Source organism: Mixophyes fleayi, chromosome 3 (assembly GCF_038048845.1).
Source record: "Mixophyes fleayi isolate aMixFle1 chromosome 3, aMixFle1.hap1, whole genome shotgun sequence".
Taxonomy (NCBI): Eukaryota; Metazoa; Chordata; class Amphibia; order Anura; family Limnodynastidae; genus Mixophyes; species Mixophyes fleayi.
The window spans coordinates 68354551-68498729 of record NC_134404.1 but is presented as its reverse complement, the minus strand read 5'-3'; the positions used below and the strand labels follow the sequence as shown (position 1 = coordinate 68498729).

Sequence of the window (144179 nt, the reverse complement as noted above, 5' to 3'; positions counted from 1 at the left end):
GGTTATTTGCATTCCGTTCTGGCTATGTAATGCCCCTGGAACTTTCCAGAGGGTCATGGAACACTGGATGAGTCAGAGGAACTTCGATGTGGTACTGTTGTACTTAGATGAGGTCATCATCTTCTCCAAGATATATGAAAAACATCTGCAAAACTTAGACAAGTCTTTGGGCAACTCACCAAATATGGCCTCAATGTGAAGCTCTCGAAGTGTCTGCTGATGTCTGAAGTGCAATACTTACGGCACATTGTCAGCGCAAGAGGATTAGCTCCATATCCAGTAAAGATAAAGGTAGTGAGGGATTGGCCTACCCCAACTGTGACAGGGGTTTGCAGAGTATTATAAGCGATTTATCAAGAACTTTGCTACAATTGCTGCTTCCCTGCACAAACTGTTATCCAGTGGGCAACCCTCCAACTGACAGCCTTTGAAACCCCGAAGAAACTGTTGAGGTAGCACCATTTCTGAACTTTGCCAAACCCTTCCAAACCCTTCCACGTACACATTTATGCCAGTACCAGCGTCCTAGCATATGTTTAAGAAGGACACAAAAGTGTCATTGCATACGTCAGTCGAGGTCTGAATAAAAAAGGAATGATGAGAATTACAGTGCGTTCAGATTGGAATTTCTAGCCCTGGTGTGTATTGTAACAGAAAACTTTAAGGACTAGCTTGCAACCACTCCGTTCATCATATTCAGGGATAATAATATGCTGTCTCACCTCCAAACAGCCTTGGGACACTTGCACAGAGATTGTCCTCCAGATAAGCCAACTTCCATTTCACCATCACATATCGGAGTGGCAAATTAAATGAAAATGCTGACGCATTATCTGGCTTACCTGTAAATCAAGAGTAAGATAATGGAGATCAGTGGGAAGCAGTAGAGCCACTCCACCAGAACGCTCTGACATTGGTGGCTATCTCCTCTTTACAAATCTGTAGGCAGCAGTCCTGAAAGAGACAGTCAATATACCAGTTGGGGTCTAATGCAAGCAGTGATCCAGTGCTTGAAGGTATTGCTGGTCGTTTAGAAGACTTTGATTAAAGTGCAATGTCAGGAAGCTAAACCTGAAAGATCAAATTACTGAGACAGAGAGATCAGGGGGTAAATGTATGAAGCTCCGGGTTTTTCAACACCCGCAAGTTTGGCATCTTCAGCGTTTAAATTTAAAGGGAAACTTCCCTTTACAATGCAGCGCCGCTTTAAACTTAAACGCCAAAGACGCCGAACTTGCGGGTCTTGAAGAACCCGGAGCTTCATACATTTACCCCCATGTGTGTCTAGCAAGGATTAGTAGTCTGTCGTAATGTGGAACCCAACACACACCGTCATCTGCTGCTGAAGACCTATGACAACCAGTCTGTTCACTTCAGTTATCAAATGACTGAAGCCAACCTCTGCAAAAAATTCTTCTGTGTGGGCATGAGAGAAGATTTGGAAAATTGGTGTGAAGAATGTACTACCTGTAATATCAGAAGCAATGTCCGGCTGGGGTGGAAGGTTCCACTCCACCCAATCAATAGCAGTCGACCACTGAAGATAGCAGCGATTGATCATGTCAAGATGGAGAATAGTCGAACTGGATATCAATATCGATTGACCATTATCAAGTCTACACTAAATTCACAGTGACCCTAACGGTGAGGAAGTTGACAGCCAAAACAATAGCTGAAATTTTGTGAAGTGCCTTTGTTTGGCCATATGGATACCCCAAGCAAATTCTGAGCGATAGTGGAACAGACTTTGAGTCACAGTAATTTTCAGAGTTATGTATGTTTTATGGTTGCAAGAAGCTGAGAACCGCCACCTAGCATCCACAGTACAATGTGAAAGGATCTGAACCATTTCCCTGCCTCCATATATTTGCAGACTCAGGTTTTTCACATCAGTATATTGAGTTACAAGCATCTCAAAATACATGCAACCTTACATTTAATGTATAGATCAATCAGACTCGCCCCCAACCTTAAATCTTTCAAACCCCCCCCCCTTTAAAATTCTCCTTTTCACACTGGCCCCATTCTAAGAAAATTCCCTCCATAGTCTCTGTTTACTACACACCTGTAAAGATAACTCTTAATGTTAGCTTTCACAGGTTTGTCCTTCTCTACTTCATATCTACTCATTCTCTTTGTAATGTTTCCTTTGTTATAGTTGTGTCTTCCTATGTAGTTGCTTTCTCTACAGCGTTTTGTATTGAATTTTTATCCACTGGGGTGGGGAGGTTTGCAAACTTGCATCTGCACAAATAGACAGGGACACAAGTTGAATATGTCAGTCTATTTTTAAAGTTGCATTACACGCCTACCCTCCTGAATTTCGTGGAGTACTCCCAGACTTATTGAAGAGTAGGCATCTTCCGGATCATAGTGGAGGTGGGGCTTAACATGTCATCATGACCCGCCCCCGCTATGCAATGGTGTGATGTTCGTCATTTCATAGCGGGGGCGGGTCATGGTATGCAATGCAAGGACCACATCCCCTTATGCACTTGTCACATGACCTCTCCTCCAGTATCTCCTAGAGGGGAGGTTTTAAAAGTGTACAAGTATGTATTTAGGACTATCACAAATCTAAATTGTATGAGCAAGCTAATACTTGCATGCCAAGTGTAGAAATTAATCTTTCTTAAAATAGGCACAAACTTTACACCTACAAAACAGTAATTTTAGACATAACTCTAGTCCTAAATATGTGCATAGCACATAGGGCTGCCATCAGAATTTGTGGGGCACTGTACAAATTAATCTGGCAGGGCACACCCCTACCTCCACCTCCTCCTCGACCCCCTGTCCAGTGGAGGCAGAAGTGTAGGGTAGAGCCATGAAGCCTGGAGCGTTTATGTCACGGCACCCTCCCCTGAACTAAAGTGCATCAGGGGAGTGGGAGTGGCCGGCATGTGGGAGTAATTTGAAGTGAAAAAGAAACCCAACAGTTGTTGTCTGACAAACATTAGCTGTAAGGAAATAAAGTAAGAGTAAACGGTTAGGCTCAGCTCTTTGTGCCTCAAGCACAACACAAATCATGCAGTACATAATAACTACATCTAATTCCCAAAAGGGCCACACATCACCTTCATATTTTGAGAATAAAAAAATACCTTAAAAACTAAATACTCATCAGAATGACTCATACTCATCCAAAAGATGCCCCCCATGCCTCTCACTTGCTTCAAAATACTACCACCTGCCACCCAGACCTCTCACTTGTTCCAAAGTAGTCCCACATGCCCTCAGACTCCCACATGTTTCAAAGTAGTCCGACATGCCCTCAGACTTCCACATGTACTATAACACTCCCCCCAAATAGTTTAGCAGCGTCTTTGGCACTCTAGTTAGTGCTGGTCTATATTTCCCATGATAAAACCGCAGTGTAGAGCTGCGAAATGCACAACATCCCCCTTCCTGTGCAACTTCATCACACATTCTCCTCCCTGGGTCTCTTCACCACACATCCCCCTTCCTGTGTTTCTTCACTACACATCCCCCCTTCCTGTGCTTCTTCAACACACATCCCCCTTCCTGTGCTTCTTCAATACCCCCTCTTTCTTCCCCATACATGACTCCTCCCTCTTCATCATACATTACCCCCTCCATCTTCCTCATTATGGCCACTCCCTCTTAACCATACTTTACCCCCTCCCTCTTCCCCATACATGGCCCCTCCCTCTTCACCATACATTACCCCCTCCCTCTTCCCCATACATGGCCCCTCCCTCTTCACCATACACGCCCCAAGATAGCTCAGGTGTCATGCTAAACTTGCATCTTCACGTCCATACTGTACTGCACTTGCATGTAAATGCCCCGGATCTGCCTTTTGAAGTACAATGGATCACAGTTCAAAATACTGGCACAAGATTTCTGCATCATCTTATGTGACACACAAATGAATTACTGTCCAGCTCTAAATTATCTCCTCAGTGTTCATCTCTTACATTTTTTGCTGGATAGAAATGATCAAAACCCGACTGGGAACGGTTCAGATGGATACTATGAATATGTTCCCTGTAACCCTTTCCGAGGCATTCTTTGAGCGACTTTCCATTTCCACTGACAATGAGAAGGGTGAGTGCAGTATTAAGAGTAGACTGTGGTTAATCACCTTCTATGTGCTGTCTAGAGTCAGGTTTCCCAACATCCATTTGTTTAATTAGAAGCTGGTTGCCGGTATATGCAATACAAGCTTCTCCTCATTGATCTGTATCACAGAGCAATTAAACAGCGGCGTGGAAATCCGCTGCAGCTCTCAAGATGATCTGCAAACCAGCAATCCCAGGAACCTTTCCATGCTAGGTAATCTCCTCACACTACATCCTGAGCAGAGCAGCTGCAGTCAAATGCTAGATGGACCAAGATTTCATTAGGACTTGTATTTAGTGATGAACAAGCTATATATGCTACAGTAAAAGTTCATCTGGATTACAGGTCAACATATTCCATAAAAGGGCTAGTAACCTTCTTTTAATTGAGGCTTGAGAAAATATACCACGTATTTTATCATCATCATCACATCATCATCACCATTTATTTATATAGTGCCACTATTTCCACAGCGCTGTACAGAGAACTCACTCACATCAGTCCCTGCCCCATTGGAGCTTACAATCTAAATTCCCTAACACACACACAGACAGACAGACAGAGAGGAACAGACAGACTAGGGTCAATTTGTTAGCAGCCAATTAACCTACCAGTATGTTTTTGGAGTGTGGGAGGAAACTGGAGCACCCAGAGGAAAGCCACGCATACAAACTCCTCACAGATAAGGCCATGGTCGGGAATTGAACTCATGACTCCAGTGCTATAAGGCAGAAGTGCTAACCACTACGCCACCGTGCTGTCCAAATAATTTTATCCACCCAAACCACGCACAGATCATGCTAAATCCACTCTGCAGGCAACGTGTCTATTGGCCTCCTTAAATCTGGACCTTCCCTAGAAAATCTGGACTATTGGGAGGTATTCAAATGCAAAAGTGTTTAACACTGAAGAATTATCAACAGACACAATACATTGCACAGAAGAAGCATCTCCTGTGTAAGAGCTGTGTCTTCTAAAAAAGCATTTTCATAGCAACCTATTAAGTGGGCATTGTCCGACCGACAGTCTGCCACACAGTCTCATGTCAGGTGGCATGACACAGCTAGACATGCTCCAAAATTGGTTCAAAATTCAGTCAAATTTCACCTGGCCCATAGACCCCAATACGAACTGCAGGGCCAAAGTAGCTGACATTTGAGGTTTGCCTTCCTGTTGAAATTAGTATTTTTTACTTTTTTTTTTTTCTTTTAATTCATACAAAACTACTAAGCTGGAGCTGCTCTGGAAGAACCCTTCTTCCTTGAAGAGCCTTTGCCAGTGTTTATACCAGCATTTTGGCTCTTCACCACTTGTTAAATGAACCCCTCAAAACTTTATAATGCACTTCTGTGCGCAGAAAATACTTGGCAGCAAGTGAGAGTGGTATTTGCAAGGGTGAGCACTGTAATAGTAAAATGATAATTTGCTTTGTTGCTTCAATTTGCTTTAATCAAAAACATGTTTGCCTACTGTCCCAGAATATCCAGGAGACTCCCGAATTTCAGACAATCATCCCGGACTCCAGGGAAAGTAGGCCGCCCTCCCAGATCCTGCTTCTCTTTCTTGTGAAGTGGACGGAAGCCCGCGATTTTTGTCACCAAATAGTAATGGGTGAAGACTGATGATGTGATCATCACCATAGCCCCTGCTGCGTAATGATGCAAATCATGTAATCACTAGTCACCTCCACCACACCCCCCCCCCCCCAATTCTGTACTTGCCCATTGGACCTCCCCTTTGGGATCTCCAGGAGGAGAGGTGCAAAAATCAGGAAAATACGACTGCACCATGACTTCACTCGTATGTAAATCACTCTGTGAATAAGATGACACACTGCAATTGGTGTTGTCCCTTTCTGTCTAGTTTTCACTTTCTCTTCCTTGCCATGATATACACCTCCTGTCACTCTTTACCTGACATACCAAATGTTTCATAAAGTCTCAGCGAAGTGTCTGAGTAAAGTCTCTCAGCCTATTGGCACACTAAACAGAAATGTTTCTCTATATCCTACAGCTCTATTTATTAAAATGCAGTAATATTTGAACATTAATATACTGTTAGGATAAACAAGGATTATGTATTCCCAGAGCTAGCAATCACCTGAGCTTTCACAATAATACCTCAGCTACATCTCATGCCTGTTCTCCCCTGGAATGTGCACTCAGTGCTGACATGTTTTCTGTGAGAAGGTGTGAGGAGAATCCCTGTCAGCACACGCAGGCAAATCAGGGGTTCTAATCCCAAAGACATGCACCACAACACAAGGACAAAAAGGGCAGACGGTGGCAGTTCAACCCACATCTTGGGTATAGGGCAAGGTTCCAACACTTCGCCACGCACGCATCTAACCATGAGGGGAAAGGTCACACAGTAACATTACCTGCAAGGGAACCATATTGCATGTGCAAACATTTGAGCAAGTGCTTAAAACTTAATGGTGAATTTCAATATTAAATGATTAAATACGCAATATAATAGGATGTCTAATATTTTTGATTCTTAATTTTCTTTGGGGAACTTTTGGGAAAGAAAATGCAAATAAGAGGCTTCCTCAGGCAGCGAATGGTAAGTCCATAAAAAGAAAATATATTTATTGCAGTATGTTGTCAAAAAAACACCAATTCTGTTAAATGAATAAATAGTAATAATATTAAAATCGCTTAGTGAGATAACAAAGTGAATAAGTCACTCTTAGTAAAAGTAGCACACGTCAAAATATACAAATGACCACTGTATACCTGTATGAGATGACTACATACACATTTCTGTTTATTGGTATTCATAACCCACTAGCCAGGAGCCAGGAGGAAACACATAGGAACGAGTGAACTGCGGAAGGTGAGGGACCGTCATTCATTCCACAAAGATATGGCAGTCAGTTATATACATGCAAAATAAACAGTTCACAATTGAACAGCTTTTGTTGTAACACAGCTACATGAAATGCAAACATGGGTTACACATTCTAGAATATCTGCAGTTTTATTAGAAAAAGTAAAATACTGGGGGTGTTATGAAGTTTTGTTAGTAAACATACTACCAACATACATTGCAGGTTTTAAGTATAGCAAGCAGCATATTGCAGGGATCAGCACTAAGCTGCGCCAGGGGTTGTTTTGCTAATCCTCAGACCCTGCGCTCCTCTGCAATCAAGATGACATTTCAGAGATGGAACTGAGGCGGAACATTTAAATCCTAAGAATCTCCACAGAGATTAGAGAGGAATCTGCAACACAGCACTAGACTGCCAGACCTTTATGGCAGTACAACACTCCTTCAGTACCAGAGACATATCAGTGCGCCACCTTTATAAAGAAACAATACTTCTTCCAGCCCAAACCTTTATAGTGACACAGGACACCGTGAGTGCCAGACCATTGTAGTGATACTCAAATGATTCTTCAATGCCATACCTTTATAGTGACTTATCACACCGCAATGCAATGCTAGACATAGCACTCCACAACTAGTCTTCATTTAAACCCTTTGTTTTCTTTTGTATCTGTAGGAGTTTCCTTTTAATGTTGGTACTGTCATTTTTGGATTAAATAAAGATTAAGGTATACAAAAACAAGCAAAGCTGAGAGTGTGCCCAAATAGACACTGTAGGGAGCATGGCGGGAAAGAAATGCCACCCTCTGCTCCCGAACCGCCAAAGCCTCCAAGGGTCACAAACTACATGGAAATGCGCTATCTTATATGGCCGACATAATGTTATGTATTTTTGTAAGGAATAGTTGGTTTGGTAGGACACAGTTTTTCCAGTTATAGGTAATGGTCCAGCAGCTGATAGCCTGTGCTCTGCTGATCTCTTTGTTTGCTGACAAAACCCAAGGATGGTGACACTCAAAGTGCATACTCTCGGGGTCAGTGTGTTTGGATGTTCAAGTTCTGCCCAAAGGAGAACCTTTGGCTCTATTCATGAATGTAACACTTGTGTAATTTTTTTATTCCACAGTAGACTGTCCCATGCAAAGGTAAGCCCTTACATGCATGGGGTAAAGCGAAAATACCTCTATCACTGTGAAATTCAACTTGTGGGAAATTTCACTGCAACTTCCCTTATCTCTAGTCCCAGTCATGTTAAAAGCATTGAGCAGTATTAGTCTCTCATTCATGTCAGGAAGATAAATTTACATGGTACAAGCACAATTTGTGTCTTGTTTTTGTTGTTGTCATCAAGCATTGTTTTATGTATACTGGTTTTATTTTTATTTAATGGTGAGACAATCATTTTGGTGACAAGTAGGGAGCAGATAAAAAAGGAAAACAAAATGATGTCTCCATTTCAGTGTTGGGGGGGTTTCCAGGTACCCCATTCTCATCCCCCAGCTGCAGTAAGAAGTATGAAGCAGGATTGGTGCGTGAAATCATCATGCATTTAGAAAATAGGATCTGGAAAGAGTTGAATTGCAAGTGTACCCTCTGTCTGTCTGTGAGGTAAGGTAGATATGTCCTCTCAGGCACCTCTCTCTACTCGCTAACCAGGTCTAGCTCAGTACTCATCATCCAGGATACTGTGGGTAGTTCACAGGCCAGGTACCTCTGCACATGCCGGCTTAGTAATAAAAGGAAGTTGAGTAGAGTCACAGACATGGTAACACAATAAATAGGCAAAAGACCATGGTGTAAATGTATCAAGCTGAGAGTTTTCAGGCGAGTTTGAAAAGTGGAGATGTTGCCTATAGCAACCAATCAGATTCTAGCTGTCATTTTGTAGAATGTACTGAATAAATGATAACTAGAATCTGATTGGTATTTCAAACCCACCGGAAAACTCTCCGCTTGATACATTTACCCCCATATCTTTTATTAGTACTTAGTTACATGGTTTGGAGTAGTATCACGTTACTGGATGGCTGCGGAGCTGACACTCTGATCCTACAATTATCCCTCTAACTCTTTCATTCTCAGTAGTATTGGGGTTGCTCCTCTGACACTGTTCTCCTTTAACTACAGGGTATCTCTCAGCCTTTAGACGTTCTACAAAATGAAAATGAAAACAATTTGCCTACTGAGGAAGCCATAGAATACTGACATCCAGAAACACGTGATTATTTATCTCTTATTTTAGCCGCTTGCTACAGTAATGTGTCAATTTTATAAAATGTAACCTTCAACCTATGTTTCTGTTGTCACGTTTTATCTTTTTGTGGAACTCACTTTGAGAACACTGGGCAACCAACTCTAAAGAAGATCACCACACAGGCTAATGCTCCAAGATCAAAATAGATAAGTATCTATTGCCCAGAGTTGATTTGTCTAAAAGAAAGTCACTGGTTCCTGGGTATAGGCACTTGTGCCAGAGGAGCACCAACCCAAGCTCTTTAATATACACTGGATACTTTATAGTACCCGTGCACGAGTGCAGTACAGGGATCCCAATTGTAAAGCGATACGGAATTTTCTGGCGCTATATAAATAAATGTTGATGATAATGATGATGATGTCATTGCTCAGATTTCCACACTTAATAAGTTTCCTGTGACTAAGTGGACTGTGCTGTTGCCTTCATGATTGGAAAGTGAGGCAAAGAAACAAGCAGCCTTGGAATGTGTTGTATATTTGTGTAGCAGCAAAGACCCAGAAAAGTTCTGTTCCACCAGTGTGATTGGTACTGCTGCTATACCTATGGCTGCAGCAGTTCACAAGAGGCTGGAAGCTGAAGAATCTTCCCTGGAAACTAGGTAATGGGTAGTAGGGAGGAGAAAGGGGGCAAAGGCACAATGTTTAGGTGTAAATGACTTATATTATTCTAAAAAAACTTTTAATTAAAATATATTTTTTAAAATTTTGGCTATAGATTTCATTTAAAATATACACCATTATCCTTCGGTAAAAATTTCTATTTCCTATCTTACAACTTAAAAACTGACCACAGAGTCTATATTTTAGGCTTCATAAACAAGACGTGTATAGTCATATGCACCATTTAATGTGTTTGCTATGGAAATTGGAGTTATTGATAGGTAGATGTCTGGTCCATAGACATGGAAAATGATCATGGAACAAAATTTCAAGTAAAGCCTTCAGTATTTCAAGGGAAGCAAATGATTGCTTTATAAAATGACCAGTAGCTGAATTTTAGCTTGGGTACATTTTGCACCTAGTCTAAGCAAGCAGAATACAAATTAGGATCATCATAGGGTAATCTAGTCATAGAATATACTGGTACACGTTACATGTCATACCACAGAAACACTATGAGCTTCATTTAGAGTCGGACGCAATGTGCATCTAAGACTTACATGAAAGAGTAGGAGTTGGAGTGTGCCGCAGCTTGGTAGGGTATTGCGAGTGGCAAGCAACCCCAGTTGTGTCCCACTCATAATACCCTATGGAGCTGCGAGCAGTTCCTGCAGCTAGCTAACTACTTGTGCCACCTAATTCCTGCTGCACTTTTTCAGTCTTGTTTAATGTGTGTTCCGCTGTGGTAGATGCCCATAGTATCCGAATTATTCACGGTCACACCTACATAACTCCGTATTCCACCCTTTCCCTCGTACTGAGACACAAGCTGTCGCAGTGTACACCTGCGTCTGCAAAGCAGATGGATCTGCAGGGAACTGTTGATTACTGCGCATGCCCCATCAGTGGAAATGTGCAGGATGCGCCTGAAATGGACTTTTGCGTCCGACTCTAAATGAGGCCCTATGTGGTTAGTCTAGTCATAGATAACATTAGTACATGTTACATGTCATACCACAGAAACACTGTGTGGTTAGTCTACTCATAGATAACATTGGTACATGTTACATGTCATACCACAGAAACACTGTGTGGTTAGTTTAGTCATAGATAACATTGGTACATGTTACATGTCATACCACAGAAACACTGTGTGGTTAGTCTAGTCATAGATAACATTGGTACATGTTACATGTCATACCACAGAAACACTGTGTGGTTAGTTTAGTCATAGATAACATTGGTACATGTTACATGTCATACCACAGAAACACTGTGTGGTTAGTCTAGTCATAGATAACATTGGTACACGTTACATTATTACAGAAACACTATGGGAAAACCTGTAATAATCCGGATAAAGGTAGTACATGAACCTCAAAAGAATTTTGAACTATAGCATAGGTCCCAAAATATGTCTCACCAAGCTGCAACACTATCATTTACTCCCTATTAATATACTAATTATATAAATATGTTTAAAATTACAATTATGTACAAGTCAACAACTTATATTCATTGTATTTTTAACATTAAGACATTTAATTTAAAGATGGAAGTAATTAAAAGGAAGCTTGCTAACACTGACAAGTAGCTCACAAAGCTGATTTACGGGCAAGAATTGGGCTGTATGAGTTTCAGATACCTCTGCTAACAAGAAATACATAAATGACATTATGAGACATGAGTGTACATATAAGTATGTACGGATGTTAGGTAGTTAAGTGTCACAACCTCTTCTTTCTCTGCGGTTCACACTCTGCCCCCTGGCTGTGTACAGGGCAGGGGGTCACTAAAGAAACCCCGCTCAGCCTGTTACCTGCACACAGGTGCGTACCTGTATTGTCACTGGCTGTCAGATATACTGGAGGGGGGAGAGCGGGGCACTTCTTTCACATGACGGGTGTTTGAAGTTGACTTTGCACTTCCCTGTAATGTTACACCTGGGCTAATCACTTAAACCCTCTCTTATCCCAACAATCTGCACAATTAAGGAGAATACCCTGGATCTGCCGCCTAGAGCACAGGAGCAATTAGCAGAGCTGTCACTGATATACTGTACACTGCTGGAAGAGAAATATATGATTGCATGTGTATATATTTACACCGTTTTGTTGGCTCTATCACAAAACAAATATATAGAACAGATGTTTATTTAACATAAGGTAACTTACATTTTTAGGCTATGTTAAAAAAAGTAACTATTTTCAGAAAATGTTTATACATGTAAATAATTACAATAATTGTATATGTATATATATATATATATATATATATATATATATATATATATCTGAGTGTGTCGGTATATGTATGTGTATTTCTATGTATCTCAGTGTGTGTACGTATGTATGTATGTATGTATGTATGTGTATTTAGTATATATCCCAGTGTATGTGTGTATGTGAATGTGTGTGTATTTGTATATATATATATATATATATATATATATATATATGCATATATATATGTGTGTGATATGTGTGTGTGTGTGTGTGTATATATATATATATTAGTGTATTTGTATCTATCTATCTATAAGTGTGTGTGTGTGTGTGTGTGTGTGTGTGTATGATATTCCCCCTCAGGCAGCACAGAGGATAAATAAGCGCTTCCACAGATAGTACTAGTTGGTCGGATATACATTTTGATAATGGCCCTATTAGTGTTACAATATTGCCTGTACACCTGGAAAGCTGCTCTTACAAGGAGAGCCAGACCTGCCCCAGCCTGTAACCCCTTTACACACATCCAGCCATGACAGGTTCTTCCGGAGCCCATCCTGCGTAGGGATTAACCTGCACGCCTCATTTCACTGGCCCTAAACACTCCACACATCAAGGAGTAAATCAGAGCAGCTCTGGTTCAAGAGAAGAGGAACACCTTCCAGGTGACCGGCAAAAATCCATCGCTTCCTTTTGTAATCCAACCGCAGTCATTACAGCAGCCTGCCAGCGTGTGAACTGCCACATGTTTTATCGCATTTAGTTTGGGCTATCTATGCTAAAATGATATTTGCCCATATTGTCGCATCACCCAAACTTTGTCAACTCAAACTTTGTAGAACTGCATGTAAACCAGGAAAACCAGGAATGCTAATCTGCTTTATGATAGAGGAGAATATAGATTTGCTATAATATAGTTCATGGATAGACACTGGTACACATACACATAATTAACAGTCTCAGGCTAAGTGCACAGTTTTATTCCACCTGTCCTGCATCCTGTTTTTCTACAAGTAGACAGATGTCAATACACTAGGGATAAATGTCCCCTAAGAGAAAAAAGTACTGTCCATGCAAATAGCCTTCATCATCATCATCATCATCATTATTTAGCCTTCTTCACTTAACACAAGACAACCATAGACTACATTAAAAGGATACATTATTTTTCTTTTATCCTTATCCACGTCAATCCTGCATTTTGTGATCCATGGACATTGTTTTTCACATTGGCATCAATTCTTCCGAGGGCACCTGCATCTCTTAAAGTCGCCCATAGCCTTCATAGACATACTCCAATGGGAAGAACCACTGTCATAATATAGAAGTTCATAAACTGTTTCAAAAGACAAAATGAAATGAACAGGCTAAGTAGGAAATAGTGTCAAATGTATAAATGTGTTTACGGTTGCTGAGTGATTTATTAAACGATTAGCATTTTGCTTCACTGTAACAATTATAAAAATGGCAACTGTACAACAGAAAAAACAGTTAACAGATCACAGACAGAAGCCACAACAAAGGTTAACAAACAGTTTCATATTGCCATCATTATAAGCTGCTTAGGGTTTTAATGTTTTTACGTTACCATGGTATAGTATAGTGACATCTTCTCTCTGGTATGCAAAAGCAGGTTACAGAAATACTAACACTGCTAGAATGTATGTACTGTAGAGAATGTAGCTAAACCTACAGAAAAGGAAAACACAAGTAGGTCATGTGGAAAAAAGATACAGTAAAATAACAAAAATAATCATAATACATGACTTAAATAACATCACCATTTTTAAGAAATATTCTCCTAAGGTGGCCCCTCCCCCCCCAACAGATGCCCCAATCACAAATTGCAGTCAAGAGATTGTGTCTTGTGATTGGTTCTCCAGCTCACTCATATCCCAACATAGCCATTTAATCTTGGTTAACCTCATTAATATGCCTATTCTGCATAACAACTAAAAGAGCTCTGGGAAAAATGGCTGCTTGTAGCAACTTTGCAATTATTTGTATGGTTCTCAAAAAAGATTTCAATAAACTGTGACGATGTGATGTGAGGCAGGTCAGACCACCGCAAAGGACAAGTTAACCAGGCTGCCCCCAATTACCTTTTATATTTTGTAAAAAAATAATAAAAACAACTGTAAAAATAAACAATAGAGATCACAGAATAAAGGGAGCAGATCCAATCGGTGTGACCTGAGCTGTGTGTATACTGATTAAGTAGTAAATGTCTAAGACACAAGACTACAGCTTCTGAATGAGCATTAAGAACAGGTTTCTAGAGCTGAGGCGCTGAGGCGTCAACAGGTACAAAGGGATTAGTGACCTGATGCTGCTAAAGGTAACTGACAAAATACAGGGATCACTTCAGTAAACGCGGGATGTAAACACTTCTACACAGGTCAGGTTGCTGAGTTGCTGTTAATATCTCATCAGTGTTAGATTATGTCCAAAAATACTAGACTAGTCCATTTGCTTAGTATTGTAACTAGGAGAAGAGGCCTCTGCGACAAGGACAAGACTTACAAGAGGTACAGTCGCAGATATTGCTCATTGCACTGATATTATAAAATGAACAATGAATGAGGTGAGGTGTGCACTGAAATCTGAGGCAACGACTCCAGCCAGTAAGGATCACTATGGGAAAAAAAAGGGATTCTGGAGTGGAATCTCACACAGTGCTTTTCACCACCCACAACACAAGTGATGGAAGTCATAGTAGAAGAATGGTCACATATCTCCAATAGAACTCACGCCTCCTTTAGAATATATGTCATGGTACACTAAGGCTGTTGTGGAAGCCTGCGGATATTAATCACTGGCTCCACCACAGATAATATGATCAACACAGTCATAGATGGCAGAGCACCAGAGATCACATGGTCAACACCGGTCATAGATGGCAGAGCACCAGAGATCACATAATCAACACAGTCATAGATGGCAAAGCACCAGAGATCACATGATCAACACAGTCATAGATGGCAAAGCACCAGAGATCACATGATCAACACAGTCATAGATGACAGAGCACCAGAGATCACATGGTCAACACCGGTCATAGATGGCAAAGCACCAGAGATCAAATGATCAACATAGTCATAGATGGCAGAGCACCAGAGATCACATGATCAACACAGTCATAGATGGCAGAGCACCAGAGATCACATGATCAACACAGTCATAGATGGCAGAGCACCAGAGATCACATGATCAACACAGTCATAGATGGCAGAGCACCAGAGATCACATGATCAACTCTGGTCATAGATGGCAGAGTACCAGAGATCACATGATCAACACAGTCATAGATGGCAGAGCACCAGAGATCACATGATCAACTCCGGTCATAGATGGCAAAGCACCAGAGATCACATGATCAACACAGTCATAGATGGCAGAGCACCAGAGATCACATGATCAACACCGGTCATAGATGGCAGAGTACCAGAGATCACATGATCAACACAGTCATAGATGGCAGAGCACCAGAGATCACATGATCAACATAGTCATAGATGGCAGAGCACCAGAGATCACATGATCAACACAGTCATAGATGGCAGAGCACCAGAGATCACATGATCAACTCCGGTCATAGATGGCAAAGCACCAGAGATCACATGATCAACACAGTCATAGATGGCAGAGCACCAGAGATCACATGATCAACACCGGTCATAGATGGCAGAGTACCAGAGATCACATGATCAACACAGTCATAGATGGCAGAGCACCAGAGATCACATGATCAACATAGTCATAGATGACAGAGCACCAGAGATCACATGATCAACACAGTCATAGATGGCAGAGCACCAGAGATCACATGATCAACACAGTCATAAATGGCAGAGCACCAGAGATCACATGATCAACACAGTCATAGATGGCAGAGCACCAGAGATCACATGATCAACACAGTCATAGATGGCAGAGTACCAGAGATCACATGATCAACACAGTCATAGATGGCAGAGCACCAGAGATCACATGATCAACACAGTCATAGATGGCAGAGTACCAGAGATCACATGATCAACACAGTCATAGATGGCAGAGCACCAGAGATCACATGATCAACACCGGCTATAGGTGGCAGAGTACCAGAGATCACATGATCAACACAGTCATAGATGGCAGAGCACCAGAGATCACATGATCAACACAGTCATAGATGGCAGAGTACCAGAGATCACATGATCAACACCGGTCATAGATGGCAGAGTACCAGAGATCACATGATCAACACCGGTCATAGATGGCAGAGCACCAGAGATCACATGATCAACACAGTCATAGATGGCAGAGCACCAGAGATCACATGATCAACACCGGTCATAGATGGCAGAGTACCAGAGATCACATGATCAACACAGTCATAGATGGCAGAGCACCAGAGATCACATGATCAACACAGTCATAGATGGCAAAGCACCAGAGATCACATGATCAACACAGTCATAGATGGCAGAGCACCAGAGATCACATGGTTAACACCGGTCATAGATGGCAGAGCACCAGAGATCACATTATCAACACAGTCATAGATGGCAGAGTACCAGAGATCACATTATCAACACCGGTCATAGATGGCAGAGCACCAGAGATCACATGATCAACACAGTAATAGATGGCAAAGCACCAGAGATCATATATTAAACACTGATCACAAATAGTTGAGCACTAAAGATCATATATTTAAAACTATTTATTAAAAATCTCTAGTGTGTTTTTGTGTGTGGGGTCCGTGTGGGGGTGGGGTGAACATAGGTTGTAAGCTCCACTAGGGCAGGGACTAATGTGAATGATTAAAAATTATCTGCAAAGCGCAGCATAGCATGTAGATGGTATACATAATATATAAAATAAATAATAATTACTGTGTCTATAGATCGCCCGCTATGATTTTATGGGCATATTTATGAATAAAATGTTTGCTACACTCATACGTACATGAGAAGGAAAATTGTACCTGCAGTATTATAAAGGTTTGGTTTTTTTAAATCAAACAAAATAGTGAATGTGCTTTTCGCTATCAAAACAAATGTTAAAACACTTTTCTTGTGTTATGATATGGTTTCCACTTACATTGGTTCTACTTTGCTTGTGTAAATAAAGCTTTTTGTTGAAAGTGCATTGTGATCTCCCTTGAAACTAGTTAATTATCCATTTTAGTTCAAATTTTTTCACTAAATTGTTGCCTCATCCTGCCCCAACTTCATCACAAATATCTATTTATAGGTATTTTTTTAATCTGATGTACACCTGACATAAAGCTGATGCACATGCATCCGCTGCTGAGTTTATTTTAGTATTTTTTTAATGCATATGCATCCAACTCAGAATCAGTTACTATGGGCTAGATTTACTAAGCTGCGGGTTTGAAAAAGTGGGGATGTTGCCTATAGCAACCAATCAGATTCTAGCTTTCATTTACTTAGTACCTTCTACAAAAAGATAGCTAGAATGTGATTGGTTGCTATAGGCAACATCCCCACTTTTTCAAACCAGCAGCTTAGTAAATCTAGCCCTAAGTGTTCTCCAGACAGGGTGAGAATGGCTCATGCTTTTTTGGTGTGAATGCAGTAGGGATTGAGGACCTCTATGGTAGCAAGTGTAAGGTATATGCATGTGAACACACTGGGCCTGTTGATGGATGCATGTTGGGCGGAATTTACTCTAAGAAAAGGAAAATAGCATGCGCAGATGTGCTTAACTTTGCATGCGAGCATATGCGTGCCATCTCTTTGTGGGTATGCACAGTGCAAATGTTCATAATGGTGCATCCATCATGTCCACTGTGGGAAAAACTCATTTATGTTCTTGTACAGTTATCTTTCAGCCTCTCATCTGCTGTCATACCCCAGGACATTTAGGCAACATTTTAAGAGAGCAAAACCAATATGCCTTACAATATCTTCATCATCTTCATAAAGCAGCTATTTATATAGCGTCAATAATTAAGCAGCGCTGTACAGAGAACTCACTCACATAAGTTCTTGACCCATTGGAGCTTACAGTCTAAATTCCCTAACATACATACACAGACATACACAGAGAGAGAGAGAGAGAGAGAGACTAGGGTCAAATTGATAGACAATAGACCATAAGCTAGAAAACATACCATATGGAATAATGAATAAACACGTATATAATGTAAAGCGGATAGAAATGAAAATTCAGCAGCAATTAACTTACATGTCTCTCATCAGTACAACTATAAAGAGCTCAACACAACTGTGTTACAGATAAGCGTGCTAATTGCGGCTGATACTCATCATATGAACACGTGGCTGCTGGTGGAGAATGCCGAAGGCTCTCTCCAGAGACAGTCAGTTTTAATGAATACTCACATTATGAGTTGTCATACAGCACTTACAGTACCTACCACATACACAGCCGCAGCGTGTCCATCCCTGCACAGCACATACAGCACCTACCACATACAGAGCCGCAGGGTGTCCATCCCTGCACAGCACATAGAGTACCTACCACATACAGAGCCGCAGCCTGTCCTTCCCTGCACAGCACATACAGCACCTACCACATACAGAGCCGCAGGGTGTCCTTCCCTGCACAGCACATAGAGTACCTACCACATACAGAGCCGCAGCCTGTCCTTCCCTGCACAGCACATACAGCACCTACCACATACAGAGCCGCAGGGTGTCCTTCCCTGCACAGCACATACAGCACCTACCACATACAGAGCCGCAGGGTGTCCATCCCTGCACAGCACATAGAGTACCTACCACATACAGAGCCGTAGCCTGTCCTTCCCTGCACAGCACATATAGCACCTACCACATACAGGGCCGTAGCCTGTCCTTCCCTGCACAGCACATACAGCACCTACCACATACAGATCCGCAGCTTGTCCATCCCTGCACAGCACATACAGTACCTACCACATACAGAGCCGCAGGGTGTCCATCCCTGCACAGCACATACAGCACCTACCACATACAGAGCCGCAGCTTGAGTTGCAGTATATAATTTCTATATGGATCTATATTAATGAAGACAGTGATGTTCCTGCATCTTCATCAGATAAGCTATACTTTCATTACACTTTGGTACGCGGCCAGCCATATAATATCTGCATTTATGTTGATTATTTATGGTTTCACACTATGTTTTGGCGCTTGTGTCTTGTGCTATTCACTGTTTTTCACGGTTCTCCTCACTAGTTCACAAGGTTGAAATAGTAGCAAATGCAGGCACCTGGAACAAATCAGGGCACTCTGTAAACTACTGAAATTATTTTGAACTCCCTCTAGACCTTGGATTAGATCTGGACTCCCTCTGGACCGGATCTAAACTTGCTCAAGCTTGGACTGGAACTCCCTCTAGATTGAACCTATACTACCTCTGCCAGCTTGTTCTCTGCCTCTAGCAGCTTAGTCTCAGACACAGGCAGACTTCCAACTGAAAATGGCAGCTCTCACTCTTACACTGACAGCTCTCGCTGTGATTCTAGCACCCCTGTCTTGTAACCTGTTAGATAAGCAACTCCCTGGTAGGCGGGCCGATCTTTCTAAGATGTTGTCCGCCCACTTCATGACATTCAGCCTGTCTGCAGTACCCTTCTCCACAGTTCTCAATCTCCCAGAGGTTGCTATGCACTGGCAGGGTTAGTGGATGTAGCTGCACTATGTATTCAGAGCTGCACGTAACTTAAGATATGTGCGACTCTGAACATCACATAGTAACAGCTGCTTAAAGCATATCTTACGTAAAAGCATAGGATACGCTTTAAGAGTACCCTACACATCGGGCCATAAAGCCCTCTGCCACAGTGACAATCGGCAATATTCTGGTCAGCATGGCGCTGCATTCCCTAGGGAGAATCGGGCCTACAAAAATATGTGGGTCTACTTGGGAGTAACCAGCTGCTTGTGGAATAGCACTATGGCTATTCCACACCCCTGGGCGGTGGATGTGATATAATGTAGTAAAAATAGATTTTTTTTTTTCATGGAGCACTACAGGTACCAGCTAGTCCAGGCCTCCATTAAGTGGTTGGGCATGCTGGTGAGATCATACCCATGGTGAACCTACAAGTGCTGTTGGGACCTAAAATAAAAGCCATGTCCACTAAATAAAAAACACATTCCCAGTCCTGCAGCTTGTAAAAAACCCGAACAATCCACAGGAACGTGCTGAAGCTGTCGACAGGCAGGCTCTCACCCTTTGGGTGTCGACAGTCTGACTGTCGACAGATTCACCATCGCCAGAACGTACCCAACCAATGTCAGAGAACGCCTCACTTGGTACCGTGGTATGGGGCCTTGTAATATCGTGATACAGAGAAAAGAAAACATGAAACAAACAGCAGGAACCAACTTTAGCAATGGCATATGTTACACTACACTAAAGTACTTTTTTGTGAACTCCAGTTGATTAGAGTAGGAAGTATTGTACAATGTTAGCGCTGCTTAACTAACTACATTATTATGGTTCATTGTTCCTGCTTAGTCCAACACCTGTCTGAAAGCGGCAGCAGCACAATGGGGATTCAAGGTAAGTACTCTGGCCATGATGGAGGTTACAGAGTGTACTTATAAAGTGATATTGAGGAATAATGAGGCTAGAGGACGGCATTAAGGAGGTATATGGTGGCATGATGAGTGTGATGTCCATGTACATTTATATGGGGGGAGAAGGTTAAGGGTATGTACTGCATGAGCTGGATATAGTGATATAGGGTAGTTGGGTAGTGTCTAATTTTTTACTTATAGCATGCTAGCTAAATGTCTGTTTTCTTTATATACTGTGTGCCAAATTGCACACAGTGCAATAAATATATCCTTTTTTACCACACCTCACATGCTAAATACTCAGTAAGTATATCCTACTTGGTCATATAATGCATGTCAAGTATATGATTTTTTTTACTGTACCAACTGCTATTTTATATACGGTGCTCAAAGTATAATATTTTATCCGTAATGTGCCTTTTTACTGCAGTGTGCATTAGTTAAGGGCAACATTCTATGTTCTATGAAATTAATGTTGACAGTTCTATAAAATTTAAATTTAAGAACTGAGGACTGAATTAAGTACGAGGGGAATTAAAATCTGAGGTTGTGTTCATTAACTAAAGTTCACCTCTCTAAGGGTTAAAAGATAACTAGAGGAGGGTTAAGTAGTAGTCAGTAAAAGTGAGGGGTGGAGTGAATATCATTCTCTAGGACGTTGCCAGCCCAATCTCCCTGGTATTGTATGGATTCTCCGGCACCTGCTGTCGTGATGGTCTAATTTTGTGCTGTTTTTCTTCTCTTTTTGTCTGTTCCTGGCCTGGTATGACGTTTGTATTTTTGGAGATCTGGATAGTTTTTGTTGCCGGAAAATGCAGTGCAGTTGGCGGCCAATGATTGGTGGGTGTACATTAAGGTGGTAGGCATTCTGCACCAATTTCACTTTGAAGAGTCGGTTATAATTTTGTTGCAAGTACCGTCCTTGTGGGTCGGCTTATGGTTGCGCTCCTTTCAGCCCAGAGGGGTTGCGGTTTCTGTATTGCATAGGATAATTGACCCCCTGTAGAGTAAAGATAGATATGTGAGCCCGGTGAAGTTGATATCCAGAGGGAAAGTTGACCCGCGTTGGGATATCCGATTTAGGCCATGCCGCACTGCTGTTTTCTCCTCCACCATACAGTTTGCCAAACTAAACTCCTTTATTTTTGCCACCATGCAAGTCTGGTGTCATTTATTTTAGGCATATGTTAAGAGGGTAAAAAGAGATTATTTAAGGTAAAGAATACCGACCATTAAGCATTTTACAACTGTGAAACGGAAAAATTTAATTACATTTCAAAACTGCATAGCATAAGACAAGTAAACAGGTGAATATAGCCCCTTAAATACCATCACTCATTTTGGCAGTTTTTCCCCAATGGTATGGATAATGGAATCAGATAAATCTACATTAGATATAAAAAGTACCTAATATAACCAACCTATTGTTTTATGCAGAAGCATAGACTATATTTACTTTAATTGTGTATAGTTCTAAGATAAATGTAACCATGTCATTGCCAGACAATCCTGTACTTTTGCTAACCATGGAATAGAGTCCCCACGGAATATCACACAATTATATACGGCCTTTAGCACCTTTTAACCCCTATAAAGGTTGTTGTATTTTAGTGTCCACTTCCTGACAAAACACACTGACACTTGGCAGTTCCTTAAAGGAGAGTTTGTGGCTGGGTCATCAGTCACTGTCAGAGAAGAAAGGGGAACGATGTGCCCCTATCCTGTCTGACTTGAAGCTAGTCATCTGACACAAGAGTATCCCACAGGTTATTGATTGCCCAGGAGCTTAAAGATACATTTATTGTTTACACTAGTGTCTAGTCTGAGAGAGGATGTACACAGTGATCATCACTACACAAATGTGTCAGAGAACTCTCCATGGGTAGAGATCAAAGTGTTTCAGAGAGGTGGAATTACCACCTTCTGTTACACCCTATGACTGGGAGCAGTGTTGTGCAGGTACACGTGTCCAGTGCACCAGCAAGCCAGGGAGAGATCCCACAATCATAGGAGAGATCCAACAACATACAGGAGGGAAGAGAAAATGAGTGTTACAACAAGAGGTCGTGCCCTGAACCTGCAAGATGAAAGGCCAGGGGAAAATACTAACAGTGCTTTCATGGAAGACCTACAGGAAGACAGACACATAAAGCCGCCATCTCTTTCTATCACAGTTTGTATGATTCCAGTAGATTGAATATCAGTCCAATAAATGGGTTCAGCTTGTAACCTCTTTAATTACTACTTATTAGAAAAGTGTTCCTATTCATACCTCCCAATGGGCCTGAGTCATTAAGGAACGTAAGGCAAAAAAAGAAGTAACTTTTCTCCTGAATTAACCATGTTACAATGCAAGGGGTGCAAATTAGTTTATTATTTTGCACATAAGTTAAATACTGGCTTGTTTTTAATGTAGCACATAAATTCTTGATAGCTTTATTTTTACACTGAAATTTAAAGTTAATCTAGGACATGCCTTACCCCAACTATAAATCTATCCCCGCATTTTAAATTTACCTCCCCTCCAATGCAATATGATTTTGCCCAGGTGCAAAGTTACTCATTTTTATGCTTTGCTCTCCTTAATGACTCAGGCCCAGTATGTTCATATTTATGTTTTGAGATACAGCATCTACCATGTCAGCCTATTATGTACAAATCAACATGAAAAACAGTTAAAATACTCACCTTCAATACAACGAAACTCAAGAAATATACAAGAATGAGCGTGGTATTGAGTGACTACATATTACACCTTAAAGAAGGACAGCTTGGAAAGGAAAAGAGACAGAGTGATTTGTGTCCAAACAAGGCATTGTCCCACCAAAAGAGAGACAGTTGTAACCTATGGGCTCTGCGTATTATGTCTCTATCTGCTTTTGGAGCACATCGTCATTATACGTGATATTTAGTACTACTGCTGGTAGCCACATTTGCGAAGACGATGGAAATTCCGATTGCTGTAATACCAAGTGGCAGTGAATTCCGACTTTCCTTGTTTTCTTTATATGAGACAACTCGTATCCTTTACACCCTTGGGTCCTATTTTAAATCCACAAACAGAGTTGCATACAATTAGGCGCATACGGCCACCAGATCAGTTATAGAGCAGACTTTGGGTCTTTTAAAGACCAGGGGGCCTGATTCATTAAGGTTCTTAAATGAAGAGGATTCTCAATTCAGTCTCCTGGACAAAACCATGTTACAATGGAAGGGGTGCAAATAAGTGTTCTGCTTTACACATAAGTTAAATACTGACTGTTTTTTCATGTAACACACAAATATCAACTTTAAATTTCAGTGTACAAATAAGCTATCAAATATTTGTGTGTTACATGAAAAAACAGTCAGTATTTAACTTATGTGTAAAACAGAACACTTATTTGCACCCCTTCCATTGTAACATGGTTTTGTCCAGGAGACTGAAATGAGTATCCTCTTCATTTGAAATCCTTAATGAATCAGGCCCCAGGTTCTGCTACCTTGACCAGTCTGGTAATGCTCTTATGTATGCGCCCAATATTGTATGCAATATAATTGCTCTGTGTGTGGGATAGTGTAACATTGCGCAGGAGTGGGGTTCCATGGGTGGAGGAAGCCAAGACTGATGGCCAGGAGGTGGATGACGTCAACCCTAGTACTCCAGATTCTCATTATGTGATTTACTCATATTTTTCATGTAAGTATATTTTGGCCTTTGTTTCAAATGTAATGCTTAAAGTAAATGGATAAAAATACAAGAACATTTTCTTAAATCTAAAAAGTTGTGTATTACTGCAAACATCCAAATTACCAAAGCCAAATCACATGTTTAAAAAAAACGGCAATCAAAAAATGTCAACTTTTCCAGCACAGCTTGTCACTTGGCCCAAAATTGGAAGTCGGTGTGGCCTTGAATTGACATCTGGTTACCCGTGATGTGGTAAGCAACAGTGGGGAAGAAGCAGAGGGCAGTGGGACAGCAGAGGGTGGAGGTGCACCAGAGGGTGGCGGGGCCAAAGAGGGCAGTTGGGCAGCAGAGGGGATTGGGGCTGGAGAGGGCAGTGGGGCAGTGTTGGTAAAGTTGGGCATGATAGTGATGGTGATCTTGGGAAGGATAAGGAGGTAAAATTGGGGAGGATATGGAGAATTGGGGAGGATATGGAGGGTAAAGTTGGGGAGAACAACGAGGAAAATATTGTGACATAGGGGCCTGGGTAGAGAAAATTGTCAGAGGGCCAGGAGTGCAAAATTGTGCTATAGAGGAAGGAGAGGAAACATATATCATAGGGGCAGTAGGGGAAACATGTGGCATTGGGATAGTAGGGTTGATGGTGAGGTATTGGTTAAATAGGGTGGTGAGAGAGGACAGGGTAGTTTCAATTTTTTGGAAAGTGTGATGGAAATGGGTTAGGGTGGTGCTTTAAAGTGCTTGGTGCATTTTATTATAAAAATCCTGGAGGTGTGAAGGTTCCCACCTGCTTCCTCTTCCATTTGAGACTCTTCCACATCACAGATCACCTCCACCAGATCCTCCTCTTCTTCCACTGTATCTGCATCTTCACCTAAAATAGTGGAAGGAAGAAAAAGAAACATAAACATCTATGTTTGACTCAACATCCACATTTTTGCATCATATTAGTAGATTTCATAAAATTTGTTATAGTTTAATTAAAATGCAAGTCGGTGTGTATCTGTGGGGTCATATTTTCTTCCAAATTCTTTAAAATTTGGTAACATAAATTTATCAACCATCATATATGTGTATTGAGTGGAATGTTACCTATGCATCCTTTTGAAATCTCAAATTGATCTTGTCTGAAATAGTCAAAATCTTGGAGACCATGGCCAGATACTACAATAGGCTGGCTTCTTTTAATCCAACTAATGGTGCTTTTGAGGCTGAAACGGAGGAGCCAGACACCTGACTTGAGTGAGTTTTGCTGTGCCAATGCTGTCTGGGATAATGAAGGATCTACTCACAAGGAGCCACTGAGTGCTGTTGCTAAACTATTGCCTTAACGGATGTTTGCAGCTAAAGTTCAAACTTTAAAAGCCAGGCAAGAAGGAAGCATCTTTGGAGAAAAGGAGAAGACTCACCACTGCCCATTAGACGTCAGCAGGTCTCATATGAAGACAGAAAAGTCTATGGTTTACTTTTCTTTACTATGTTCAAGTTATTAAGGTGAAATAAGTGACACATCAAGCTGTGTTATTAAAACTTCTTGCTGGGACTGTAATATTGCTATTGAGAGGCTATGGTGCTGTCTGAAGGAAGAGTTTATTCCTGGCAAATCTGCAGTATTTAAATTTTTATCTGCAAGCTGACAGTGTGTGCTAGGGACATAGAGAGAAAGAATTTGTCGCAAGAGTTTGTCTAGATTGCATAAGAACTTTGATTCTATTGTGAAACTGCCTACAAAGGTTGCTGAGGATAGAATTGCAAGTTGTTTAACTATACAGTTGTTGTAAGAGATATGCTTATTTCATTAGCTGGATTGAAGATTGTTTTCCTTACACTGGAAATAATTTTATTTTGCAGAATTACTATTTCTTACACTGAGTTCAGGAGTCACAAATGCATAAAGTCTATAAGCTTCATGTGTCCATCTGAAACTTTGCCTTAACCTGTGGAATACAATTTAGTCTGGGGGTTCTGTCTATTGTAAAGTGATCCTAGTCATCCGAGCCATTTCTTCTAAAGCATCTAACTTGATCAAGTTGGATTAATCCTTGTTGCATATCTACTGATTTTTATCTGATAATTGTACCCTGTATAATTGCACATAAAGTCTATTATGATTAATTTGCCTAGATAATCTGCTACAGCAGCACTGTAATAGTCTAATTAACTGGTTGCCTTCCAAAAGTGTTTGTCCATTTGAAACCCATTTAACTGAAGCACTAGTGACTAACTTCAAAGTGAGATATATTTATTCAGAGACATATATGTTGTAGTGATTTATGTTTGTTTGATTGTTGAAAGAAGAGTCCTAAAATGTTATTTATTTTGTGACATGTTGAATAACTTTGCATATTTAAGGTCTTCTGTTACTTCCCTACACTATTGCTACTTTTCTGCCACTATGGTAAAACCTTATGTCACAAGCAAAGAGAAAAAACCTTAGCATAGTGTCCCTTGTTTTATTGCAACACTATCTTACACTACTTCTGGGGTGCCAACCATCCACCCTGTTACACTACTTTTAGATCAGAAATCACAAAATGGCAGGGCTGAATGATTGTCTCGCCAGCTGTTCCATAGGGTATACAGCTGCGTTCTCCAGCGATTGCCTGTATATGAATGGCTAGGTGTTGTCACACCCCTAATTGCCTGGAAACGGATGATTACTGAAATTACTTGACAGCTGAAAGTCAGCCATTTTAAATATGATATTGAAGGGGTCCACGACTGCTGTGCCTACGATTATAGGTGCACTGAGAACCAATCAATGACTAGTATTTCTTGCCAAGAAACTCCACCATCTCCCAATATATTTGCATGTGCATTCAAAAAGTAGTAGTCCTCTGGCTATACCTATGTTTAGCATAACATGAACCTTTACAGAGATTGTAAGTTAATGTACCACTTCTGAACTCTACTGAGTTTGGAAAATGTGTGAACAAAGTACGCCCATAGAGCTAAGATATGTTTTAAAAAGGTCATACGATTGTAATTCTAAAATGTTTTTTTTCCTTTTTTTCTCCAGCTGATGAAGAAATCCTGCAAATTGCAAGCCCCCAGCCCCTGTTTCCATCCCCCTGCCCATGTTTTGATTAAAATTATTTTTAAAAAAAAGCACCAATAAAATGAAAAACATTTTTAAAATTCTTAAAATATATTACTTTAAGTTTTAAAGTAATTTTTTATTTATGTTTAAAATTAGTAAAAATAAATTATATACATTATCATAGAAAGGGTTAATGAATAGGGTTATTATGAAATGATAGCATCTCAGATAATGATACCAGAGTGTAAGGATTAATATTTTACTTATACTTTAATATAATTGCAGGATGTGTGTTCCACTATCAATTGGCAATACAAATGCATCTCGTACTCAAACCTACCTGTGCCAGTGAATTAGCTAGAGGAACAAAGAAAAATGCAGTGCCACGTGCGCCAGTTTTTAAGTTACAAGAGTAACTTTACTACTGTATTCATTAAGCAACGTTTCTTCAGATCCGCTCCTTGTTGAATTTTGGTGCCGGTATACCTGATTGACTATTGCTTTTTTAAAAAAACAAACAAAAAAAACACACAATGGGCCTGATTCATTAAGGAAAGTAAAGCAAAAAAAGTGAGTAACTTTGCACCTTGGCAAAACCATGTTGCATTGTAGGGGGAGGTAAATTTAAAATGTGTGGACAGATTCATAGTTGAGGTTGGGCAGGTTCTAGGTAGAGATGAGCGGGCTCGGATTCCGCTAATACGAGCCCACCCGAACAGTGAGGATCCGAACGGGATCCGGTGGGCAAAAAATTGAAAACGAGGCTCTGTCGTCCAAGTCTCACGTCGAATCTCGCGAGGGGTGGGAGGGAGAGCCCAGAACAATTCCATCTTGTACCTCTTTTTTTGGCATTATGTGCTCAAGTTACCTCGGTGCAACCTTTTGGCCTAAAAACAATATTGTGAGGTGTTCAGAATAGACTGGAAATTAGTGGAAATGATTGTTATTGAATGTTATTGAGGTTAATAATAGCGTAGGAGTGGAAAAAAAAAACACAAAACTGGTTTTTAGCACTTTTTATGCTTTTTTAAAAATAAATCAGAACCAAAACCTTTAGTCGGATGTTTTGGCAAAACAAATCAGAACCCAAAACCTCAAGCTAATCAGAACGCAAAACCCAAAACCCAAAACACTAAAAGTGGCCGGTGCACACCCTTAGTTCTAGGTCAACTTCAGTATAAAATATAAAGCTATCAAATATTTGTGCACTACATGGAAAATGAGCATTTTCCTTACATGCAAAATAATAGACTAATCTGCACCCCTTGCATTGCAATAAACTTACTGATTTTTCTTGCTTCATTTTTCTTAATGAATCAGGCCGATTGCGTTCAGTATGCGTCCCTTAATGAATGAGGCCCACAATGGCTACTTCCACTCTGTAAAGGCAATGAATACACTTTAATATGAATGCACCTGAAGAAATACTAAGGGCTAGATTTACTAAGCTGCGGGTTTGAAAAAGTGGGGATGTTGCCTATAGCAACCAATCAGATTCTAGCTGTCATTTTGTAGAAGGCACTAAATAAATGAAAGCTAGAATCTGATTGGTTGCTATAGGCAACATCCCCACTTTTTCAAACCCGCAGCTTAGTAAATCTAGCCCTAAATGTTTGTGTATGCAAGAATTGCATCAATTCTAAAAAAAAAAAGGGTCACCTGTACTTAAATAGGCTACAATTCCTGCTTTCTTACCTGTCACACTTCCTTATGTGTCTGCTCAGATATACAGTATACTCTGTCATGGATTCATTCTGGAAACAACAAAGTCTTTTTATTTCACACGTGCACGGGAGCTTGCAGTTTCAAAAGAATGCAAAGCTGATAACAAATACAACAATGGCAGTTCTTATAGACATGTACTCCTCCTAAAAGAAGCATGAAGAAAACAGATGTTCAGAAACCAATTAAAACAAGTTTCTTATCTTAAAGGTGAAGCTTAACCGTATTTGCATGTAAAGCATTTTCTAATGAAAACATAGAAAAATGACCATTTCATATTGTCAAGGTCAGAAGGATTATCTAATTTAGAAGATAAAATGTAACATATTAAAACATAGAAATCACATACTTCAGTCCATTTACTTTATGTACTTTTGTTGTTTATCCATATTAACTTGTTATCTTGATTAGTATAAAAGAAATAAACTTGAGAATGATGTGGGTGATTTTGTACAAGTGTCCCGATAGAAGGTGCCTGAGTAACATATTTGCCAATACCTGTTCCATTATTAGACCCACAAAGCCTATGCCTAGTCTGCTTGATTTACGCTTACTTATGGAACAAGGGACAATTGTTACCTTGAAACCAGGCTCACGTGAAGATAAATTCCAAGCATGAAAGCTGATTTCAGTCATTGTATTGCAATGTGTGTTAGACTGGATGGAAATAGTAACCTTTACCTCCTCGTACAACCTCTAGACACCAAGACAGGACAAGAATTTCAAGTTTCACTGCAAACCAAATAACTTGCTGCCTGGCAGACAGTTTTGCCAATATTCACCCTATCCGTATTCTAAATCCCATTAGGATCTGTCGCATGTTTCCGCTGGTAGAATTTGGAGAAAACATTTCTGGCTACAGTGTCCTGGAAGAAGAATTGTCTCAGCCCTGCACTATTATGCGGATATACACACAGTACAGTTTCAAATTGTGTTATAGAGTTGAATGTATATCTGTACTGGCAATTATTGTAAGCCAATAGGTTTATTCAGGACATACACTCTTTCATTGAGTAAACTGCATGATTAGTGAATTTCTTTGAATACATAGGTGTCTGTAGGCAGGATCCTAGGATAAAAATGACGTCATACCTGGGAGGACTGTGGAAAGCTACAGGCCACAGAAAAAATGGCTCTGTGTAGCCCATGGAATGAACAGTAATTACCTCATTACCCCTCAGCTTTACCTCATTACCTCTCAGCTTTACAATAGGGTTTCCATGTAGTGATTTACATGCTAACAGGTGTGGCTGAACGGCCCCAATACAAACAACTAGTACTCGCAACCTGTAACAGAATAAATCTGATCAACATTTAAATAATGTTGATGATAGATTGAAAACACAGAACAATCTGTCAATGCATTTCAAATAGGACTGTCACCGTCTCTGGAACAAAATAACAATGCACAGTTCTAGGTCACATATTTTTTTTTTAAATCAAAATACTGGGACAGCACTGCCCTAAATGAATCAATTGTAAATATCAGAGAGATGGGGGCCTATTTCTGATGCTGGGGTAATAACCTAGGTTTTCTATCACTGCTTATCGCACCAAAAGAAAATTAGGTTTCACCCTGATTTAACAAAAAAAAATTATCGGGCAGCTGAGCGGTGCTCAGTGCCCTGGCAATACTGGTTGGCAGCAGTGAGAGTCTTCTCCATACCAGTACAGGATCCCTCTGCACGTGCGTGAACCAGCTGGTCGCAGTGTCTGATCGACAGCCTTGCTAGCCTGTGGTGGTATGCTGGTTCAAAATGCCCTGATTAGACTGCAACTAATCTGTACAGAATGGCCTGGTCCAGGGCTGGAGCGAGTCGGTGCTGCTGGAATCTTACCTGTCTGTCAGTCCTCTTGTCCCGGGCACCTCTTCAGATGCACTCACGACTTTCCATTAGTCTCTTTAGAACTCATTACAAAGGTGCCCTTAGCAGCCACATTGCCCAGAGAACCCAATACTGATAGGCATATTGCACAAGAAAACTAATTGCCAGCCACTTTGCACAGAGCACTACTCAAATTTTGCCAGCCAAACTGCACTTATATTGCCATGTATATGATCAGTGCTTCTAAGGTGACTGCAGCAAAAAATAAAGCCTAGAATTACCCTATTGATTGTACAGAGTTCCCCACATTTTAATGCATGCTACAATAATGCACATTGTGCATCATCAGTCATATTGAAGAGACCAGCCAGTGCCAGCCACGGAGAAGGAGAAGCGGGGTGACTATGTTGTCTTAGCTAGGGGTTGCTCCACGATAATATTTAAGTTTTATTCTGGTTACAGTTATAACATGCAACATAAAAAGTGGCCTAATTAACATTTGTACATTTCAGTAGAGGCACTCAGAGATTATTTTCATGTTTATTTATTCAGTAGTGTAAACAACAAGCATTGACTGGCAAAATGTTTACGTGATAATTAAAGTTCACAAGATTTGTTGTATTTTCAGTATTATTTATTTTATTTAAAAGTCCTAATCAATTTAATTCAAGTGCTGTTTGTACTATGTATGTAATTTGCTCTTAAATATGTATGTTCTATGTCTGCACTGTACTGATGTTCGGGTCATTCCTGATGTATGGATGTTGTATTATAAATATTAAACACAGGTTTTACCTGTAAAGAAATCAGACGTTTTAGAAGCATCTATTGCAGTTAAACTCCTTGTTTGTTTTGCACAGCCTTGTTGGTCTCTTTAGTTAGGATATTGTTAAGTAATATACTGTTGTGCTTAATGCTAATCCCTGAAGTGAGGTAGTGTCCCCCTCTAGCCCTGCAGGGCTGTTACTGGCTGTCCCCAGGTGTTGCTGAGCTGTCACAGGAGCTGGCTGGCCGGTATGAGAAGAATCCTAGCTGCCCCTCACAGCTGTCCAGAGTTATTGTATGAGGGGGTCTCACAGCTGCACCCCCAACCCCCATCCCATTACAAGAGCCAGTGACAGACAGCTCCCAATGGCAGCCACCTGGCCTCCATCACCCCCGCCCAGATGGAAAGTGGGACTCAGCAGCAGCACTTAGCTCTGCGACCGGGCGGGTGAGGCCTTGAGATCTGATGGGTCACCAGGGAGGGGGGAGTGGGGGAACTCTGCTGGAATGTGTCAGTGTAGCACCTCTCCAGGCTAATTGTTACACTACTCTAATGCCACTAACCAGTCTCACAGCAGTAATCCCTATCAGCAGAACATGCATCACTGTATATCACTAATGAGTGCCCACCAGTCTCTCTAACATACTGCTAAGTATACCTGTTAATGAGCACCAGGGGCTGCGCTGGCCAGAAATCAACTGTAATAAGTGACTCTCATGATCATATTAACATAAATGTAACTAATTAGCTAAACTCACTGAGGTATATTTATAAAAGTACGTAAAGCCCTATTGCTGATGAAATCATATATTCCTGATACTTCAAATACACAAAGCATGAGAAGCCTATTTACCAAGGATTGTTGCTGTACATATCCTGCCGCAATACTTGTTCTGTTATCGCTATTCAGGAATGAGATAAAAGAAGAAAATGAATGTCAAAATGCTTTATTTGAAAAGAGCTTTTTTTTCCAGTTTTCTATTTTTTCAACAGCATAAATCTATTTTAGCAATTTTTTTCTATATATATTTTTCATATGTAAAAAAAGAAAGCCCCAGGCCCAGACTCTCAGTTACACTGGGCATTAGTGAAGCAGTTAGCCGGGTCACGCATGTGTACATCCTCTAAGGCTGGTCTGGGTCACGCATGTGTACATCCTCTAAGGCTGGTCTGGGTCACGCATGTGTACATCCTCTAAGGCTGGTCTGGGTCACGCATGTGTACATCCTCTAAGGCTGGTCTGGGTCACGCATGTGTACATCCTCTAAGGCTGGTCTGGGTCACGCATGTGTACATCCTCTAAGGCTGGTCTGGGTCACGCATGTGTACATCCTCTAAGGCTAGTCTGGGTCACGCATGTGTACATCCTCTAAGGCTGGTCTGGGTCACGCATGTGTACATCCTCTAAGGCTGGTCTGGCGAAGCGGTAACTTAACCAGGCCAGTATCACTGAGGCAGCTATCACTCAGCTGCCTTGGCGATATTTTATTGATAAATTGAATCAATAACAGATTTATTAACACTGTTTTTGCCACTCGTTAATTAACAGGCCCCTTAGAGCCCTTACAGGTGTGCATGACAAATGCAGATTTTGCCTTAAACCGTATTTTACAAATATGTATGAAGTATCTATGAGCCGCAAGCAAAAAATCAGCTGAGATTTTCTGTCGAACAACGCGGCTAATAGAATCTGGTCCTTAGAGTTATATATATGCATCTTCTTAAAGCCAGAATGGGTTAACTGTAAGCCTGTGTTATATTACATTGACCGATGCGCAACAAGTCTAACATGGGAATGTTTACTTGTCATAACAAATACACATAGCTTACATTGCTCATATTTAGATTATACACATTTTTATGCAGGTGTGAATGGGCAGGAAGTAGAGATGTTCACTGACCCCCGTGTTCTGGTTTTGGTTTTGGTAAAACCACCCTTGCTTGTTTTGGTTTTGGCTTTGGATCACGATTTTTTTCTAAAATCCCTATTTTTCCTTTTTTTTCCCCATACATTATTATTAACCTCAATAACACTAATTTCAAGTAATTTGCAGTCAATTCTGACCACCTCACATGTCACAATATTATTTTCATACACGTTCAGACAAAGACTGCAGCGACCTTGCTGGATGCTAAGTGACAGAGCAATGACTCAAACACACGGCAGTTCCTAGCACATCTAGGAAACATTGCCACACAGCAGTGGCAGGAAAGAAAAGTGGTGCAATTAGCAATGGAGCAATGAAGCTCTCCTCTTTGTGTTTTACCTATATAACACAGTACAATGTGACTGCAGATTTAGAAGACCAAATCTGACAGCCCTATTATTTCTATTTCAACAATGACAATTAGCAATGGAGTTCTCCTCTTTGCAAGTTACCCATATAGCACAGTACAATGTGACTGCAGATTTAGAAGACCAAGCCTGTCAGACCTATTATTTCTATTTCAGCAATGACAATTAGCAATGGAGCAGTGGAGCTCTCCTGAATGTCACTGGATACTTTGAAGAACACTGCTACCCCTCCTCTTTCTTTTCTACCTATGACGCTGCCCAACTGCACTAGAGACTGCCAAGAACTGTGCTACCCCTTCTGTGTCCTCTGTGAAATGGCGCTGGATCGCCGTGGAGGACGGTACTTATAGAATTCAAAGCTTGTGAGATCCGATGACATAAAAATGACGTTTTGCCTCGTTTTCAACTCCGAGGGCGTGCAAAAGTACCGAGGCGGCTCACACACACACACACACACACACACACACACACACACACACACACACACACACACTTGGAAATTTGGGGCCAATTCGATCTAAATCACCTAAACTAGCCATCCAAATCATTCCATCCATGGGATGCTTTTAATTCTTGTTCCATGACACACAAATGAAAATCAGAAGGCATTCTTGTACTATAAAGAGATACAGCGATATACACTGCTTTTCATTGTAACTGTTGACTAAACCCACAATGCAAATTGCCTTATATGATATAGCTTCTAATATAATTTTTGTAACATTGTTTTCTGTAAATTTCTGTCTAAAGGAGGCTGAATGCTATTTTCATCAAAAGATTTAATCTATTGTAGGGACGGGAAGCCAATCCAGTAAGACACACACCTTAACTTTTCATTTCAGCACAAGTCTTAAAAATATATATTTCTCATGTCAGAGTTTTTAAAATATGTTAGTCATTCTTCAATGAGTTCTAAGTTATGTAAAGTGTTAAAACATTCTTTATTGTGCTCATTTTGCAATTTGCGCTTATGATGTTCCATTCATCATTACGTGCAGTTTATCTGCAGGTTCTACACAGAACAGGGGGAAGAGAAGCACAATGCTAAACTTCCATGCAGTGGAATCCCGGTATCTAGTGGATCTAGTCACACCTTAGGCTAGGTACACCATGAAGAATTTGAAGTGTTATCTACAACGATTTTACTAACGACCCAAGGTTTGATCGCTCGGGCGATTCATGCAGACACACTGACATGATTTACCTTCAGATCTGTGCTCTTCACCTGGTTCTCTAGTCGTTCAGAGAATGACAGCACAATAGTCACTCGTTCATTCATTTCTGTCACACAGATTAAAACTGCCTTGTTATAGCGATCCACATGTCCTTACGAATTTCGTTAGCTTCTGTGACTCTGAAACAAAATTTTCAGTCTCAGAACAAACAAACAAACATTTCCATCTACTGCACTCTCTACATTTAAGTCACCGGGACATGTTCATAAACTCTATGGAGATCGTGATCATGAGTGCATACATACTACATGATCAGAAGGCGATTGGAACAAAATTATTAAGCATTACGACCAACCAAATGAAACGACAATCGGCACTTTGGAACGATTGTCGTTCATCGTGTGATTATACAACTAACACGATATGTGGCCGAGCGGTCGTTTATCAGGTGATTGGCCTGATAATCGGTTGAAAAACCTCCAGTGTGTACCTAGCCTAACTGTTCAGTGTCTAGTCTTTGTAACCTGCTTTACTTTTCTATTACATGCTGTTTGTGTCATTAACTAACTACACCAGCTGGCCAACTGCAAGTCAATACACTGAGAGGCTTGTGTTAAGTTAAACTCAAATTGTATTACTGGTGTATAACACTCTTTTGTACATCTGATCATGCGCACAAAGCGCTAATTTTAAAATTAGTGGTTTGTGCTCTTGCCCAGAAGCAAAAAAGCATATTATACGCCAAGAGCGCAATTTGCGCTCAACTTCAACTGAAGGCAAAGCTGCCAGAATACATTAAGAAAGAGCCAAGATTTTCTTTCTGTTTCCCTAGTTATTATCTTATTTATTATGTTTACAGACAGGAAGCATGCTGCACATAGGACAAAGATATCCCCCGCACAATCACCGTTTTATGTAGAAATATCTTCCGTTATGAGATGTACTCAAAACATTCAGTTTAATAATAAGAATCTGTGAATGTCATTAGCAATTGATTGATAAACTTTAACTTGTGTTTTAGGTTCAGTCATCCTTTAAAGATTAATAGAAAAAAGATAATACAATTTTAACCACTTGACCCCATGAAATATTTTACTAAAATTTGCCTTAACAATTCTGCAGATTTAAATTTTCCCTGGCGCAGCAATTTATAAAAGTGAATTTATCACAGTCATTTTTATACAACTAATGTATACAAAAAATAAATCCCCCTGATGTGTGGGTCAGGAATTATTTCAAAAATGTTTCCCGTATCATTGGAGCTTTAATAGGTGATATCTTAGCTCCTTTCTTTGAACAGTCTCTAATAATAGTCTCTATTATGCACAAAAGCGGCAGAATTGCTTCTTAGCGTTGAAATGTATAAATACACCACCCAAATTCTTCCAGTACAATAATGACAGCCAACATGTCAGGCGTGCTGAGCTGTCAGCAATGGCCTTATGATTTAATACACATATACCATTAGTATCCTCAGCATGAATTCCAAAGACAGCACAGCCAGTAATACACAATTAATAAAAGTCTATCCAGTTCAGATCCTGACAGTATTTCCGCATTTAGGGAAACCAGTAGCATAATACATCCACAGTATGGGCCTGATTAGAGTAGCTGACAACAATTCCAGGGACAGTCAGTGATATAAACACTTATCAGTGATAGTTTTAGCTGATGTATTTTTTAGTAAACGGTCTAGAACTACTATAAGAACCAATTCAGGAGATAATCAGTTCTCTCCACACATGAGGGGCCCTTATGTGTCAAAAGTGCAAAATCTCACAATGTAAAATTGTTAGAGGCACAGGGAGGAGGTATGGGATGTAGGCATCAGTCCTCTGCTGGGGGTGGGTTATTATTATAAAGATATGTGTTTGGGTGGACATCTCTTTATTTTAAAATTTGTTTTTATTTCAACTTAAGGTTGGTGGACATAAAAAGGAGAAATTTAGGCACGGGGGATGTGCGCATTTATAATATCAGTCAAGTAGTCAATATACATTGTTCAGATTTTGAATGTGTCATACTGTGACATTAACTATGCATCATTTTTAGTGTAATATTTCTTTATTGAGTTATATGATTTGGTTAACAGTTGGACACATTTTCATAACAAATTACCTGAATGCGTACGTATTTCTACAAATGATATCAGAGATACATTTTTAACCAAAGAAGACAAAAAAAAATTAAAAAAACATAAGGATCAAGGGTCGGTTGATCCTGAAAAAGAAGAGGGGGAGGGGCCCCGGCGAGTCCACTCGAGCTACGCCAGTAAAGAAAGGAAAAAAGAAAGATGAAAAGAGGGGGAGGGAGCTACCCATAAAGAATGTAATCAGGATTGAGCACTGTCAGCTAAGGGGGTGGAGATTGGACTCATCAACGATAATAGTTTCCCGGACACTTGGAATTTGAACCACCTACACCATATGGCGTAATAATCTGCAAATTTATCAGAATATCAGCTCATCCATTAATCTAAAGAAATCTATTCTCAAGAGCCACTCTCTTGTAGATGGGGATGTAGGAGACCTCCAGTGGGTCGGGATCACTGCTTTGGCAGCTGAAATTAGATATTTCAAGAATATTTTTTTGATGCTAGAGATTGGTGAGTTCGTTTGTTTAATAACCAAAAGGCATGGTTATCAGGGACTTCATCTCCCAGTATATCCGAAGAGACTGCTATAGCCTGAGTCCAAAAGGGTCTAAGTACAGTACAGTCCCACCAGATATGAAGTGGAGTGCCCGGGGCTTACTGACATCTCCAACAAACATTTGGAACTCCTGGTAACATTCTAGCTAACTGGGTCGGACATCAATACCATCTCGAAATAAACTTATAGTGTGTTTCCAAAACAGCTACACTAGTGGAGCATGCATGTGTGGATTCAAAGATGTTCGTCCAATCAGCTGACTGGATCAGATCCCCCAGGTCTCTTTCCCATTCACTGGTAAAACTGGATAGGGAGTTATACAAATTTTCAATAAGGAGGGTGTAAATAATAGAAAGAAGGTGAGGAGGGCAGTTGTAGGCTTGACATAACGATTCAAATGTCGTAAGATCTCTGGAGGCATCCTTGTGGAGAAGACTTGAAGTCAAAATATGTTTAATTTGGAGAAATCTCCAGATTTTGGAGTTTGGTAGATACCATTTAGATTGAATTACTGCAAAAGATGACACACCTGTAGAGTCAAACAGCTAGACGACACATGTGACCCCCGCTTGGACCCAGGATTTAGATAGACCGACACCCTCTCCCGGCGGAAACAGCGGATTGTCAAAGATGGGAGACAAACGAGATATGGGTGAGGATATATGATTAAATGATTTGAGTCTTGACCACCTTGAAATGGTAGGACCAATAGTAGGATGTTTAATAGCAGGTAATTTGCTTAGCTACGGGGTGAACCGGGGTGGAGAGGGCAAGCTAGCACCTTCTATATTAACCCACTGTTTCTCGCCGCCAGAGGCTGTCCACTCCACAATATGAGGGAAAGTGTGGGAGATGTAGGCCCCCCAAGTGTCTACGGCGGTACAAAACTTCATGTTTGAAACAGGGTCTTTTCCTGGCCCACACGAAGTCCATCACCACTCGCTGAAGGTCAGAGAACCATTTGTCGAGTATATGTATTGGGAGGGTCTGTAAGTGATAGATAACGCGCGGAAGGACATTCATCTTAATTATGTTGACCCTCCACTCTCTCAGGTCTGTTTGGAGCCATGATAATAGAGGGCCGAAATGAAGCTCAAAAAGAAGTGACAGGTTATTGGAGATCAGCACACCTAAATACTTAATATGATGAGGGTGCCATTGGAAAGGTAACGCTTGTTGGATTCCCTCAGCTACAGGAGAAGGCACTGAAATGTTAAGAGTCACTGGTTTTGAGTAATTGATCTTAAAATTTGACAAAGAGCCAAAACGCTGAAATTCCTTAACTAAATTTGAAATTGAAATAATCGGATTCATGGCCACGGCTAGAGGGTCACCTGCAAATAAAGCTAATTTGTATTCTACTCACCTGTAATCCCGAGATGTTATGGTTTGCTCTAATGGACCTAGCCAGAGCTTCCATACAAAGCACGAAAATAAGGGGTGAGAGCGGGCAGCCCTGCCTGGTGCCATTGCCAATACCAGGTCCGAAAGCATCCTGTTACTTTTAATGTGAGCTGAAGGCAAGCGGTAAAGGACCAAAATTCTGTGAAGCGCCAGAGGATCCAGACCCAAGTGTGCAAGCATACACGATAGGAATGACCAATCGATACAATCAAATGCTTTTTCCACATCCGTGGATAGAAGCAAGGCTGTAGTGTTAGAGAACAAAGCCGGGTGAATCAAGTCGATGACCTTAGTCGTTTTGTCCCTGGCCTCTCGAATGGGAACAAATCCAACTTGGTCAGTGTGGATCAGATCCGGTAGAAGAATTTTCAATTGATTGGCAATAAGTTTTGCATAGATCTGTAAATGTAATTAAAGTCTTGTCTACAATTGTGTTTAATCTTTTAGATATATCAGGTTCATATGAAGTCGGAATATATTTGGCTAGGAAAAAGAAAAAGGAGAAACGACTGAGAATATAAGAGCATCCAGTGTGCTCTGATCAAGTCACAGAGGTATCACATCTTCGTATTTGAATTGGTATGACTTTCAATAAGGTACTAGTATCTTACCAAAAGGCATTTTGGGGGGAAAAAAGTATTTTTTGCTTGGTAATAGTGGGGAGCATTTTGATCTAAGGGGGCGAAAGGGAGCGTATGTTGAGACGAAATATGAGATGTGTGGTGTTGTTGAGTGCTTTGTAGGTGAGGGTGAGTAACTCAAATTGGATTCTGGAGGACACTGGGAGCCAGAGTAGTAATTTGTAGAATGGTGCATACGTTTTGGAGCAACAAGAGAAGATTTGTTTTGCCTTGGTTTGTAAGATGGATTCAAGCTGGAATAGATATGTGAAGGGAATGATAGATAGGAGGAGGTTGCAATAGTCAAGACAAGAGATGATGACAGAATGGATAAGCATTTTGGTAGTATCTTCAATAACAAATATTGCATTCTGGCAATATTTTGAAGGTAGAGGTGACAGGAAGGGGGGAGAGACTGGATGTGGGGAATAAAGTAGAAGACACAGCCAAGTGAGAAACCAAGACAGCGGGATTGAGGAAATTGTGGTGTTATTGACAGTGTTATTGGCTGTGAGGGAGATTTAAGGGGCGGGGTGACCCTGGAAGGAGAAGAGATTATATGTTTTGGACATATTGAGTTTTAGGTAGCATTGGGAAATCTATGTGGAGATAGCAGAAGGACAAATGGTCACATAAGATAGTACAGAATGGGAGTGATCAGGGGTAGATATGTAGCTGCACCCACTCTATGGAACTCTCTCCCTCGCACAATAAGACTCTCCTCTGGTCTACAAAATTTCAAGCGTTCTCTGAAAACCTACCTATTCAGACAAGCTTATAATATTCCTCAACCACCCTCTTAACCTCACTACCTTTAGCCTGTTACACAATTTCACACAAGACAACTACCCCCTGACCAACATTGTTGTGTGACAGGATCATTTAGCTTATGAGTCACCTTACCTTTGCAGTCTGGCTGGGCCAAGATGCAAAATGTATACTTAACCTCATGTGTCAATCTCCCATTGTCCCATAGATTGTAAGCTTGCGAGCAGGGCCTTCTCACCTCTTTGTCTGTTTTACCCAGTTCGTTTATTAGTTTATTATGTTTGTCCCCAATTGTAAAGCGCTACGGAATATGTTGGCGCTATATAAATAAATGATGATGATGATGATGATAGATTTGGGTGTCATCAGCATAGAGGTGGTTCTGGAAGCCTTTGAAGATACCGGGTTTTCTGGTCCAATTCTACCTATTTGACGCTGGCTGGCCACACAGAGGTGCCTTACTATGCCAGGGAAGCCTACCCAGTACCTTCTAGCATTTGTATAGTCACTCGAACAAATGCAGTTAGAAAGTAAAACAATACATTTATTGTAATAAAAACAATCACTAGAATATTATATACACACAGTAAATAAATGCCAGGCAGGTTCACCACATTATCTGTCCAATACACCACTAGCTTAAGGAGTTACAGTAACCTGACTGTCCTGAATTGTGGAATCCAAAGCCCATGGATCTCCCTCAGCTGCATATGTAGTCTATGGTAGAGAAAGACAACTCAGCACCAGACCTTGCACCTTTCAGGAGTGAAATCACAGGATGAACATCCCCTCCCCCCTAGAGTGGCTCCTTATATCTAGGGTCAAATTTCCATAGTGTTTTACCCTCCCTGGGCAAACCCCTGGGTCTCTCCTTCTTAACCATTGGTGAGTGCTGGACTAGGGGTTGGAGGGGGAGTGGAGACGAGCTGCTATTCCACAGAAAATCCCCTGCACAGTCAGTCTGTCTGTTTTGCAGACAGAATGTCTCAGGAAGTCCTGTGGAGGACAATGGGCACTAAATGACCTTCCCCACCTCCAAATATCATATAACATGTAATCCGTCCTGAAATTAACTCAGTGGCTGAAGATAATACTTGAGGAAGTTGTGTTATTTGATGATGCTGTCACTACAGCAAGTGCTGTTCCTATGTCTTTAAAAGAGTGGTGACCATGCGTGAACCCTAATCGGTGCGGGCTTAGTAAATTTAGTATAATTTCCTATAGTTGCAATTATTTTTTGCCAGTGGACATCTTTTTTAATCCTCACTATGGGAACTTGGTACTAAGGTGACAGAGGATTTCAGCACAGGGAGGAGAGCAGTGGTGCAAGACACTGAATTATGTTTTTGCTGCTCCGTTTTCTCTGAAATCCATTCCAGATTTTGCTTTTGTCAGACTTGTGTTTCTGTTGCTAAGCAACCATACTCACTCTGCTACCCGAGTTAGTAACAGGAATAACATTTTCAAGACTCATCACTGCTCACTATCTAGCAGCTGAGCAGTCAACACTTTTTGCTCACATGATTTCTACCCAACAGCAGATCAGTCAACTCTTTCTGCTCACATGATTTCAAACCAGCATCTGCTTGATCAGGACTTACATAAATACATTAATTGCCATAATTGCCTTGCTGGTGTTAGGTTTACCTGAATATTTATCCATTTAGATTGGTATGTCTTCTGCTGCTGCTGCTGTATTCAGTGTGGCTTTTTTCTTACTGAACCTTGCTGTTGAATCAGAGTAGAGGGCAGAGAATGGCATTGAATGGTGACAGAATTTGGAGGGGCACCCAAGGGTTTTCCATTGTCCCTGGTCATCTTGAATTACTCCTATTTTCCACTTAAAGTCACCTGAGCTGAATTACAGAAATCATGTTTAAAGAACACAATCAGCATACCATACATATAATAACTACTTAAAGCAACAAAAAAAAATAATGTCCAATGTTTATAAAAACTGTCCTGACCATTTCAGAAACGTCCTCCAAATGGCACTATACACTTGGACTGATCTGCTGTACGACAAGTGCCATTTATTTGTTGCAAGTCATTATTTTTTATAAACATGGCACCAATTAGTCCTACTGCCTTTTTGGCCAGGGCACAGACGTGCAACAATGCACAGTTACTGAACGTATCCTGTGCACCCTGCCTTATAGGAATGTGTTGAGTGCCATATTTGCAAATGCATTCAGTTGCAAAACCTTTTTTAAACATGTCATTCAATGTTTTAAATACAGATCAGGTTTTTGCAGAGTTGCCATTTATTATTTCATAGCACTGAATCGTTCATATTATGACTGAAATGGCAACTCTAATTCCCTCCTGAAATGCATTGCACAAAAAAAGGGTTAAACGTTATTAAGCCACCCAGTAGTAATCATATTTCTTTTAAATGTGTCCATCACTAAAGTTACACCCTCTTTCCTCTTTTCATCCCAAAATACCTCTCTTAATGCAACCTGTATTTTTGACAAGGAATGATTTTCATTACTAACACAGAGCAGCTGGGGCCTATCTAGGTTACACCAGAACAAGCCTTTCAACCCCACAATTCCCAGCTGAGATTGCTAGGTACAAGTCTACAGAAATTCCAACCTCTCCTGGAATTCTCTGGGGGACTCACTTAAGACACATGAACTTTTTCACACTAACTGTACATAGTTATTTTACCATCAGCCAAACTGCTGGAAACATATTTTTTTTTATTTCTCTAATTACACGTGAGTACCAGGGAATGTGCGCCAAAATGCATTTTAAAAAAAACCCAAACAATTATTTATATATTATTGTGATAATAGGCTCAGTCGTGCTTGAAATCTAATTACGTTAGTTTGCTTTGAAACCCAACTCTTCACTCTCCCAAGGCAAAAACTCATCGGTTATGGTATATGTAAAATTCTGTGTTTTATATGGCTAATATTAATTCTAGTTAAACAGTTTTACATAAACTTAATGTTTGATTGATTTGCATGTGTGCTAATTGGCAATTGCAGATCCTATATTTGTAACTAAGGGCTCTTTCCTTTTGGCAAGTAAAATAACCCACCAAGTTAGTTTCAAATATTATTGCTTACTAGTGCTCAGTAGAGCTCTTACATTTTTGCTCCGTAGATGAAATTGAATTATGTGACAGAGCAGCGTAAAAGCAGAGGGTACAAATGTGAAGAGGGCTGAAGGGACAGGGAAAACTGCTGCCCTGGCTGGGTTTGAGAACTAAAAGTTGGTGTTGTCCATGTAAATCCATAAACATAAAGGGACTGATGCAGTTTGTGTAATGTATCTTACGTTAAATTGATACACACATGTCCGGCACCAAACTTTGATGTCATTGTGACCTGAATAAATCTCAGATTAAGTGTTTAAACACTTAACCCGACATTGTCGCTTTAAATTAAGATTTATTCAGGTCACAATGACATCAATGTTTGGTGCCGGACATGTGTGTATCGGGATAACTTGTGGGGAGCATGGTGCTGCGATCGGACATGTAGACCGTCGTTTTGGAGGTAAGTCTGGTTAAATGCAAATCGTTATTTTACACATTTGGATTTTTATTGTGGGTGTCCTCGGTGTCGGAATTTTTCGCACCGTTAAATCGTACCCCACCCAGCTGGATAACATTGCATCATCTAACCATTAGTAGGTTTTCCTGTTGTCTTCTCTGCTAAATGAGAGGAGTTGTTTGCAGTTTAGGGCAAAACAGAATTGATTCCTCTATTCTTATGTTAAAAAGACCACACTTTAAAAAAATTAGCTCAACTAGCATAACTTGGATGTAATTTCAAACCTTACCTATACCATGTCTTATCTTAACTTACATACTTAACATAACTAAAATAACGACACAGAGACTGAATACGTGGCAATATTAGGTCACAGTTTTTATTTAAATGAAATTAGTGGCGGAGAAAGTGCACTGCGGGACAGCTAACGACTGATAACTAAAACCAAGTGTGAACATGGCAAACTGGCCCTGTATCCACATAACAAAAACCGGGCTACTCTCTAACTGCTTGGCCGGTGCTAAATCTGGCGGCAGGTGACCACACCCCCTCTCGACTCACAATAACCTGCTTCTAAGCAGGCTAAGGGATCCCTCACACAAAAAGGACCAAGAGTCACTTTACCTCGAAAGGGGGAGTGACCTGAGGCCAATCAGCGATAACGCCATATTCATCAGCCACTGCCCGCAGTGTCCTTCCTACCAACTGTGCTGCTCTGAGTGCGAGAAAAAGCATTGATTAAAACACGATGGGGCAAGGAGAAAACTTGAATCCAAGGATGGGTGGGCGGGATCTCGTGAAGCAGACTGAACTGGATTCTTTTCTTGGAGATATATATCAGGTGCCCAGACCTCCCACTTTTACCCCTATTGGTCGGCTTGGCCCAAGGATAATTTAACCCTCACTGGTAAGTGCAAGCTACTGAAAAACCCACAAGTATGCTGCTTAAGTGCTATCGTCTTTAGGGACTGCCTTTTCATATTTTGAGTCCACCTAGAGCTGAAAGTGTCTGCATATGATGAACTGACTTTTATTTTTGGATTTTGGATCATGGAATGCCTAAACAGCTTGGGATAGGCAGTTCTCACCAAGGGATATATGGTGAGTGTCATTGGAAAGCAATGTACAGTGTAGATTCTCTTCATCTCATACAGTGGGCTTAGAGGGTGTCAAATCCTTAAAACAGACATAACACAGAAACGTCTGAATATACTCAGGACAGATTTTACTACACACTGACTACATGTAGCACCAACAAATCACTTTCTGGATGTACAAAAGCGTAATATAAATATTTTATGCAAATATCTTGATATAATAGTAAAAATTTACTGTATATAAGGTCCTTTTCCATATTTTTCTCATGTTTTCCTTTTGTCAAGCATTCTAGATGGCCCACTCACCTGGTGCCCGCCAGAGGATTTCATTGTAAATTCAGTAGCCAGTCTGACTCTGATCTCACCCATAAAGTTGTATACATGTGCAATATAAAAGAGAAGGAATATAAAATTGATAAGGAATGTTATAATGAAAGGGGATAAGTGATAATTGAGTGAAAACTAATTTTACAATTAGAGTTCCCTTAAGAATTATAGCTATTAAGGAACTAAAGGCTAAAAATAAACCCCCTTTGGTACATGAAGGTCAGAGTTTGCCTGTTTGTCATTTGGCCTGTTTTTTACAACAAAGAACTTGGACAATGGTAGACCAGTGTAGGCGTAACTAGAAAAATGCTGTTTCCCTGCATAAAGTACAGAATTTTAAAACCTGATATTTAAATAAGCATAAGGAAAGCTATCTGAGAAATATCTGAAATGTCCATTTATATTCACCGGGCTCCCAGCTTCTCCAGAACATAAACTGACAGTACAGGTAAATAAAATGCATAGTGTTGATTCCCCCCCCATATGTAAAACCACCTTTGTGTTAACCTTACACCATACTTAGAAACCATGAAATAAAGACACGGACACCGACTTAAGTTTGGAAATAAAAAGGTCCTTTTATTTTTGTTATTAATTTTTATTTTTATTTTTTATTTTATTTTTATTTTATTTTCTATAAACTATTTTATTTATTTTTATTTTCTTTTATTATTTTATTTCTATCAAAATCTATCAAAATTTCTATCAACAATTTGGACCTTTTTTTATATAGGTGGCGAAGAGCAGGGCAGCCAGCTAAACCAACATAAACCAATATTGTGGAAGATCGTCTCTTTTCCACCAACCTGGTTTAAAACCTTATCTATTGGCCGGTACTATCGACTATAAATTAACTCAATACCCTCTGGACTCAAAACTGGTCAAACCCTTTCAAGGCAAAACCTGATACTCCTTACTAGAGCATCAACGAGTCTGATAACGACGAGGGAACCAAGGCTACATTGCCCACACTTACGTACCGTATGTTTAACAACCATCTGACTGCCATGCTCTCCCACCACAGCCGTGTGTTCTTATGGACCACGCGGCCCGCCACCTAAAGAAAAAACTAAACCCCTCAACTCCGAAAAAATACTTTCTATAAATAAAACCATTCCTTCTGCCGACAAATGCACCCCATCCGCTCTGAAAAGATGTCTCCTGTCCACCGTTAACCCAGGATGACTTATCACTACCCCTTGCATGCTTTTAACGTTCTGCCTAGCGTACCCGTTAATCTTTTTAACCACCCTTATCAATGTGGCCGGGGGAATAGATGACCTCCAAGACAACCGGGGAATAATATTAGACCAACAAAACTTTATTGAAGGCCATCGGGCGTGTATCTGTGCAAGACCCTCACGAATGTTTATGATTAAATCTAGGGATTTTCCTCTACCCACGTCATTACCTCCCAGATGAATCACAACTATATCGGGGGTACCGTGCTCCTCCATTTCCTTACACAATGTGGGAATCAACTCCGCCCATAACATGCCCCTCTTGCCCAACCACCTGATGTCAACTGGGTGTTTAAAACCGAACCGCCTATCCGCTAATCTGTGCTTCGCTGCCCAAAAAACAAACGAATGCCCCACGACCCATATTCGCGTCGTCGTCACCGTGGAACCTAGGACAAAATAAATATTCTCATCAGATCATACCCATATCTAAAAAACCATAACGACTACCACAAAACGTGTTCTAATTCTGCAGCCTTCTTGCTGGAAATAGCCCCTCCTTACCAGAGGGGCCACCCCCGTTTACTTGAAGTATTTGCCACGGAAGAAAACTTTTTCATTAGCTACACATTTATTCCCCATATGAGGGACACCTGTTCAACTTTTTAATATTTACTTATTTATTTTTATTTAATTTTATTTATTCTCAAAACTAATTTATTCTAACTCTTAAACAAATGAAAAGGAAAGTTGGTAACCCACATGAAGGTAAAAAACCCCTTATAACCCTGGGAGGCACACACACTAATCAGGCCTTGCCAAGGAAACAAGGGGAGAAAATCCCTTCACGCCCCCGTTCAACACAGCGAGCAGCACAGCCCTGAGTCACCAAGTGATAGAGGAGAAAAAGATAAGATGAAAGCGATAGAGAAAACTGAAGACTTGAGGAGATGCAAGACTGTGCAGTAAGAGCCCTTTCAAGGCTCCTTATAAGGCCGGATGTATTTCTTATATGCCTGTGACCTCCATCTCCCTAGTGCTTGAATCTCGGGGTCAGATGCACCCCCGACTGCAGCGGCAGTGGCAGCCCCTATCCTGAAAGAATGAGTACCATAGTCTGCAGGATTTAGACCTATTTCCCCTATCGCCCGTTTCAACAAGGCGTTAAACTGAAATTTAGTTAACGGTGTCTTGTCCATATGAGTTAACCACACACCCTCCCCCGTGGGCCGGAGACTAGCGAATTTATTGGCCATTATGACTGGGCATATAACTGCTCCCTGCTGTTCTGTAATTGTCAACCAATGACCTCGGCCTAACTGGTCTGTTTTTGACTTAACTATCTTACAGCGCATAACGTTAGGTTGTAAAATCACGTTTCTAGACAGTAAAGCCCCCCCTACGTCATTCTTGGATCTGGCTACTAGCTCGCTAATTCTGAAAGCACCGTGATACGCTACTGAGAAAGCTAACCCGAACAGCAAAGCCTCATAATCATCCATAGCTAGCTTCTGCAAAACCTCGACCAGCCTAGCTAAAATTTGGCCGTCAATAGGCCGGCGAGTGTCACTCTTCATCGGCTGCATTCTAGACCAACCTTTCAAAGCCTTTGATATAATAAATGATTTTGTGGGATCTTGTGTACCATTAAGCCTAGCCATGAATGAAATACCGGCTAAGAGAGACCCCATTCTCGCTTTAGACACCCCCTCGTTATACTGGTTCCACATAAAGCCCGTAATAGAGGGAATCTGACCTGAAATGCTGCCGTTGAAAGACGCCTGGTAACCCAACCAACGTTCCCATGCCCCTTGATAACACCTTCTAGTCACAGGAGCCAAGGACGCCTCCGCTAGCCACTTTATACCTATCGTATCATCTGCCAAACAGAAGGGGGACACTGTAAGCCCGTTACACGGGCATGCGGGGCCAGAGACCTAAAACATTGCCAGTCAAAACGAGAAAGAGAGTCTGCTATCTGGTTCTCTACGCCAGGAACGTGCCGTGCTCGAAAACTAATATCACACTCTAGGCATCTCAATACCAAGACTCGTAACAAGTTAATCGCCGGGCGTGATGAGGCACTCTGTTTGTTAATAGCCTGGACCACGCCCAGGTTATCACACCAAAATACCACACTCCTACCGCGCAACCGATCAGACCACAACTCTAAAGCCACTATTATGGGAAACAACTCCAAAGTTATCAAGTTCCGGACCAACCCCTCATCCTCCCATGCCTGCGGCCAAGGCGCCGCGCACCACTCTCCCTGGAAAAAAGCACCAAAACCTTTCGAGCCAGATGCGTCTGTATGTAAGTCCAAGGATGTACTGGATACTGGGGGTGTTGGCCATACTCGTATACCGTTGAAAAATGCCAGAAACCGTTTCCATACAACCAAATCCTCCCTAATTTCCTCTGACAGCCGTACTTGAGAATGGGGACTACGGCAACCCGACGTTGCTAGTTGCAATTTTCTACAAAACACTCGGCCCATAGGTATCACCCGACAAGCAAAATTGAAGGAGCCTAACAGAGATTGAACCTTCCGTAAAGAGCAGGACGAGGACGACATAACTTCTTCAATCAGTGACTGTAATTTAACAATTTTATCAGGGGGTAAACGACAACAACCTTCTATTGTGTCAATTTCTATGCCTAAAAAGGCCAAGCATGTGGCTGGGCCCTCTGTTTTGTCTGCAGCTATTGGTACGCCCATCACCCGGAATAGCGCTTGTGCTGAAAACAAAATGTCCTTACAACAAGGGGAATTGGCTGGGCCTATAAACAGGAAGTCATCCAGATAATGAGCTATTCCGCGGTGTCCAGTTCCCGCCCCGACACACCAGTGGAGGAAGGAACTAAAAGCCTCAAAATATGCGCATGAAACCGAGCAGCCCATTGGCAGGCATAGATCCACATAGTACTCGTTACTAATTTTAAAACCCATAAATTTAAAGGACTCGGGATGCAAAGGGAGGAGGCGAAAAGCGGATTCTATGTCCAATTTAGCCATCATCGCTCCCTTGCCAAACTCCCTAACTAAAGTTAAAGCATCATCGAAAGACTGGTACACCACTGAGCTAATTGTAGGGTCAATCGCATCATTAACCGAGTTGCCCGCTGGGTGAGACAAATGCTGAATTAATCTAAATTTTCCCGGGGCCTTTTTTGGTACTATCCCGACCGGGGAAATGACTAAATCCTGAATGGGGGGGGATGAAAAGGGGCCCACCATACGTCCCAGGCCTATCTCCTTACCAACCTTCTCTGCCAGAATGTCAGGATGTAAATATGCGGAACGAAGGTTCCTGGCGGCGGTACCCGTCACCCCACTGTCAATGGGGAGGCGGAAACCGAGGCGAAAACCCTCTCTAAGGAAAGAGGCCTGGGCCGCATCCGGATACAGAGCCAGCCACCTACAAAGGATAGGGAATATAATGGGAGACACCGCCTTAGATAGCACTCCCTGCCCCTCCCCGTCCCCTACCGACGCCAACGGTGCCCCTAGGGCAGTCTTTGAGGGGATGACTTCCTCTACAATTGGAGCAGGCGTGTCTGTAACGGCATGCCTCCCCCCTCCCGCATGAGGAGTTGTTAAAAGCAAAGCACCGATTCCTTGAGGACAGGGGAGCACCACGTCTCCCCCCGTACTGAAACCTAGCTGACTGCGGGGGGCCGTACCCCATGTGCACCCCTCCCATCTGGGCTCTGTTCAATCTCATCCAGATTTCTACGTCCTTATAGGCCAGGGGCATATAATGTTGGCCGTGCACTTTCTCTCGGAAAAGCTTATCATACAACCTCCAGGTCCCGGGGCGTTCACAACTATGCATTTCGTTAATTAAATGGAGATATTTCCAAACGTCTATAATTGCATCTGGTCTCGTTTCCAAATAGCAGGCCGAGAAAACACAGTACCCCGTTAGCCAGTTAGAAAAATTTCTATACGCATCCTCACCAATTCCACCTCTTGCGCACGCGGCCGCCAACTCTTTCTGCGTGTCCGCTGTCAGCTCAAATATGTCAACATAATACCCTCTCTTAATCTTATATCTCATGCTGCGTCTAATGCCTATCGACAATGCTGTGTTCTCACACTTCACTAGCGGGCCTCCTGTCGGTGTGGAAGAGGTGGTATCTAACCTGTCCCTGCTCTTCCTCTTAGCTCCCCCAAAATGAGTGTTAAGTATTTTAATCAGCTTGCGCTGACCCTGCCTAGGGGAAGATGAAGCTGACTCTGCACTGGTAGTTGAAATGCTAGAATCAGACATGTATTGTGTATTGCATATAGTAGAGCCCTCATACTCACCGGATGCTCCCAGTGCCTCCTGCCGAACGGCCCCCGGTACGTCCTCATCTTCCGATCCACTCTGCCGAGCCCCTTGCTGCGTTGTTGCCTGCACCGACTCTTCTCCCCGCAGCTGAAGACTCGTTGCCCCGCCCTCGTCCACCTGAGTCCCTGCGGAGGACAGCTGCACCTGTGTCACTGGATGAGAAGACACGTTAGCATGCGGGGGAGACAAACTGTGTGAAACGTGAGGTGGGACCTCTGCCGGGGTGACTAAGGGAGAAGCATTCGAGAGATGACCGTAGAAACCAGCGGGAGGAGGGACCCTTTGACTACGGTCCCGTAGCTGTTCTGGTGGGGGAAGCTGAGGATCCCTACTAGAACACACAGCAGAATTATAAAAGGAGGGTCTAGGATACACGTGAAGGTACTGACCCGACAAGGAAGGATAGGGGGCCGACCACTCACTTCCCCCATCTAGAACGGGCCTGAAATCTTTGGGGGGGTATGGCAGCAACCCCTGGGTGCTAGTATTGGCAGCCTCGGGCTGGTAAAATGGTGCCGGTGTAAAAGACCAGCTGCCAGCTGGAACTGAAGGGCCGGAAGACCGAATTACAGAAGGGACTGCGGGGGGGGCCTGATGTGAAAATGCTCCCCAGTTATTAGAAAAACTGACCGGGGCTGGCCCCAACAGCCCGGGGGCCTGGTTAGATGATATCCCGACCCTACCCGAGGATTCCAAGGAAAATAGTAGGGGGGATGAGGTGGGAGGGGGGCTGTCTCTGGAACGAGGAAAAGGGAGGGGGGGGGTACCGCCCGTTAATGCCCCATGGAATGCTGGCAACAGGGGGAGGATATCCTGATGCATATTGATGAGGGGCTGAGCCCCGGGAAGCCCGAGAACCTGGTTGCTGGAGAGGGATGGGGAAACAGGAGGGGGGTCAAATATAATGGGGCCCAGGCCCCTATAGGGAGATGGGAGCCCCTGGGGACAGGCAGGGGGAGCTGGAACCTCTGCCCCCACTGAATTAGCGACTGTGGACCCCCCCTTACTGAGCCCAGCAGCAGGGGCTGGCTGAGGGAACCAGGGCCGGAAGTGACCTGGCGCCGCGGGCGCCGGGGAAGGAGATCCCCTGCCCCTAGCGCGAGCTGCTCCTGTCCTCCTGGAGCCTGCGCCGGTAACAAGCGGCCTAGCCGCCCGTTCCGGCGCCTTGGCCCTCCTAGGCCGCCTGATGCCAGCCCCGCGAGGACCCCTCGCGGCAGCGGAATCGCTGGAACCACGCCCCGCCCCCCGCCCAGACCCGCCGGACGGACCCGGCAATACACGCTGGGTTGAAAGGGGGGGGGGAGCGGCAGCCCGGGAAACGGGGGAAGGAGCCTCCGTGGAAGCCACGGAACGGGGAGGAGGAGGCAGAGGGGGGGAAAACCTGGAGGGGACAGACCTAGAACGGCGGGGCCGGGTGGATGACATGGCACGGAGGGGGGGGGGGGAGAACAAGGACTGAAAAGAGGGGAAGAAGAAGGAGATAAAGCAAAGGAAGAGAAGAGTAAAGGAGATGGAGGAAGCGGGAGAAATATAAGAGCAGACAAGACAGAAAATGCAATATAAAAGAACTACTTAGCCTGATGCTGCCAGTTATCCGGATCCAGGAAACAGGAAGCTCTCCCTCTTCTGCTGCTGGATATATTCTTTCCACAACCACTCCCACCTTGTTCCAATTGGCTGATTCCGTCCCAGGCTTAACCCCTTGTTGGTAAGTAACATATTCAGCTCACAACACATGCTTTTAAACTCCTTCGGCTTAATGGCCTCTCTCATACTTAAGTGTATAAAGCAGAGGGGAGAGAAAGTTAGAGAGATATATAGACAACAGAGTCATATAGACAGAGACAGCAGGTATAGTGATAGCAACTACTGAGACAGCAGGTACAGAAACAGCAGCTACTGAGACCACAACTACAGAAACAGCAACAAAAGAGAGCTACAACAGGAAATGGCATTGCCTGAGACAGACAGCAGCAACAAAGAGAGCAACTACAGAGAGAGCAAATACATGTCACGACTAGGGATTTAGCTGTACCTAGACTGGGTTGTGTCTCTGGAACAGAACTGGTGGCTACATGCACAAAGCTGGAAGGCTTACTTATGGTCCTTTGCATGAAAGAGAGAAAGAACTGGTACAGGTGGTGGCTGCTGAGAGTTCAGGAGATTACTAAATATGAATGACAATGGAGACTGTCAAGAAGTCAAGTATACCAAGAGGGTGATCAGATTTAGTAGAGGAGGCCAGGCTGGAACTGGATTACCGGACTGGAACCGGATTGCTGGACCGGACTTAAACTGGATTGCTGGGTGCGTTGTCTGGGCAGAAATAACTGAATAAAAGAAAAAATGAAAAGAGTGATGGCGCTGATGCTCTTCCACAAAAATAAACAGAATGACAATGTCTGTAAAATGTCTGTAAAAAAAAAGAATTTTAAGGTATTTTTCTTTTTTGAACATCCATGATTAATGTGATGCGTCTTTTAGTGGATGATCTCCAGACTTTGTATATTGTTGAAGAAAATGTATCTCAAATCAATAAAAAACAAAATGTCAGTAAAAGATGAAAGGTCAGTAAAAACAAGAATTGTATTTTTGAAAAAAATTAAAACATCAATGTATTATGTCTGTAGTGTGTAACACTAAAGAGGCAGCAGATACAGAGACAGCAACTACAGATGCAGAAAATCTTTTATCATGCAATTTAAGAAAAAAAATGTAACTGGGGCAGCTGTGAAATGCTCAGGACCCAGGCGACATTGACCAGCTGTAGTAAAATTATTAAGGATGAGCGGGCTCGGATTCCGCTAATCCGTGCCCACCCGAACAGTGCGGGATCCGACCACTGTTCGGGTATTTCCGGCGCCAAAAAAATGAAACTGAGGCTCTGACGTCCAAGTCTCGCGTCGGATCTCGCGAGACTCGGATTGCATAAATTCCCCGCTAGCGGCCGCCATTTTCATTTGGGCTGTGATCAGGGTAGAGGGAGGTTGTAGGGTAGTGGTACTCCTGCGTGATCAGTCCAGTGGTGCTTTATGCTTGTGTCCAGTGCTCTGTCCTTGCTGAGTCCAGTGGTCCTTTTGTCCTGTGCTCTGTCCTGCTGAGTCCAGTGGTGCTTTGGCCAGTGTCTGTCCTGCTGAGTCCAGTGGTGCTTTACTCCTGTGCATTTTTGTGCTAAGTCCATAGTAATTGTCTAATTATTAAAAACTTAAAAAAATTAAAAAAAAATTGTACAAAAAAAAGTAAAAAAAAATATTAAAAAATAATTTAAAAAGTATAAAAAAATTCTAGAGCAATATATTATTGCAGTCCTGAAATATTAGTACTGCAATACCTACATTCACTGTTTCTGCAGTCCAAAAAATAGGAACTGCAATCTATATTTCTATGTTCACTGTTTAAGCAGTCCAAAAAATAGGAACTGCAATCTATATTACTACGTTCACTGTTTCAGCAGTCCAAAAAATAGGAACTGCAATCTATATTACATTTACTACGTTCATTCTTTAAGCAGTTCCAGAGAATAGGTACTGCAATCTATATTACATTTAATACGTTCAATTTTTAAGCAGTGCAAGAGAATAGGTACTGCAATCTATATTACATTTACTACGTTCATTCTTTAAGCAGTTCCAGAGAATAGGTACTGCAATCTATATTACATTTAATACGTTCAATTTTTAAGCAGTGCAAGAGAATAGGTACTGCAATCTATATTACATTTACTACGTTCATTCTTTAAGCAGTTCCAGAGAATAGGTACTGCAATCTATATTACATTTAATACGTTCAATTTTTAAGCAGTGCAAGAGAATAGGTACTGCAATCTATATTACATTTAATACGTTCAATTTTTAAGCAGTGCAAGAGAATAGGTACTGCAATCTATATTACATTTAATACGTTCAATTTTTAAGCAGTGCAAGAGAATAGGTACTGCAATCTATATTACATTTAATACGTTCAATTTTTAAGCAGTGCAAGAGAATAGGTACTGCAATCTATATTACATTTAATACGTTCAATTTTTAAGCAGTGCAAGAGAATAGGTACTGCAATCTATATTACATTTACTACGTTCATTCTTTAAGCAGTTCCAGAGAATAGGTACTGCAATCTATATTACATTTAATACATTCAATTTTTAAGCAGTGCAAGAGAATATGTACTGCAATCTATATTACATTTACTACGTTCATTCTTTAAGCAGTTCCAGAGAATAGATACTGCAATCTATATTACATTTAATACGTTCAATTTTTAAGCAGTGCAAGAGAATAGGTACTGCAATCTATAATACATTTACTACGTTCATGCTTTAAGCAGTGCAAGAGAATAGGTACTGCAATCTATATTACATTTAATACGTTCAATTTTTAAGCAGTGCAAGAGAATAGGTACTGCAATCTATATTACATTTAATACGTTCAATTTTTAAGCAGTGCAAGAGAATAGGTACTGCAATCTATATTACATTTAATACGTTCAATTTTTAAGCAGTGCAAGAGAATAGGTGCTGCAATCTATATTACATTTAATACGTTCAATTTTTAAGCAGTGCAAGAGAATAGGTACTGCAATCTATATTACATTTAATACGTTCAATTTTTAAGCAGTGCAAGAGAATAGGTACTGCAATCTATATTACATTTACTACGTTCATTCTTTAAGCAGTTCCAGAGAATAGGTACTGCAATCTATATTACATTTAATACGTTCAATTTTTAAGCAGTGCAAGAGAATAGGTACTGCAATCTATATTACATTTACTACGTTCATTCTTTAAGCAGTTCCAGAGAATAGGTACTGCAATGTATATTACATTTAATACGTTCAATTTTTAAGCAGTGCAAGAGAATAGGTACTGCAATCTATATTACATTTACTACGTTCATTCTTTAAGCAGTTCCAGAGAATAGGTACTGCAATCTATATTACATTTAATACGTTCAATTTTTAAGCACTGCAAGAGAATAGGTACTGCAATCTATATTACATTTAATACATTCAATTTTTAAGCAGTGCAAGAGAATAGGTACTGCAATCTATATTACATTTAATACGTTCAATTTTTAAGCAGTGCAAGAGAATAGGTACTGCAATGTATATTACTTTTAATACGTTCAATTTTTAAGCAGTGCAAGAGAATAGGTACTGCAATCTATATTACATTTAATACGTTCAATTTTTAAGCAGTGCAAGAGAATAGGTACTGCAATCTATATTACATTTAATACGTTCAATTTTTAAGCAGTGCAAGAGAATAGGTACTGCAATCTATATTACATTTTATACGTTCAATTTTTAAGCAGTGCAAGAGAATAGGTACTGCAATCTATATTACATTTAATACGTTCAATTTTTAAGCAGTGCAAGAGAATAGGTACTGCAATCTATATTACATTTACTACGTTCATTCTTTAAGCAGTTCCAGAGAATAGGTACTGCAATCTATATTACATTTAATACGTTCAATTTTTAAGCAGTGCAAGAGAATAGGTACTGCAATCTATATTACATTTAATACGTTCATTCTTTAAGCAGTTCCAGAGAATAGGTACTGCAATCTATATTACATTTAATACGTTCAATTTTTAAGCAGTGCAAGAGAATAGGTACTGCAATCTATATTACATTTAATACGTTCAATTTTTAAGCAGTGCAAGAGAATAGGTACTGCAATCTATATTACATTTAATACGTTCAATTTTTAAGCAGTGCAAGAGAATAGGTACTGCAATCTATATTACATTTACTACGTTCATTCTTTAAGCAGTTCCAGAGAATAGGTACTGCAATCTATATTACATTTAATACGTTAAATTTTTAAGCAGTGCAAGAGAATAGGTACTGCAATTCTATATTACATTTACTACGTTCATTCTTTAAGCAGTTCCAGAGAATAGGTACTGCAATCTATATTACATTTAATACGTTCAATTTTTAAGCAGTGCAAGAGAATAGGTCCTGCAATCTATATTACATTTACTACGTTCATTCTTTAAGCAGTTCCAGAGAATAGGTACTGCAATCTATATTACAAGAGAAAGTGAGGGAGGAGCTGGTAAACTATTGCGATTCCACCAAGCATGTAGCTCTAGTGGATGAAGCCCTTCGTACGCTTTGCCAGGATCCGAGGGTGGTCACTCTTTTAAAGTCAGAGGAATACATTCTGGCCACCGTGCTCGATCCTCGGTTTAAAGTGTATGTTGTGTCTCTGTTTCCGGCGGACACAAGTCTACAGAGGTGCAAAGACCTGCTGGTCAGGAAATTGTCCTCTGAAGAGGACCGTGACATGCCAACAGCTCCACCTTTATTTTCTTCCACACCTAAGGCTGCGAGGAAAAAGCTCAGTTTTCCTAAAAGACTCACTAGCGGGGATGCAGACAACATCTGGTCCGGACTGAAGGACCTGCCAACCATTGCAGACATGTCTACTGTCGCTGCATTGGAGCTGTCACAATAGAAAAAATGGTGGAGGATTATTTTTCTGACACCATCCAAATAGACATGTCAAACAGTCCAATTGTTACTGGCAGGAAAAAAAGGCAGTTTGGAAGCCCTTGTACAAACTGGCTCTATTTTACCTGAGTTGTCCTCCCTCCAGTGTGTACTTGGAAAGAGTTTTTAGTGCAGCGGGGAACCTGGTCAGTGAGCGGCGAAGGAGGTTGCTTCCTCAGAAAGTTGAAAAAATGATGTTCATAAAAATGAATTATCAATTCCTCAATCAAGTACAGCACTGCCCTCCAGATAATACAGAGGGACCTGTGGTTGTGCAGTCCAGCGCGGACGAATTGATAATGTGTGAGGATGAGGAAGTACACACTGAAGGGGGCCAGGAATCAGAGGATGAGGATGAGGAAAACATCTTGCCTCAGTAGAGCCAGTTTAGTTTGTACAGGGAGAGATGAATAGCTTTTTTTGTGTGGGGCCCAAACAAGCCAATCATTTCAGCCACAGTAGTTTGGTAGGCCCTGTCGCTGAAATGATTGGTTTGTTAAAGTGTGCATGTCCTATTTCAGCAATATCAGGGTGGGTGGAAGGGCCCAAGGACAATTCCATCTTGCAACTCTTTTTTTGGCATTATGTGCTCTTTGGGGCCTAGCTCTATCTCCATCAGAGATATTCCTGCAGGCCATGTCACCGGCACAGCTATGTTGGTGTTAGACGTGCGCTGCATACTCTGTCTGATTTAGCAGAAGCTAGGCATTGCCCTTGATAAGCAAATAGGCTTTCCGTGATATTACATTGTCAGGGATTAGGCTAAACAGAGTGTCATGGTATTTGAGATCCCTACCTTACCTACACACAGCGTATACAGCGCTGCAATTTGTTCTATCATATTAATGTTAGATAGGGTCTCTCCATATTAACACACTCCGCTTGCTCACATCACCCAGTGAAGCAAGCGCTATATAAGTGCCAACTTTTAGACACGTTAGGCAGCGTCTTTAATGAGAATACAGTCTCTATATAATTGTGAGTGCTTTAAGATCTTACATGACCTTTAATCAGGCCACTTTAATCGCTGCTCTATTACAGATCTCTGTCCAGTGATCATCATGCATATTTTTGCAGAACCAAGTTAAATATATAAACAGGGTCTTCTAGAATACGTACTATTTTATTTAAAGGAGTTTTAAGGTGCATTACACTCTAATAGAGACACTCATCATTTCTGAATAAACAAAATTATATAATTCTTGTTAAGTTCCAAAAAAGAGGAACTGCCATTTCTATTACTACGTTCTTTGTTTTTGTAGTTCCAAAAAGGAGTAACTGCCGATTCTATTAATACTTTCTTTCTTTCAGTAGTTCCAAAAAATAGTAACTTCCATTTATATTACTACGTTCTTTGTTTTTGTAGTTACAAAAAAAGAGGAACTGCCATTTTTATTACTACGTTCTTTCTTTCTGTAGTTCCAAAAAAGAGGAACTGCCATTTTTTTTACTACGTTCTTTCTTTCTGTAGTTCAAAAAAATAGTAACTTCCATTTATATTACTACGTTAATTGTTTGTGCAGTCACAAAAAAGAGGAACTGCGGTCTTAACATCTATGTTGGTTTTAGACGTCCATCCGGTGTCCGCCATCTGTGCAGTGGAATTCAGACCTGTTGAGGGTGATATATTGTGGCCCCGGTACCAAATTTGGTACCGGGGCCACTCCACTACGCAGTCCAGATAGATGAGTATCAGATATTAAACTACATTCAGTGTTGGGGGCAAATCCAAAAATAATTAAAATGCACTGTCATAATCGAAAACAAGAGGTATTGACACGCTAGAACTCCACCCTCTATATGCTGCAGAGGATGGAGGAGCAGCCATATGTGTAGTGGAATTAAGACCAGTTGGAGGAGGTATTGTAGCCCCGCTACCAAATTGGGTACCGGGGCCACTCCACTACGCAGTCCAGAAAGCTACCGCGGTGCAACGTTTTGGACTAAAAGGAATATTGTGAGGTGTGAGGTGTTCAGAATAGACTGGAAATTAGTGGAAATGATTGTTATTGAATGTTATTGAGGTTAATAATAGCGTAGGAGTTTAAAAAAACCAAAAAAATGTATTTTAGCGCTTTTAATGCTTTTTTAAAAATAAATCAGAACCCAAAACCCTAAATCAGAACCAAAACCTTTCTTCAGGTGTTTTGGCAAAACAAGTCAGAACCCAAAACCTCAAGCTAATCAGAACCCAAAACACTAAAAGTGCCTGTTGCACACCCCAAAAAATTATTATTATTATTAGCCTTTATTCATAGGGCTCCACATGTGGTCTGCAGTGCCGTACCGGGAACAAGCAAGAAGACAGTACATGGGATAACAGTACAATACAGTAAACGAATAACACTACAACTCTCAACACAGCTACTGATAGGCTGGATGGGTAACTGGATACAAGTGTAAACATGTGCCCAAAAGCACGGGTGCAACTAACAGGTTTAGAGCAACTGAAAGAAGTGCAAAGATAATGGAGGAGTGGAGTCAATGGACAGAAAGCACAAGGAGGAGGTGCGCAGTGTAGCTGCTGAACAAAAGTTATGGGTAATGAGAACCGGAGTTAAGAGGGTCTTGCTCACTAGAGCTTACAATCTAAAGGGAAAGGACAGACAAATGGTTGACCTATGGGGGTAAAACAGTGAAAGTGGATCTGAGGACAAGAAGCAAAAGTGGGAGAGATGGATAATGGGAGAAAGTGAGGCAAACTACATGTTGAAGTGGATAAGCAGAGCACTGGTAGACTTTTAAGAACAGGTGGGTCTTCAATGCTAGTTTGAAGCTATACAGACTAGGAGATAGTCTGATAGAATGAGTGGGATCGTTCCAGTGGAGGAGGGCAGAATGGGAGAAATTTTGGTTTGGGAGTGAGATGTGGTTACCAGAGGGCAGAAAAGGGAACAGTCATTGGCCTTCCGCAGTTTGTGGGAGGTAGTATGTATGGAGAAGAGGTTGGAGATGTAGGGAGCAGTAAAGTTGGAGACTACCTTGTACGTGAGGCTGAGGTGTTTGAAGAGGATTCTGTATGGGAACGGGAGCCAGTGTAAGGTTTTGAAGAGAGGGGATGCAAATGTGGGGAGGTGAGAGAGGAAGATAAGTCTAGCTGCAGCATTAAGTATAGATTGAAGAGGAGTTATATGGGAGCTGGGGGGAAGCCAGTAAGTCAGATATTGCAGTAGTCGAGATGAGAAATGATCAATCAGTGGATGAGGTTCGGTGGCATCCTGGGAGATGTTGCAGGTGATGTTGCAGAGCTTTCAGCTCTGCAACATCACCTGGATCAGATAGGTTTGATCCAGGTGATGTTGCAGAGCTGAAAGCGACAGGATTGGGCAAGAGATGGAATCTGAGGGGTACAGGAGAGGGAGGAGTCAAAAATGACATCCAGGCAGTGGAGTTAGGGAACATAAGAGAGAGTGGTGCTGTAAGCAGTGTGTAACAAAGGGAGGCATTTATCTGACAAGATGCAGAGAAAACATACAAGCAGAGTAAGACATTGGCGCAGTTATGCACCTAGATTCAGGTTAAACCAAGTAAAGACTTATGTATAGTTTAAAGTTTGTTAACTTACATGATTTCCTCTCAGCAAACAGACAGGGTGTGTCTGTTAGTGAAACAGAGCCAGTGATGGGTGTTTTCTCTTAAAGGGAAGGTGGGTGTGTCACCTGCCCACCAAGCTAGGGCTGGGGGAGGAGTATCATGCATAAAAGCTTGTTTGTATCATTTGTGCACTGAGACCAATGCTGGGGAAGCTGGCTGGTATTGAGAGAGCTGAGCTATGTCTAGCTAGCGTTTAGGGTGTTATGCATATTTTGTCGCTATCCAATAACGATTGTCGAATCTCGATTTGTGTTTCCAACAAACAAATATTTATTCCCATAGATTGTAAGCTTGCGAGCATGGCCTTCACACCTCTTTGTCTGTTTTACCCAGTTTGTTTATTAGTTTATTATTTTTGTCCCCAATTGTAAAGCACTACGGAATATGTTGGCGCTATATAAATAAATTATGATGATGATACCTGCCCCGTATACCATCCTTCAGTTGGGCAACCTGCCTCGTCAGACAGCAACTGAGCACAATCCACAATAAAACAGTGTATCTACGTTACAACATCACACACTATACACCTTTTCTGCGCAGAAAATCAAAAGTTCCCAACAATAGTAATAATGTCTCAGAGGCTTTCACAAGTAATTATACTATGCATATATAATAACTATCAAAACGATTGTTTAACCACGTGGCAAATCTACCGGAAGTTCACATACGCTAAGCAGGAAGTACACATACGCTAAGCAATACAATATATATCAAAACGCAATATGACAATAAAAGAAACAGTTTTCTCTTTTGTCCCTAGATTCTAGTTAGCGCACCTTCAGATTATGCAAAAAGGACATTCGGTTTCACAACACAGAGTAAAATTCAGGTTTTGAACACATTGCGTTCTTACCTGTATATGACGCGTCTCCACCCCTTGTTGTGGAACCGAAACCCGTTGGTCTTGCGTATCTTCCGGCAACGAAACCTCCGCCGCGAGCCCCCAAATTGTTATGCACGTTTTGTCGCTATCCAATAACGATTGTCGAATCTAGATTTGTGTTTCCAGCGCACAAATATTTATTCTCAAAAAGTAGCAGAATAATTCAAGCAAAATAATAGTAAGTACAGCCGTTACTTATCGCAGGCGCTCTGGATCCAGTGAACAGTCATTCAGGTCTGACGTCTGTGGTCAATGTGACTGAACACTAGATGAGAGCTACTGCTAATATGCAAACAGAAATACAGTGAAACAATGGAGATGGTATGGCTTGCTTCTATTGGTCCAGGCTTCAGGAAGGTCCAGGAGGTTGCAGATCATAGGCTGGTTCAATCTAAGGAATCCAAATGTGGGGGTCATCTCTCCAGGGGATGAGCTCTGTTCTTCCCACCAAAACTCCAATTACAACCAGTCCATTAGCATTTTACAGTCAGTATCATATACAAAAGTGTAAAAACTGTTATTGCCACGTGTTGCAGCTGGATACGCCCTTCCACGCCGTAGCGTGCTCTACGCATAATTTTAGACAAAGACAACCAAGTTTGCTCGATATTAATTGAAATGACTCTATCCAATTTGCTGACTTCGACAGCTCCACCCTTTCATAGTGTTATAAACTATCACCTAATCACCGTCTCAAGTTCAGGATTATACAACACTTCTTCACAGACCATGATCTCGGTATCTCTCACCACCGTTTCAGTCTCGTTCTCAGTGATTCTCTCAGAAGACTGTTTTCCACACTTCAACACAGTAGGAACACATTTGACACCTAAACCAATTGCTAGGATGACACCCAGTATAAGGAGAAGGAGCTTACCTACACTAGCAACCATTTCCTGTACCCACTCCCCCAGACCAGAGAACCATTTCACAGGGTGCAAGCATGAGAACCAACCTGCCACCTTTTCCCCGACCTCATATAACGAAGAATTATGGTTCCTTCGAAATTCCCATTTCAGTTGCAGAATTTTTTCCATCTTCCGGTCTATAACCTCTTTGGGATCCTCTGTATAATTGGTGATGTACGTGCAACACTTGACACCAAACTGGGTGGCCAAAGTCACACAGTATCCACCAGTAATAGAGGTGAGATAATTCAGTACCAACCTATGTTGCACAAACTACTTCTTGTACGCTTGTAGCTCCCTTCCAGTATACCTGAAAGTGTTATCATACATCTCGGTGATATTGACTATTAATTTAGCTAGGTCTTGAATATATTTAAAATTTAACGTTCCCCGAGCAGTCCTGGTGAGGTCTAAAGCAACCATAACTTGAAAACCAGCGATTTCACTAATTAATTTTGTAGCTATGGGCTCCTCCCCAGGAATCATATTTCTCTTGCCACTGTCAGGGCTGCCAAGAGGAATTCAGGGCCCGGGTACAACAAACTCATGGGGCCCCCCCATAGTTGAGTAAGCCCTAAAAAATTTTAGGCGGCGCAAAAAACACGACGCGGGTTTGGTCATACATTCAGGGGCGTGTCAATGCGCCATTGGGGCGTGGCTAGCCTAACGACGGTGCAAAAATTTTCGGGAATGTGGTCATACATTTGGGGCCGTGGCAATGCACCGTTGGGCGCATAGCTAGCACATCAAAATCACTAGGTCCTGAATTCACCACAGCGTCACATATGTCCAAGCACTCCTGACTTTTAAGACATCCAGCACCACAGTGTAGTATACAAAGAATGCAGTGTGTACACAAACAGTTCAGTCTTGGCCTGCGCCCACTGGGCTCACCAAACATTGGCATTGTCCCTACTAGAATCACAACATTTCACACACTATGCTGCTCTGTCCTACCTGTTCTTCTCACTTTCTCCACCCGAGGCTGCTGGTTTCTTTAGTTGTGGCTTGCCTGGATCTTGGAATGTAGAAGGACCTATTTGGGAAAAAAATGGCTACATTTAGAAAATTTCAGTCAGACGCAGCGTTAAATCAATAGCACCCACGATTAATAATTAGGCCTTCCTCCAGCCCCAACATTAAAATAATAGAATTCACATGTAATAAATAAACCTATTTCCCGTCATGCAAACAGCCTAGCAATACCTATTTCCTGCAACCATCACTGCCATTAAATAATTCATAGTCACATTTAATAAATAGACCTCATCCTCCCCAAACTCACCTCCACATTCAATAGGCCCCAAATCACCCCATCTTAAATTAATAATCCCCACTATTAAATTGCCTCACCATCACCCTACAAACAAAATAGCGCCCATTAATTAGCCACCACCTACCGCACACACACTACATTGCAACAAGCCCCATCACAACTACACTGCGCCCTCCATGCTGCTTTCCCCCCTTTTTATTCACTCTGTGCCTCTTTGCCCCTTTTTTTTTATAACTCTGTGCCTCTCTGCCGCTGTTTTCCTCCTCTGTGCCTCTCTGCCCCTGTTTTCCTCCTCTGTGCCTCTCTGCCCCTCTTTTCCTCCTCTGTGCCTCTCTGCCCCTCTTTTCCTCCTCTGTGCCTCTCTGCCCCTCTTTTCCTCCTCTGTGCCTCTCTGCCCCTCTTTTCCTCCTCTGTGCCTCTCTTTTCCTCCTCTGTGCCCCTCTTTTCCTCCTCTGTGCCCCTCTTTTCCTCCTCTGTGCCTCTCTTTTCCTCCTCTGTGCCTCTCTTTTCCTCCTCTGTGCCTCTCTTTTCCTCCTCTGTGCCTCTCTTTTCCTCCTCTGTGCCCCCTTTTCCTCCTCTGTGCCTCTCTTTTCCTCCTCTGTGCCCCTCTTTTCCTCCTCTGTGCCCCTCTTTTCCTCCTCTGTGCCCCTCTTTTCCTCCTCTGTGCCTCTCTTTTCCTCCTCTGTGCCCCTCTTTTCCTCCTCTGTGCCCCTCTTTTCCTCCTCTGTGCCTCTCTTTTCCTCCTCTGTGCCTCTCTTTTCCTCCTCTGTGCCTCTCTTTTCCTCCTCTGTGCCTCTCTTTTCCTCCTCTGTGCCCCCTTTTCCTCCTCTGTGCCTCTCTTTTCCTCCTCTGTGCCCCTCTTTTCCTCCTCTGTGCCCCTCTTTTCCTCCTCTGTGCCTCTCTTTTCCTCCTCTGTGCCCCTCTTTTCCTCCTCTGTGCCTCTCTTTTCCTCCCCTGTGCCTCTCTTTTCCTCCTCTGTGCCTCTCTTTTCCTCCTCTGTGCCTCTCTTTTCCTCCTCTGTGCCTCTCTTTTCCTCCTCTGTCCCTCTCTTTTCCTCCTCTGTGCCTCTCAGTTTCTTTCCTTACCTTTTGTCAGCTTCTTTCTTTTCTTCTCTTCTCTTCTGTCTTCTCTTCTTTCTTCTTCTTTGGTCTTGTCAGGCTGCGGCGCTCCTCACTGACTGACTGCCGGGCGTGACTTGATGATGTCACGCCCGACAGTCAGTGTGAATGGAGAAGACAGGAGAGGAGGGACGCGGCGCCGCGGTCACGTGAGTATTGATTTTTTTTTTTTTTTTTTTATTTCTTATAGCTCCCCCCACCAACGCCCCCCCCCTCCCCCTACCCCGCGGGAATTTTTTTTTTAAAAAAATAAAAATACGCAAAATACAAAAAAATAAAATAAAAAAAAAAAATGACAAAAAATAGCAGCAAGGGCCCGGCCCGGGCCCCCTGGCATGGCCGGGCCCGGGTAAAATGTACCCGCTCCCCCCCCCTCTCGGCGGCCCTGGCCACTGTGTTCATACTGTGTGTGTATGTATGGTGGTGATGTAGTCTTGTGAATACCAACCATTTCTTCATGAGTAATAGTCATGATTTCAGGAACCAGTTTAGCTAAGAAACACAAACCCTTGGAACTCTGAGTCACCCAGGAATAAGCTTTTCTCCTACAAACAAAGTACACATCATCAGGGAGAACATAAGGAACAGTATGCCCATTAATTATATCACATAAGGTTTTGACAAAACTACCCATGCCTAGTGCCTCCATTTGTTCGAGACACGTGTCAGCATGAATGACATTCTTACAATTACTTATAGAGACCTTTCCAATGGATACTTTCTTATGTTTAGTTACACGCCCTAATTTGTGGTGTCCATCAACAGTCCTGCCTATTGGTGACCTTACAAGTCTCCCTCCAAAATGAGTGTGGCGAGCCATTGTCTGATCTGATAGGTCAGCTTCCCAATTCTCCAGATGCTTTGCATGAGAGATGTTTAGGCCCAGTAAGGATCTGTCTAAGGAGTATTGTCAAAGCTTCAGACTAGGGGACCTAGTGTTATTGTACCTCCCTTCTATGGGTCTCCCTCCCTTCAATTCTAGTACCTCAGAGATTTTTAGTGGGAATGGTACTAGTCCTATGTTATGCTGTCCCTGAGGCACATGTGAGCACACCCATCACTCAGTTTGATTTAGAACCTTACCCACTAAGGAGTGATAATCCTCCAGAGGATGCCCGCCCATGTCCAGGGTACTGGTGGACTGGCATCGCTGAATGCACTTTTCTTCAACTTGGGAGTCACAGAACTTACAGATACAATACTCATCAGACAATAGCCCCCCACACTGTCTCCGAGTTCCCGAGCTAGCAGACCTCTTCATAACCCCTGGACCAAGCTTGATAATGGGCTGCTCTGGGTATTCTAATAACTCCATCTCATCTGTATCACTACCAGAACCTGCCTCTGTCCTCCATCCTCCTTCACAAAAATCGAGTGTCCTAGAAAAAGTAAAAACAAGGAAAATCCTGAAACAAAAGAAAAACAAAAAGCTCCACTCCATCGCTGGAAAGATAGTTCTGAGGCAACGTCTCTGGTTCAGGTGTCTTGACTGCAGGCTTTAGGTCTCTCGGAACAAGTTTACGAGTGACAGATCAGTGTTGTCGGTCTCAGTTTTATCTCGCACTTTCTCCGGGTTACTGACTCTCCTGCAGTGGGTGGAATGGACCCAAGTGTCTCTCTCTGCAACCTTTAGTGATGTGGTACTGGTCAGCAGCACTTGGTACGGGCCTTCCCAATGGTCTGTTAAACAACCCGAGCGTAAGAAATTGCGGATCATAACATAGTCCCCAGGTTCAACATCATGACAGTTCGTTTCTGGCATACCAGGTGACAGCATTTTGAGTTTTTGTTGTTTTAGCTGTCTGCTCATTTTTATAAGATATTGCACAGTCACTTCATTATTACACTTTAAGTCATCTTGCGGACTCACGATCAAATGAGGTTGTCGGTCGAACAGTATATCAAAGGGGGACAGATTAAGAGGAGGTCTAGGAGTGGTTTGGATGCTATGGAGGATTAGTGGCAAAGCTTCAGGCCACGCTAACCCAGTTTCAGCCATTACCTTACCAAGCTTGTTCTTAATAGTACCATTTACTCTTTCCACCTTACCACTGGCTTGTGGTCGGTAAGGGGCGTGAAGTCTGCTACTGATTCCCATGAGCTTACACATATTTTGGAAGATATCACCAGTAAAGTGGGTACCCCTATCACTCTCAATGATTCTAGGGATACCGAACCTACACACAAAATCTTGTACAATTTTCTTTGCAGTGAACACAGCAGTATTAGTGGCTGCCGGATATGCTTCTACCCAACCGGAAAACACATCAATACATACTAACACATACTTTAGATTCCTGCAAGGTGGCAATTGGATATAGTCAATTTGTATTACCTGAAAAGGTCCGTCTGTAGGAGGGATGTGGGATGGCTCAGTTGGAATAGTTTTCCTGACATTTTTCCTCAAACAAGTAAGACATGACATTGCTTTCTTACCAGCCTGAGAGGAAAATCCAGGAGCACACCAGTATGCTCTCACCAGTTTGCACATACCTTCTTTACCCAGGTGAGGCAGACCGTGTACTGCTTCAGCCAGGCTTGGATAGTATGTTCGGGGAGCTACAGGCTTACCTTGTCCATCCCTCTAGAGTCCTGAGGACTCTTGACCACATCCCTTCACCTCCCAGACCGCCTTTTCCTGCAGGGAACACAAGTCTTGCATTTCAATTAATTTCTGCATGTCTAATGTCTGAAAAACCATCATAGTCTCGGTCGATACAGTCATAGGTTGCCCTGCTGCCCATTTAGCAGCTTCGTCCGCCCTGTTATTGCCCAATGACACCGGGTCTTCTTCAGAGGTATGGGCTTTACACTTTATGACTGCTACCGTCCTGGGTAACTGTATCGCTGTCAGCAGTCCTTTTATGTGTTGTGAGTGTGTCACTGGCATGCCTGCTGCTGTCGTAAAGTTTCTAAGACGCCAAAGGGCCCCAAAATCATGCACTACCCCGAAGGCGTACCCAGAGTCAGTATATATATTAGTTGATTTACCCTCTGCCAACTGCAAGGCTCTCCTTAATGCTACTAGTTCCGCCACCTGGGCTGAGTGAGGTGGGCCAAGGGGTTCAGCTTCTACAACATCCTGATCGTCTACAACAGCGTAACCAGTATATAGTTCTCCCGTCTCTGTCTGTCTATGACAACTCCCGTCTGTATAAAGCGTATAATCTACATTTTCTAAGGGGGTGTCACGTATGTCGGGCCTGGCAGTAAAGCTCTGGTTCAGGTATTCCATACAATCATGCGTATAAGTACTCTTGCCAAATTCATCATCACCCAGGGTCTCCTCACCTCCCACCCTTTGTGTCTCTCGAGACACATATGGAAGGTATGTAGCTGAATTTAAGGTGCTACATCGTTTAATGGTGATGTTTGAGGGTGCCATCAGAGCTAGTTCCCATTTTGTGAATCTAGCTGAGGAAACATGTCTGGTTTGAGCTGAGTTTAACAGAGCTGATACAGCATGAGGTGTATAGACAGTTGAATCATGTCCTTATACTATGTCCTCGCTCTTACTTACCAGAAGAGCTGTTGCTGCTACACTTCTGAGACATGTTGGGAGTGATCTAGCCACAGTGTCCAATTGTGAACAGTAGTATGCTACCGGTCTGCTAGCGTCACCATGTTTCTGTGTGAGGACACCTGCTGCACAACCATCAGCTTCCGTACAGTATAGCTCAAAAGGCTTTTCATAATAAGGTATTCCCAATGCAGGTGCTCTACTCAGACTATCTTTAAGATTAAAGAACGCTTGCTCTGACTCTTCTGTGTGTACGACACGTTCTGGTTTCGAGGAAGAGACTAGCTCCTGCAATGGTAATGCCAGAATAGAAAAACCTGGGATCCAGGATCTACAGTATCCACACATCCCTAAGAAGGTACTAATTTGCTTCTGGCTCTGCGGCAGAGTCATGTGTTGTATGGCCTCAATTCTGTCGATCGTCAGGTGTCTTAGCCCCTGGGGGAGACAGTGTCCTAAGTATTTGACCTTAGTCTGACATGGCTGTAACTTGTCCTTTGCCACCTTGTGCCCTGTTTGTGAGAGATGGAGCAACAACAATTTAGTATCATGTAAACATGACATAAAAGAATCAGAGCACAACAACAAATCGTCCACATATTGAATTAGAACAGACCCATTGCTAGGCTGGAAAGTTTGTAAACAGTCATGTAAGGCTTGAGAGAAAATACTGGGACTGTCAATGAACCCCTGGGGCAGTCTGGTCCATGTATATTGCACCCCCCGATAGGAGAATGCAAAAAGATATTGGCAGTCAGGGTGAAGAGGGACTGAGAAGAAAGCAGAACATAGATCAATGACAGTGAAATGACTAGCAGACGGTGGAATTTGCATAAGGATGACAGCTGGATTGGGCACTACGGGGAATTGGCTCTCAACAACTTTATTAACTTCCCTTAAGTCCTGGACTAATCTATAGCCCCTCCCCCCACTCTTCTTCACAGGGAAAATGGGACTATTTGCTATGCTGGATGCACAAATTAAAATCCCTTGTTGCAACAGCCTCTCAATAACAGGATATACCCCTAGTTCCACCTCTGGTTTTAATGGATACTGTGGGATTTTTGGGGCTATCCTACCACTTTTTAGATTTACCATCACAGGAGCTACGTTTGCCATCAATCCAGTGTCCTGTCCATCTCTGGTCCATAGTGAACCCGGTATTTCCAGCAACATCCTCTTTACTTGAGATGGACTTTGTTCTATAATGGTAGAGTGCAACATTAACCTCTGAGGGGTGTCTAATATATCCTGTACCTCATGCACGACCTTCTCTGGTATATCTAGGAATACACCATCTGGGGTACAGTATATGACACATCCCATTTTACATAACAAGTCTCTTCCCAGCAAGTTAGTAGGAGCCGCTGCAGCCAAGAGAAACGAATGCTTGGTATGCAGGGGTCCGATAGAAACTTCAGTGGGCTTAGTTAAAGGGTAATGTAACACTCTTCCCGTTACCCCCATAGCTGGAATAGTTTCGCTGGTCACCTGTAGATTGAAAGGATAGGTTATCACAGATCTGGCCGCCCCTGTATCTACAAGAAAAGTTTGTTTCTTACCAGCTATGTCAACTATCATTGTTGGTTCTTCTTTCAGACTGTTAACCTCACTGGCTGTAGACTACAGGTATGACCTGACCCCTAGCACTGACTATCGCTTTCCCGCACAGCATTTGCTGCTATAACATGTGCGGGCAGGTGTAGGTCTTCTTCTCTATATGAATTCCTCTGTGGAGGATATCTACGTGACTCCCCTCTATGCGTATTGAGTCTTTCCTTTTTACAATCTCTCCTAACATGTCCTTCTTCATTACGTTTGAAACATCTGATTAATCTATGTTTCTTGTTATGTTTGTTGTATGCTGGTGGTCTCATATGCATTCCTTCTAGAGACTGTATACTCACCGTCATGAACCTATCACTCTTCTCTTCCTTTTTCGTAAAGATATTTTTATCATGCTCCACGGCAAACTCCCTAAGTGAATCTACTGTGATGCCTCTCCAATTAGGTAATGAGGTTTGTACTCTGGTTTTTAAATTTTCCCTAAGACGATCCATTAATACTCCGACAGCTACTTCCCTGTGATGTGGGTCCTCGCCTATGTTTGATATCCCAGTGAACCGTGTTATCGCTGCTATAGCTCTAATGAAGTAATCTGCTGCCGTTTCACTATCTTTCTGCTTAATGGTGAAAATTTTACTCCAATTTACTACTACTGGAAAATAGATGGCTAAATGTTTGATAATTTGTTATATATTCTCTTGATTAATCTCATCTGTCAAGGTGTCGTCTTCCTCCAACGAACAATCTTTAATAAATTTTTGTATGTTAGTATTGGGAGGAAGACACGCCCTCAACACTACACGCCAATCCTTATTGGTTGGTTCGTGTGCATTTCCTTAGTCTTTAACAAATTTCTGACATTTAGCCAACTCTTTTCTAGGATCTGGGAATTCAGTCATAATGGAACGTAATTCTGATCTAGTCCAAGGACAATGCATTGTTACATTTCTTAAAGGAACTACACTATCCTTATCCGCTTTCCCATTTGGAACTGATATTGTGCGGACAGGATACGTACCCACTGGTTCACTCTCTTCAGGATTAACTACTTCAGTACTTTGGATGTTATCTCTCCTAGTGGTCACACTACTCTCACCTATCTCAGCCATTGCCCCCTTTCCATACTTACGCTGAACCTCTAGCATATTAACAGCATGGGCAATGGCTGAAATTACAGTGGGTTCATCCTCTTCTTCAGAAACACTTGCTTTAAACTGACTTAAAACAGGATATAACTTAGCAATTTCTTTTTTTTCATTTTTAATAACGGCTGTACTTACTCCTCCCGCCACACAGGGTGGCGGGCGTGCACTTGCGCAGAGTTCTCCACGCTTCTCATCGGCTACTTCCATTGTGCGCGCACTTTTCACCACGCCTATTTCCGCTGTGCACTCGCTGCTCTGCCACGTGTTGCCTTTAATTTGCCACAATTTTAAACAGTCATTATGTTTATTTCTCACTTTCGTTGACTTAATCAACCACACTTTATCTTTTACATTATTTAGTACCTCTGCATTATAACTCCCTATTGTTGGGAAAGGCCTAACACAATCCTTGGTCATCTTGACCCACGTGTCGCAATACGCAGTTGCGTATGCACCATATTTCTTACACATAAGAAACCTTGCTGAACCAATAGGCCCTTCCTTAGGCAGTACACTGGCCATCTCTAGCGTATGCTTAGCACCCATGTTGAACAGTACCAATCTATGCAGACCACACTTCCACAAACACTTTCAACCCTTTGCTACAAACACTCTACCGCTAGAGATCTCTTACTGGCCGTGGACGTATTTGCTCAAGCCGCGTCCACTCGCTTCCTCTCTTACCAAACGAGGACCCCTAACAGAGAATTATCACTGTGGGACCCAAGGGCTATCAGCTCCTCGATACCCTGGTTAAACCACAAAAATCTGTTGAGTTTAATATAACTGGTAGAACAAAGTCGATACAATCAACCAACCAATATAATTCCTCCAAGCTGCACTTCCAATTCGCACTCACGAATGTAGTGCGGTTAGATCGCACCGCCCACTAATACTAGTTATCAGTTAACCTTGCGATCTATTGGTGGCGCTTTGCAAAAACCCTGTTTTCGCACTCGGTATACCTGCCCCGTATACCGTCCTTCAGTTGGGCAACCTGCCTCGTCAGACAGCAACTGAGCACAATCCACAATAAAACAGTGTATCTACGTTACAACATCACACACTATACACCTTTTCTGCGCAGAAAATCAAAAGTTCCCAACAATAGTAATAATGTCTCAGAGGCTTTCACAAGTAATTATACTATGCATATATAATAACTATCAAAACGATTGTTTAACCACGTGGCAAATCTACCGGAAGTTCACATACGCTAAGCAGGAAGTACACATACGCTAAGCAATACAATATATATCAAAACGCAATATGACAATAAAAGAAACAGTTTTCTCTTTTGTCCCTAGATTCTAGTTAGCGCACCTTCAGATTATGCAAAAAGGACATTCGGTTTCACAACACAGAGTAAAATTCAGGTTTTGAACACATTGCGTTCTTACCTGTATATGACGCGTCTCCACCCTTTGTTGTGGAACCGAAACCCGTTGGTCTTGCGTATCTTCCGGCAACAAAACCTCCGCCGCGAGCCCCCAAATTGTTATGCACGTTTTGTCGCTATCCAATAACGATTGTCGAATCTAGATTTGTGTTTCCAGCGCACAAATATTTATTCTCAAAAAGTAGCAAAATAATTCAAGCGAAATAATAATAAGTACAGCCGTTACTTATCGCAGGCGCTCTGGATCCAGTGAACAGTCATTCAGGTCTGAAGTCTGTGGTCAATGTGACTGAACACTAGATGAGAGCTACTGCTTATATGCAAACAGAAATACAGTGAAACAATGGCGATGGTATGGCTTGCTTCTATTGGTCCAGGCTTCAGGAAGGTCCAGGGGGTTGCAGATCATAGGCTGGTTCAATCTAAGGAATCCAAAGGTGGGGGTCATCTCTCCAGGGGATGAGCTCTGTTGTTCCCGCCAAAACTCCAATTACAACCAGTCCATTAGCATTTTACAGTCAGTATATTAAAGGTTTATTCCCTAACATCAATAACTAGAGCATGCAATGTGCGATCTCTTCGCCGAATGCATCGGACAGCTGCTGATGTAAAGGGGATTAATATGATATCAGACATGACACCTTTCCTTTAACCTGAACCATATGTATCACTAATATGCATATAACTTATAATTTTACACACAAACATTACTATATTTTGACATAAATAACTATGTGTTGCAACTACGATTAATATGTACTATTTACAAATGTGTGTGTTTGTGCGAATGTATACAAAAGTGTAAAAACTGTTATTGCCACGTGTTGCAGCTGGATACGCCCTTCCACGCCGTAGCCAAAGACAAACAAGTTTTCTCGATATTAATTGAAATGACTCTATCCAATTTGCTGACTTCGACAAGGGTCTCCAAGAATTGCTGTGAAATTTGTACGGTGTCAAAACATTTACCATCCTGACAATAAAACTACATAAAAAGGAAGAAGTTGTTTGCGTGTGGAGGGAGGATATTCTTGAAGTAGAGAAGACAATGAGTTCAGTTTTGGCCATGTTGAGTTTGAGAAAGCATAAGGACATCCAAGAGGAGATAACAGAGAGGTAATTGGACAGCCCGGAGAGGAGGAAAGGTGAGAGATCAGGAGATGACAGGTAGATGGTGGTCAGTTTAGTGGGAAGAAACAGTTGGAGAAGACAGAGCACATTGATTGGAGTAGACAAGGTCACGGATGTGACCGAGACAGAGAGTGGGGGATGAGATCCAAAGGAGAAAGGAAGGGCAAGCAGTTTGATGGAAGTTGGCTCAGTGGGGTTGTCAATGGGGAGTCAGCTAGAAATATGGAGAGGTCTGAGGAGAGGTAGTGGGATAGTATGGATGACTGAGACACGAAGGCGGTTGGGGTAGAAGAGACTTATAGAGTGACTACAAAGGAGTAGAATGAAAGGGAGGGTTCAGGGGAGATGACACAAAAGGTACAACTGGGTAATAGGAGGATGCCCACCCTGCTGCTAGGATGGCCCTTGGGTCTAACAGAATGGGTGAAAGAGAGGCCCCCATAGGTGAGAGCAGTGGGGAAGCATTATCAGTGGAAGAGAACCAAGTTTCTGTGATGGCCAGAAGGTTAAGAGAGTTAGAAATGAAGAGGTTGTGAACAGAAGGACGATTATTACTGATGAATCGGAATTACAGAGAGCACAGGAGAAAGATAGAGAGGAAAGTGAGCAGATATGAATGAGACTGACAGGGTTGCTCGTGAGTGGGGGTGGGCTGGATTTGGGATGGAGATGGAGGCGGGGAGAGGATGGGTATTGGACAAGAGCGAGGTGACATTGTGAAAGACAAGGGAATAGAGAGTGGAAGCAAAGAAGGGGAGAGGAAAGACTACTAAGAGTGGGTGAAGGGTGCAGGGGTACTAGGAGGGGGAGAGAAGAAAGACAGTATGAGAGACAGTAGGAAAGGATATGGATCACATTAGTTACTCAGTAACAACCTACACAAAAAGAAAGAACAAGGTTGAGAGATGGATACATGAAGTATCTAAACGCTATGTGACACAACAGTGATAGTAGCAAGATGGATCTTCAATGCCCACAATTTCTGGTAACTTCAGTCGGTTAAGGTAGGTTCCAGGAAGCTCATGAAATCAGAGGATCACGGTAAACAGTACATGTATGTTAGCAATAAAATAAGGTTAGCAGTACACGAAACATTTGATAGTAATAAAGTAAGCTATACTGCAGCTCTGAATGCAGTGATAAAAGGAGTCTCATGGCTCGTCAGGCCAATCTATTGTTAATCTACATGCTTGAGCTGCAGGGGAGGGCTGGCAAATTTCAGCCTGGGGGGCAAGACTCGACTCAGCAGCATATTTTAAAGGAAAAAATACAGGTGGCCCAATGACCCAGCCCAAGGTGGCTCATTATGGGACCGGCCCGGGGGGCAAATGCCCCCTGCCCCTGTTGAGCTGGCTTGTGCATGCTCACTAAAACTGGAAGCTCAGACTCAGGCTTCCAGTTCCAGATTCCCTAAAAAATTAATAAAGTTAAAAATAAAAAAGAGAAAAATATAGAGAAAAAAAATTAATAAATAACTTTATTAAAAGAAAAGAAGAAAAAATTGATTTTTAATAATAAAGCATTTTTTGTTGTTCTGTTCCACAGCCTAAGATGGCGTTAGCAATCAAAGTACAGTGGCGTTATTTGTACCAATAAATGGACTTCCCCATCTATACACATGAAATCACCTGGTTTATATTTGTAGAGTAATATGTAAATTTTTAGGTTTATTTTTTTGAATATTTATTAATACTGCAGATCTTGTTTTAATGTAATTTAAGTAATGTTTTAGAGTCTTGTGTCTATTAAATAGACACATCATTCCTTGAAAAGAGTCAAACATTTTTTTTTACATTTTTTTCCTTGCAAACTGTGAATTTGAACTTTAAACTCAAACTTTGAAAACAGTTATGCTTTAAATTAAGTTAAAAATACACCAAATATACCCATTTAAACTTGCACAGACATAAAAAAACAAAATGTTATAGTGTATCTTATGATATTTTAACTGAGCTATTAACACTCCCTTTGAATTTGAGTTAGCAGCTTAGCAGTTTATATATATTTATATATAATTTTTAACTGGCTTGAATACTTTGTGCATCTCTACTTGTGAGAACTGTACAACCCAAATTTCACGTGACTCTGAAGAAAGATACTTGACCTGGGGTACAGCTTACCATTTCAAAGTAATTTTTGCATTTCGATTAGATTAGCTCTAGCTGCAGTAAGTGATACATTCATATATTCTAACACAACACATTCTGACTGTTAAAGAACTACAGGTATCATTTTTTTTACTTTTCAAAGATGAATACCTCCCGCCAATTGGCAAATCTGTGGGGTTTAATCAGCTTTGCATTTTACATTGAGCTGTAGGTTCAGTGAAAGTGTGCTGAGCCCTGGAGAAATCCCTATTATGACGATGTAGGGGTGAATTTCTGAGAAACTACAATTATGCTGGACATGGGGGGAATATGTATCAAGGTGCAATTTGCAAACATAAACACTTTTAGGTGATTTTTTTTTGGGCAATTTGAATAATACTGATGTATGAATGGGTGAACTGATAGGAAACTGTTGGAATATCACTATTTTAAAAAGTGCCAAATTACAAAACACTATCCTGACATTTAACTATGATAAGAATACAAAGCGCGAGATGTATCAATCAGAGGTTTTTAAAACCTCCGAAAACAGCACTAGAAAAAAAGATTGCCATTGATTTGACTTAATTGGAGGCACTATGAACTTATGAATCATGGGACAAGCATTTTTTATTGATTATTATTTGAATGCTAACTAGGACAGTTATTAATTATGATGGTGGGGGCACAATTTATACTCCACATTGGTAGCACTACAAGTACCAGCATGCACTTGTGCCCATGTGCATGCCAGAAAGTGGAGAATGGTTTCATGTGAACAACAGTTGAACTTGGGTCTGTAAAAATGCTAGCTTTGATATATCAAGCAATGCAGTTTGAATGACATATCAATTGGACATAGCAGTACCCTTATTATTCAACTGCCATACAAAACTCTAAATTGATTTCAAAAGTAGAATTTCCCTACTACAACAATTATTTACAAAATATAGGGGTTTCCTTATTGTTTTAGATGACCATAAGTATACTGAATATTGTAGAGAAATGTATTTAATGCCATTCGTCTTCTAGCCATTAAAGTGATAACATGGCCAGGAGCCAGTTCTGGACACTATGAAAAAAAGGCTGTGGATATTATGAAGTATCCTGTAAGGTGGTACAAATGTAACAGCTGGAATCAGTCCACAAAGACGTAGTCCCATGTCTATCAACAATCTAGTGATTACAGAAGACAGCCCCCCTCTAATCTCCAGTGAGTAGGACAGGATCTGTGGCAAATCCTGATCCAAGAATATGACAGTTCTAAGGTTACACTATTTACTCAGAATAGAATGGTGGACTGGCAATATCTGCTGTTTGTTAATTAAGAATATGTTCTTTCATTACTATTTGAATGTATACTCTCCCATTCAAACAGAACTCCACAACGCAACAGCCAAAATCAGAAGAGTTTAACTGTAGCAGAATGTTTTAACAACTACATTCTAATGAGCTAGTTATGTAACATTTGCTGTTTGTGCTTTATTTTAAGTGAGATGCACTTTTTCTAACACCGTCACATCGCACAGTAGCAGATTATAAAGGGGAAATGTCAATTTGAAAAAATATCTTTGTGTCAGGTTTTACTTTCTATTGCACTCTTCCTGGCCTTATCTGCTAAATCCACAGCCTTACAAGATAATATAAGGACAGTGGATGACTGATGAGCCTGGAAACCTCATGTATGTACAGCGTGCAGCCAAATCTAATAAGGAATAATAAACGCTACCATGTTGACTGTGTGTAAATATATTCAAAAGATGCTTACAGCAAATACTTTTCTATAATTAATGTGCATGGTAATACCTACCTGCCACTCACCCACCCTCCCACGCCCCCACCACAGTCCCAAGTTGAAATGGGCGCAGCTTTGAAAATTTGGAGTGTGGTGTATTTAAATGTTTACATCTTTTGGCCGGTTCCAGGCACTGCTAAAGGGCTTTGGCCAGTTCTTGGCACTTTTCCTGATTTTTGGTCCTTGAAATATATATATACAGTGAAGTGGAAATTTAGAAGTGTATGAAAAATGTAATGGGAATGTAAGTGAATGGAATATGATAGTTTTACAAGCAAGGCAGTAGAAGCGATCGTATATGGTCCCACTTCGACCACTGTACGTATATGTGTATACAGTATGTATATATATTATATACATTAATGCAACAAGTGTTTCAGAGTGAAAAAACGAAAAAAAACAGACAAAACTTTTGGCTGAAATGTTGAGTATTTGTGTTTTTTGTGTGTCCACTATCTTATTCAACATTATTCCAGGGACTTCAAGTATCCGCTTGGAGTGGCACCCCAATATATTAATTGTATTACGTAACTATGAGTGTATGATGTATAACAAATTATGCACTTATGACTCCTGATGAATGATTATACTCCAGGGTTGGAGATGTCAAGAACTAAGACCTACACAAGTCACATGGAAGTATGCTACAAACATGTATGACAAGTGCACCCGTCTGCTATTGGCTAGATTTGCATTTCTAAATTTTGCATAATGTTGTCCACCCTGTCTTATCCCTGCTGCAATGTTCTAATGTTGATGATAATCTCCTGGCATTTAGTCTACTAAATGACGCCTGTATCAGATTCATGTAGAATACAGGCTTGCTGTGCCCTGAGGTGTGTATACCAGCAGTGCGGAGAATTAATCCTGTACATTCACAGCAGAGAAATGATGAAGTACATTCCAAAATGCCCTCATGCTGGTGATTTCAAAGGAACCACTAGAAACATTTCTGCAGCTTTTGTCACTCCTAACTCTACGAGAAAAATATTTTGTCTCACAAACTTTTGAAATGATTTGTCAGAAGATAAATTACATGTTCACACTTTATGATAATTATTCTGGCTAAAACCTTGGAGTAGCCAAACTTCACTTTACTATGGCAAAAATAGAATTTGCTTCACAGACCATAACACATCTAATAAATGCTGCCATTCTCAATTTTATAAATGTATGTATTGAATGCAATGCTTCATTCTTAGCAATTATACAGCTAATGTACTCTAGCAGTATGGATGGAAACTACTTTCTCCAGAAATATTAGAAGTTATAGTATAAATACCAATGCAATAATCATGACTCCGTTTGAAACACTGTGGCTATCCTCCCCACTGCAGAGAGGCATGATCTTTTCTCTATACAGTATCCTACTAAATGCAACTCTGGGATCCCAATCCAGACATGAACATATATGGGAGAATAATCTCGGCCGGTCCATGTTTGGTGGATTTGCTCCAAAATATCATCCTTCTGCAATAGCCTTGCTCCTCCCATGTCAGGTTCTCAAAAACCCTTGATCCTACATTTTATGATACCCTCTAGACCAGGCCTGGCCAACCTGTGACTCTCCAAGTGTTGTGAAACTACCAGTCCCAGCATGCTTTGCCCGCAGATAGGCTGCCGATAGCTGGCAAGGTATGCTGGGATTTGTAGTTTCACAAACACCTGGAGAGCCACTGGTTGGCCAGGCCTGCTCTAGACGAAACTGACAAACACTCAGTATCCTTGTCGCAGAAAAAATGCCTCATAGCCAAACGCATCAGAACCCACCTCGTGTTTCTTCCCCTATCTCTTATGTTTGGTACATTGCACGCATTGAAAAAATCACCTACCATCTTTAGGGCAAAGACAACACCTTCACTCAGGTTTGGGCACCTTGGTTATTCTATCAAAGCCAACCTACATGGCTGCCTGCCCCATCTTAGCTCATACACGTCCTCTTCAGAGATATGTAGTTTTCCTTAATCCCTAGCACCAACTGATCTGGTGTCCCATATAATACTAATTTCTACTTCCATTCTTTTTAAAGTCTATGATTTGGTGGTTTCACAATATCCCTTCCTAGACCCCAACCCTCTCTGTCCTTTCCTGTCCACTTACATTTCATCTAATTTATTTTCTTAGTTGTATGTCCACCTGTTATGTCTGCCATTTTTGTTAATAGTTATACAACTTATTTCTGTGTTTTTGTTTTGCTATTTTGTATTCTATAAAACTGTACTGACTGTATACGATTACTGCTAAATAAAAAGTGGAAAAAAAACAACAATGTCATGCCCTTTAAAAAGTTTTGTTAAATATATTTCTGAGACACTAAACATACTTACATTTTTATTTCTCCTGACCTACCAAATGTTTTTGACACCAGCTATCCTCTTTTGATCATGGGTCATAACACGGTCTGGGTGTATGTGCACTTACCTGGCCTGTACCTATGGCCCCATCTACTATGTCTCTGAGAAGCTGGTGAGCTGTGCTCATACCCCACATGCAGTCTTATGACCGGTTTGTGTATCCTAGCTGCCACATGTCACCATGTAATAGGCGCTTTTCCATGCAGTCACTGGCTAAGGTTCTGTTTCCGGAGTGTTATTCATTGCTGTTAACGCAGTCTGAATCTTTGACTTCGAATGCACTCTTCCAGCCCTGACCTTTTGCTCAGTTCCTGACTACTGAACCTCGCTGCTGGCCTTGACCGCCTGCTTTTAACTTTACTACTTGTACCTGCTACCTGCCCTAGATGCCTGTTTTATCCTGGTATTTTGTCTGCAGAATTGATACTCTAACTTCTACTCTAACTGATACCAAGACTGGTAGGACCTGATATCTCCTTGCCTTAATATAGTTTCTGACCTTATCTATTTCTCTTCCTCCCTGCATTGTCTGCACTCTGTTCTTGGGGACAACAATGTTTGCAAGAAGGGTCCAGAGCAGGCAGACACTATAGTATAATGGGCCCAGAATAATAAAAAACTAAGATGGAAACAGAACTTTATAAAGTGTGGGCTAATCAACTCCAAAATATAACACAGATGGTCCAAAGCTTTCCACCAGAGTTGCTGCATAGAAAAATATCACCAGACTTCATCCTCCAGCTTTCATCCTGGAATATAAGTTAAATCCACAAGATAGATATAATGGATACTATAAACTGTTTTATATTTTTTATAATTATAAACTATACGTTGAACTAAGACTCAGATTTTCTGGTACAGAGGAACAAAGAGAGTTTTGTGATATCACTATTGAAAGGAGATTCTTAAGCCTTTGCATCCAGTCTTCATCCTCAGAATACACCCCTCTCACTTGTTGATTCTTACTATGAAGTACTAGGTCTTCTGGATGAAGATTCTGACAGTGGTTCGTCTGCAGAGGTCCACCTATGTTTGCTTAAACAAAACACTAGAGCCACAGAAGAACACAGTACAGTATTATGTTGTGTGTCATGGAATGTAACTTGGATGACCCAGCTCTTCACAGCCCAGCACTTAAGTCTGTCCAAACTCATCAAAGACTATTTAATCAATTACCATGCTCCCGAATCTTTGGATTCAGTTATGCAACTTTCAATTATGACTGACAGAAAATTAAGGGAATGTAACAGGAGCATGGCTTGTTAAATTCCTCATTGTCCATTTTCTTTTCTCCTGCCATTTTTAAATGTGTTCCAGACACCACTAAAGCCAATGTAAATTGGGTTCTCAAGATTAACACCTGAGACTCTGAGACTTTGTTTACACTGCAGAGAGAAGAGTCATCTTAAGAAGTTTCTGAAAAACAGGGAAACTTTAGCGCCGAGCTGGACCCTCGGAAGCTCAACTAAGTGAACAGGTATTTTCTTCAAAAATTGATAAAGCAACATAAGGTGAAAATGCATGTTATTCTTCTAAATCTAGTTCTGCTTTTCTGGATTGTGGTTCCACTAGAGGTAACTTTTTATTTTGCTAACATTATAAAGAAACCCTCTGTTTCTCTAGATTCCACTGTTAAAGTGTGAGTTTGTTGAGTTTGTTTGTCTGATGAAGTAGTATCTTATACAACCTCATAATTTACTTTTATTGTTGACAGTGTGTTCCTTTCTCTATGTTTATGGGACATAAAGAAACACCAGCCGGATAGGCGAGAAAGTGTTTTTACATTTAAGAACACAAAAGAAGTTTAAAGAAAAGATTGATTATTTATATGCAGATTCTTCATTTCGTTCATGCGAGTGCAAATTTGGGAGCCCTTCATATTCTTGATCAAATATTTAAACAATATCACACTATTATATATTTTTTTTTTAAATCTCAATTATGTTAGACATTTTTGAAGGGAAGAAATTTACGTATAGAAACAAAAAAAAAAAAAAGCAACAGGCATATAAAATACAATAAATGCAAGTGCTGTAATGTGGAGAAGTATTCTCACTATTATATTTTTTATTTATTTTTTGAGGGGGGTTTCATTGATTCACTGCACCTTTATTTTCACTGGGGTAGAGCACTGTGTACTTTGCAACAGAGCTGCATTTTGCATGTAGTGTTATACATACGTGCTAAAGTTTATTTTTATTTTATTCATTTTGGCTTTCCTTTATTCTGAGAAATCTATGAACATTTAGATAATCACAACATAAAGACGATGTACGAGAAGAACTTGGTGATTGAGTATTGAGAATTCACAACAAGGATTCATTTGGACTTGCCGAATGTTGTTTATCATTTTTTTCTCTCCGGATTCTCTTTTTTGGACATTAGCACAGCCATTCTTCCCACATTTTTGTAGTTCCATATGCAATTGAGTTTTGTGGCTGTGGCTCTGAGTTGGAGTGGGCTGCATTTGTCTTTTGGAGCGCTCTTTGTTTCGTTTTTTTTATTTTAGATTCACAATGTTCGTGTCATCTAATTCATTAACACTACACTCTTTCCCTGTAGCATTGGGTTATCCTTGGTATCATAACCCATTCATTGATTTAAGTATTGAGGGTATTACTAAATGCAGTCCCAAATGCCTAAAAATGTATTATTTTCCAGTACATATTGCTTCTAAATATTGTAAAAGGCTATCTGTGCAAAACCAGGAATTCTCTGACATTGGGAAGGAGTAACTTTTTGACCAAATCAAAGGGGCCATTCTTTTTTTTAAAATTAGTTCTTAAAGGTACCTACAAGCTTTGTTTCAGATTTTGAAAATAATATTTTCTTATTCCAAAGATTTCTTCATGAATATCCTAACCCTTTCAAAGTTCACTTGTGGTCAAAGATATGGTATGTTACTCAGATAACACCATTGAATGAAACACCTATTACAGGCAGTGACTGTATGTAAGAGTCCCTATTATTGACCTCCAATCAGGATACTTGAACCGGTCATGTGATTGCACATCAGGTATAATGCACCTGCCCAGGGACTCATGCGCGACTGCAGAGAAGTAGCACCTGTCGGGGTGAATTAGTACTGGCTGAGCGAACATGAATGCATCTGGACCTGCTTATGACCTTTTGACGTTTGGTAGGAAATTTGCTAAGAAAATGTTTTTTTGAGACATACTGCATGTACATCCATACCAGGAATACAATATATTTCCTCAGGACCATATCCTTTCCAAAGGACCAAGTACTGAAGACTCCCATGGGACCACCTAGAATGTAAGATTTATTTTTTAATTTCTATAAGAATTGTGGGAGGAGGAGAAAGTGAAGTCTAAAAGAAATGAACTTGTTTCAGTAATGAAACATGGAAAACATTTGGAATTTTAAGGGATGACCGTAGGCATAATTGAAATTATACTGGGTTAATAACTTTAGTAAACTCATATGGTCCAATGAATGTAGGATTCAACTTAGCAGACGGCAGATAAAGACTCATGTTCTATGTTGATAGCTAAACGTTATCTCCTACTTTGAAGTCAGAAGTTTTCTGTCTGGAAATTATACTTTCTCTTTTCTCATAATTATTTTCCATATAAGAAACTGAGATAATGGGAAGGAAAACTACCTGGGATGACTACCATAAACACAGCAACATGGAAAAATACAGCTGGATGAGTATGGAAAATTTCTATGAGCAAACTCTGTCCAAGACACATAATCGGACAATTGAATTAATGATGAGACACATATCTTAGATACCATTCTAGTGACTGATATGTGTGTTTCCTCTAACCATTACTGTAACACTAAAATGAGATGTCACGACCTGCATCCTGCAGCTCCTGTCTGCAGGTACTTTGTTGGACCTTTGTATATATTTGTATCCTGCCTGTAGTACCACTGTCCACCAAAGGGGCCACTGTGGTACTTAGACTGCTCTTACCTGCCTTGTTATTGCTGGAAGCTTAAACACCTGCTTCTGGCCTATATAAGCCTGCCTGTCCCAAGCAACCTTGGCCAGATCATCTGTTGCAATTACCTCTGTTGCTGTGCCTTTTCCCTGGCTCCTGTTTGCTACCTGTTCTCTGAGTTTCCAGCACATCTCTCTGCAGATTATCTCAGCCACTGTGTCTACTACACTATCCTGTCTTATCGCTCTGCATATTATTGCCACCTGTTCTCTGAATTTTCAATGCCTTGCTTCACAGACCGTCGCATCTTGTGCGCCATCTCCACTACTCTGTGGTAAAGTCCTGCGGACCACTGCATTCTGCATGTTATCCACTGTGTTCTTTAGCTATTTCTGCCATACCCTACTGCAACCTGAAACCTGTGTAACCGGTGTCAATAAAAATCACTTAATTTCACTACGCTCTTCTGAGGTTTTTATTGGGAATCCTGACATGAGAAAAGTAATCATTTAACACCAATGATCTTACAAAAGGCTTGATTATGATAGAAATAACCTTGCCAGTCCTGATCTTTTGCTTAGTCCTTGGCCATTGCTGCTAGTTCTGACTTTTTACTTTGGTCCTGACTTACAGATTCCTCCACTTGCCCTGATCTCAGTGAAGCATTTTGTCTGCAGACTTAAAAATCTAACGTCTGTCCTGATCTCAACTCTAGCAGTATCTGGCCTCTCCTTGGTCACCATGATCTGCATCTACCCTGCAGTTTCTGACCTTATCTCCGCTTGCTAAACACCAAGTGTAGACAGTTATTTTACCTGGGGTGTATAGCCTATGGATCCGGCACCAAAAGAATGGATAACATGCCATTTAGGATGCAGTTTATTGTGTCAAATAATAAACTAAGTATTCATAATGTTTTAATATTATATTTGTACACGTGCTTTATGTTATAATAATTATCTTTCGTCAGTTGCACTTAATTTGTAGTCAATCTTACAGAAATGAAAAGGAAGTAGGGTGGAAATGTGTTTAATTTAATATAATTTGGGACCTGGCAGAACAAAATTGACATAGAAATTTTTATACTGTACTCTTCACCCCATGGATCACATTTCCAAAACAATGGATGTCACACAAGGGAAAGAAGCCTGTCTATTTAGTACAGACAGGTCAGGTGAACACAATAGATATTTTTTGTCTTTGATAAAATGCCCTCTAGCAATCCAAGGGCTTCATTTAGAAGTGTATGTACATCCATCTTTTATTGCATAAAGATACGTATCCGTAATGTGTATGCGTAAATCCAAATATAGATTTGCTTATGGTTGACTTGCACCCAATTATGCCTGGAAAGGCAGAATGGGGACAGGCTGAGATGGGTGTGCGACGTCGTACTCGCAGGGGACGGTCGTGTGTTCTCGCCGCTCGGTGCTTCCCATTGCCTAGCAACGGGATGCACTTCCAGTTTCAGGGCACTTGCTGTGCGCATGCGCAGAGATGATCACGTCCCGTTGTTAGGCAACAGGACAATGGGCAATAGGCTAGCATAAACCGAGTACAATAAGGCCATAAGGGAGACACAATTAGATATGGAAGCATTCAATTTTAGAAGACATATCTATTGTGGTTGCTGGAGGACTGGGGCAATTATACGCAAGAATGATGATGACTATCAGTAGCACTAATATTGGAAGATTGTGTGTTGACCTCTACAGCCGATAGCACATTAGTGTTGGTTATACTATATCAAGTCACAGCCATCTATTCTCGTTAATTGACATTTTTGACTACTGCAGGAAAGAAGAGACCCATTTCATTAAGGTGATAACAACAGATGTGGCGCGGTTTTTATTTCATTAAATTTTATATGAAATATGTGTTTTTCACATTTATTAATAACACTGTTGAGACACTATTCTCTTGTGTGTATATCCCACTTCATTACATTATTATCTTGTGTGCAAATAGGATTATATGACTTTGGCATTTACTACTAACACTACCAAGCCACATCTTTATGCTATTCTGGGTTGTAGGCTAAGTATACTCACTTGTACACCCGACAAACGGCTGGTGCAAATACTACTGTTTATGAGGTGGATGCATCTTGAGATGCATCTGACTCAACAATTAAACGTAAGTACAATTTTTTGGCATTTGTGTCTTTTCAAAAATGCAAATACATCCACCTTTAAATGAGCCCCCAAATGTTTATAAATCACAGACATATTATCCCTGTTATACAGAGCAACATCAGAGGAAATTAAAGAATGAAAATGAAATATGTATCTTACAAGGAAAAGCAAGATGGGACACTGAGAGCCCTGGGACTCACAGATAGCATGCATGCTTTGTGCAGAGGTATCTCTTCTTTCTGCGGGCATCCGTCCCTGCTATGACCCAGCCAGAGGTATGTAAACGTTTCACGGTCTGTGGCACAAGAGAGTCTGTGGCAAAGAGGAGAGAGTGGAAGACTTCAAAAGGTCAATACACCTTCAAAGTGTGGATACCAGCATGAACATGTGCAAGGTATTTGTCAAAGCATCAGCTGACCCCTTAGCTGCGTATAATCAGGGACAGGCTCAGACACTGCCAAGTTTCTCTCTGAGTCTCTTTGTGACTGTAAGCTAACAGTGATAGACAGTGCTGAATTTCTAACTTGCATGGTAATTCTTTGCATGCAGGTTATCAGGGACAGGTGGTACTAGTTGGATTTCTTGTAACATGGAGTAACCTATGAGCAATAATATTAAGACAATGACACATTTTCAAATGACCACTGGGAAACCTATTGGCAGAAGGTTACCATTTATGATTTTCTATCTAGAATGTCTCTATGTACACAGGAAACAAGAAACAGGTTCAAATACTGCTAGGAGGTTAGGCTTCACAAACTTGCTTTCAGACCTTAAGAGGAAACTACTAGTAGTAGTTAGGTGAATCCATATCTGGGTTAGCAATGTAAGATCAAAGAATTGAATTATGGACTTAAACCATTATGCAGCTCAATAATGTTGCATGTATAAGTTAGTAGTACAGCACTATAACAATTGAGCCAACAAACCCCACTCTATTCACTAAAAAAATAAAAGCCCTAAAACAGTGTAGAGCAGGATACATATTTTCATATTTACATATGACTAGCTTTAGCCTTTGTAGCCTTAACACTTCAGGGCTAGAAATAGGCATCGATTTGAACTTAACAAAAAGTTGTAGAGCACAGAGATTATACCCTCCATTGTGGGTCTGTGGTAACACAATGACAACAAGTGGCTTCAAGTTAATGGTGACAAGTGGCCTTGTTAAGGAGTTACAATATATCATTTGTGTCCAGAAATGTGAATATATGTTTACGTTCACAGTCTGATATGCAAGAGTCTGCCCCAAGCACTGGTGAATTGGGCTACTGCATCAGGTCCCACCACAACGGCTGGGAGACCAGTCCATTACCTTTTGTGTTAAAAAACACGCTCTTCCTTACATTTTGGTCTTCTACCCCTTGTTCTAGAAATCCTCTTATTTTTAAAAATACTGCCTTCATGAACAACCGTAAACTATCCCTTCCCGCTGGGCCTGTTTTAGGAAAAGAAAATGGTTTGTGAATCATTTTAGTGCAGTTTTTACTTGTCTTGTGAGAGTGACAGTTTCATTGAGTACACACCAGAGGTATCATTAGGATTTCAGCTTGTGTTAAAAAACCCAAAAGCAAATACCCACATTCACTGCAAGGAGTATGTGTCTTTTTACAAAGTCTGGAACAACAGTTAAACAGTAGTGCCCCTTTATCAGTAATAGGAAGATGACTTTGACGCCACATTGGACTCCTGGGGGTATATTTACTAAACTGCGGGTTTGAAAAAGTGGGGATGTTGCCTTTAGCAACGAATCAGATTCTAGTTATCATTTATTTAGTACAGTCTACAAAATGACAACTAGAATCTGATTGGTTGCTATAGGCAACATTTCCACTTTTCAAACCTGCAGTTTAGTAAATATACCCACTGGGCGTAAATGTATCAAAGTGTGATTTTTTTCAGCGGTATTACATCGCTGAAAATCACTCGACATCATTAGCGATTTTATGTGCAAAGTTGACATATGTATTAACCTGTAAATTTTAATATTCCAAAATCCAATCTCAGGGGATTTGTGTCGAATTTAAAACAGTTGTCCTGCCATCAGTTTAGTCATTTAGAGATTCAACAGAAACTCACCTGATATTCAACAGAAAAAAATACATGTTGTCAGGACTATCTGGCCATTCTTATCATAACAGGAAGCACAATACAAGTTTATTTATGAGGGTAATCATGATTTCTTGTTTAGAGGGGCAAAAATTATAATAAATTTTCTTACAGGGGCCAAATTATTTTATGTATAAATTAGTGGACCAAATTTCATTAATGATTATATGTGAGGTTTTTTTTATTTATTTTTTACTATATTATAGTGGCATGCTATTTAATTTCCAATGAGGAAATAACATTTTCTTTCTGATGTGGCATCACTTAATATTTTCACATGGGGACACCATTTAAAGTATATACTTGTGGCACTAATAGTGGCAGCAACATGTGCCCATGTGCATGCAGCCACTTGGTGTGATTTTATTTATAACCTTCATTCCACTAATTTGCCTTCAATTTTCTATATAATTTTCCTATGAATTTGTTTGATTTTGTTTTGAGAGTTTAAGTTTGTAATATTTGTTTTCCTGTCTTTTTTAATATTTTGATAAAAGCCCTAATAAAAGTGGATGAGTATATGATGAAATCAATGAGACATTGTCAACGTGATGGTAGTGGGGGCTCCTGTCTAAATGTGTGAAAAGAAAGGGATTTGTTTTGAAACAACTGTCATCTCTATTGACAAGACTTGTCACTAGTGTAGCAAATATTATTCTACACACTTCCAGTCCTGTCTCTGTTTGTGTAGTATGAGGTTGAATGAGTACGGAGTGTGTAGCACAAACAGGACACCAATTATCACAGTATTTAGTTGATCAGTTGAAGCTCTGAAAGTCACCTATACACAGCTGAGACAGACATTTAATGAACTAAAACAATATTGACTTTATTAACTCACTTGGAACTTGTGACACAAAGTGCTTCATGTTCAGTGATGGCAATAACTCCAGACCAGGCAAATTGGTTGCATATTTGACTGCTGTCCCTTATTTTGGGGATTTCTCTTGAACCCCTGGAAAAGTAAGCCACCCTCTGAGATTGCGCCCGATCTTCTTGGGCAGTGGTGTTGCATTAGCATGCGAACCAGATTATTATGGCTCCATTTCCTGCTGCAAGATGACGCCAATCACAGCGTTGCGCAGTGTGGGTGGGGGTGTTTCATAATAAGGTGAATCACATTGTCACGCATCCCGCAACTGCCCTTTTGGACCTCCAGAAAAAAAAGTAGGCATGTATAACTCGTTTGCTTCATTCCCATTGGTTCAAGTCACAATTATGTCTGCCTCTGCTGTGTATAGGTAATGAGCTCACAGTAAATTACAGTTTGAATATTATAGTCTAAGGGGTATATTTACTAAACTGCCAGAGTCATGCTGTATTTTCCACTTATTTATTTGGGCAAGAAATTGTTCTGCTAATCAGACACTTTCAATTGTTGGATTTATGCTTGTTAAAAGGTGTAAGGGATTGTATATTTACTAAACTGCGGGTTTGAAAAAGTGGAGATGTTGCCTATAGCAACCAATAAGATTCTAGCTGTCAATGTAGAATGCACTAAAAAAATGAAAGCTAGAATCTGATTGGTTGCTATTGGCAACATCTCCACTTTTCCAAACCTGCAGTTTAGTAAATCTAGCCCTAAGAGTGGTCCATTTAATCCTGCAATAAATGATAACATTTTCATACTAGCACTAGTGTATTTTTACTCAGGCAGTTCTTATCCTTGTTAGTACACTTACTGGGTACTGCGTGCAGCCATGTTTGACCTGCATGTGCTATCTGGACTCTCCTTCATGAAATTATATTTTTAACTTCATCTGACAAAAGCATCATTTGGCGACAATAAGATGCGCGTGAGTATCAAACAATTAAACGTACATAAAAATATATGATGAAGATGGGTATGTGGTGTATTTATTACATGTGCTAATACCATTCCTGTCACACTGGAGGGAGGGGGAGGTTGAAAGCTGCTGGGTTGTTCTCACGCACACCTGCATGCTTGTGAGCTTGCGCTCGCTCAGCCATGTCACACACTCGTTACAGTGCGGGTTGGTACTATACATATTTTACACAATGTCTGTGCAGATTTTCTTTTTTTCTTTTCTGTCAAGAAATTAATAGTTCTATTTTCTCTTTTTGCATCAATTAATGGACTGCTGTGTATCAATCAGATACTAGGCAAACTGTTTGGATGCTGTTGTACCTCTTTATGGACCTAAAAATCTTTGTAACAAGTTACTTTAATTTAGTGAAAAGGAACCTTTAAATAAACATTGTAGCAGGATGTCTTAAAATACTTAAATATTGAGGTGGCAGCAGATGTAAAAATATTTTAACTAAGATCAACTTATATTTCCAAATGTTAGTGATCATTTTCTATTTATAATATGTTTCTAAAGGTGTGAATAGGTCCGACATCTTTATGCAACGCAACACAGTAAATTAATCAAATTCAATGATGAAACAATGATTAGCAATTCCACCATGCAATTCTGGGCTCTATTATATTCTATCTGTGTATGTTCTCCCTGTGTCCACGCGGTTTTACTCCAGGCGCTACTAACATAAATAACGTCTAATAATATTAATGAACATATTAAAAGTGCCTTTCTGTTTGTGGGAGCTTACATTCTAGATTGAGAAGTCAATGCTGAGACAATAGGTGCTGCTAGAACTCGGAGGTGATATGGACTTGTATCTGGTGGGGGTTAGGAACTCACCAGTTCCCCAAGCCCGGATGCTTAGTGTCATCTTTGGCTCTGCCCCTATTTTTACTCCACGTATCTAATCCCTTGCATTGACATGTCACCTCCTCCTTCTAAACATTTCCAGAATATGCCCCTTTCTCACTCTCTGTGTCTCTTTCATTATCTCTTGCCTTGACGACTACCGCAGTCCATTATAAATGCAGTGGTTAGACTGAGTTTCCTCTACAGCAACTCTACATTCACTGCACCACTTTGTAAATCACTACTCTGGTTGCCCATTACATCCAGAATCCAAGTCAAGATACTTGATCTCATCTTCAAAGCCCACACCATCTCTTCCCCTTCATGCATGTCTGACCTCTTCACAAGATACTCTCCCTCTCACCTTCTTAGTTCTATCTCTGACCTGCATCTGTGTCTCACCTTCTCTCTGATAAACACCTCTCACTCTACTCTAAAACTTCTCCCATGCTGCTCCCCACTTAGGAAACTCCCTACATCGCATCGCAGACTCTCCGCGAACCTCCAAACTTTCAAGCACTCTATTAAAAACTTTTCATAATACATATGTCATAAATTGAGTGTAGCACCTAAAGATGATGCTTCAGTGGCACGGCTATCTTCTAGAACTATGATTCCTATTGAGGATGGGGTCTAACTGCTTTCCGCAGGGTTGAAGGTCTAAATACCGTTCTTTGGCTAATCAGCACTTTACAGATGTGAGGAGTTATAAGCCAGAAAGGTATTATGGAAAACAGAACATCCAGACCGCCTTATGAAATCTTTTCATGTACATAAGAACAAAGAAGGAAGGTCAAAACAGAGAAATCAGCAATGATCTTTATCAAAATCAGTACCCCATAATACCAGTAGGGAGTAGAATGGCACATTATGAAGACATATGGTCCCACTCCATCAAAGATCAGTAGAGGATGAATATCATAAAAATGGGTATGAAATTTAATTTCATTACTACCCCAAAATGTACCTGTTTCTCAGTCCAAAGGTCCATCTACCAGGGTGGAATTAGTAGCCCTACAAGAAACTCTGCAAACAATGATACAGTCTCATGCATTTTCTCTTGTTCCAGTAGGTCAAGAAGGCAAATGTTTTTACTCCAGACTCTTCCTCATCAGAAAGACATGGGGGTTCTTTCATACAATCCTGGTTTTGAAGAGCCTCAGCAAACTTGTCAGTACCAGGAGTCTGTGAATTCCATCCACATGTCCACAGACAAAGGCAATTTCTCATGTCCATAAATCTTCAGGATGCCCATTTTTATATCCCTGTGTCTGGTCATCACAGGAATTTTCTCAGGTTTTGTGTACTGGGCCAACACTTCCATTTCACTTGCCTGTTGGACATTTACCAATGTACTGGCAAGCCTTATAACTGAACTAAGGAAAAAAGGGGTCAAGATATGACCATATTCAGATAACATTACTGTGGTGGGGTGTTTAGAACAGAGTCAGTTGCAAAACTGCTTAAGTAATACAGTTTTTGAATCATCATGGCTGGATTGTGATTAAGCTCAACTTAAAGACTACAAGACTTTCAGGACTACAAAAGATCAAATTCATTGTAGTCCTGAGAGATACTATACAGAGCAAAGTGTTATTGCTACAAAAAAGGTGTATCAAGATCCAGTCCCTAGCACGCCAGCTGCAGCCTCAGAAGATAGCCTCAATAAAGAAATGTCTGAGACTGGTGGGGATGTTCTCATTCACCATAGGAATAATCCCATGGGCAAGGTAGTATAGCCAAGACCTTCAGTTGCAGCTCATAAGGAAACTGAACTACAAGAAGGTCTCTCTGAAAAAGTTCATTGCCATGTCAAGAACCTCCAGACAGTTGGTTAGGTGGACTAAGTCCAAGAGAACAAAGGGGATGTCACTGTTGGAACCAGGGTGGATGATTCTAAAAATAGATGCCAGTCTTACTGGTTGATGAGCTCAACTTCAAGTAAAAGTAGTGCAATGGAAGCGGTCACAAAACAAGACAAATCTAAATGTAAGCATCTTGTAAATGAGAGCAAAGCAGTGAAACACTTTCATTCCCATCTGAAAGTACCTCCGAATTTTCTCAGACCAGTGGTAGGCACCAAAATTGAAGCTTTCATGATGAACGTGACAAAAATCATATCATGGGCAGAAAAGAATCTGATGGTACTCTATTGCATTATATATAGCAGCAGAACAAAATATAGTAGCAGATTACCTCAACTGAAAGCAGATTCAACTTGGAGAGTGGTCTCTCCACCAGGAAGTGCTCCAACTACTAGTGGAAAGATATGGCTTTCCTCAACTGAGAAAACTGCATTCACAGGATCTAGTGAGAGGAATTTCTATATATCTGTTTAGAACAGTAAGAACCAGAAAAAAAGAACAGATCCTTATGCTTAGGATTGAGCCCAGAAGACGGAATGCTCCGTCTAAGAAACTCTAACTCAAAATCTCTAATTGGAGCAGAGAAGCCATTAAACATGCCTATATGAGTAATGGTTGCAAGTTGCCAGAGATCCTCAGGGCCCACTCACGTCGAGCAGTGGCAACATCTTGGGCAAGCAAGGCTCAGGTCTCAATGCCGCAGCTCAGCAAGCAGCTGGATGGATCTATTTATACTTTCATGAGTCATTATCATCTAGATATCCTATCCACCTCGGATGTGCAGTTTGGAAGAGGTGGTCTTAGTTTAGCTTCAAAATAAATCTTTAATTGCCGCATATTTGGCTAAGTTTTTTTATTATGTGGCCCTCCCTATTGTATAGCGTTTATACATCCTATAGTTATGGCTGCCATGGAGTCTGAAGGGGAAAAGAACGCATTATTAACTGATAATTCCATGGCAGCTCAATATTCCCACCCATGCTTGTATTGTTATGTTTCTATTTTTATGAAGCAAGTATAAGAAGAAACTCAAAGACACGGGGGAACAGGAGGAACTACTTTATATACCATCTAGGGTGTCTTTTTTGTTACCTGTCTCTACCTACCCAAGGAAAGGAAGCTACTCACAGTTATGGCTGCCATGGAGTCCCTTGAAGAAAAGGAATTAACTGTAAATAATCTGTTCTTTTCTATACTTGTCATTAGTGCAATATGTTATTTAAGCATACAAATACACAGATAATGCACTGTCATCTCAACATGTATATTTTTAACAATGTGCCTGACAGGCTCAAAAAAAATCTATTTTGTCCTTCACTTGTAACCATCAGTAGTCAGCCTGTTTGTCTCCTGTCTGTTTGAAGTCCTTATTGTATTGCGTAACTCCAAGATCAAGTTTATTGCATTGACAGTCACTTTATAATGACAATTTTGTGAAGGGAAAAAAGTACTCTCCAACAAATGGGTCACAGTTTTGCAGACATTGGACCTGAGTCATTAAGGAGAGTAAAGCATAAAAAAAGAGTAACTTTGCACCTGGGAAAACCATGTTGCATTGAGGTAAATTTAAAATGTGGGGACAGATGTATAGTTGGGGTAGACCATGTCCTAGATTAACTTTAAATTACAGTGTAAAAATAAAGCTATCAAGTATTTGTATGCTACATGAAAAAAACAGCCAGCATTTAACTTATGTGCAAAATAATAAACTCATTTGCACCCCTTGCATTTTAACATGGTTTGTCCTAGAAAACATTTACTCATTTCTTGCCTTACTTTTCTTAATGACTCAGGCCCTTTAAATGAAAAAATAAACACACTGACACTATGGGATAAAAAAAAAAAACTTTTTTAAAAGAGCAATCCTCTCCCAAACGCCCTCATTTACCACTTAAATCCAGAGGGTTGCTCTTATTTCTCCCAACATTAAAATCATATAGGAAAGCTTCATATATGGTGGACCTGTCCCCGTATAATCCCTTATTGGAACATGGTCCTTGCACTTATTAATTCCGTATCTGAACAACAGATCACTAAGGATCCCTGGTCATTCCTTCTCTCTCACCCTATCCCTGATAAGACCGCCCCTTCCAACAAGCTGATATCCCACATACTAGCTGCTGCCAAATCCCTAATAGCTAAACACTGGAAAGATCCCAACCCTCCCTCTATGCAGTCCTTACGGAACTACATCTGGCATATTGCAAGCATGGAGAGTATTACATGCTACCTTCACGATAAATCTTACAACTTTGACAAGGTTTGGTATCTCCAGCAAAGCCTTAGCTGTTTACCCCCTTTGGCTCTCTCGTCCTCTAATGGTACATAAACTCTGGGCCGTCTCCGGATCCTCCAGGTTGGTCGTCGTGCGCCATGGGTTAGATATCCATATATCTTGCCATCTACTTTTTATTTTCTTATTTATTTTATAGGTCGTTATTCTGTAAATATGTTGCTTACAACCTCCTTTGTAATAGATATGGTGATATACGTGCCTGTCCTTCCCAACCCTCCCCCCCGTTTCCCCTCCTTAACACGTTTTATTTCCTGTTTCTTTCCTACCCCTTCCTTCTACTATAAAAATTTAAAATAAGAGGAGACATCTTGTTGTCTTAAAACAGTTGGTTTTTACTTGTTGTTTGCTCTTTTCTATGCTGTTTCCTCTTGTAACAAATAAAGAGTTTAAAAAAATAAAAAAAATCATATAGGAAAAAATAAAAAACCCTATCGGCGATGAGTACTTTCTCCACACTGCCTGTCAGCTTCTAATCAATACAGAGGAGCAGTGCTCTGATTGGTCAGAGCAAGGGAAAGCCACTCTGTAATGACTAGTATTGGTTACACCCCATCTGGGGTCTAACTACAATGAATTATATTGTTACAATGTAGTTTATTGATACATTTTTCCCAGCTTAGGGGCATATTCTATTGTTAGCGAGACGGGTGAAAATCCCACGCTCGATTAAAAAACAAAAACCCGTGCTCGTTTTTTCCTGTTCGAGCGCTCGTTTAAAAAAAAACCCACTCAATTCAATTGTTAATATTGCATCCACCCCCTCACGCTCTATTATTGGTCCTAGCGAGTTTGAAATGAGGAGTGGTTAAGGCAGTCATTTTAGTATAAAAAATTAATGCAAATTAATTCAATCAAGAATGGCCCCAGCACTGCACAACAGAATGGGCCCCCACACTGCAATCAAGAAGGGCCCCAGCACTGCACAAGAGAATGGGTCCCCACACTGCAATCAAGAAGGGCCCCAGCACTGCACAAGAAAATGGGCCCCCACACTGCAATCAAGAATGGCCCAGCACTGCACAAGAGAATAGGCCCCCACACTGCAATCAAGAAGGGCCCCAGCACTGCAAGCAACAATGCCCCCCCCCCCCCCCCATGGACAGCAGATTAAAAGATTTTACAAGGAGGTAAATCTTTTGCCATTTACAAACATTTCTTGAACACTGGCCAAGCATGGACATTTGTAAGGTACAAATATTTGTGGCACAGTGGGCAAGCTGGACATTTCTTCGAAGGTACAAATAATTTTTGGGACTTTGCGTAAATGAGTGTGTGTAGGTAAAGCATCATAAAACTGAGGATTTCGTCCATGGTGAGTATTTTGTTTTTTTTGTTTTTAATAAAAATCTATGGTGTACATGAGGGTGTTTACTGCATTTCTTGGGGTTTTATTATTTTTAATAAAGATTTGTGGTTGGAATGAGGGTGTTGTGCTTTTATTTAACATTTTACTTTGTGGAACTACAGATCACAGCCAGCCGTGGGTTTAAGAGCATGTTGGCACTACAAGTGCAAACATGCCCTGGGTGCCATGGGTACGCTGGTGCTTGTAGTTAGACAAGTAGCAGCATGCCCACACTATTTAGGCCAACATGGCTGGCGGGGACATGTAGTTCGACAAATCAAAATTATTTTATTCTTATTTTTTTTCATACAAAATCCCCATTTATTACCCTACTACTCACAGCCCAGGGGTAGTAGGAAGAGCCCTAGTGCTATCGGCACTGGGCTGAGTGTCCCTAGGGGGGTGGCCCGCTTACTTTTTTTAGCGGACCACACTCCCTAGGGAATCCAGGCCAGCGCTGAACAGTCTGTGGGTGTTTAGTCATTATGGGCGTGGACCCAAACTGCGTTCCCCCCCCCCCCTGCTATAGTGCCTATCACCCCGGCTGGTTTGCCTAGTGCTGGTTCAGGCAAAACCACCCCCCCCCCTTAAAAAAAATTATATAAAAAAGTTTAAATGCGTGGAAGCACCGTTGGTCCGTCCGGAAGTCTTACGGCTGGTTGTCTGGCAACCAGACGCACCGAGAACGGAGACAGGCGACCTGGAAGCAGCGGGACGGCGTCTAACAGTATACCTTCCTCTTCTCTCATTCCTTTTATGAAATTCTTTAAGTAATCGAGAGGTATGTAAGTTCTGTTTGTCCACCCAGGATCTTTCTTCTGAATGAAACCCTTTCCAATGAACATGGAAATGTTGCCGGACATGCAATATACGAGAGTCCAAAACTCGACTGATCTCATATTCAATACCAGCTGAAGACTGTACGGGAGTAGGTCGAGAAGGAGGCCGAAAGAACTCGATGAGCACTGAGAGTCGTAGTAATGAAACATGGAAGTTGTTGTGGCATTTGAGAGGAGGTAACTTTAGTTTGTAGCAAACAGGGTTAATAATTTGTAGAATAGTGTAAGGACCAATAAATTGTGGAGCTAGCTTCATGGATGGAATGTTAAGTTTCAAATCTCTAGTGGATAGCTAGACTTGGTCTCCTACAGCAAGAAGTGGCATGGGTCTCCGGCGGCGATCCCCAAAGGTTTTGTGATGATGATTGGCTTTACGTAAAGCTGCTTTAGTTTTAGATCAAATAAGCGAGAATTCCCGGAGGAGAGAGTCAGCAGCGTAAACCGTGGATGTTGAAAATACAAAAGGATCCGGAAAGGTAGGATGAGTTACGAACACAATGAAGAATTGAGAGTATCCTGTGGATTCATGGACATGCTGATTGTGGGAGAATTCAGCCCAAGGAAGGAGTTGAGACCATTTATTTTGGTTATCCAAGGTAAAACACAGAAGGAAGGTCTCCAGGTCTTGATTTGTCCATGGCGTCTGACCCTGAGGAGAATTTTAGATCTGTACCCAGGTTTCTACAAAAGGCTCTCAAGAAGCGGGAAGTAAATTGACCCCTCGGTCAGAGATTATTTCTTTGGATGATTTCCATGGATCTTGAAAATCTCAGCTAGATGACTGGCAGAAGGCTGCCCATACAGTGGGACAAAGTGAGCCATTTTGGAAAAACTGTCAATGACGACCCAGATGGTGTAATATCCGGCACTGGATGAAAGGCCTGTAATAAACTCAATGGCAATACTCTCCCAGGGAACATTAGGAATAGGTAGCGGGTGAAGCAGACCAGTAGAAGCTCTTCTGGAAGACTTGTGTTGGGCACAGACAGTACAGGCCGCAATAAATTTATGAATGTCTGAATGGACAGTGGACCACCAGAACCGGTGACAAAGTAAATGTCACGAGCACTAGGAGTCTTGCCCAGGAATTCACCAGATGACTGGGCTTACCAGAGTGGTGAAGTTAACACAACGGTCCTCTGGTAGCAGGGTGACTAGCGGAACATATATCACAGCAGATGGAGAGAGAATGCCAATAAAGAATAGGAAAGTCAGTGACTTGCAGCAATCTTGGTCAATGAGTCAGCGACTAGCTGATATTGTGGAAAGGCAGATTTGAACACGGAGATCAGGATGGACGTGAGCAGATGCGGGCAAGTAGTAGGGAAGTCAGTGGTCTGCGTACAGCAAGTTGTACCACTGCTATGGTGAGAAGACTTGTCCAGGTGCAGGTAGGTAGCGGGGAAGTCAGTGGTCTGCGTACAGCAAGTTGTACCACTGCTTAATAGGTAAGGATGTGTACAGGTGTCGATGAGTGGAGGCATACAAAGGATAATAGGATGCAGACACTGAGAGGACAGAGGAACTTGATCCCAATAGATATGCAGCGTATCCAGCAAAGTCTATAACGGTATGTGGCGCTGCTTGGTAGAGACTTGCTCAGCACAGATATGCAGGCCAATAAAGAATAGTCAATCACAATTATGCATATAACGACTGAGTAGTACGGTTAATTCCAAACAGATATGCAGCGTAACAATAACAGTCTATAGCGGGTATGGATACCGCTGCTGAGAGTGGAAACTTGTCCTAGCGGATATGCAGAGTAAACGTAGAAAGTCAATAACGGATAGGCATACCGCTATTCAGTAGAACAGTCTGTCCACAGGAAGATGCAGGGACTGCAGAGACGCTGAACGGCAGAGACGAGTGTAGGAACCACAGGTGAGTAGATCCGGTAATCAGAGTCCAGCTGAGGACACAGGCAGGAAACAGGAGACTGTAGCAGGTATGGAAACCAGCGATGAGTAGCACAGGGAATCCACAGGAACTGAAGACACTAGTAATACACAGGAGACAGTAGCGGGTATGGAGACCAGCGATGAGTAGAACAGGAATCAGCAGGAAACTGAAGACACTAGTAGTACACAGAAGACACCTTCAGAGACTCACAGGGAATGAGACTCAAGATCAGGCAATGAGGTAATGAGCACAGGTGCCTTAAATAGGGAGAGTTGCCTGATCAACCAATTAGATTAAAAGCAACAGTCACAAGAGTTCTTGGGTGCTGCGCATGCGCAGTCCATCAGGATGGCGGACGGCCGCGGTTCAAGATAGGTTCCGGCAGGAAGGCTAGGGAGCCACGCCCCAGCGTAGAGGCACTCACGGTCCGGTGAGTGACAGTAAAGCAGTAGTCTTCTAAATCCGGGCATGACCAGCAATGCGTGAGGAGTGAGCCCAATGAAAGGTCTTAAGTCGTAGATGGGGCTCCACAAAGGATCGACTGGGGGGGTACGGGTCTCAGTTCTGGTAAGAGCTACGATACTAGAGGGATCAATGATGAATTGAGGTTCCAACAGGGTTAAGCGATCCGAATCGTCAAAGGACCGTGATAAGGCGCCAGCCCGCCCGTTTTTGGTGGCTGGACAAAACATAAGGACCATATTGAATCGTGCAAAGGATGCCCAGCAGACTTGAGGAGGGTTGAGGCAACGGGCCTCCCGGATGCACACAAGATTTCTATGATCTGTAAACACAGTGACTGGATGAAGAGGCCCTCCAGTAAATTATGCCATTCCTTGACTGCGGCTTTGATAGCTAGGAGCTCCTTATCACCAATTCCATAGTTACTTTCACTGGGAAGAAACCGCCTGGAGAAAAACGCACAAGGAGTGTGAGTGCTAGAAGATTATTTTTGAAAAAGAACCGTATATACGCCTGTGTCCTCGTCTGAGTTAGGTGCATTTGCAAGAACATGCCCCTACTGTACTCTGTACACACTTACCGGTCACTTCCCTCCTCGTCTGTCACAAGGAGGTGCAAGTGTCAGATGCATGAGTCTGCATACATGCATAAGTATTTTTTTCTGACCATGTGAAGTATCAGTTATCATGTTTTACACTAAACAGACGTAGTTCCAACGCTCCATCAGCCCCTATATTGGGGAAAACAGGCAAATGGAAAAAAAAAATCTCTTAATTCTGCCCTTAGTTATTTTCATGCGGCTTGTAAAATCTCCTAAATATTTGCCTACAGTTGTTTAACTTTTTAGGGATACTAAATATATGAACTTTAGGGAAATGTAGTTTACCCATGTAGATCATAATAAACTATATGTACAATTCTGTGTCTCAGTATTCCCCCAGAATTAAAGTCACTTTTTCTTTTTGCTAGTGCATGAATTAACATACACGAATGTGTGGTGGACCATAAGACTGGGTCTCACATTGTAATCTATTTGGGAAAACTGATTGGGGTTTTACACGACTTCACCAACTCTCTTTCAGATAGAGACCCAATTATGATATTAAAAGGTTTCTTCCACCAGTGAAAGTGGCTTCAGTCACCTTTATACCACTAGGGTTCTAGACAGTGTGTGGGGAGTCTAATTCAGGATGCAAATGTTTACAATTTGATGCATAGAAACCATAAACTGGGGACTAACTAGAATTTGTGGGCCGCACACACACAAATTGTGATGGGACTTCCAAGTTTACTAGGTCCAGTCTCATCCCCTAACTTAAGAGGAAAGGAACACTGAGCAGAATGATAAATGAAGACCTGCATACGGATGAATGCTCATAAACGCCGGGCTTGTAAAACTATATTGCACTTAACTTCACAAATTAAAGATTTCCTTGGCTTGTTTTGAATTACATCCAATAGACTCCACGAGGAATCATCATCATCATCATCATTTATTTATATAGCGCCACTGATTCCGCAGCGCTGTACAGAGAACTCATGCACATCAGTCCCTGCCCCATTGGAGCTTACAATCTAAATTCCCTAACATACACACACACAGACAGACAGAGAGTGACTAGGGTCAATTTTCATAGCAGCCAATTAACCTACTAGTATGTTTTTGGAGTGTGGGAGGAAACCGGAGCACCCGGAGGAAACCCACGCAAACACAGGGAGAACATACAAACTCCTCACAGATAAGGCCATGGTCGGGAATTAAACTCATGACCCCAGCGCTGTGAGGCACAAGTGCTAACCACTAGAGGAATGGCGAAACAAGTCTATATAGCATCCAAGAACAGGAAGTTCTCCCTCTTTGACTTCAGGAAATTCTCCATCGCGCCCTGTCACGATAGGTCTGTTAATTATGTGTGGCTTGTATTGGTTTTCTAACTGTCTTTTCCCTATTCAGACGAGACACAGTCAGCGGGAAAACAGTGCAGTCAGCAGTTAATACATGGCAAAAGAGTTTATGTTTGGATGGAGAATTCCTCCCCTCTTCGATCTATATCTCTTTTAAAGTCCTTTCTGTGAAGGCCAGAAGTGGTGTAGTCTCTCTGACTCCATTATTGCCTGGGATTCTGGGCCGGTTGGCTATCACTATGTTTGGTTGTATAGTATTAGCTGGTTAGTTAAACTTAAAGCTTAATTAAAACTGTGACCTTAGTACGCCAATAATGAAATCTGTGTCCGTGTTTTATTTCAGGTATAAAGTAATTATCTTTATTATAAGTGGTAGAAAGTGAATGTGCAGAGGGACAATATCAGCCATTTGGTGTTTATTAATTCCCTGCAGGGCCAATGCTCCCTGTTTATTTGGCCATCACAGAAGGGGGCAGGATCTGGAAGAGCACGGTTGGCAGGTACATGGGTCACCCAGCTGTCAGGTCCTCTAGCTACCTGCTATCTCTGTTACTCTGGAGGTCATGCTTCTGGCCATAACAATGTCTAGATAATAATACATTTACCATGACTGTAATGATTCCAATAATGACCTTGTATGTCACAATATTTTGTTGCATATGCTTTTGACAGTTCCTCTAATACAACTATTAATCTGGTAACCCTAACATCTCACAGAATAACCCATTAGTTTCTGATGGGCATATCATTTCCTTGTTTCCCTTTATGAAAACTGGAGGAAGACGTGCAGCTGCACACTAAACACATTTCTTCAGCAGGACTATAAGAAAATCAATACAGATTCAGAAAACACAGGATCATTTTTGTAGTAAAATTGAATATAAATGTTTATTTTAATGGCTAACTCATTTAATAGTTATTGCAAGCTTTTGAGACCCAACGGCCCATTCTGTATCTTGCAAAGTGCTTCATACACTATATGAACCATACAATGGCGTGCAAAAGTTATTGAAGCCACATTTTCTGTCATCTTTAAAGGATATGTCCATATTTGTGGACTTATTCTTATTATTTAATGACAAGTATAAGCTATTTAAAGCCTGTAGGACACGGCCAAGTGCCTGGCTATTGGGTGGCAAAGCATGCTGGGACTTGTAGTTTAACAACACCTTGAAAGCCACAGGTTGTCCGGACTGGCTCTTGTAGAATTTGCTTAATCAATGATTTATGATAGATTGGTAATTTCATTTTCAAAATAGACCTATGAGTCATTTACTTTAGCATATTTAAAAGTTACAGTGGTGGACATATCCCTTAAATGTAAAATGTATTTATTGATTTAATAATATTTATTTATGTAGTGCCAGCATACTTCGCAGAGCTTTACAATTAGGAACAAATACGGTAACAAAATGAGATTTGGTATTAGTAAACAGACAGAGAAGAGCCTCAAACTTACCATCTATAGGAATATAGGAGTTTGATATATGAGTTTAAATGACACACATTGCAATGGGAAAAAGCTTGGGGCTATATAGAGGTAAAAGCAAAATTTATAGAGAGAGATTTCCATGCCACGCCACCAGAGTCTGTGCAAGAGGCATGGCTATCATGTGAGATAGTGCTAGGCTGCTCTCCATCTCTTACCATCCCCTTCATATGGTAGCCAACTGGCTGTATTCGGGTGGGGCAGTACCACTAAGTCAAGACTTTATCCTGACTGCAAGGATAGTTGGGAGTAGTCGAGTTGGTGGAAAAGAAGAGTGTTGAGACTTGGGGCCTGATCCACTAAGGCACGCAAAACAAATGTATTGTGTGTTTTTTTTCTTTAAAAAAAAAAAAAGAGTACTTCAGGCACATGCACATTCGTATTCAACCACAAGCGGATCTGAAGAAACATCTCTTGCTGAATACAGAACTTACCGCATTGAGACAGACACAACACACTGCTGGATATGTACAATACATATGTTCAATATAAAGTCCCCGGGGAACATACAGAAAAAGAAAGGTATTCAATTATTGTTACCTGTTAATAATAAAGTCATTAATAAAAATACGAAAAAATGTTCCCCATAAAATACATTTATCAGGATGTTATTAATGTCTACTGTACATAAAATGCATTTTTGCAGTTGCTCTTGATTACAAACACATGTTCTAGCATGCAAATGCAACCGTCATCATTATAACTCTGTAACTTAGAGACTTAGAGATGTCCTAAGCTTTAATGGGGCACTGCTGTGTGTGCTTGAGCTTGGTACACTGTAAATTGAGTACGTGTATACGTCAAGTCCCCTCCTTGCTCTTCCCATGAAATTGTAGCCAGTCCTTTGCTTTCTAAGTGTCCTTTGCTTTGTTCAAAGATCAATTGCATACACTGGGTGTATAGTTTATTTCTGGGCATGCGCAGGGCAAATTAATGAAAAATACGGCTCGTACCAGCATTTACGTTCCTTACTTAATATGGCCTGTCATCTTCATTTGTGGGATCAAATAAAGAGAAAGCACCAGAAAGTGCAGGGAAGGGATTTAGCAGGTGTTGCTTGAGGAAGAGGATACCATTACTTATTGGGTCTTATCAATTTAGTCACTGGCGTAGGAAGTGAGATCTTGGCGGTGATGTTGGTCAGAGAGATTAATATAGGAGAGTTGAGAAGATAATGAAATGTATAAAAGAGTTAGAAGGGTTAGAAGCCTGAGCAGAGCATAATTTTAAAATTTTGTATAATATATACCTTAAGCTGAAAGGGAAAATTAAATCAATGTTTGATGAATTATGGCCATTCTTTACTCAGTTGATGCTACGATATAGCATTGTTGGAGAACTGTTTTATTTTTAAATAAGTTTGAATCACACATGTTGATCACATTTCCCTCCGGTGATTGTGATCGCTATATTGCAATCACTGTTTTCAGTTTAAAGTGCACCAGTTGCTTCAATGATGTCACTGTGTCTTAGTGAATTGATTAACTGCATGCAGCCCACAAAATGATGACATGTACTGCATGTATACAACAGGTACACTTTGTAACGCGTACCTAAGATTATTATTAGTAGTATGTTAGTACTCTCTAAGCAGGTTTAGTGCTGGTCCCACCCTCCATTCCGACACAGGTGTTGTAGCATAAGTACTGTCACTGAGCTTTGCATATTTGAAGCAGGATTTGTGAAGGAAACTTCTTCCCATTTGGAGTTTATCTTTATATTTTCATTGGATTTTGAACTAATGGACAACATGTGTTCTTAAGGTGTATGGGACATTGATGTATCTATTCACCCACAGTACAAGAAAATGTATATATATTTTCAGTCATTAATAACATTATTTCTATTTTTTACACCATTGTTTTATATGCCTTTGATATCTTAGGAGTTGGTATAGGTTGTTAGTGTGATAGCAACACTATATATATTTCATATTATTTTGTTTGAAACTCTTTTACTGATTCTTTTGTGTGCACATTAGCACACCATTTGCATGTAATGCACTGTTCAGAGGACTACAACCTATAACTTAGATGAGTTGGGAGTACTACCGCTGGGGTGGGAGTAAATGGCAGATGATTTAATAAAGCTCTTTCAGACCCCATGTGTGGTTGTGACGCTGATTGTCCCTAGCACTAGTTGTGGGGAACCTATTCATGTACATATTGTTCCAGTCGGGTCCAAGTTAAGTCCATCGATACAGCCTTGACTTTGCCTATTTATGCTACCCAAGAATGGGCTGGGGGGCGACAATGAGAGAGTTATAGTTAAGAATAAACCTGACCACGTTGGCGCTTGGGAGACTACTAGAGTAATACAGTGCTGAAGAGAATTTAAGTGTGTTTGAGGGAATGCAGACACTGATGCGCCAATGAGGAGACTAATGATTCCACCTCCTTAGAGAGTAGAGACTGTAACCACAACACTTGTACAGGCCAAGATACTGTTATAAAAGTACAGTGTGGCGGGCAGGCTACACAGGATCATAACCAGTAACCAGTACAGGCAATAGAGAGCAGGGGCAGAGGATTCCCTACAGCAATGTGTAATTAAACAGACAGGATCAGGAACCAAATGCAAGCTCAGCGAAGGACCAGAATGCCAGGAACACCACCGAGCAAGAACACTCCTTCTAAGGCCATACACCAAACAAATATGATGTGGTAGTGACTGGTTTACAGGCAGCAATTTATATAGGACTGGAGTTTGATTAAAATAGCACTGGCATATTTTTATGAGAAAATGGCTGTTAATCCACCACTCTAGTTTCAGGTAGGGTTAACATACTACGGAGTCTGATCTCCAGCAATGAGACCAATCTCCAAAAAAGCCAGGTCACATCACTACAACCACTTTTCTAAGTGTCTATGAGATGTTCCTTCCCAGCCACTGGAACAGGAGTTGGTTAAGAACTTACACTACAGTTACCATAGTTGTAGACAGTGGTTTTAAAGCTTTGGCGCTTTAAACCCACTAATATGACGGTTGTCATATTAAATGACGTCAAAACGTTGTGCTGTAATTTTTTGTCTTCGGAATGTAGCTCAACACTGCCGGATACTTCACGTGTCATTATTAAAGTCCGTCTATATTTATTTATTGTCGCCTATTTAAGCATCCAATATTTTATGCCGTTAAACTAACTGTCAGTGTTATCAGTACTGGGTAAACATACCCAACCCGGCTGGATTAGGTGGTAATGAAGTAGGGGCAATGTCAGGAGCTGGAGCAAGTTGCAGCAGAAACCTCAGGTGTGAGCCTCGAACATAGAGATCACTGTAGCAGAAACCTCATAATATTCACAGAAAGTTTTAGTATGTTCTTCTTTGTAAATTACAGTTTTTCTTGTTAAATATTTTATATACTGTATCCACATCTTGTATTGTAGTATAAAATTATTTTTATAAATATCCTTAGACTTTCCTCTCTGACATTATCCATAGATAATCCATTAACACATTTCCTCTGATCTCTTGGTTTTACACAGCCAGATCTTGCCATTTTGAGACATTTTGATGTGATTTGGGTCTAATAATCTGCAGTAGTGGTGCCATAGGACACAAGACAAATGGCCTTAGGTAAACAGAGATGATCTGGGTGACTCTCTCGCTCCTGTAGATGTCTCATCTTACACATTGAAATCACATTAGCACATACATGGTCTCCAGAGATCTTACAATATTTGTGTTTTTGGATATGGTATTTCAGACCTGAACATTAGTTTTGGTTGTTTTACTAATCTGATCACAAAGACCAGCTCTATCCATTACAGTAAAATGTTTACACACATTTAGCAAATTTACTGCTTAAGGACAAGAAGAGCTGCTGTGTGGGACAGACCTACATATGTTGGAAGCATTATCCGCAGTATTAAATAAATCTAGATAAATCTTCTGATATAGATGAGAGGAATTGCATACCCCAGATATGTAATATTATGTAGTTTCTCTTAACATAATAAACTCGACATAAAAATGACATATCTTTAATTTATGAATAAAATTTCACAAAAATTGAACATGTGACATCATCAGCAATGAGATTTTATGGAACTTTAGGGTTTGGCTAATAACATAGAGAAATAGTAGTTATTATAGGAAATGGTGAAACAGAACACTGGCACTAACCTTCATCCTCCTCATCATCTATTTATATAGTGTCACTAATTCCGCAGTGCTGTACAGAGAACTCACGCACATCAGTCCCTGCCCTAATAGAGCTTACAGTCTAAATTCCCTAACACACACAGGACAGACTAGAGTCAATTTGATAGCTCCCAATTAACCTAGTACTATGTTTTAGGATTGTGGGAGGAAACCGGAGTGCCCGGAGGAAACCCACACAAACACGGGGAGAACATACAAGCTCCACACAGATAAGGCCATGTTCGGGAATCTACCTTCTGACCCAAGTGCTGTGAGGCAGAAGTGCTAACCACTAAGCCACCGTGCTGCCTTTAACCTTCATTTTTGAGTACCTCTTTCTGGAAGTAACTTTAACTATTAATCTGTTGATGCTCGCTGCAGGACTGGTATGTAGGGCAATGTATTAAAAGTAATAAAAAAAATTAAAAGTAAAAAAACCTCTACACTTAGTTCTAGTCCCAATAACTTTATCTAAAATAGAACACACTACATATATTAGGGTTAGGGAGTAATTAGACAAATATTTTATTTCTGGGAGTGCACTAATAGCATAAATATTCAATTTTGTATTGAATTTGTGCTCCAAATGTACATAGTGAAATAATGCAACAGAATCGTACTTACATGGATATGTTTTGAAGTTGTGTCTAGCTTAACAACAGTCGTATTTGCACCAGACACACATCAGGCATAACAAGTGTATATACTTACACCCATTACAGAGTAAAGATGTGGCTTGACAGTGTTAATAGCAAATGCTAAAATCCCATTATCCTATTTATACACAATATAATAATGTAATGAATTGTCATATACACAAGAGAGAATAGGGTCCTGAGCGTTATGAATAAATACGAAAGTCACATTTTCCATATAAAATGTAAATAAATACAAACACCTCCACTTATGTTGTTAACCGTTTTATTGGAATCTTCTTTCCTGCAGTAACCAAACGGAAATGTCAATTAACTAACAGAAATAGACCACTGCAACTTACTATAATATAGCCTGCAATGCCAGCTGGAGAGGGCAATAACAATCAGCAAATCAGGAGCATCTAGATAGTGCTGCTGATAGTCATCAACCCTCCAGTACCCGCAAGAGACACACCTCCTTTATTAAGCCATAAGACATGTGGAAAGGAAACAGCTTTTTACGCATGGTTTAGGCATTTTTTTTTAGCATCCTATCTATCTAGCAAAAGCCTAATGCACAAGATATCATAGATATCTCCTGCATTAGGCTAAGTTTCGTACCCCCCATAATTTTCAATGGTGACTGCAGTCTGGGGCTATTTAACCAGCTCCAAAAAGCGCAGCTTTTCGGAGCTTGAGCCCATTGGTAAACACTAACTGAATATGGCGTTAGCCATTCTACCCCATGGAGAGAGCATTGCAGTAGAGGGATCTTCGGATCAATCACCGCAGCCTTCAGTTGTCCCCTCCTGGTTACTATTGTGATCTAAGTGTAAAGCCACTTTGCAATAGTCACCGGAGGGGAGAGACAGACTACCACATTTTAAAGGTAAGAAAGTCATGGCTGGGACAGCCGCCTATCGGAAGCGCTGTCCTGGGATGATTTTTTAATAAATTAATCAGAAAAATCATCTGTCATCATTGTTATGACAGATGACAATTAATGGGGCAAAACCCAGTTAATTAATGAACAGGTCCCTATATCTCTTTGGGTCACACTTATGTGAACACGCCCTTACTCTACTCAGCTTACACCCCTGTTCCACTTCTCCAGGTGTAAGGGAATGCTAGTCAACAATACAAAAAAAATGTGACTTCTAGGGTAATTTGAGACAGTAGATAATCATAATTAAAATAGGATATAAAATGAAATAAGTTAATTGAAATGTCCTAGACACAGAAAGCTAAAAAGAATGGAGTGTCAGAAAAAACAAAGTAGTTATGGGAAGTTAAAGCTGATTACAAAACTACTTTGAGTCTGGTTTTGGTGCTGAAAGGGTTTATTGAAAAAATCTGAAAACCACTGGTGAGAATTAAAGGAATTGGCAGTTCCCTAGTGTACACTGTATAATTAAAGCCTCAGCTCAGCTGCAGGAAGACACTCTCGGCCCATCCACAGAGACCCCTCTCTGCCAATCTGATGGTGATATAACCCCTCAACTAATCAAATGTTCATCCACTCTTCTCACACAGAATTTCCTGATCAGATCTCGGAATTCTCCATCCTACAGCCAACAGCCTGCACATACAGCGAGGTCACCCAAAGTGTACGTCCCAAAAAGAAACTTAATCCACCATGTCAACTACTCACATAGACAGACAGCCTCGTTTGACATACCACCACTTAAAGTACATGTACCACAGAGGACAAATTGAAGATCAATACTTGGAACGGAAAGTGCCCATATTCTCTGCAAACAGTACATTAACTCTTTCAAGGGTGGAACGTAAAAAAAAAAGTCACAAGACAATATAGGCATTTAACAGTAAACGCTATACATTAACTATTGCTCTGAAAGGCAATAACCTTCATTTTTTTTACATAATGGGCCTGATTAAGCAAAGCACGCATACTGAGTGCAACCTGTGTGTGGTTTAAAACGCAAGTATTTTGCCTTTGCGCAAGCACAAATTCATCAAGGCTGGGATCTCATATGTGTGTTGTTGAATTCAGTCTGAAGTTTGCCCAGGTCTGCTGTGCTCTACTACACAAGGTGCTGCACAATACATCCAATACCTATGTGGATTATAAATTCGCAAAAGAAAGCACAGAAAAAAAATACATATATAAGTAACAGCACCAATTAAAAATAAAGGAATTAATGATCAAACAATATAAAAAAAACAATTCTTTGTCATTTTTTGTTCCTCGGGGAATAAATTTATTGGTCTACTGAACATAAAATACATTTTAACAGTTGCTTGTGATTTCAAGCACATGTTATAGCATACATACGAGACTGTCATCACTACTGCTCAGGACTTACACTAGCCCTGTAGCTGGAGTAAGAGACACGGCAGAGAAAAAAGTAACTTTGAGATGCTCAGAACTGGATTCTGACGTGGCTGCGTGTGCCTGAGATAGGTATGCCCTTACTGTACATTGACTACGGGAAAATGTCCCTTCCCCACTCAGAATAGTCCCCGAAATCATAGGCTGATGTAGGTATCCTTTGACTTTGAAGATGGAGCAGACATGGTTGTGTTTACTGGTGTATGTCCTGGTTGTGGCCATGCAATTTTGTGTACGATACGCTCAAAATCGACAGATACATGCCTTGATGTTGAACAAAGAGAAAAAGAGTGTATACAGGGGCACCCCGGAGTGCACCTGTATACACTCTTTTTCTCTTTGTTCAATATTCTTAAACAATCAGTGTTAGGGTGCACCCTTTAGTTATGATTATTGACTAATTTAGGAACTAATGTATGTTCAATAAGATTGGGGTTATTGAATATTTGACTTTACTGACAAACTTGGTGTGGTTACCTTTGTACTGAACATGCCTTGATGTATCAGGCCCAATCTGTACAACGTTTTCTATCACAAGTTAAAAAAGAACTATGAGTTTTACAATCTTTGTAAATATTTGTTGATCCTTCAGTCAATTTGTAAGCGTTTGCCTTTTTATTTTCTACTGAGGCTTCTCTGATGCAGTCCAATCAGAAAATGGGGGTATATTTAAAAGCAAGAGACTTGTCAGTCAAATTATTTAGTGAACTCTCAAGCAGCTAATTTTCCAAATGAGGAACACTAGTGTCTTTTGCTGCCCAGTCAGTGGCAGGCCATACTAGCTGTAGCCTTTACCACTTAAGGACCAAAAGGGTTTTCATGGCTTCATGACCAGACCAGTTTCCACTTCTCTCACTCTCTCAGATTCACTGTGAATAATCTCTTAGTCCGCCCAAGTGGATTTTAGAGTGTTTATTTTTCTTAACAGGGGTAAATATATTTTTCTTTTATGGACATTATATAAGGACAATGGGCTAAAGAAAGATCATGAATTTAATGTTCCATGATGAGTATAATGGTAAGTTATAAAAGGTCTTACACAGTTATTGGAACAATGGTATTTGTTAAACTTATTATTATGATGTTATTATTATTACTGGTTTTAAAAGTTTTCTTCCATTTATATCTAAACTGCACACGGTATAATGCATTTGTGTCACACACAATGAGTGATGTGTTTTTGTTATACTGGGAAATGGTTTATGGTTAAGGATGGAGGCTTTTTTATGTTTTGTTTTTGCAACCTTCTACTTAACTTTACTATTTTCTTTTTAATGGTTTCAATTTTTTTTTACTTAAGATGAGACTACACATTTGGTAAAGATCTGCTGGATGTCTCCTACACACTCGTTATTAGAAAAATACAATCTGTCTCTAATAGTAGCTGGCATGTTAGCTCTTGGATACAAGGTACATGGTATCTAAAGTTAGTAGTGGCAAGGTAGAAATCCCTTGAACTAAATGAGTGAGTTAATCCACAACAAAGTGCTCATGACATCACCATATTTCCCAGTGTCCCCCAAATATGAATTGAACACACTGAATGCTGTGTCTTGGCATTCAAAATAGGTTGGTTTCTCCACCCAGTAAAAGGTCCCTAAGTCCAATGATTTTGGTTAACATGGCACCATTACCAGTCACTCAGGGTTATGAGTCTATGTAGGTAAAAAAAAAACAGGTAAACAAGCATACATACCTGCATATGTTGAATAGGATGCATCTCAAGATGTGTCCAGCTCAAAAACATTAGCATGTGCAGGCATACAAGTGTGTATACTTATACCTCACAATAGTGCAGCTTAACAGTGTTAGTAGTAAAGGCTAAAGTGGCATTACCCTACTTGTACACAAGATAATATAATAGGGTTTCATAAACACAAGAGGGAATAGTGTCTTGACATGGTTATGAATAAATGCAAATGTCACACTTTCAATATTAAATGTAATTCAATACAAACACAAACTAAATTAAATTCAAACATCTGTTGTTTTTCCTTTTAAAAATCCACTGGGAAACTTTTGTGCAGCAGTCCAAATGGAAATGTCAATTAAGTAATGCGATTTCATACAATACAGCCACTAATGAATAAAGTACTATTAGTTACAGAGGTCAATAATCAGCCGATCAGGAGTGGCAAGAAAAGTGCTGCTGATAGTCATCATCATTATTGAGTATCATTTCACCAGCCCCTGCAAGAGATACGCCTCCGAAAAGGCATATCTGCAATTACATCCACATCTACTTGTTTTGCAACTATGTGTACACACCCTTACTGTCCTACACTGCCCATTCCACCTTTCCAGGTGTTCGTAGACGCAAGTCAGCAATAAGAGGATAACTATGGACTTACGTGTACGCATACGCGCAGTATGAAAATGCGTCCACGTGCATCCAACTCTAAATGACCTCCAATGTTACCGTACCAATTGGGTCCACTGTAAACAATATTTTTTTGGGCAAAAATAATAATTTTTGTTGAATACTAATATAATAATGTAAACAATATAATTTTTGCAAATACCAGGATGACAATGCTGTTATCTTGTCCGGCAGTCTAACACTATTCATGGCATCAACATGCAAGTGATTGAGTGTATCAGTGCCGGCATCTCATACAGCGCACATAATAGTGCCAGTCTCTAGTCTTGATCCCTAGTTTTGTTTTGCAGCAGAAATTCTATACCATGTGTACATCAAATTTATATGGAAGAATTTATTAATTGTGCAGTTTTAGCTAGATACATTTCACACAGAGCAAAGGTGATGTCTGGAAAATAGGGTCTGTTCCTGTAAAGGTCACTTCACGCTCTCCCCAAGGGACTGCTCTTTGTGAATATATCTCTCTATATCTGGTTTATTAATTCTTGGTCTGAAATAATAAGTCTTGTTTTGCTGTCCTCTCATACGTTTGTTTATATGTCAAGGTCAGATTGTAACCCAGCTCCCTCTCTCCTGCTGGGCTCAACCTTCTATCAAAGCAGTAAATGTCTGAGGATGCTATCTGACGGCTAAATATTTTCACTCCTAGATACCAGCTCCACACAGAAGCAGCGCCCAAATGCATACTTACAGACACACAATGCCCCCAGTGTGAAAGCCTCTTGTGTATATATACAACATTGTGTATTAAATATTGCCTAAGCACTTCTATTTTGCCAATGTATGAATTCTGGTGGGTTGGGTCTGTAATACAATTATTCATTAGCTTATTTGCAGTCACTTTTTTGGGGTCTTGAACTAAACCCAAAATGTTTTGAAATATTATAATATAGGACAATATGTCTCACCTTTATCTTGGTTGTCAGAGCACACTCAGGGGTCTAATTACTAAGACCTGGCAATAGAACTGTTTTTTTATTGCCGTTTATTGCAGCGATAGAAAACAACTTATCACCTTGATTTATCAATAAAATCCTGCCATGGCATTTGAATGATAGTCAGTTGCCTCAGCGATACTTGTTGGAAGATGGAAGGTGTAACTTAGCACTTTGCCGGGCCAGCTTCTGGGGACATGCACATGTGATCTGGATTACACAAGTGCAGTGGAACGGGATGCCCAAACTAGTAACCACCACTCTTCAGAAATGTAGGGGTCTATTATTCAGCAGCAGTAATGATCAATATGCAATAATACATAATGCAGTACTGATGTTATTTTAAGTATTTTCACACTTCACTAGCAGCCTAAATATGACAGTGGTCTCACTCGGGCAGCGGATCAAGTGAAGCCTTTCCGGCTGCACTGGACCTCTTAGGAACAGGGAATCATGAGATGGCGTTACTTTTCATTGAAAATACTTAATAAATGACTAACATTGCAGAGTTCTATGGTAACTATGGTAACAGTATAGAAATTTAATGCAGGAAATATCTCCTTTACATAAATTAAGTGAAAAAATTAATACATAGCAATAGCAGAGAAGCTACTGAGTTATATCCCACTTACTATGTCAAGATCTTAAACTATCAGCACAGAGTCAGCATTTCCTATTGTCCTAGAAGTAGATTACTAGTGTTTTGTGTTATATATACAATGGTGGCGATGCAAAAAAAACTAAGACAATACCTCCAGTACTAAACTGCAGATAAGTACACAGCTTACACATTTTGTTTTACAGCTGTTAACGTTAAATATGTAAGAAAAAATTCGAACAGTAATCATTATACAGATTTCTACTTTAAATGTAATGGGTCTGATTCATCAAGGCCCGTATCTGATGGTTTTGAGCATATGGATCGCAAAATCACTCTGCGCATGCCCAGAAATGAGACATACACCAGTAAAAGCAGCCATGTGTGCTCCATCTTTGAATGCAAAGGACACCTACTCCAGCCTACGATTTCGGCGAGTGAACGGGGCAGGGAAGGGGTGTTTGCTGTAATCAATGTACAGTGGGGATATGCCAAACTCAAGCGAACACATCCACATCCTAATGAAACTCTGAGCATCTGAACGTTGTTACAGCTACGAGCTACAGGGTTAGTCCTGAGTACTAGTGATGACAATCTCGAATGCATGCTATAACATGTGTTTACAATCACGAGCAACTGTTAAAATGTATTTTATGTTCAGTAGACACACAACATCCTAATAAATTTATTTGATCATTAATGTCTTTATTTTTAACTGGTGTCATTAATTATATATATACTGTATATACTTTTTTCTGTGTGTTCTTTTGCAAATCTATAATCCACATAGGTATGGGATGTACATTTCTTGTGTAGCAGAGCACAGCAGACCTACACTCGAACAGAGCACGTATCTTGAAATTTGATGAATTTGGGCGTGCCCAAAGCTGAAATACGTATGTTTTTACTAAACGCAGGTTGTGCTCAGTGGGCCTGATTCATTAAGGAAAGTAAAGCAAAAAAATAAGCAAGTTTTCTCCTGGACAAAACCATGGCTCTGATTCGTTAAGGAAGGGAAACAAAAAAAATGAGTAACTCTGCACCTTGGCAAAACCATGTTGCATTGGAGGGGGAGCTAAATTGAAAATGTGGGGACAGATTTATAGTTAGGGATCAAGTCCTAGTCCTAGTCCTAGATCAACTTTACATTTCAGTGCAAAAATAAAGTTATCAAGTATTTGTGTGCTACATGAAAAAACAGCCAGTATTTAACTTATGGGCAAAATAATAAACTAATATGTACTCCTTGCGTTGTAACATGGTTTTGTCCAGGAGAAAACGTACTCATATTTTTGCCTTACTTTCCTTAACTAACCAGGCCTAATGTTACAATGCAAGGGGTGTAAATAAGTTTATTATTTTGCACATAAAATAAATACTGCCTGTTTTTTCAGGTATGACACAAATACTTGATAGCTTTATTTATACACTGACATTTGAAGTTGATCTAGGACATGTCCTACCAATTATATATCTGTCCCCACATTTTAAATTTATCTCCCCCTCCAATGCAAGATGGTTTTGACCAGGTGAAAAGTTACTCATTTTTGCTTTACTTTACTTAATGAATCAGGCCCAGTATGCGTAACTTGATAAATGAGGCCCAATGTATACAGTTGTTGATCTTCGTACCTTTCCTGAGCTTCCCGGCCATTAGGGCTGTCACCGGTGGAACTTCCACTGTACCCAGTTTATTTAAATTCTCAAGGAGTCGCTGGATGGAGACTTCCACAATGAGAACAATCCAACAACACCATAATAGAACAGAATACTAAACATATGTGCTCAGCGAAAGCAACAATTTTCCTTTGTACTTAGCACGAGACTGAGGCAGCTTATTGCTGCATAGAGAGATTTATGTTTGGCTCCTATAGGCCAGATCAGATATTAAAATGGTACTGGCTGATGGTGACCCTGCTAAGGGGTGTTAGGGGAGGAACTCTGAACCAAGTACTTGTAGGGGGGAGATTTTAAAAAGGTGAATTTATGTTACAAACACCTTTAAATCATTTTGCTTTTGCCAATAAATATATAATTTGTTTAAATGGTAAGATATGAAAAGAAACACATTACAAAATGAGCTTCACATTTTGATCAATTTAAGTTGAAGCCCATTTCCCATCGCTGAGGTGATCTAATCAATTTAATAAATTACCATCTGAAACAGTTTAAGTCCATGGAAATGTATTTACTGGGACTTATCTGTTGTTTTCTGCTCATTATCACTGTCTGCTAATACTGATCAAGTGCCAATGCTTATGAAGTCATTACTCTACTATGTGCACTAATTAAATGGTTCTGGTTATTACAACAAGAAGAAAACTGAGGGACTCATGTAGAGTAAACCACGCATTTCCATCCCTACGCCTAGAGAGGCAGAACGAAGTAGGGCAAGTACAGTAAAGGCGGGTTCACGTACTTACTACCTATGTAGATTTCAAGGCAGCCGCAGATACACCTGTCAGGATATGTATCTGTCGTGGGTGCTCTACCCCTGGTGCAAGACTGATCAGCAATCAGCATGGACTTTGCAAGTGTGTTAAAAAAATAAGTAAATAAACAGAAAAATAAAAGCATGGTCCTTCAAAAGTGTTGCCAGCACTAACGCAAATAGCCTAGGTCAGTGGTGGCAATTTCAGGGGGAGGACATAATCTGCAAGGGGTCCGCTCTGCAAAAGCTGCTACCAGCACAAGGCTATGACAGTCTAAGCTGGTCACACTAAGCTGGAGGAGAAAACAATAAGGAATGCATTTACCTTGGGTTCATTTTGATTAATCATTTATTGATACTATCTTTTAATTGCTGTATTATATTACAAAAATTGTTGCTATAACATTGAGTTTAAAAATAAAAAAAAAGAACTAAAACCTGCTCATACAACACCAGCATGGTGTTATAGAAGATGCTGTAACCAGATAATATCATCATGTTTACTATACAGTGGGTCTGTTGAAAAGCAGTATGTTCCATTCAACTGTTAGTATTTGTGTTGAATTTCAAACCACTGCGACAGAGGGTAATTATATTACACATTCAGGGTCTCATTTAGAGTTGGACCATTAATAGGGCGTAATCCGCATTTCCGTACTAAAAGTAACCATACTTAAATTGCAGTGTATATAGAACTTGTGGTCCACTATGCTTGGAAAGGTGAAGCTGGGGCAGCCAAGCATAGGATGAGTACAGAAAGGATGGGTACACATACGCATTGAATGTGTACATGAGTGAACATGATATGTGTGAGTTTAGTATGTGCATTTGTCATCATGGTATGTACATTAATCAGGCATGGTATGTACATGAGTTGGTTATGGAATATGCATGAAATACATGAGTTAATGGTGGTATGCACATGAGATATTTTTATATATGTGAGAGTTTGGTGTTGCATATGTGTATGCGTTGGACATGATATACATGCATGAGTGGGTGTAGTGGTATAAAGGCCATGTGCTTTTACACAGGTCTTGTATCTCTGAGGTGACTTATAATATCCAGATCTATTTACAGCGTGGGGTGCATTAATCCTAAAAATACACACGTTTTCCTAATGAATACTAAAGTGATGACATAAGAAATCACCAATTCCAAGCAATGACATCAGAACTCACAATTTATACAGATATTATTTACATGAGTTTACACATATATTAGTATCACTTCTATGTTATATAAAATATAAAGTTTGGAATTCAGAAGGTATCCTGCAAAATAAAATAAAATGCTTCATGTCTTTTATCCTATAGTTTCCTTCCCTTTAACCTTCTTACATGCATTGGCATGAGACAGAGATATAGATTACTATTATTTAAGCTAGTCATACATCATGTCTGTGGACAGTGTGGTGAAAGTGCATGGATACAGCTACTAAAGCTAGTTATACATCATGTCTGTGGACAGTGTGGTGAAAGTGCATGGATACAGCTACTAAAGCTAGTTATACATCATGTCTGTGGACAGTGTGGTGAAAGTGCATGGATACAGCTACTAAAGCTAGTTATACATCATGTCTGTGGACAGTGTGGTGAACGTGCATGGATACAGCTACTAAAGCTAGTTATACATCATGTCTGTGGACAGTGTGGTGAACGTGCATGGATACAGCTACTAAAGCTAGATATACATCATGTCTGTGGACAGTGTGGTGAAAGTGCATGGATACAGCTACTAAAGCTAGTTATACATCATGTCTGTGGACAGTGTGGTGAAAGTGCATGGATACAGCTACTAAAGCTAGTTATACATCATGTCTGTGGACAGTGTGGTGAACGTGCATGGATACAGCTACTAAAGCTAGTTATACATCATGTCTGTGGACAGTGTGGTGAACGTGCATGGATACAGCTACTAAAGCTAGATATACATCATGTCTGTGGACAGTGTGGTGAAAGTGCATGGATACAGGCAGAGCCGTAACTTAGAATTCTAGTCGCCTGGGGCGAGAAAGACAAATGCCGCCCCTCTAGCCCTCAATTTTAACCAAATTAATCTAAAATATTCCTAAATTGCGCCCCCCTTCAGTGTTGCGGCCTGGGCGGTCGCCCCTGTCGCACAGCCCTAGTTACGGCACTGGATACAGCTACTAAAGCTAGATATACTTCATGTCTGTGGACAGTGTGGTGAAAGTGCATGGATACAGCTACTAAAGATTAGAGACGGGCGGGCTCGGTTTCCTTGAAACCGAACCCACCCGGGGATCCGATACTCTCGCGCCTATTCGGATTCCAAAACGATCAAAACGTCATTGTGATGTCGTCGGATCTCAGATCTCAGGAGCTTTAGAATCAATAAATACCCGCGATCTAGCGCCATTTGAGAGACGGACAGAGAAGGCTTAGGTCACAGTATAGAGCAGGCAGTTTTCTGAATTTGCACTACAAAGTGTTTGGGGTCTCATATACCCCCTTCTAAAAAAGCTGTATTTGCTGAGAGCTGAAATCCGAATATAGCACTGTATTTTTCTGAACTTGCACTACAAAGTGTTTGGGGTCTCATATACTCCCTTATAAAAAAAAGCTGTATTTTCTGCAAAGGTAGTGGAGGATTATTTTCAAGAGTTAATTGAAATCAAAATGTCAGACAGTCCCTTTCCATACTCGGAGGAAAAACAAGCCATTTGGAAACCCATGTACAAACTTGCTTTGCAATACCTAAGCTGCCCACCCTCTAGTGTGTACTCAGAGTTTTCAGCACAGCCGGGAACCTTGTCAGTGATCGACGTAGGAGGTTACTTCCTAAAAATGTGGAAAAGATGATGTTCATCAAAATGAACTACATCTTCCACGAGGAAGGCCTTTACCGGCAAATACATCCAAGAACTGACACTTCTCTAATGGCAGATTCCAGCGGAGATGAATTCATAGTCTGTGATGATGATGTACACACTGATGAGGGTGAGGATGATGCTGAAGATGATGACAGCATCTTGACAGTGTAGAATTCATTTCACAGCACTGTTGGTCTAACATGCCTTTAGAGCATTGATAGCTGGTTTAGTGGGGGCCCAAACAAACCAAGCACTTCAGCCACAAAAGTGGCAGCCCTTGTCGCTGGAGTGCTTGGTTTGTTAAAGTGTGCGTGTCCTCTGTAAGATCCAACATACGGGTGGGTGGGAGGGCCCAAGGACAATTCCATCTTGCACCATTAATATTTCCTGGCACTGATGTGTGTTTCTGCCATTACTCTAACAAGCCCATTGTTAGATTGTTTAGGGAGGGCCTAGCAATGATTAAACTGTTTTTTTCTGAATTTGAACTAATAAGTGTAGGGTCTAATATACACCCAAAGACGAGTGCTCCATTGCTAACAGTCAATGATGAAGAGGAAGACAAGCAGGCTTGTCTGTAGAATTTGCAGGCAAATTCAACAGTGTTACATTGAATAAACAGACACATAGGGGGAGGAGAAGAGGGAGACAGAAAATTAATCATCTTCCTTTTACTCAGGACTGTCAATTGTATTATAGTCTCTTAGTAGGCTGTGGATCAGCCTGCGACAGTCCTGGATGGTCATCTTCTCCCTTTTCAAGATGAGGCGATTCCTGGCAAGCCAAATAGCATCCTTAAAGCAGTTCATTAGGTTCCCCAATGATGTGGGTCCCAGGAAATAATCCATAAAATACCTAATGGTATGAAAGGCAAGTTCTGGGCACACTGTCCTTATGTTCATGTTCCAAGGCATCCAACTGTGCCTGTGCAGTCCCAAAAAAAACGCTGTGCTGTTTCCCTTCTGGTGATGCAGAAGGGGCAGTGGACATATCGGCACAGGATCCGGGAGCGCATAAATGTCCTGAGAGGCAGACATCCCTGGATAGCCATCCATACAATGTCTATGTGTCTAGTAGTCAGCCTCTTAGAGGCCACATTCTCCCACACGTATTTTGTTGTGTTTGTAATTTGCACTTTACATGAAAGGTACCTAGATTATAATTTTGTGGGAATTGGGGCTGATTTGAAGCTCACTGATGAACTGTTTTTTTTTGCTATGAATTTCAATGGCTCTTTTTAGTGCATTGTCTGGATTGGTGTGTGCCTGATAAAAGCACTCATCCCGAGGTGGTCAGCGCTCGTTGCCATGTATTAGCTGTAGAATTACCTCACTTATCCAAGAAACAGGTGGAGCGATCCAATAAACCATAACTGGTTTTATGATTCAAGGACAATTCCATCTTGCCCCACTTTTCTTTTCTGCCACTGCTGTGTGCCAATGTGTCCTAGATGTGGTAGGAACTGCCGTGTGTTGGAGTCATTGCTCTGTCGTTTACCATCCAGCCAGATCGCTGCAGTATTTGGCTGAAAGTGTATGAAAAGCATATTGTGACCTGTGAGATGATAAAAACTGAATGGAAATCACTGGACTTTAATGTTAGTGAGGTTAATAATAATGTAGGTACAAAATAATACCTAAATTTTGTGATTTTAGCCCAAAAAATTGAATTTTGTAAAAAATGGCTAAACAAAGCCAAAACACACAAGGGTGGTTTTGGCAATCCAGATTCAAAACCAAAACCAAAACATGAGGGTCAGTGAGCATCTCTACTAAAGATATACATACATCATGTCTGTGGATATTCTGGTGGAATTGCATAAATACAGCCATTGACATTGAGCCAAGTGAAAGAGTGAAAAGGGTACAAGACTACTAGGTTGAGCCAGTGACCTGACATGCACTTGAGCAAGTGTCGTCGGCCAACCTGATATTGAATTAATTTAAGACCAAAGAGAGAATAAAGTTTAATGCATGCTTAGCATGACTAGCTTAGAGAGAGAGGACACTGCTTTACTGCAGTGGTGACATCATGCACTGGAAGACGGAATCAGCAGTCACATTTTCCATTCCAATGTTTGCCAAGTATAAGAGTGAATCCCAGAGAGAGATTCATGGGTGAGAAGGGTGTCGCACAGATTGGCTTGCAGAGCAGTGTCACACAGGAATGCTGTGTATAGCAGAAAGATGATAGAGATAATGTCCCCAGTAGTGTACAATGAAAGCTGCAAAGAACACAAGAGGTGGTTCAAGTGATGGAGAATTTGGTTTCTGGAACTGAAGAATATTCTACTTTAAGATAATTCTGTTCTGCAGGTAGAGTTGTTTATTTGCCCCATTTTCGTATGTACAAGGATGCGTTTGCACACTTGCGTTTTCACATCTGTATTTAGAACTGCACACATCTTAAGATGTGTGCAACCTTAAATGTAGCATATAGATGCGTCCACAGCAAAGATGTGACGATCATCATAATCAGCTCTAAAACCTGCACCTGGTTTATGTAGGTGCAACTTTTACAGTACATCCTGTAACATATTTTAAGGTCTTTGTAACTCAAGACAAGACACATTTCAAAGGGGTGTACATAACTTGTGTCTCCCCGCCGTTATAGTACTGCATTTGCATGTTAATTCCCCAAATCCACATTGAGAAAGCTTAAGGGGCTGCAAGTGCCATATACATGCAACTCTAAGTTATGCACATGTGCAGTGCACCAACTCGCAACTCTAAATCAGGTTCTATGTGACTTTGGGTCGGTTGAAAGGAAATACAAAGAAGAAAAGAACGGAGGAGAGAACATTTAAAGGTTCCTATAAATTGAAGCCCAAACAAATTTTTATCCAAATCTAAGAAAATATTAGTAAGGTAGTTAAGGAGCTTGTTGCAGGGACGCAGAAGATAAGATCAGAAACACAACTTAAATATATGCACCACAATTTGCACAAATGCATCTATTTGCTTGCCAAGCGCATTTCAAGGTGGACACCCACTTCACGGTCCCTGTACCTTTCTGTAAAATCCATTTGTGCTTATCTTTGTGGGTACATCTCAAAAGAAGCAATGAAGGAAAGAGCGAAATATCAGTTAAAAGACCAATCTGTTAAAACTTTTAAACAAAGATTTCATTCATTTCAACCTTTCCATTTGTCTCCTAAACTACCGCTTGGTTTAACCTCATTTATGTCCTAAATCATGAATGTAACAGGATGGGATAAGATCTGATCTCTTGGACGGTCCTGGAGAAAACACCGCTATTATCTTATTTAAATAATCTTATCCTGCAAAGTAAAATTTAATTAGGGAATCTCATGCTCCTCTTCTGTTCTAAACAAGTAACACAACGGTGCATCGAACGTGCGCTATCGTCTGGGGCAAACTTTTGCACCCACACAGCTGAGCTGCTGCTATCTTGCTCAATAAATCTGTTCACATTCCCATAAAACCGGATACGATAGCGCAAAAGTAGGTACTTAACTTCACAAAAAAGTGGCTCCACTGTAGTTATGTGAATCGTAAATGGCCCTTATGGACTGAAGCTCCTTCCCCAGTAAACAATAGATTGATTTATAATAGTGATTCCAGAACTCTAATGGGTTGTCTAAACAAACACACGAAAACAGGAGATCACTTCATATAGGGCACAAGGTAACTGAGAGAACTCCACACAGAACTTATTAAACTTTCTGCTGTGAGAGGGGCACATACTGCTTGAATAGTTCAGGTCACAGAACTCCCTGAGGGGCCAGTACTGACCTCTTCAGGTCAATCTGTGTACTTCTCTGTGAACCTATTAGGTCCTGAAGACGTCAGCTCACAGGCAATCAGTTCAGTCATAGAGGCCTGTACATGACCTACCTCAACACACACAATAACACAAATAAAACACACAAATTAACACTATGAAAACCACTTTATAGCTGAGACCAAGAAAGGCTGATGTTGTTCAAGACACTATCAACTGAAAAGTACCTATACGTTAATGAATTCTACATCTGCTATCATGAAGAGGGTAAATTAAATATGTACATTAGATAAAGACATAAGGACAGATTCATTACTGATGCTGGAGCATCCGTTGATTTCATTGCTTTTACAATGCACATTTGATTAAATATTTCAATAAATACAACCAAAAACTGAACAGAGCAGGAGTGATCGCACTGTAACAGAGCGACTTGCAGAGTTGGATCCTCCTGTCATAATGTGAGCTAGTCCCAGCCTGGTCAGCTCACTTTTTTGCTTTACTTTCCTTAATGAATCAGGTCCAGTCATTAATGAGAAAACATCTTTTTCTCTTCATAAAATACATTTAGCAGGATATTTATGAATATACATAAAACGCATTTTTAGTTTTTCTTGATTGCAAACACGTGCTCTAGCATGTGTACACAGCTGTCATCACTATCACTCGCTACTTATACCTGTCCTGTAGCTGGTGCAAGTGTTATTACTGAAAAACACGTACCTTTGAGGTGCCCAAAGCTTCAATCGGACACTGCTGTGTGCACTCGAGCTTGGCACATACTTACTGTACATAGACTAAGTGCAGACACCCATTCTTCTCCCTATTCTGCTCTTGAAATCGTTGGCTGCAATAAGGGTCCTTTGTGCTCGAAGTTGAATTGGACATTTCTGCATTCTCTGGCACACGATTCATTTCTGGGCAAGCGCAGTGTGATTTTACACAACATATGGCACATATTGGCATTTGTGTGCCTTAAGGAATCAGGCCTTCAGTCTGTGCAGGATGTCCCAGGCAGATTAAAACTAGTAAAAATGGAGTAGTCTCTGGCTTCTATTTTGCAAAAGATAGTGGGGGTAGAAGTCCTTTTAGGTGCAAGCAGTGTATAGATGCAGACCTGTAACTCAGACTTTTAGTAAGCTAAGATGTGATAGTACAGAAAGTTTGTATGGTACTCTGAAGTCCTGGAAGATACTCAGAACGGACACACTGGACACAGAACAAAATCTCTGGACACAAGACCCTCCTGTTGCTGGACTGGTAGGAAGACATGACTGCACAAGGCTCAAGGTCCTGAATCCTTGTCAATCTTGGTACTCCACACCCTTTGGTCACTTGAATTCCACTAAACTCAGGAACAAGTACCCTGAGGAAACCACCAGACACATGGGACTCAGGATACAGCAGCATATATGGACACTCTCTCCAGTATGGGGCCTGCTCTCCAATCTCACCACTCTGGACTGCCCTACAACTCTCCTCTGACCCTCCTCTCTTTGCTCCCATGCTTCTGTGAACCCATGGGTTGTTTTTTTCCACTTTCTTTGCCCAATGCACTGCATGCTGGGGAACGTAGCCTCTGCGGTCAGGTGGTAGTGATACATGGAAAGTCTCATTTCTCCTTCATCCAGGTAAGCAGCATGGATTACACATGTTTGAGCATTATTAATGCACTTATTGCATTATTTTTTTTAAAACTGATTACACTTTGATGAGTAGGACATGAGGTGGGTTGGACTAACAAAACCTGCAGCCAATCAGAGCCTTAGAATGGCGACAGCAGCAGATTATTTCAGCTCAGCCAACTCATCTATAAGTGTAGTCACGTTAAAAGTGAAAGGGGCTAGATGAACTTGTAGCCAGTCTGTGCTTCCAAATACTAACTAGCAGCACCAAGTCATGACCTGAGGCTCCTACTAAACCGATGCAGAAAGATTATGGTGCCAATTGCTCTATGTGCACAGAAGATCATGCATCTAACTGTAAGACCTACCCGAAGTGACAAAGATCTGATTAACGCTAATCACCACTGTCAAGTGACCAGCACACAAATGATCACCTTTTAATACTCTGGAGAACAGACCGATCCCAGTTTCTGATCAGCGCAACTCTTCTTCTAATCCTTCTACTTCCTACCTGTCCTGGGTCACCAGTATCCACCAGCACCTAGCTGCGTTGCAGGCCTCCACCTACTGCCTGCAACCTGGGCCTCTAAGCCTGTCACTTTAAGAACCCAGGACTTTGTGCCCTTCTGGACCTACTCAAGGGACACGTGCTCAGCAACACAGGAGCCTAGCTCTCGCTAGTCAGAGACCTGGTGTTTCAATGCTCACAGAGGGGGTCTTATGCTTCTGCACTTACACACAGGGGTCTGGTGTCTCCACACTCACGCAGGGCCCTGGTGCCTCTGCACTCACACAGGGCCCTGGTGCTTTCGAAATTACACACAGGGGTTTGGTGCCTCCACACTTCAATACAGGTGTCTGGTGCCTCTGCACCTACACACAGGTGTCTGGTGCCTCTGCACCTACACACAGGGGTCTGGTGTCTCTGCACTTACACACAGGGGTCTGGTGCCTCCGCACTTACACACAGGGGTAGGGTGCCCTACTACCTCAAAGGGCTTTGTGTCCTGCTTTACAAAAGGGCCCAGTGCCCTATTAAACTCAAGGGCCTAGTGTACACCTAAATTAAGGGCCTTGCGCCCAAATAACCTAGGGGTCTTGCTCCCAGATAATCTCTACCCATGACGTCCTCTCTCTTGTTGCTCTGCCAACGAACTGCCAAGATGGTGTCGCTCGCGGGAGTTAACACACCGTTGCCATGTCAACACTACTTGATGACGTGGCAAGCCCTAATTGGCTTGCCATGGCGACAAACATTCAAACAGTCGGGCAGTGAGCTCTGATTGGGTCACTGACCCGACCAACAGGGCACCGCCACGGCGGAGCTGAGGGACTCCCTGGGTTCCGCATTCCCAGGTGATCAACTGAAATAACTTGCTATTATTACAATTATGTATAAACAGTGAAATAGTAAATATAATAAATGGAACATTTAGAAAGAGAGCATTTACATAAGCAATCACCTCTAATGAGGTCCAGGAGTAAGTAAAATGTCTGGTATCAATGATCATATTTTTCATTAGCCTAGTATGTTTTAGTGGGTATAGTTTCCAAGATATTTAGAAGCACTGCACACTGAGCTGTGTACATTGTCATGTGCAGAGCAGACTAGAGATATTTTGTGCTGTTTTACAAAGAGTAGAGTTGGTTTGGCAGCAACCACTCTGCATTACACCCCTCAAAGCCTTTTCTGTTTTATAGGCATTAGCATTTATGATCAAATTGATAATTCCTCATATCGCACAGTCTCATGAGATCTGCTAATGCTTTTTGTTGCAATTAATAGTAAGTCTAATGAGCAGAGGAAGGAAAACACTGTTCATCCAGCTTCTGACCTCAGGGCCTGTTTAAAAATCCAGAGTATTTGCTACTTAATACAAAACAATCCAGATTTATTTTCAATAGATTAAATAGGAATATATTTTCACGTCTCAGCCAAATTTGTCTCTCCAAAACAGAGTGAGCTGAGGGCTTGAAAAGAGGCCATCGTATTTCCAGCCAGCAATGCGATTATCTGCCTTTTTTAGGGTTGAAAGGGGGAGTCACAAGGGAAGGCGAGGGGGTGTTAACGTAGTGCTCAAATGATGTCACCAAGTTGAGGTTTCACTGGTACTTATATTAAAATGTTTGTGTGCTGGCCAATGTAAACCATCTTAAATCGAAGACAGAACTGCGAGAGGCTGAATGGAGAAGAAGTAGTGAAGGACTGGGGGGAGGAGGGAAATGGGTAAGATATGGATCGTTAGGTCTGTCCCATCTTGAGTTAATTAGTGGTGTCATCTTGAGCCAATTTAATCAATCTGAGAAGGGGGAGATTGAAAGTGTTGGTCAAGACAGCACCTCTGTGGAGAAGGGGACATGAAAGGTTTAAATGCTTCCTATATAATATATGCATCATACACAACCAGCACGGAGAGAATGAATGCAGTATTTAACAAATCAAGATGATAAATACAGTATCCAGCACATATTGTGCTCTGGTAATACAACATGGCTTACATACTGACATCCCACATATTAATGATCACAAAGTAGCGACTTAGGGCCCAACTCAAGTCCAAACACAACATACACGCAAGTTACGGTTTTAAAAAGAGCATAGAACTTGAGCATAGTTAAAATCAGCATTAAAATCAGAGTGCGTTTTGCTTAAATCTGTGTGTAAGTACGCTCTGGCTAAACAGCAAGACTTATCTTCCTTTCACGCCGCTCTTCTTCTGCCTCCCTCTCTGCTTTGCCTTACACTGGCTCCCCTTCACCTACAGAATCCTGTTCAAACTCCTCACCATCACCTACAAAGCTCTCTCCCACTTAACTGCCCCCCTGTATCTCTAACCTCCTCTCCATTCACAATCCCTCCCGCTCCGTGTTAGGTCAATGACCATCGCCTTTCCTCCACTGTGATCTCCTCATCCCACTCCAAGATTTCTCCAGTGCTCCCCCCCCCTTCACTGAAACAACCTCCCTCGCTCCATCCGTTTATTCCCTAACTTGTGCTCCTTCAAACAGGCACTTAAAACTCACCTGTTCCTTAAAGTCTATCAGCCATCCACCTAAATCTGTCTCGATCTTCTCCGCGCTCTTATCTCCCCTTTCCTCCCACCCCCTTTGTTCTCTCCTCCTGTGCTACCCCTTCACTGACTCCCTTCTGTGCCTGATGTCTGTTTACCCTCCCTTAGGATGTAAGCTCTTATGAGCGGGCCCTCTTCCCTCCTGTCTCTATACCTACTCTTCTGCTCCAACGTCACTACAATAGCCTTGCCTAGAGTTTCCGAAGTCTTGGTATTATTTGTTTATTGTTCTGTATTGTTTGACCTTGTATTGTATACTGTTTTGTATTTGTACAGCGCTGCAGAAATCTTGTGGCGCCTAATAAATAAAGGATAATAATAATAATAACAACAGTACTTGCCCTACAAAGAAACACACAACAGACTTCAGTATATGCACATTCGTATGTAAAATCAAAGTTCAGATCAAAACATTTTACATTAAATACATAAAGATGCTTGCAATGCATATTGTACATACAACGCGTTTTATAGTTAGTTGCATACAGATGTTCTGTGCTAGTGGCACGCATACGTGAACTTTTTAATTCAAAGAGTATTTCGTATCAGTCATCACTATCAGTCAGAATTTACACCTGACCTGTAGGTGGTGAAAATGATAGGCTGAAACCCAGCTTACGAGAAACCCAGGACTTGAATCGGCCGCATCTGTGTTAGTACGCCCTTACTGTACATGGCCTATGTTAGTTTGCTCCTTACTACCCCCGTTCCACCTCTCAAGTTGTAGGCAGTCATAAATGTCAATTGAATTGCATGCAATTGCATTCATTGGTGTAAGCTACGTTTCTGAACAAGCGCAGATATTTTTTATGCTTGGTAAGCTACACAAATGGACATACGTCTGAACATGAATTAGGCCCTTAATCTTCTGTGTAACCTACATTTTCCCATCTGGCTACTACTATTTTTGATGTGTATATTGCAGTAATTTATTTCCATTTAAAGCTTATATTAGGTAACTTATTAATTGTAAAAAATTAATGCCCAAAAAGCATGACATTTTCCTCTTCTTAAACCATATTATATACACTCTGGTAACTCAGTGTAATGGAGAGGTGGAGCAGCCAGGTTAGATTCAAGTAACTCGACCAAAGCGCACTCCATGTTGACAACTGTTTGGATCTTACCTGGTGGGGGCTCCAGGCAGGGGAGGGCTGGCAAATATCAGCCCGGGGGGCAAGACTCGACTCAGCAGCCTATATTAAAGGGAGAAAAATGCATCTATTATGGATGGAGTTTCTCTTTAAAACTAGGAGAAAAAGGACTATGCAAAGGCATCATTAGAAATTGCTCAAGCACTGTACAATTTAGCCTTCATCTTGGATCACTCAGTAATGAAATGATAGTTGAATAAGGGACATTGGCAGTTTTCCTCTTATGGCTACTCTGCAACTTATGCTCAATAGATTGGAAAAGACCAGTACATGGCTAAAATCTCCACCCATCACTGCAGACTTTGCAGTCCTATGCTCTGGATGGGTAGGTAGGTGCACAGAGAAAAGATGCTTATCGCTGTGGTCACCACAGTATCTGGTGAAAGTACCCAATGCTACAATATAGCTTGCCCTGCCTGATGTTAATCAAAGTTTGTTTGTGGTATTTTAGTCACAGTTGGTGGCTTTTTATTGCCAAAAGTTTATTACTTCCAAACTAAAATGAATTACACACCCCCAGGTGGCTGGTGGCCGTCATATCTGAGTTTTTTCTTTGGTGTGGTTTTATAATCTGCATTTTGGGGTGCATGCATAGGCTATAATAAAGCTGGGGTGATATACATCCAATAAGTATGCACTGTCTTTAATCTTACATGGGGTGGGAATAAAGAGGATGTGGTCCAACAGCACAGAGGTAGGCTGCAATTCATCTCCATGCAGGCTATTCCAAATCGAGAAAAGAGACAAAGCATATAAAAAACAAAATCTGAGGTATGCTTGCTTCTCTGGGATAAAGAACAGAATAACAAGAGCTAACACATCATAAAAAACATGCTGATTGAATGGTTGGTCCCTATCACAACATTTTCACAGGCTATCTGAGGTTGTTAATGCCAGTGTAGATAATACATAACAGCCGAAATACACAATCTATTTCTATATAAACATTATCTTATGGAGAAAGCTAGCTGGAGATCTGCTAAGTGATCTCTACATTCTGTATAACGCGCACAACTCCCTGTACAGATATATTTGTGGTGTAAGACCTGCTGTTTTGAATTTTGCTTCAGCACATGTACTTACAATTTCGAAGCTTCTCCAGTTTGGTAGCTGTTACGTACTACTTTTCTTGTCTTTCTGCCCCATTACTACCCACTGACAAAGCAAATATTCCATATGATGTTTGCTATTAGAACAGGTTTATGTTAGCCCACTATAAGGATCCTCTGTATTTTGTCTTTACCAGTATTGTTTCTACCATCCATCTTACTATACCAGCACACCGATATTGTCTACTGATTTTACAGTAACCATCAAGCAGTGTACCATGTTCAAAATAGCATAGTGTCAGGAGGAGAAGTTAGGCATCTCCCTCCAGTCAATTGGAGGATAGCACAGGAGGTTAATACACTTGGCACCAAGTATACTGGCCACCAGGGGCTGGGTTATATATTGTACAGTTGGTCACCAGGGACTGGGATGTCTGACTGGACTATATAATGTACACTTGTCCAGCAAGGTCTATGTTATATATTGTACAGTTGGTCACCAGGGACCGGACTATATAATGTACACTTGTCCAGCAAGGTCTATGTTATATATTGTACAGTTGGTCACCAGGGACCGGACTATATAATGTACACTTGGGCAGCAGGGTCTATGTTATATATTGTACACTAGCCAACAAGGATTGGGCTGTATATTATACACTGTTCACCAAGGAATGGTGACAGGTGTATAATGTATATTATACCGCCAGTCTCCCCTCACTTTTAGATTGTAAGCTCCCTTAAGCAGGGCACTCTATTCTTCCTCATGTTTACCTCTGTCTTCGGCTCCCCAGCCTCTCTTCTCCACTCCGTCACTTGACTCCTGCCCCTGTCTCATCTCTTCTTCTTTGCCTTCGCACCTTCATCTTTGCCCTGGTCCTGTTAGTGGCGCCCACTCTTCTTGGCACAGGCTCAGCCTCTTTTATTCACTCCCCACCTCCCTCCTTCCCATTCTATCTGTGCACTGGTATTCACTTTTACCTCTTTGCCCTGTGTACCTGTTCTCTGCTGAATTTGAACTTATTGCACTTTTTTTTGTAATGCCCTATATGTCATGTACTGTTGTCCCATCATCTATGTACATCGCTGTGAACCCTCTGTGGCACATCATAAATAAAAGAAAATAATAATAATAGCTTTGACCACCAGGGAGTGGACTCTACATTGTACATTGGCCACTGGCACTGAGTTGTTTATGGTACGTTTGGCCGCCAGAGAATGGGTTATATATTAGTCAACTGGTTCCCATGAACTTGGTTATATATTGTACAATGACCGCCGGGAACTCAGCTCTATATTGTATACATGACCACTGGGAAATGATCGATATGTTGTACACTTGACTACTACAGAATGGGCTCTGTCTTATACACTGGTCAGCAGGGACTAAACTCTGTAACATAAACTATCCAGCAGGGACTATCTCTATACCGTACACTTAATCACCATGTCTGGGCTCTATATTGTATGCTTGCTCATTAATGATTTAGTTTTACATTGTTCAATTTGCCATCACAGAACAGGCTCTGTATTATACACAAGCCACCAGCCAACGAGCTTTGTAATGTACAATAACCATCAAGCTGTGTACTATGTATTGTATTGTATACTAGTGGTCAGGCTATGGGCTTTATTGTATACTGGTTACCGCTTTAAGGATCCTGTTTTGTATACTAGCATTTTTTTAATCTACAAATAGTTTAATAGTCAGTACTTAATGGAAATTGCTCATGTGTGAATATATATAAACACTTTAAAATCTGTTTAGAGGCTATTTACGGTAACAGCCTTTTTAATTAAAATAAATACATTTAGTCCAATTTGGTGAACGCTTATTACACGTATGTTTGTGCAGAACTGGTAGACACAAATAGCCTGCTGGGTTTATTTTTTTGATCCTTCAGCTAAACTTTGTAAATAAAAGCTGCTTTTCATTTTCCGGGGGAATATTTACATATCTCGCTGGGCTCAATAGCTTGCTTCAAGCCAAAGTGTGTCCGCATCCTCTTTTCCTGTACAACCAATATTTTTCTTCTCCCACTTTCAGTTTCTAATGCTTTTCATTTAAGATCTGTACCTTGTTTAACCTTTAAAATTCCTCCACAATCCTTAACATTGCAGTCTATTATACTGTAGAAAAAAGGGGTTAATGTATGTTCTTAGGACAAACTTCCAGCCAGACCTATTTTCAACTTATCCACCCGGACAGGTTATAGTATAAGTCTCCCATCATCTGTTTGAAGTTATAATTCTATAATTGCAAAAGCCACTTTCACCTCTAGCTTTAGACTGACCCACCTCAGTGTCAGAAGAGATTAAACTCCTGCTCACCCAAGTCTATGGCTACAAGCTTTTGGCCAGCGGTGATGAACTGGTAATTGGAAATATGTCTCAGTATCAGTGTCCGGAAGTATGACATTTACAGAGCCCGTTGTAGGGCGAGGTTAAGTTACATGTACAGCGATAGGGGGAATTATAGGAAAATATTTAATAGAGCAGCAGAAATAAAAAAGATGGATTTCTTGACACAATGGTACAAAGAGAGTTGCTACTATATGGAGCAATAACAGAAGGGGACAGTAAGAGTCAGTTACAAGCCAGAAAAAGCCTGGGCCTGCTTCACTTCTCGGAACTGCCCACGGAAAACCAATCTGCACCGAGCTTTGTAAAGACACATAAAAATGCAGATACAACTGACAAACGTCACTTAGAAGTCCACCCTACTTACAGTGTAGGACCACCTGTTTCATTAATTTCAACGTTCCAGTTTTTCTGCTATAAAAGTGATCTATGTATTCTCATTTATTTCTTAAAAGTGGACATTTTCACTGTTTTAATTACATATGTCCCTTTTGTACATTTAAAATATTGTGTTAGATTAGTTGAAGAGTGTCCAAAAATGCAATTTCCTTCAGAAGTGTCACTGGAAGGTGCAAAATACGTTCTATTCTATGTATGGGGGAGAAACCAGATCTAAAAGGTCCTTTTTGCGGAGTGAAAAAGGATGTGCGCTCGTCCGCAAATCAGGAAACGCCTCTGTACATGTGCCCTTTCCATGCCTCTAAATAATCCTGTTCCAACCAATATAATAAAAAGATCCAAACACACAAAAGTGACACTTGTAATAAATACAGCCCCTTATTCTAATGATTTATTTACACCAAGCGGAATTCTAGGAGAAAACTAAAGCAGGGGGTGGCTCTAGAATGATAGTAGGTTGTATTTTAAAGGGACATTTCTTCTTTCCACAATGCTCATTTTCAGATATATTTACAAACTGTAGGCAGCATATTGATTTACAGGGGCGAAGCCAAGGACTGTGATGTGGGTACATTGATAAGTATTGCAGGTCCACACTTCTTACAGTTTGCAAATGACACTTAGGGCTAGATTTACTAAGCTGCGGGTTTGTAAAAGTGGGGATGTTGCCTATAGCAACCAATCAGATTCTAGCTGTCATTTTGTAGAAGATACTAAATAAATGAAAGCTAGAATCTGATTGGTTGCTATAGGCAACATCCCCACTTTTTCAAACCTGCAGCTTAGTAAATCTAGCCCTTAGTGGTCTGTTTACTAAGCTGTAGTGGCCATTTGAGTTTATCTATTTCTCCTGCCTTAATCTATTTAACGTTGGTCACTGCAGTCCCCATAGACTTGTATGCTGCTAGTGAAGGAATTATAAGTTAGTTTGGGAGGAGGGTTCTCCCCATGTGGCTCGCCAATGTGCTCTGGCTTGATAAATCCCAGCAGTACATATTTTATCGCTGCAATCTGTAGCAATACAAAATTACTCTTACTGCCACCCACTAGCCACCAATAATAAATAGAGCCCTTAATGAATATGTATCAAATAAGAGGTACAATAAATGTTTGATTTTCAAAAAAGGACTTAGGGTTCTATTTATGACCCCAGCATGCCAATCCTCAATATGTAGCACTGTAAATCGCAATGGAACATAAAGAAGTACTGCTACAATTTACTATGCTGGGGCTTCTCTGGGAGCCCCTGTGTTGACCCCCCTCCTCCACAAATTATTTTCCCTATTCACCGTCAGTCTAACGCTGCCAGCGAGTAGAAAAAGTACTATGCCCACATCGCTTTCGCGTTGAGGGATCCAGCAGAGCCGGAGAGGCTTCAGCTGGATCTCATTGAAATTGATTAGTAACGCCATCTTGACATTTCGCAAGCTTGATAAATTAACTAGAGCTGCTGTCACCATAGAGGTCTATGGGGACAGAGGTAAGCTCGAAAATTAGGTTAACGTCTATGCTTTCTCCTACGTTAACCCTTTAATAAAAAACAAAAAGTGTCGAAAGAGCCTTTAGCCAGCGTTTACATCGTCATGTTGGCTCTTCACCGCTATTTAAATAGATCCCATAGACTGTTTGAACACGTGGGAGACATTTATAAAAACTAATGCTCAGGAAAAACCATGATGTTTCCCACAGCAACCAATCAGGTTGTAGCTGTGGTTCAGAAAATAAAAAGAAACATCTGACTGGCTGCTATCTGCAACACAATAGTTCTTCCATAAAACAGTTTTCATAAATATCCTCCCATGTGTTCAGTAAAGACACCAAGATTGTCTTTAAATAGAACTAAAGATATTGGAGATGGTCCAAACCGTGTAGCAAATGTAAATACAGTGAAAAACATCTCAAGTTCCACGATGTACGAGAACCTTTACACATGAATTTGTGAATGGTTTAATAGCTCTTTTATAGAAATGACCATGCATTTTGGGTTTAGCGGTCATAAATGGTTAATTACACAAATAACGAGGGATTGATTCTAAGATGCAATAGCAGCAGTTCTGTACACAGAACAAAATGATCAACAGAAAACTTGTACGCACACAGCCATATTGTACACATCTGTGAACAAACAACAGGTCTGATATTTACACCTCTACAATCTCCCACTTAGAAACCTGTTTGGAAAGTGTGGTTCTGTGTCTGATTCCAGAGCCTGTCTGGGGTTCATTACAAGCACTGAGAGAGAGATCAGGCACAGGCTGAAATATCTCTGCATGAAAGCAAACACCACTCAGGACAGAATATTATTCTCTATGCCTAGGTTGAAGTACATTACGAGTTTATTGAATTAATTATGATAAGGATCATAACGTTAAACTAGGGGTGAGGCGCTGGCTTCCTCCTAGGATCGCTCCAAGCAGTTTTCATCTGAATATTTCTGTGGACTTATTAAATCTGGCAGCTCTGAACTTTCTGGCGGAGCAGATTTCTCTCTGACTTAAAAGGGATTGGATGTTGAACGGACCAAAAGTTCTTCGTTCTGCCCTGTCTCTCAGGGAGTAGAAAAGAAAAAAAAACCCTGAAGAATAAGTGAGATAGAAGGTATAAAGCAGAGGAAAGAATGAATACCATCTTGGGGATCAATCACACAATCACCTTCACAGTGCTGCAGGTCAGGGTGAGGAAGAGGAGGGGAGGAACAGGGGGGTCCTTTGGAAACGTGATTGGGAGTTCACTCTCGGGCCGCGTTGCGAACCGGGAAATCTGATCTTTTTGCACGGACTGGTGCCAGCTCCTGCGTAAATTTAATAAAAGGGTCTCCCCTCCTATCTGGGGGTTTCATTAAAATCATTTTGGGGCCTAAACCAGAGCAGGTCTAAAATTCAATATATGGCTGATCTATATCTCAGGCGCCCGCTTTTTTGTGTTAATTTTAACCCCTTGCATGCTGATAGCTTGAGTACACCCGCTATCCTGGTATAGGACAGTGTGACAGAAGTCAGAATCAGGAATATTCATAGATTAGTGCAGCAATATTTAGTGTTGAAGTGTCCTGTATTATGCTTGGATTTACTTTGACTATAAAAACATCACTGCAATATACTATTTTAAAAGTGATTGTATGGTTACTCATATTTACGGACACTTAAATAATTATACCTGCAGATTCTCATGATATAATTAGTTAAAATAAAACTTATTGTGAGGGGTATTAGTGGTATTTAAATAAGCAAGACTTTTTTCCTGCACACTTTTCTCCCATGTGAACACCTACCCCACTCCAGGCTATCTGCAGTGGTACGAGGTCCTCTCTTAACCTGGTCTGTTAACCTGTTTTCAATATACAAGCTTCCACATTGTGTTTTATTCAGAGACACTGCATGAAAAGACTTCTATAATAGACAAGGGTGCAAATTAGATATGAGGAGACGAGACACAGCACACGCAGAGTCACACATGAGGGAAGATGGCATTAGATATGAAAAAGAAGGCAGTATTTAACTTATGAGCAAAGCAGAATACTAATTTGCTCCCCTTGCATTGTAACATGGTTTTGTCCAGGAGACTGAAATAAGAAGTTTCTCGAGTTAAGATCCTTAATGAATCAGGCCCAAGGAGAGCAGACATGTAGCAAGACAGAAAAGACAAGCGAGAGCCAAGAAGTGCCATAATGAGAAGAAGGGGGCTCCACTATGCTGAATTAGGGGTGCTTCATGTTATAGTAGTTAATTAGGATGTTTAGTATGCTGCTCAATTATGTGTTGGATAATTGTAAGTTGTATCACTTGCTGTTTAGTGGGCTGGTATTAAATGCTGGACAATTAAGGGTTGTATTGTGTGCTGGGCAATTGAGGGCTGTATATATACTTTCAGTGGGGCTGTATTGTATGCTGGACATTAATTTGAGGGGTCTTTTTATGACCCATCGGATTTTCTTTATGTCAATTATGATTTATTTTTGCAGTGGTAAGAAATTGATCAACATATCTATTTATTAAAATTCTTCAGCTGGGACAGAGGCTCCCATAGAACCCTGTCCTGGAGAATGGTTTATAATAGTCAATCACTTTACTTAACGTTCTATTGGCCTTTGCAAATTTGTGACAAGGAGGAGCATGAAGAGTGCCGGGAGGTATCCGTAGATCTCTCTCCAGAAATGTTCCTCAGATAGCGTTAGCTGTCCAGGACAAGCTCTGAGTTTTTAAGCTTGATAAATAGTCTATTTTCACAATCCCCATAGACATCTATGGGGACTGCATTTACAATTGAAGAGGCTTGGACAACAACAGATATCTCCGATATCTCCTGCGATCCTCTTAAAATAAAGTCTTGTCACTTTAAAATAGGCCCTTAAATCTTCTGGTGGCTGAAGGGCGCATAGACATCCTACTAACTGTTCACGTAGGTCAGACTGATCCTCGATTGCACTGTGAGTCCTCGGTTCATTGAAATAAGCGATTACTGCATAAATAATTACTGAAATCACATAGATCACTAACCACCACTGGCAATAACCAATGGGCACAAATCCAGACAAGAGCTAGACACATCTCTTTCTTTTGGGAAGGAAGGATCTAGTTCCCCTACTGTGTTATGCCTTGAAATCATTGTTCTATCCACAATACTAATTCTGAACAACAAAAGCTCTCATTGTACAGCAGAGACACAAGCAAAGGATATTGTTGTGATTGTTCTGTCAACAGGCTCTGCTTGCATCTTCATCCCGCATGATCTCATCCTGAGTAGAAACAGTCCAAAGCAACCATAACAAAGAACTGCAGGGGTGCCTGAAAAGTCTTAATTAATTCAAAAGGGAAGAAATAAAGACAGGTCCACAAATGTATGGAAGTAACTACTGTATTAAAATATGTTTAATGAAAGGTTCAGATGGTGAGAGTGTGCAATTTGGGGGGTATTTTCAGATGGCCGCTGGACATCTTTCCTCCAGCAAGATGGCCTTTTCATGAGTGCTTTGGAGGCTCCAGTAATCTATAGTCGCATTTATAAAGAACATATTTTGGACTTTCCAGTGATATTTTTATGTGCACATGGACCAATGTAATAAAAACACCAAAGACATTTGAGTACACATAAACTAAAGTCTCAATGTGACGCACACACACAATACAATTTCACTTCAGTATGATTGTTGATCTACCCATGCCTATAGGAATATCATTGTTTGCAAGTGCAGGGTGATCATCAAGTTCAAACTTGGACAGTCATAAATTAGAATAATCTTTTTAATTAAGATCTTTCGATCTTGTGTGCCACACACATAGCAAAAATTGTAAGTTCACATCAAATATGACTCTTTTGTTAGAAAAAATCGCTGATTGTTACTCACTTTATTTAATGAACATTTCCACTTTCTGTTAAAGTATTTACACTACACCTATTAGGCACATACATATTTCCCAATGCAACATGGTACCTGTGTGATTTAGTATAGAAAATATAGCGATACTTGGCCTCCAGTGGAGTATTTCTATTTAGTTTAGTTGCCCTGTTATGCGGCCTTAGATTTGTCTTGTCCACTCATCCACTTCAAACTCCAATTTGTGTTACCTTCTCTCCTAATGTTAGCTCTGTGTGGGCAGACTAACTTCTCCACTCATGCTGCAGGCAGCAGTGCAAGGGACAGAAAGATACTGTTAAATAGCACAGCTTGGGTAAAAGTCTAACTGCAATGTTCATTATTAACACACATAACGCTATTGAGAAAAAACAGCAATCGTGCCATTTTCTCCATGTTTCATAAAGGCCTTAGGCCAGGGTGTCCCAAACCCAGTCCTCAGGGCTCCCCAACAGTGCAGGTTTTCTGGATCACATGTGACATAATTAGTACCACCTGTGGATCTGTAACAATGTGTCAGTTAGTAATGACTACACCTGTGCTCCAGCAAGGAGATATGGAAAACCTGCAATGTTGGGGAGCCCTGAGGACTGGGTTTGGGAAACCCTGCCTTAGGCATTAAGTTAGCTGCTCGTGTGGGCAGAAGTGATAATGAGCACTGTCAAGTGACCACTCAGAGCCAATATACTGGAAGCAGACAGGGTGATGATGTTACAAGAAAAGATCCAGAGCATGCTTCTGCCAGCACAAGGCCATTCACTCTGACAATAGTACTCATAGCTGCCCAGAAGATGACTAACTTCATGTAGATATGTAACAAGGTGATTATATACAAGAAACCATACATATAAAACATGTTAAGTGCTAATGTGCCCTTAGAATAGGCCCACTGTTAATGCTGCTAATAGATGCATGACATGGTTGCAGTCTACCGCCACAATCATAGCACAGAGTACACTGATGTCACTGCAGGCTGCCCTTCTCCCACCAGCACTACATTTTAAAAACATGCAGAGCCAGAAAACTATAACTGCATTGCAAAAAGCTCCTAAAAAAGTATTTCTGTGGTCACAAATATAAAACAAAAACCTGGATAGGTTTGGGGCAAGGGGGACATTTCCCAAAAGATGAATGGGGGCATGCGTATATGTATGAGCTGATTAAATAGGATAATATCAGCAAAATGAAACGTAATACTCTGCTGTTCGAACATTACCCTTAGTGTGCACCTAGTAGTGTTTACCACATATTCTGTGGTTAGTAGATTATGCTTAGTGTGCACCTAGTAGTGTTTATCACATACTCTGTGGTTAGTAGATTATGCTTATTGTGCACCTAGTAGTGTTTACCACATATTCTGTGGTTAGTAGATTATGCTTAGTGTGCACCTAGTAGTGTTTACCACATATTCTGGGGTTAGTAGATTATATTTAGTGTGCACAATGCAGTGTTTACCACATATTCTGCGGTTAGTAGATTATATTTAGTGTGCACAATGCAGTGTTTACCACATATTCTGCGGTTAGTAGATTATGCTTAGTGTGCACCTAGTAGTGTTTATCACATACTCTGCGGTTAGTAGATTATGCTTAGTGTGCACCTAGTAGTGTTTACCACATATTCTGCAGTTAATAGATTATATTTAGTGTGCACAATGCAGTGTTTACCACATATTCTGCGGTTAGTAGATTATGCTTAGTGTGCACCTAGTAGTGTTTATCACATACTCTGCGGTTAGTAGATTATGCTTAGTGTGCACCTAGTAGTGTTTATCACATACTCTGCGGTTAGTAGATTATGCTTAGTGTGCACCTAGTAGTGTTTATCACATATTCTGTGGTTAGTAGATTATGCTTAGTGTGCACCTAGTAGTGTTTACCACATATTCTGCGGTTAGTAGATTATGTTTAGTGTGCACCTAGTAGTGTTTACCATATACTCTGTGGTTAGTAGATTATGCTTAGTGTGCACCTTGTAGTCTTTACCACATATTCTGCGGTTAGTAGATTATACTTAGTGTGCACCTAGTAGTGTTTACCACATACTCTGTGGTTAGTAGATTATGCTTAGTGTGCACGTTGCAGTGTTTACCACATATTCTGCGGTTAGTAGATTATGCTTAGTGTGCACCTAGTAGTGTTTATCACATACTCTGTGGTTAGTAGATTATGCATAGTGTGCACCTAGTAGTGTTTATCACATACTCTGTGGTTAGTAAATTATGCTTAGTGTGCACCTAGTAGTGTTTATCACATACTCTGTGGTTAGTAGATTATGTTTAGTGTGCACCTAGTAGTGTTTATCACATACTCTGTGGTTAGTAGATTATGCTTAGTGTGCACCTAGTAGTGTTTATCACATACTCTGTGGTTATTAGATTATGCTTAGTATGCACCTAGTAGTGTTTATCACATACTCTCGTTAGTAGATTATGCTTAGTGTGCACCTAGTAGTGTTTATCACATACTCTGTGGTTAGTAGATTATGCTTAGTGTGCACCTAGTAGTGTTTATCACATACTCTGTGGTTAGTAGATTATGCTTAGTGTGCACCTAGTAGTGTTTATCACATACTCTGTGGTTAGTAGATTATGCTTAGTGTGCACCTAGTAGTCTTTACCACATATTCTGCGGTTAGTAGATTATGCTTAGTGTGCACCTAGTAGTGTTTACCACATATTCTGCGGTTAGTAGATTATGCTTAGTGTGCACCTAGAGGGTCTGAGTCATTAAGGAGAGTAAAGCATAAAAAAGCAGTAACTTTGCACCTGGGCAAAACCATGTTGCATTGGAGGGGGAGGTAAATTTAAAATGCGATAGCAGATTTATAGTTGGGATAGGGCATGTCGTAGATCAACTTTAAATTTCAGCGTAAAAATAAAGCTATTAAGTATGTGTGTGCTACATGAAAAAAAGCCAGTATTTAATTTATGTGCAAAATAATAAACTAATTGGCACCCCTTGCTTTGAAACATGTCCAGGAGCAATCTTACTCCTTTTTTTGTGCTTTTCTCTCTTTAATGACTTAGGCCCAGAGTGTTTACCACATATTCTGCGGTTAGTAGATTATGCTTAGTGTGCACCTAGTAGTGTTTATCACATACTCTGCGGTTAGTAGATTATGCTTAGTGTGCACCTAGTAGTGTTTACCACATATTCTGCAGTTAGTAGATTATATTTAGTGTGCACAATGCAGTGTTTACCACATATTCTGCGGTTAGTAGATTATGCTTAGTGTGCACTTAGTAGTGTTTATCACATACTCTGCGGTTAGTAGATTATGCTTAGTGTGCACCTAGTAGTGTTTATCACATACTCTGCGGTTAGTAGATTATGCTTAGTGTGCACCTAGTAGTGTTTATCACATATTCTGTGGTTAGTAGATTATGCTTAGTGTGCACCTAGTAGTGTTTACCACATATTCTGCGGTTAGTAGATTATGTTTAGTGTGCACCTAGTAGTGTTTACCACATACTCTGTGGTTAGTAGATTATGCTTAGTGTGCACCTTGTAGTCTTTACCACATATTCTGCGGTTAGTAGATTATACTTAGTGTGCACCTAGTAGTGTTTACCACATACTCTGTGGTTAGTAGATTATGCTTAGTGTGCACGTTGCAGTGTTTACCACATATTCTGCGGTTAGTAGATTATGCTTAGTGTGCACCTAGTAGTGTTTATCACATACTCTGTGGTTAGTAGATTATGCTTAGTGTGCACCTAGTAGTGTTTATCACATACTCTGTGGTTATTAGATTATGCTTAGTATGCACCTAGTAGTGTTTATCACATACTCTCGTTAGTAGATTATGCTTAGTGTGCACCTAGTAGTGTTTATCACATACTCTGTGGTTAGTAGATTATGCTTAGTGTGCACCTAGTAGTGTTTATCACATACTCTGTGGTTAGTAGATTATGCTTAGTGTGCACCTAGTAGTGTTTATCACATACTCTGTGGTTAGTAGATTATGCTTAGTGTGCACCTAGTAGTCTTTACCACATATTCTGCGGTTAGTAGATTATGCTTAGTGTGCACCTAGTAGTGTTTACCACATATTCTGCGGTTAGTAGATTATGCTTAGTGTGCACCTAGAGGGTCTGAGTCATTAAGGAGAATAAAGCATAAAAAAGCAGTAACTTTGCACCTGGGCAAAACCATGTTGCATTGGAGGGGGAGGTAAATTTAAAATGCGATAGCAGATTTATAGTTGGGATAGGGCATGTCGTAGATCAACTTTAAATTTCAGCGTAAAAATAAAGCTATCAAGTATGTGTGTGCTACATGAAAAAAAGCCAGTATTTAATTTATGTGCAAAATAATAAACTAATTGGCACCCCTTGCTTTGAAACATGTCCAGGAGCAATCTTACTCCTTTTTTTGTGCTTTTCTCTCTTTAATGACTTAGGCCCAGAGTGTTTACCATATACTCTGCGGTTAGTAGATTATGCTTAGTGTGCACTTAGAATGTTTATCACATACTTTGCTGTTAGTAGATTATGCTTAGTATGCACCTCGTAGTGTTTCCCACATATTCTTTGGTTAGTAGATTACGTTTAGTATGCACCTAGTAGTGTTTACCACATATTCTGCGGTTAGTAGATTATGTTTAGTGTGCACGTTGCAGTGTTTACCACATATTCTGCGGATAATAATTATACTTAGTGTGCACTTAGCAGTGTTTATCACATATTCTGCGGATATAGATTATACTTAGTGTGCATTTAGGAGTGTTTATCACATATTCTGCGGATATAGATTATACTTAGTGTGCACCTAGTAGTGTTTACCACATATTCTGCGGTTAGTAGATTATGCTTAGTGTGCACGTTAGTGTTTACCACATATTCTGTAGATAGTAGATTATGTTTAGCGTGCACCTTGCAGTGTTCACCACATATTCTGTGGATAGTACATTATGTTTAGCGTGTACCTTGCAGTGTTTACCACATAATCTGCGGTTAGTAGATTATGTTTAGCGTGCACCTAGTAGTGTTTACCACATATTCTGCGGTTAGTAGATTATGCTTAGCATGCACCTAGAATGTTTACCACATATTCTGCGGTTAGTAGATTATGCTTAGTGTGCACCTAGAATGTTTACCACATATTCTGCGGTTAGTAATTATGTTTAGCATGCACTTTACAGTGTTTACCACATATTCTGCGGTTAGTAGATTATGTTTAGTGTGCAGCTTGCAGTGTTTACCACATATTCTGCGGTTAGTAGATTATGTTTAATGTGCACCTAGTAGTGTTTACCACATATTCTGCGGTTAGTAGATTATGCTTAGTGTGCACCTAGTAGTGTTTACCACATAATCTGCGGTTAGATTATGCTTAGTGTGCACCTAGAATGTTTACCACATATTATGTGGTTAATAGATTATGTTTAGCGTGCACCTTGCAGTGTTTACTACATATTCTGCGGTTAGTAGATTATGGTTAGCGTGCACCTTGCAGTGTTTACCACATATTCTGCGGTTAGTAGATTATGTTTAGTGTGCACCTTGCAGTGTTTACTACATATTCTGCAGTTAGTAGATTATGTTTAGTGTGCACCTAGTAGTGTTTACCACATATTCTGCGGTTAGTAGATTATGCTTAGTGTGCACCTTGCAGTGTTTACCACATATTCTGCGGTTAGTAGATTATGTTTAGTGTGCACCTAGTAGTGTTTACCACATATTCTGCGGTTAGTTGATTATGCTTAGTGTGCACCTTGCAGTGTTTACCACATATTCTGCGGTTAGTAGATTATGTTTAGTGTGCACCTTGCAGTGTTTACCACATATTCTGCGGTTAGTAGATTATGTTTAGTGTGCACCTTGCAGTGTTTACTACATATTCTGCAGTTAGTAGATTATGTTTAGTGTGCACCTAGTAGTGTTTACCACATATTCTGCGGTTAGTAGATTATGCTTAGTGTGCACCTAGTAGTGTTTACCACATAATCTGTGGTTAGTAGATTATGGTTAG

General features: G+C 40.9%; 1 long non-coding RNA gene across 1 annotated transcript; it reads right to left on the bottom strand.

The window, feature by feature from the left end:
• Positions 1–24309: 24309 nt before the first annotated feature.
• Positions 24310–129774, bottom strand: LOC142142678 (uncharacterized). Its single transcript, XR_012689275.1, has 4 exons — positions 129696–129774; positions 129016–129084; positions 28945–29003; positions 24310–25083 (listed from the first exon to the last, which is right to left on the bottom strand). It is a non-coding gene; the product is annotated as an uncharacterized LOC142142678 (long non-coding RNA).
• Between the last annotated feature and the right edge of the window lie 14405 nt (positions 129775–144179).